General features: G+C 41.7%; 9 protein-coding genes across 9 annotated transcripts in view; 5 read left to right on the top strand and 4 right to left on the bottom strand.

Moving 5' to 3' along the window:
- The window catches only part of LOC308366031 (potassium voltage-gated channel subfamily H member 7), a gene marked incomplete at both ends in the record, with an annotated part of 45,090 nt that extends 43,712 nt beyond the window's left edge, over positions 1-1,378 (top strand). Inside the window, 2 exons of the mRNA XM_080839668.1 lie at positions 620-800; positions 1,064-1,378. Of these exons, the coding sequence (XP_080695794.1) occupies positions 620-800; positions 1,064-1,378 (496 nt within the window). The remainder of the gene's footprint in view (positions 1-619; positions 801-1,063) is intronic.
- A 9,926-nt stretch (positions 1,379-11,304) lies between these two features.
- LOC308366032 (uncharacterized protein) lies at positions 11,305-18,552 on the top strand (the record flags this gene model as incomplete). The annotated part of the gene is made up of 6 exons (XM_080839669.1): positions 11,305-11,575; positions 14,160-14,414; positions 17,485-17,772; positions 17,886-17,999; positions 18,204-18,293; positions 18,509-18,552. 6 exons carry the CDS (start codon positions 11,305-11,307, stop codon positions 18,550-18,552), a joined length of 1,062 nt encoding a protein of 353 aa, XP_080695795.1.
- Positions 18,553-19,953: 1,401 nt separating this feature from the next.
- LOC308366033 (RLA class I histocompatibility antigen, alpha chain 11/11-like) lies at positions 19,954-29,581 on the bottom strand (the record flags this gene model as incomplete). Its single annotated transcript, XM_080839670.1, has 6 exons — positions 19,954-20,038; positions 20,284-20,395; positions 20,528-20,815; positions 20,906-21,184; positions 24,064-24,312; positions 29,560-29,581. The coding sequence occupies 6 exons, from the start codon at positions 29,579-29,581 to the stop codon at positions 19,954-19,956; spliced, it is 1,035 nt and encodes a 344-aa protein (XP_080695796.1).
- Positions 29,582-31,536: 1,955 nt separating this feature from the next.
- ifih1 (interferon induced with helicase C domain 1) lies at positions 31,537-49,429 on the top strand. The gene is made up of 16 exons (XM_080839905.1): positions 31,537-32,024; positions 32,369-32,540; positions 32,758-32,937; positions 33,105-33,173; positions 37,373-37,608; positions 38,102-38,312; positions 39,826-40,043; positions 40,615-40,716; positions 41,331-41,454; positions 41,980-42,195; positions 42,340-42,596; positions 42,776-42,925; positions 43,668-43,829; positions 46,264-46,457; positions 48,511-48,604; positions 48,741-49,429. Exons 1-16 carry the CDS (start codon positions 31,596-31,598, stop codon positions 48,954-48,956), a joined length of 3,030 nt encoding a protein of 1,009 aa, XP_080696031.1. The 5' UTR covers positions 31,537-31,595; the 3' UTR covers positions 48,957-49,429.
- A 1,265-nt stretch (positions 49,430-50,694) lies between these two features.
- Positions 50,695-57,498, top strand: fap (fibroblast activation protein, alpha; the record flags this gene model as incomplete). Its single annotated transcript, XM_080839169.1, has 26 exons — positions 50,695-50,744; positions 50,975-51,059; positions 51,577-51,669; positions 51,785-51,879; positions 51,977-52,051; positions 52,136-52,188; positions 52,326-52,395; positions 52,620-52,740; positions 52,904-53,058; positions 53,354-53,451; positions 53,639-53,768; positions 53,901-53,939; positions 54,048-54,146; positions 54,232-54,302; positions 54,416-54,469; positions 54,749-54,876; positions 55,078-55,122; positions 55,262-55,360; positions 55,456-55,525; positions 55,638-55,832; positions 56,220-56,274; positions 56,371-56,470; positions 56,678-56,736; positions 56,849-56,921; positions 57,048-57,121; positions 57,397-57,498. Exons 1-26 carry the CDS (start codon positions 50,742-50,744, stop codon positions 57,496-57,498), a joined length of 2,241 nt encoding a protein of 746 aa, XP_080695295.1. The 5' UTR covers positions 50,695-50,741.
- Positions 57,499-59,442: 1,944 nt separating this feature from the next.
- gcgb (glucagon b) lies at positions 59,443-60,450 on the top strand (the record flags this gene model as incomplete). The annotated part of the gene is made up of 3 exons (XM_080838698.1): positions 59,443-59,537; positions 59,716-59,856; positions 60,330-60,450. The coding sequence occupies 3 exons, from the start codon at positions 59,443-59,445 to the stop codon at positions 60,448-60,450; spliced, it is 357 nt and encodes a 118-aa protein (XP_080694824.1).
- A 3,207-nt stretch (positions 60,451-63,657) lies between these two features.
- Positions 63,658-99,711, bottom strand: slc4a10b (solute carrier family 4 member 10b; the record flags this gene model as incomplete). The annotated part of the gene is made up of 26 exons (XM_080839671.1): positions 63,658-63,736; positions 65,516-65,611; positions 65,740-65,804; positions 66,007-66,129; positions 66,445-66,618; positions 66,816-66,884; positions 67,125-67,376; positions 67,689-67,850; positions 67,942-68,055; positions 68,509-68,670; positions 69,381-69,486; positions 69,856-70,101; positions 70,519-70,652; positions 70,830-71,004; positions 71,520-71,620; positions 72,128-72,274; positions 72,713-72,800; positions 73,133-73,290; positions 75,076-75,164; positions 77,475-77,663; positions 79,627-79,787; positions 81,278-81,416; positions 82,104-82,250; positions 84,705-84,786; positions 96,891-96,920; positions 99,664-99,711. 26 exons carry the CDS (start codon positions 99,709-99,711, stop codon positions 63,658-63,660), a joined length of 3,336 nt encoding a protein of 1,111 aa, XP_080695797.1.
- Positions 99,712-103,101: 3,390 nt separating this feature from the next.
- tbr1b (T-box brain transcription factor 1b) lies at positions 103,102-106,813 on the bottom strand (the record flags this gene model as incomplete). The annotated part of the gene is made up of 6 exons (XM_080838714.1): positions 103,102-103,948; positions 104,680-104,741; positions 104,865-105,023; positions 105,374-105,495; positions 105,661-105,815; positions 106,122-106,813. 6 exons carry the CDS (start codon positions 106,811-106,813, stop codon positions 103,102-103,104), a joined length of 2,037 nt encoding a protein of 678 aa, XP_080694840.1.
- Positions 106,814-126,047: 19,234 nt separating this feature from the next.
- Positions 126,048-134,409, bottom strand: tank (TRAF family member-associated NFKB activator). The gene is made up of 8 exons (XM_080838706.1): positions 134,167-134,409; positions 132,992-133,133; positions 132,782-132,893; positions 132,424-132,539; positions 131,169-131,233; positions 130,965-131,083; positions 128,921-129,411; positions 126,048-126,228 (listed from the first exon to the last, which is right to left on the bottom strand). The coding sequence occupies exons 2-8, from the start codon at positions 133,088-133,090 to the stop codon at positions 126,064-126,066; spliced, it is 1,167 nt and encodes a 388-aa protein (XP_080694832.1). The 5' UTR covers positions 133,091-133,133; positions 134,167-134,409; the 3' UTR covers positions 126,048-126,063.
- Positions 134,410-137,111: the final 2,702 nt, after the last annotated feature.

The raw sequence follows: 137,111 nt of genomic DNA on the forward strand, positions 1-137,111 counted from the left end.
TGCACTCTGTGTGACCTCACATCCCCCCCTCCCCCCTCTCTCTCTCTGTGCTCTCTCCCAACCTCTCTTACTCCCTCTCTCTGCACCTGGGTAATACCTCTGCGTCCCTCTCCCCATGTCACCAGTGCGCCACTTTTCTCTAGCTTTGCCCATGAGGATGGAGGTAGAGGGGGGCGTGTAGAATGGAGGGTGGCAGCATGGTTAACAGCACTAACGGCACCAATTCAGCCAGACTAAGTTCTACTCAAACAGACACTAGAAGGACACTTGTGTCTCTTTAAGAGACAAGCACAATTTAAGCACTACACTAGGTAATACTGTATGTATGGTGAATCCACTAAACAGTTTAAGACTAAAATATCTACGCATCCTTTAATAACAACTTCGTTGTTGGCAAAGCAAGTCCACTGCATTATAAATATGAATGTAAATAACCATGCCTGTTCCATGCACCACACAGACTACAGCAGCTGCACTCTGAACAGAACACTAGCTCCCCCTAGTGGTCAGATCACGCCACATCTACATATTTCTGGAGTCTGGATGAAATGCGTAGTTGATCATTATTGTAGGGACCAACCCAAAACTTGACGGTGCTGTATCCATGTGTTGTTCCCAGGCTGGAGTCTCAGATGACGTCAGACATCCAAACCATCCTGCAGCTGCTGCAGAGGCAGTGCTCCATGGGCCCTCCGGCCTACAGCACGGTGACGGCCAGCCCGGACTACAAGAGGCCTGCCATCCGAGTGCAGCCCATCGCCACCATCATGGCAGCCCAGCCCCCTATTCAGCCAACACAGGTACACAACTCAGCTCCAGGGCCCCCACCAGACAGATCCAACACTCATGCCCTCCCACAAGGTACTTTTGGCACTATATGGAACTTCTCTCTGGAAGGTCTACATTTGTTTTACTTCAGTATCCATACAGTATATTGATGAACTAAACGTACTTGTACATACTTTTATAAACACAATGTCTTTCTATCTTCTACAGACCACTGGCTGTCTTATCCTGGCCCTGTTTAGTCGTAGTAAACCAAATTAACTCTTTGCATTCACAGAACACTGATTTCTTCAGCATGGCACAGCTCCCTCAGAACCCCAAAGAGTCCCCGTCAGGCCTGGTCTGCCTGGACAGTGCCCCTCACAGCGACACCTTCTCAGCATTACTGGCCCAGGAGACCGGCCTGGACCTCCACAGACACTCCCCCCATCAGACTGCCCTCCTCAAGCAGCAGCATTCCCAGCCCCTGCTGCCCATCCAGCCTTCGTCCTCCTCCTCATCATCCTCTTCCTCCTCAGAGCCAGCGCCCAGCAGTGCAGGGGCAGCAGGACTCCACAGACCCCAGTTTGACCCAGGACTCATGGAGGAGTAGCCCCCCCTCCTCGCCCCCCCCCCCAACTCTCCTGGCTCTGGCTCTACGTCTGCTACAGCCTGTTACTCAGGGTCTGGTTGGCGACTGTGTGTTTTCTCATCCTATTGTATGTAGCAGTACCATTGATGTAGCCTCTTCCATAGCCTGTAATCACTTTTGTTGAAACATGGTAGTGGTTCCGTGGGGATAAGTGTGTGATGGGAGAGGATACCTGGAAGTGCACGGCCAATGAACACGTAATACAGATAGCAAGTTGGAAGAAAAACAGCACTTGTTGGAGAAGGGAAGGGGATTTTCCAGAGTATTTCTGATTCGTGCTCACAGCACACTCATTCAAGCATGTTTTCAGAGTGAACAAGTCAAGCATTTATTTTGTTTCTTTCAAACATAACAAAGTAAATAGATAACAACTTAAAATAAATAGATTCCCCTGTAGTGGCCTAGTGTTGTCCCACGTCAGATCATGCAGGGTAATTTACGCTAAATATCGGAAACCACAACAAATAGTGCCTAAACAGACAGTGAACTGAATTGATATCAACCATGAGAGGCTTTCTTATTGCTTCAGTTGAATATTTCATATACACCTTAGACATATTGTTTTTTTTAACAGCATAATGCTGCTCCAGTCAGGAGCATCTCCACTATGGGCCTCGTTTTCTAAAAACAACGTATAATAAAGGTCGTTCGTTGTTGAATACCATTTCTCTGACAGTTACGACGATTTCGGAGATGTGCGATTGGGGAGAAGTGGGAAAATAGGTTCTTCCTCCACACTGATTAAAAAAATTAGCACACTTGGAATGCAAGGTTGTTGCCACCCACTTTAGCCTCAGTGGTTACTAGAACAAGCAATAAAGTCACAGGCCCAGGTGAACTCACACACACACACACACACACACACACACACACACACACACTCACACATTTGTAAATGGTGTCACTGCTAGACAAATGTCTCCAAAGTGTTGGTCTTTTTACTTCTCCAGTCTTTATGAGCCCTATGTTAAAAAAAACAGGTCATCCTTTTCACCACTGGCGTTATACACTGAAGGCTAAGCATTGGTTTCTTATTCAACTTCATATTTTGAATCAGGTTTGTAAGCTTGATATTGCACAACACCTGCATTAGATATTTATTAGATAAGCTTGCAATGGCTTTATTTATTTCTCTTACTATACTGATAGTTGATTATAATTATATTTACTCCAAAGGATTGAGAAATTAGAGCATACTTTGCATGTTGGATACCTACAGAGTATATATCAACAAACTGTTGGGTCCAGTTGTTTCTTAATGGCATGTGTATGTTTTGGGGCTTCCAGAAATGAAGAGATATTCATTATACTATTCAAAGCATCGTGCTTTTATCCAATATCTGAACTAGGTGGGTCCTGCATATAAGGCCATAACCACACTCTGTAACCAAAATGATCCACAAAAGCATACTGACTAGCTTGACCCTTGACAGTTCAAACCAGAGAAATCTGACTTCTGACTTCTCCCAACAATAAGACGATAAGTTCAAGTCAAAGTTCAGTTTTTATATCTGATAAAATCAGTGTAGGTGTAGCAGCTGATCCACAGACACAAAGGTTACACAGGAACTTGCTGGTTCAAGTGCTTTGTGATTTATTTTACCATGTTTAAGATATCCCCTTCTGAGAAGAGTACTTGCACTTTTGATCATGTATGCTCCATTTCTGCACTGTAATAATTTTCTTGTAAATATGTACGATGTGCAGGTTTGGAGGAACAATAAATAGCATTGGGGAATTGTTAATGTAGCATTGTGTTGTGAAATTGAATAATTAGGCTACTGAAAGCATTTGCACATCAACTAGGCAGTCACTTTTTAACCTAGTGTGTTTCACGGTTGTTTTTATGCATTTATGCCACTGTATATTTTATACATTGCAACACTTTACAACATTGATTATTTGAATGTTTCAGTTCTTAAATGAATTAAATGTATTATATCCAGTGTATATAGCACAGTTGATATAGGTAACAACTTTGGAATATTGTGTAAATACAGAATGAATATTAAAAAACGTATGCGGCCTGATGTGTGTTTCTATCTACTTTTTAAACAAGAACATTTGCCCTCCAGCTACCACACTGGAACTGTAGGAATACATTATTATTGCAGATTTGTTTTGCTGTAGATGGTCACTGGCTGGAGTCTTGATTCCTGTTTAAAAACAGTTATCCAACTGTACAGGTACACACAAATAATAAGATTGCTTCTACTGCAAATTAGTATCATGGGGACGGAGATATTGGCACTTCATGAAAAGTATTCTCAGTCTGGAGACAGATTCTGCATGTCCACGTTCTTTTATTCTCCTCCACCTCAAGGAGGCGTTTGCGAGTGCTTGCATGCTTGACATATCAAATAACAAGCAACAATCAGTTTCTTCATGTTTTTGCCGTTCTGATCCAAACATGTTTTGTAGGCGCTTGGCATATCAAATAACCAGAAGAAAAAGATCAGCTTCTTCATGTTTTATTCTGTTCTGATCCAAACAAACCATAAGCGAATAGCAACAAAGATGAACACTATAACAAGTTCATGAGCTGTATAACCCAGCCTGTCAACATTTGGACTAGGAAAGCGGAATTGCCTCTTTTTCAAACCACCCCCACTGGATTGGTAACACAGCAAAACAAAACAAAAGCGTTTATCCCTGGTAATTTATTTTAACTATTCAAACTAATCCTCAAACACACTTAAAATACAATGAATAAATAAATCAACTACATATCTCTTGCTAAATGAAATATAATATTCAAAATATTTGAAAATGCTTGCTTAATTCAATACATTACATCACATTCAATACATTTGCTTAATTCATTCTAAAGCACATATTTACATTTAACTTGAATATCATTTTTTTTAACTACGGAGAGTCCACCCTTACAGGATCTGTAACAGTGACAAATTAAATAATATTAGCTTTTTATTTCTCAGCTCTGTAGGTGAAACCGGGGTTGTTACAATAGTTTAATTAAATCAGTCTCATAAAATGTAATAATCATTAATTTTAGTAATTAATATTTAATAATTAATTTACTATAATGATGAAAACTCTAGCTGTACCACTATGCTACAGTCTTAGTATAATATTACAACACTTAATGTATTACAATTAAAATACAAGTCTATAACACTTCATGGATAACTAGACAAGTGAAGGCAATCAAGAGTATCTGGTTGGCGTAAAATGGCTTTCAGTGGAATATTGGAACAATAACAGGCAAGACAATTGTTTAAGTAAAAGTAAACAATTTATTAAAAGTAACAAAAGGTAATTAATGGTCAATAATGAATCAGGTATAATCACTTAAACACTGGAGTAAAACAATTGAGTAAGGCACAAAGTGGAATTGGGGATGAGGTAGTTGTCTCCGGAATGCAGAGGAGGAGGCGTTAGCTTCCCGTCTCTGTCTGTGTGTGTGTGTGTGTGCGTGTGTGTGTGTGAGAGAGAGAGGGTGCGTGCGTGTGTGAGCGGGTGCGTGTGTGGGTATGCGCAGTTGCGAGTTAACGCGGTCGCGCGCTCAATGGAGAGATGGGGAGAAGTGAGAGGGAGACTATGCGCATGCGCACAGGTGATAAGCAGCCAGGGGCGTAGCACCAGATTCTGGGCCCTATGCACAGTAGGTTCATAGCCCCCCCCCCCCCCCCCAAAAAAAAAGAGTGCCACGCCCCCTCCCCCCTGACGGTGAAACTTTGCAAATTGAAGGTAGTTAGGAAATGGCTTCCCTTCCTTGTCTTTTGCTGTAATTTTATTTGTTTTTATGTTGCTTGCCAGTCTGTGAACAATTGTGTCTCTCTCTTCATTAGTTCATTTCTCTGTCCATAGTGCTGGATCTTCTGGCATACACTCCCTGGCGCTGCTCTGACTACTTTCTGACCTCTCTTCATCCCTTTCACTTTTCTCAGAATCTTCTCTGCTATCACTTCCTTCACTTGTGTCATCCTCTACCACATTTTCTCCATCTTCCTGGACAGAACCCTCTACAAGCATGAAGCATCTGATAGATATTACTGTAACAGGCAATTCCAATGTAGCCTAATTTGTGTGACTGAACATGTTTAAAGGTAGAGTATGGGATGTTTTCCTGGAACACTTTTTACTATATTGCTTAAAATCCCCTTCACACCCTGATTGCAACAAAAAAAGTCACCTTTGGATGGAACAGCCTGTGTTGCTATTTGCTAAACACATTAAGCCTACAGTATAAATAGCTAAAATTATGTACTAGTCTGCATCACTAGCTGCTTCTGAAACTGAGTGCCATGTTTCACAAGTTAACTTTGCTAGCCAACTAATTTGACAGCCTAACCTTATGAACTTATTGAGCCTATACTAGCCCTACTTAATAAGGCTATTAGCCTAATTATGTTATGGCCTAACAAATATTAATTTAGCCAAATGTTCTAATTAGTATAGACCTACTATTGCAATGGTGTGGTAGGCTATGCATAAAAATGAAAGAATACCCGCACACTGTTGCTGCAGCTCCCGTGTATTTTATTGGCACAACGTTTCGACCACTGTTGGTCTTCGTCAGGTGTTCGTCAGGTGTCAGCAGCAACAGTGTGGGTATTCTTTCATTTTTACGGATCTCTTTTTACCCTGCACCTGGATTGGATGTGCGTGCAACACACTCTGCAACTGTGGAAGGCTATGCAAACAAACATGTATTGTAGAGTTTACCTCAGATTACAGATAGGGCATGTTATTTCTAATTTTGTGTTATGCCGTTTTTAGCAATGACAATCGCGGTGGTATTGATTCGTTTTATTACCACATCATGAGTTCATTTAATGTAGGGTGTTTGCTTTCACATTCGGGCTCACCTTTCTTAGGAAAGAAGTCTGTTAGTAGTTGCTTTCCCTCGTCTCTTTTTCTCTCTCTTGCCTGCCTTTCTTTTCTTTTCTGAAACCCGGATTTTACGTTCTTGGACATCTTCAATGCGCACCGCTGCCTCAGTCGAATGAACGTTAACATTCGTCAAATGTGCCTATAGGTAAAAAGCACACTGAAGGCGGACTAAACCATTTTGTGCGTGAGCCGGGGGGATGAGGGTCTCCAGACATTATATGTAGACTAGGACACACAATTCAACCAATTTATTTACCCAAAACATTAAAATTATATTAGTTAGCAAGAAAATTTGGACCTTTAAATGATATTAATATTTAAAGGAAAAATAAAATTCCACACTCCTCAAGGACCCTCCCCCACAGAGGGCCCTGGTAACTCAGTCCCCTTTATCCCCCCCCCTACGACGCCACTGTAAGCAGCTAAAGAGCGTGATATGAAGGATGCGCAGACACAAATTAACTTTGGCTGCGGGACCGAAATCTGAGCTCTTTGTTTCTTACGCGCCAACTTCGTTGGGGGAAGGGGCGCAGAGTAAATAATGTTTAACAAAGGAATGTCTTGTCTTAAGGACTAAATCTAAGCTAGGCCTTAATTTAACACAAGATATTCCACAACACTGAAATCACGATGTGCGTGTGTGTGCGTTCAGGTGGTGATGCAAAAGGGAGTTAGAAAGAGAGAGAGAGAGAGAGAGACGTGCGTGCACTATCTAATTAAAAGCAATAGAACCAAGCAAGATTATAAACGGTCAAAGACCGTGTAGATTGTGAATTTAAGATTGCATTTAAATCTCAATGAAACAAAATAACAATACTTCTCACATAGATTAAAACATACATATAAAACTAAATTCTGCCCAGATATTTAGCCTTACTTCGATTGCTCTTGCGTAGCGACCAAGATGTTTTCTGCCGGGTTTCCGTTGAGCAGCGCGGAGCACAGGCTTCGTGGAATGTCCCGGGGCCTTCTGCTTCTTCTCGTCAGATGAAGCCCTCGGACGGCCTTGAGGTCGTCAGTGGATAAAGGGCCTTATATAGTACACAAAACGGTCGTGTCGGATGGTTGGACAGTGGGCGGGCGGCCGGATAGTACGTACTAGTTAGCATTTGTGTCCCTTTATAGTACTCCAACGGCTGTGGGTGCTGAAAACAATTCTCTTCCACAACAATAGGGGGAGTAACGGTTTAAGTCCCGAAAGACAAGCTACCCCATGACGTCTTTGTGCGATGGAAATCGTTAGTTGGCTTTACCTCTCCTCCACAACAGTCAATTTCTACTCTCCCACCAGCTGCCACTACTCAAATGCAACAGGTGTCAGCAGATACACAATATTGTGACTGTGTCTAATGCTATATATACACCTGATAGGGCAAACTTATCTTTATCATGGGAGAATGCGGGGGAGTAAAATGCTCCCGAAGTAGATTAGGCTACATGTTTTTAACTTCGGGGTTAATTCCCTTTCGTCTACTGCTGGCTAGTTAATACATAGCCTACAGACAGCCGGAAAGGTTAATAAACAGAATGAAATAGCTACACATTACACACTATGTTTTAATAAAACCCACGTTACTCACATACTGGTTAACACTGTTTGTTACAGCACATAAACGTTTGTCGCTACATCCAAACTGCGTCACCGTTGTCCCTCCCTGTATCTGCTCCAGCCGCACCATTTTACTTGCAATGTGAATCATTGCCATTTGTTGCACCTTAATCATTGCCATTTGTTGCACCTTAATCATTTTCTACAAACATGATATGCGGTGTAGTAAACTGAGACTCTATTCACTACTGCACAAAAACTAGACACGTTTGCAACGTTTGAAATGAAGTAGGTAAAACAACTTTCGCCAATATCTCCGTAAGGGAGATGGGTTGTGTGCTCAAATTTCCTGGGATCAAAGAAATTCATGTATTCATGTGCAGACTAAAAATCACGTCTCAGGATTTCTGCGCATGCACGTTATTTCGGGTGTCTCAACTGTAACTAATAATCCACTGTCATATAATTATGAGTTCAGTAAAATACGGAGCAAACACAGTTTTCTACCGTTGTTGAAACACATCTTTAATTGCCGTCGCTCATGCTGGTTCTCTGGCAGTAGGCTACTTGGGCCGGCTCATGTATTGTGATATACAGGGAATAGTTTTCAAGGAAAGGATCTGCGCCTTTGACAGTGGCTGTTATGCATATATATATATGGATATAAAGGTAATGAAACAGGAAACGCTAGGTCCAGAAATGTTAGTTTCCGGAGTTGATGTCGTATGGAAATGAGGTTGTAGTGTGCCAATCACGGCCAAGGAGTATCCGTCGCCATGAGCGGACCGACAGAAATTTTTGCGGGGACACGGAGAGCTGTCCGACGTCTCTGGAGAGCACGGAGAGGGCGTTTCAGCTACCGGAGAAGGCGTTTCACTTACCTGAAGGCGTTCCTATGTGCCCAAAAACGTGTCGTACGGAGTAGCATAAAAATGCCTTAAGGAGATGAAAGTTGTTCGTCGACGTTGAATGGATGAGAAGGGAGCCGGTCGCCTCGCTCGTATTCAAACAAAACTGCTGGGCTGCAGTATATAGTACTATCGATATAAACTCAGGTTGCAACTAAACGATTTCAAATAGTTTGGAACTTTGATCAGAAGTTCTGAAGGCTATGATTCGTCGTGTCGTCCTTTGTCCTGAAGAAGAATTCTTTAGAGGGTTTGGTATCTCTATTTTGAATGGTAGTTACGATGAAAGACCAAACGAGAGAGAGTGAATTTGAGGCTTGCCGCTGTTTATATGGGGAAAACGCGTCATTCTTTTTATCACCTTTGCCGTGACCATACAGAGCATGAGAAGAGTAGATAAGGGAATTGAAGAGATAAGGGAACTCTGGGTAATGAAGTCTGTGGTGTAATGTAGTCTATAGTGTGACCACCTACAGCTCCATGCTGTACTTCTCTTTAAACTGTACTCTCGTAAACTTAATGAGTATGCCTGGGAAGTGCCTACCAGTCTTAGTTTTATTTGTGACAAATCATACGGACATCATTTGAATATCTGAAGCATAAAAGGTTGTTTAATGTTTGTTTGTGAAATATAATCTTTTATTCTCATCCTTAACTCCCACAGCTCAATCCCACAGCTCAATCAAAACATTGTGTTCAAACTTGTTACTGGTTTGTACAACAATTTTGACCTGAGCTCTGTTACATACTTGCGGTTCCCATGACACAACACAGTTGCCATTGACATTTGAGGGGAGAATAGAAGAAGGTTCACTGACTGCACCTGATGGCCCCTTGTGCACCCTATTACGCCTTTTTAACTTAAACAAGCAAGCTTACTCCCTAACAGACTTGAAACACCAACAACGGCACAGCTGGCACTAACAAAAGCTACATAGCTTGCTAACAGAGATTTTTCTATAGATTTGTCAACATCATACTGTAACTGGTACTGTAACTGATGATGTGTTTCACACTTTACAATAAGGCTCCGTTTTGCCAGTTATAAATGTTAGTAACTGAAATTTAAAAAAAACGGATGTTGTGTCTGGATGCTACTGGATGTCCTAAAATTTCCCTCTGGATTAATAAAGTATCCATCCATCCAAGATCAAGCTACTGCTAGCTACTCATTACACAACAAATCACCCTTTATAAATCAGTTACTAACATTTATAACTGGCAAAACGGAGCCTTATTGTAAAGTGTGAAACACATCATCATCTAGTAATCAGTTACAAACATTAATAACTGGCAAAATGGAGCCTTATTGTAAAAAAAAAATGGGGGGGGGGGGGGGGGGGCACGTTGTGAGACCCCCCCCCCCCCCCCCCCCCCCCTCCTGGGCTTTAAGGCTAGTAGAGCCAGTTAAGGGATAGACAGTGGGTTGCCAAGATGGGGATCTTCCCAAATAGTGAGCCCGCATCGACATATAAAAACTGTTTATAACTAATTTATAAGGGCTTATTAATGACTTACAAAGGGTTTACAACCTAATTCATAACCTATTTATAAACCATTTATAATGGAGTCTTATTGTAAAGTGGTACCGACATATCCTGTGTTACATTCAGTTATTTTGAATATTATGCCTCTAGTTTGTACTTTTCTCGCCAGCAGAAGGCTACTAATGGAATGTTCTTGAGCAACTGAGAAGTTCCCACCTCCGAGTGGAAGAATACACCTGAACGCCTGTCAGACTTGGAACTTCCCCTATTTCTTGTTCCTTGATTGCACTATTAATGTGAGCTGAGTTCCTAACTGAAATACTTTCAACTCTCATGCCCCAGATATTTCGTTTTAATATTTTTTTCATGACATGTGCTGCTAAAACCTGCTGAACAGGATTGCAGGCGTCAATAGCAAGGAGGCTATTCAAGGTTGATGAAAAATGGTGTCAACAAACACTTCAACATCGGTTGATGTCTGCGGAACCTGCCATGCACCTTGGCTTGGCTCCAACTAAACTTCCTTTGCCTACTGATGAAGTCCACACCTGTACCTGGTAAATACGCTGTGCAGGTATGAAGGTAGTGCATGAAAACAACTTTCAAAATCAAAGCTTGGTATTCAGACTGGCTTTATTTTCTTTAGGGTTCCTCTTCCAGTCTTATTGCACACAGGTAAGTTAAGGTCACCACACTAGAATTGTTTGGCATCTAACATTCTTAACACCCTTCCTTTAACTCCTACCCTTAATCTTTAACATCATTATCTTGTAATTTACAGACAACAGGACATTTCTCTTCTGTAATACATTAAGGGACATTGTTGCTTAACTGCTTTCAATTCATAACTGAATTTGTGTGTCAAATGATCATCAATATGTCCCCTGACAGGTTGTCACTCCTAATGGATTCTTTCAACATTCATAATTCAGACTCCATTTCCTGATGCTGGATGATATTAGAGTAGGAAACTATGACCTGGAGCAGCTTGACTTGATACTAACTATATATAAGTAGTTTAATGACACACTGGGTTCTATAGAACAGAGGGCTGCCAACCTAATATTTGGAAGTATACACAAAAACATGTACGACGCTTTTGACCGGAAGAGTGGAAAGATCATCCACTTTGACGTGCAGCGATGGCCAATCAGGAGCAAGGTTTGGACTGATCTCATGACGTCACTGGTCAAACAGGTTTTACAGCCTTTTTGTATCAGCACACTGGAAAAGGTAAGGGATAGTGTTCAGAAGAGGTACTCAGAGATGAATCTGGACTACAGAGCAGTAGCCTGCTTCAGTATGGATCTCCTCACACTCATCTGTCTTCTTCTGTTTGTGGTGAAGACTCATGCCGGTAAGAACACTCGCCTAGATTTCAATTGTTTTTGTATTAATATATGTTTATATGTCTATATGTGTATGAGAGTTTATAGAACTTCTGTCCTTCCAATCTTAGTGTTCACATTTGGCTGCAGTTGAGGTAAATTACTTACACCCAAATATGAAATTATTTAAATGAAAATAATATATCACTTACTTAGGATTTATCAAGTCGTTGTAATTTTTCATGGTTCATTTTCATTGATATTTCCATCACTGAGTCTCTTTTTAAAAGTGAACCATCCTGTAAATGTCAGGGCCGTTGAGGCTAGATAAAGGTACTCAGAAACGGACTAAGGAACAGATGGATGATTCAGGTGTTCTTTTATTATTAATATTATTTATTATAAATATAAAGACAAAAACAGTCAAGCAAGACACCCAGTGGACAACAGGTGAGTCTAAAAGTGTACTCAAAATACCCCAAAATCACAGCAGAGGTACAGGCAAGGTTGAGGCAAAAATACAAGGTCGCTAGTCAGGCTAGGATCAATACACAGGCAAACAGAGTTAGCCACAGCAGAGGTACAGCCGGTTTCAGGCAAAATATATATACAGCCGCGGAAAAAATTAAGAGACCACTTCAAAATTATCAGTTTATCTGGTTTTCCTATTTATTGGTATGTGTTAAAGTAAAATGTACATTTTAGTTTTATTCTATAACCTACTGGCAACATTCCTACCAAATTTCAAATAAAAATATTGTCATTTAGATCATTTATTCGCAGAAAAATGACAATTGGTCAAAATAGCAAAAATGATGCAGTGTCTTCAGATCTCGAATAATGCAAAGAAAACAAGCTCATATTCATTTTTAAACTACACAATACTAATGCTTACACTTAGGAAGAGTTCAGAAATCAATATTTGGTGGAATAACCTTGATTTAAAATCACAACTTTCATGTGTCTTGGCATGCTCTCCACCAGTCTTTCACATTGCCGTTGGGTGACTTTATGCTACTCCTGGCGCAAGAATTCAAGCAGCTCGGCTTCTTTTCATGGCTTGTGACCATCCATCTTCCTCTTGATCACATTTCAGAGGTTTTTTATGGGATTCAGGTCTCGAAATTGGGCTGGCCATGACAGGGTCCTGATCTGGTGGTACTCCATCCACACCTTTACTGGCCTGGCTGTGTGGCATGGAGCATTGCCCTGCTGGAAAAAACACTTCTCAGAGTTGGGGAACATTGTCAGAGCAAAAGGAAGCAAGTTTTTCTTCCGGGACAACGTTGTACTTTGCCTGGCTGAGGTTTGTAAAAGACCATAAGGATTGAAAAAGCGGACTGGAGGTTCTTCTAAGTTTGTCTTCTCTGATGAGTCCGATTTCACAGTAGGTGCAAGACTCTCTGGCTTGTAGGCCTCTCCAGGTCTCCGTCTAACCATCAGACGACCATGTGTTGGGCAAAGCTGAAAATTGGACTCATCAGAGAAGACGAACTAGAAGACCCTCCAGTCCGCTTTTTTCAATCCTTATGGTCTTTTACAAACCTCAGCCAGGCAAAGTACAACGTTGTCCCGGAAGAAAAACTTGCTTCCTTTAGCTCTAACAATGTTCCCCAACTCTGAGAAATGTTTTTTCCAGCAGGGCAATGCTCCATGCCACACAGCCAGGCCAGTAAAGGTGTGGATGGAGTACCACCAGATCAGGACCCTGTCATGGCCAGCCCAATTTCGAGACCTGAATCCCATAAAAAACCTCTGAAATGTGATCAAGAGGAAGATGGATGGTCACAAGCCATGAAAAGAAGCCGAGCTGCTTGAATTCTTGCGCCAGGAGTAGCATAAAGTCACCCAACGGCAATGTGAAAGACTGGTGGAGAGCATGCCAAGACACATGAAAGTTGTGATTTTAAATCAAGGTTATTCCACCACATATTGATTTCTGAACTCTTCCTAAGTGTAAGCATTAGTATTGTGTAGTTTAAAAATGAATATGAGCTTGTTTTCTTTGCATTATTCGAGATCTGAAGACACTGCTTTTTTTTTGCTATTTTGACCAATTGTCATTTTTCTGCAAATAAATGATCTAAATGACAATATTTTTATTTGAAATTTGGTAGGAATGTTGCCAGTAGGTTATAGAATAAAACAAAAATGTACATTTTACTTTAACACATACCAATAAATAGTAAAACCAGAGAAACTGATAATTTTGAAGTGGTCTCTTAATTTTTTCCGCGGCTGTATATATAAAAAAAAAAAAAAACAGGCAGAGAGATCGGTACATAGGTAGGCAGAGAGAATACAGGCAGCAGTACAAATGGACTTGGCTTGACTCACGTGACATAACAGGGAATGGGTTGGCAAGAGATAGGCAAGACAGAGCAAAGGTTTCCGAAACACTAGGCAAAGATCACAGTCCAGAAACAGGCTTGGGTCGAAGACAGCAAAATAAAATAAAAAAACAGTAAGAATCTGGAAACGATAATCTGGCGGTGACTGTCAGTCCTGGTGCAGTTTAAAAGCTGTGACTGATGCGCTGAAATGCCAGATACCTGACTAGGGGGGGGCGAGTACCTGACCGGACTGTGACGATAAAACCTTCCTAACCAACAGGGTCTCATTCCTTGTCGGTGTTTGCAACATTCATCATTGGAGACACGCCGATCCCAGAGTTCAGTGCGGTGGTGATGGTTGATGACATCCAGCTGGGTTATTACGACTCAAATGTAAGGGTGTTTATTCTGCGAGGACTCAAGACAGAGCCTGAGGATGTGCTTCAGGAGGACGTCAGTGTGGCCTTCAGATATGGCGAAAAATCCATAAAATACAGAGCCTCTCACCTGAAACATCGCTTCAACCACACAGGCGGTGAGTGTTTGGCCTGCAGAGAGACAGAGGGTGTGGCGGCCTACATGTTTACATTATGACCAGTGGCAGCTGGTGAATGTTTTATGAAGGGGGCGCAGTTGGGCGGTGCGGTTTAAAAAGCACTCCACAATAAGAAAATAACACACAAGAGAGGTTTTAAGTAGAATATATTAAAAAACATAGATTTATTTCATGAAAACACAGTGCTCAACACTGTCCATTAACAACTCTCAACAAACTATAACATTGGGCATGGGAGGTTTAGAGCAGGATGGTTTAAGAAACATTGGGTTGGGTTCCAGAGGCTTAAACATTGGTACTATAGGTTTAGAGTAGACTAGATTCAGAAACATTATAGATACGTAAAAATGTACTTAAGTACATTAACGAAGTAAAAATACTGTGTTACATTCCACCACTGGTAGTGAGTGTTTCAGTCCCAGGACTTTGGAACAACAGACTGGGGGGGGGGGAACGCATTACTAACTGAACAACGAGCTTACAAACTCCACTAAGCATAGCCTGCAGGTTTGACGAGAAGCTCCAGGAGTTATCAGGTCTATCGCCAAATAGTCAAATGGCGTTGAAATAAGAAACGATAGAAAACAATGCAATTGGTTAGGGTGCAAAACGAAGTAAAAATACTTTGTTACATTCCACCACTGGAAGTGAGTGTTTCAGTCCCAGGACTTTGGAACAACAGACAGGGGGAACAAAAAACGAATTGCTAACTGAACAACCAGCTAACAAACTCCACTAAGCATAGCCTGCAGGTTTGACGAGAAGCTCCAGGAGTTATCAGGTCTATCGCCAAATAGTCAAATGGCGTTGAAATAAGAAACGATAGAAAACAATGTATTTGTTTAGGGCGCAAAACTGTTCGCTCCAGAATCGAACTTGCAATCCGCCAATGAGATGCTGTCCCTGCTTAAATGACAGCGAAAAGTTAGCTATAGTGATGTGTCGTTCATGAACGATTCGTTCATTTTGAACGAATCCTTACAACGACTCGAGAGTAACGAGTCCTCTCAAAAAAAGATTCGTTCTTTTTCTCGTTCATGACCGCGCATCGGGACAACTGGGACTGTTGCATTGGCTTAGCCAAGGAAACAGAAATGATTTGTTGAATGCAGGTCACGTAAAAATGATCCAAAGACCCGTATCCAAGAGACCCAGTCGGAAAAAGAACGAATCATTTCTGTTTCCTCTAGCTGACTGTCCTGAGCCTATGCAGGTCACGTGGAAAAGGATCCAACGACCCATATCCGGCAGATGAACGAATCATAGATCCAAAGACACGGTTGTCAAAAGAACGAATCATTGAACGAAACAGACACGTTTGGCAAAAGAACGAAACATTGAACGATCCGGCAAAAGAACGAATCATTGAACGAAATACCCATATCCGGCAGATGAACGAATCATAGATCCAAAGACACGGTTGGCGAAAGAACGAATCATTGAACGAAAGACTGATATCCGGCAAAAGAACGAATCATTGAACGATATCCGGCAGATGAACGAAACGTTGATCCAAAGACGGTCGGGAGGTGAACGATTAGGTCATCTGCCGGATACAAGTATTTGGATCATTTTTCACGTGATCTGCATAGGCTCAGCATGGGAAGCTAGAGAAAACCGAAATGTTTCGTTCATTTTGACTGGGCTCTGGATATTTTTTCACGTAACCTGCATAGGCTCAGAAGAGGAAACAGAAAGGACTTATTAACCTAGTTCACTTCCGAGTGTCTATGTTTAGTAAGACGTGAATGATATTCGTTCACAAGAAATAATTACAGGTTAAGTTATTTTAACTTTTTAAAACTTTACTTACAGTTCAGTGCAGCGTAATTGTTTGCCGTGATCATTAAATGGTTATGTGATAATAAATGACCATTTCATCCAAACTTTCATATAATATTATTTGAATGCAGGAATTAGTATCTGCTGGTTTACATGTAGTAACCTCCATGAAAATATGATACGTATTTGTAGTGGACGTATTTACGCCAGTGAATTGGCTATAAAATTTAAAAATGTTGAGTAGCACACCCCCCCCCCCCCCCCCCCCTCGTTAAAATGAACGAGTGACTCGAAAAAAGATTCGTTCATTTTACTGAACGAGATTCAAAGATTCGAGTCGGTAAAATGATCCGAACTTCCCATCACTAGTTAGCTAGCTTCCATAGACTTCCATGTTACCGGTGCCCGTCCAGGAAGGAGGGGCTTTTCTCAGTACTGACGAATGGCAATATATTATGTTTGGTCACATTTAAGTGGTTGTTGACAGGGGCTAATTAGATAAAACTCCATGCCAAGGCATAAGTAATATTGGGAGAATATCTTCCACTCATGTATTTGTTTAGCATGTACGTTTATCTTAGACAGCTTAAAGACCTGAACAGGTAGTCTCTCTCCATTGAGGCCATACCTCTCTCTTTGCTTTACCAGGTGAGATAAAGAAACACATCATGTCCTCAGTATGTCATGTCCTCTTAACATTCTTCCCAGGAATCCAGACTCTGCAGAGATTAAGTAGCTGTGAACTACTGGGAGACGATAAAGAAGGACGTTTGGTTCTAATGGAAGCTTTTGATGGTGAAAGTGGAGACATGCTCTATTACAACAAACACGAAGGCTCATTCCTGACTGACGTGAAATGGACATTTTTACTCAGTACAACATATTCACTGTATGTTAAGTATACAATAAAAGAAGTCTTTCATCCTATATGCATGAAATTACTCAGAAAGTACCTGAAGAAAGAAAAGAATCGTATGGCAAAAAAAGGTAAATTGTTTATTTTTTTGTGCATCCACCTTATGACAGATATGGAAAAAAGAGCCTTGCCATTATGAATCAATCAACCCTAGGATTATAGAGTTAATACTTGGAAATAGAAATCAGTTTATATAGTTGAAAATAAACTTGGTCACAGTAATAGTGAACTATGGTAATGTAAAGGTGAACATTTAATTAAATGCTCAAATAATATCTGGTAGGAAATATTACCATAGGATACATTTGAAGACTTGCTAGTCTTGTTTAATCAATATCAGCTTCTTCACAGTGAAGCCCAGAGTCAGGCTCCTCCAGAAGACACTCACAGACTCTGGAGGGGCCAAAGTGACCTGTCTGGCCACTGGTTTCTACCCACGTCACATCAACCTGACCCTGCTCAGAGACGACCAGCCTGTGTCTGACCACCAGATCACTGGGGGGGAGTTGCTACCTAATGGAGATGAGACATACCAGATGAGGAAGAGCCTGGAGGTCAGCGCAGAGGAACTACAGAAACACCTGTTCACCTGCACAGCTGAACACCTCAGTCTGGACAACAAGATCAATATCAACATAGGTATTACAATTCTCCTTTTTTCTGCTAAGTCATGTCATCTGACAGCTGCATAAACAGTTCATCATTACACAGAGTGTGAATGTGAGTGATTCCTCCTCTTGCTCTTTCTTTAGACACTAAGCCAGAGCTCGATGATCTGCTCTCAGTGATTACAGTGATTGTGGTAGTGATAGGTGCATGTCTGATTGTCCTGGCAGCAGCCATTTATTTAATGTGGCAACGCAAAGGTGAGTGTGAGGATTTGTGTCTGATAAAAGTGTGTGTAACATAGAGTGTGCTAACTTGTCAGCACCAGTATGTCCCTTCAAATTTATGATGGGAAAATATTATTTCATCTTCACAAATCTCTGATAACATTGTTTTGTGTTGACTGGTAGAACTGGTAGAATGATGCATCCTCGGTGTGAGTGTGTATGTTTTATCTTCTCTAGGATCAAGAACATCTTCCCAGAGCAGTTACACTAGTGCCTCTCGTAAGTATTCAAAGACAATACTACTGCCTCCAGTACGTATTCAAGCTAGTCAGTTCTGTAGAACAGAAAGGGCTTTTTTATAATGCTGTGACAGGGACTTTCCACTGTTCATAGTTTGTGTTGTTGTAAAGTCATTATACTTCATGCTATGTGTCATAACCCATTACTGTACTCCCTGGCAAAGTTTAACATTTACACAAAGTAGTGGAGATAAGTGTCACTCTACCATCACCTGAGCATGATGATGCACCTTTTCTCCTCAGGTGAAGATGAACGTGAGATGCCCTTAGAGCCCGTTACATCCTAGAACACTCACTTCGATGTGTTTTAATATGTGTGTGTGTGTGTGTGAGTTTGCGCATGCATGTGTGTGTGTGTATGTGGATTACACGTTTAAAAGAACCTGCCGCAAATATGAACGTAAATGGCGTAAGACTAAATCACAGGTTAACCTCATGAAGTATAAGAGTAATTCACTTACAGGTATGTACAACTGCGAAATGAAAAAAGCTCGACAACAGTACTTCTCTCAGATTGTATCAGATAGTTCAAATAATTAGAAAGTCCTGTTTAATACTATTGACAGACTAATCAATCCTCCGTGTTTGATACCATATGAGCTCCACACTGAAGAGAAGTGCAATCACTTTGCTACATTTTTGCAGTGAGAAAATGTCAACTATCAGGAGCAGCATCACATCATCTTTCACTAATGTCTTCAATCCACAATCTCTTAGCCCACCTCTGCCCAATAGTATGGTTACTTTCCACAATTTCACTCTGATCCATCTGAGTGAGTTGGAATAAGTCGTCCAAAAATTTGGTTCAGCTACTTGGTCCCTTGACCCAAATTGTTCAAACAAGTCTTCAGCTGCTTGGCTACTTACATACCTCCCCGCTATCTGGATCATTCCCTGGTTGCCTCAAACATGCCATTGTTACACCATTTCTTAAAAAAACCTCTTCTAGAGAAGGTTGTTTGTAAGCAAATTTGTCTAAAAAATCCATATTTAATGCCTATCAATCTGGGTTTGGGGAAAAACATAGCACATAGACTGCTCTAGTCAGAGTCGTAAAAGACCTTCGAATTGTGACTGACAATCAAAAAATATCAATCAATATTGTTTTTATTTTCATAATTTAATGTCATCTCTCCACTCAAAGCACATTGTGTCTATGTATGCCATATGAAATGTGCTATATAAATAAACTTGACTTGACTTGACTTGACTAGTGTGATTTGAGTAATAAGCCCTTACCCCCGTAGATTTTTATGTTTAGCAACACCCTCCACACACCTATGTGAGTAAGCTAATGCTCCATAAAAGCTCATGTTACAAACAACCAACTGGAAAAACTTTAAGTAAAAATGTCAAATGTGACATGTACATTAGGAAAGCATTCTCGTTGCATAAAAGTAAATGGGGAACATTAGGAAAATGTTTAGGCCTGTTTCACTTTCACAAATAATTTCACAAAACCCATGTGTCCACAACTAAATGAGAATGTTACAAGACATGTAACCCAGTAAAACAATTTTTACCCGAGTACATGTGGCATAATATAAGATTCCTTTTTATGCGGCATAGAATTTAAGTGAGATTACAGAACAAAATCTTCCTTAAAAGTCTTAAAATATGAAAATATGGAACTGATACAGGATATTGATACAAACAAGAGTATTGATTAGCCAGATCAAAGTCAGAATCTACAGCTCCAGATTCTGGTTCTGGTTCATTTCCAGATTAGAGTTCCCAGAACTCTGGGCCGGAACATAATCAGAGGGGGTGGAGCTGAAACACACAGTGATGGAGATATTAGAAGAGAAACAGTGTCATCCCTAAATCAGTAGCTTTGCCCATCTTAATTAGACATCAATGACACTCACCGACTTATTGTATTTATAATTAAATAATAAATACAAATAATAGAGAATTTGCAAACACTTTGGTGTCTTTGATCTAGCATAATCTGCTAGAAACATAAAACTGGAAATCAATTAGGAGATTTGTTGTTCTCCTGTATCTTTCTGTTTTACCTGTGTCTTCTACGGCGTAGGAAGACCACAGCTCCAACCACACACAGAAGTGCAACTCCAAGCACTACAACAGGAATCACTATAGACACAGTGCCTGCACCTGGATCAAGAGCTACAAATAGAAATGAATAATGAACAATTTCATCTGATCTTAAAAGAAGATACGGGTCCATAAGATATTAATACATGAGAACTGCCATAGGTAGAGGACGCAAACAAGATAAATAGCTGTTCTGAAAATTACCCAGTTTAACGTCTAGTTTGTTGTCAAGGCTGAGATGTTTGGCCGTACAGGAGTAATGCTGTTTCTCTCTTAATTCCTCCGCACTGACATCCAGGCTCTTCCTCATCTGGTAGGTTCCATCTAGATTAGGTAGCAGCTCCCCCCCAGTGATCTGGTGGTCAGACACAGGCTGGCCGTCTCTGAGCAGGGTCAGGTTGATGTGACGGGGGTAGAAACCAGTGGCCAGGCAGGTCACTTTGACACCTCCAGATGGGATTGTCTTCTGGAGGAGCCTGACTCTGGGCTTCACTGCAGAGGATGAAACAAAGTTGTTAATACAAGTAACCCTACTCTCTAGAAAAGAAAGGATCATTGATTATCATTGAACAACCATCTTACCTTTTCTCATCACATAATTTTTCTTCATGTGAAGAATATTCCTCAGGAGTTTAATGCAGATTGGGCTGTAAACATTTGTGTACATCCACTCAACATATTTTGTTTTGCTTTGGCTCCACTTTATCTGCCATGCTCCTTCTGTCTGAAGAGTCTTCTGTTGCGTGTCGAATTGCAACGCTGATTCATCCACTCCGTTGAGAGAACTCCATATTCGGAGTGGACCAGGGGTGTCACCATCAAGTAGCTCACAACCAGTCAATCGCTGCAGAGTATAGACTCCTTTTTCAGAAAAAAATAAATTAGTGCCTGCACTGAAATGGACGTTCAATGGCCGCTACTATTTGATATTATAAGCAACTATTGTCAATATTACCGACTGTTTTCAAAATGAATATTTAAGGAAATGTAGCCAAAGTTAGCCATCTATCTGATGTAATGCCAAACTAAAAAATCTGTTGCAGGGGTAACACAAATGAATGATGTTTCCCTTTAAATGATGAAACTGGACATCACTGTCACGATCGTGGCAGCCATTACCACGATTTGGCGGCCTCTGGTGGCAAAAGGCCCTTTTTCACAGACTCAGTGTTTTTCTGTGTTTGACATGTTTTCACATGTGCTTTTGTTTTCTTTGTGTGCCCTCACCTGTTTCCTATTGTGTGCCCTCACCTGTTTCCTATTGTGTGCCCTCACCTGTCTTGCATTGTGTGATTGCCACCTGACTCACAATTAGCCAGGAGTTAAATACCTGGCTAGTTCCCCTCCTCTTTCTCGTTATATTGTCTTTGTTCCCCATGGTAGAAGTGCTCTCAAGCACCATAGTTTGTCGTGCTCTCAAGCACATTAGTTATAAGTATTTAGTTTATGCCTTTTGCACTTTGTGCTGATCTTTGTGTTTTTGAAAATAAAAATAAACTAAGCTCAAAACGACATCCTACAACTGGGTCCTCTCAATCGCTCACCTGGCTAAGACGCTGGTTCCCAAACCCAGCTACTTGGGAGGCCTGACAATCACATTAACCATTGATATAAGATGCACAGAGTAGGCAGTACCAGTGCCAGCCTGGCCAACCAACTACTTGTATACATTTGTGTGAATTCATAGTTATTACGTTTTAGGCTTTCTATATAAAAAGAAAACACTGCCTCATGCATAACTTATAGAAATTCCTGATATAACTAGAACTGCAGTTTTATATACTAGTTCAACAAGTGATGACTGTATGAGTTATGAGGAAAGATCAGGTGTAGGCCTACTGTATAGATGTATCAGGGGCAGGATCTGTTGTTCACAATGCACAAGATTAAATAAACTTCAAATCTGATGACAATACTGGTGAGTGTAGGGCCAATACTGAGATCAAGGCAAACTTAGTAGGCTAACACACAAACGTTGTAGATGTTGCTCATTTTTGAGTAGCAAGCTCAATATAATGCTAGCTGAATAAAATTATTTTGAACTAATGTTACAGCCCAATAATTAACGTTTAAGATTTTTTTTTTTTACATTTCTAATGCATAAATTGTAGTGTGAGATAGTGGGCTTGTGTTTCACAGGTAGGATTTCTCCGCTCTTGGCGATACTGATTCAAGTGACTCAAAAGACTTGTAAACCCAGTTCTGTTTGATGAGTGACTCAGAAAAACTAAAGTCGAGATTGACATCTCTACCACGTAAAGTGGAACACCTGGGCCCTGTTCGGCGTACAACTGAAGCTAAGATAATTAATTTAGCTCGCAACTGGAGATTAACTAGCTCGCTAAATGAGAACAGGCCAAGCCGGTCTGGCGACGGGCGCTAATTTATTTTAACCCCAAGTTAATTTATCTCGTCAGCTAAATTGCGCGTGAACGTCTTGCTTCAAAAGGCAAGAAAGGTCGATCCTCAAAACCATGATTTTTTTTTTAAAGGTACAATGGTCTAAACTCAAAGAAAAAGACTATTTTTTTTTCTCCGATAAGGCAGGATATGATCATGAACGCGTTATGAAGAATTCAAGACCATAATCATGTCAAAATTCAACACTCCCGCGGCTACCACAGCAATATAAGAAACTGTCTATAAGATGTAAAATACGTGACATCTTTCCCCTACACAGAAAGGTACTATGGTGCAGCGGGTTTAGCGTATGGCTTACATGCCTTAGATCAGCAGTTTGACTCCCCTCACCCTCGTAGAAATTGTAGTTTTAAATCGCTTTGAATAAAACCGTCTGCTAAATGACTAAATGTATTAATAAGAAATTCAATACATTTAAGCAATGGAAAGAAATTGTGTCTATTTCTCTCTTCTTATCATGCATCCACCTTACCATCCACCTCCACCATTCACTACCGCACAAACACTAGACACGTTTGCAAAACTAAACGTTTGCAATGATTAAAGTAGGTAAAACAACTTTAGCCAATATCTATTTGGGTTATGTGCTCAAATTTCCTGGGATCAAAGAAAACGTTAGTATTCATGTGCAAACTAAAAATCACGTCTCAGGCTGCACATGAAAGTTATTTCGGGTTTATCAACTGTACCAATGTCTCAACTGTACTATAGGCTACCACTGTCATATAATTATGAGTGCTTTGTTCTCCGCATCGCCGACATTACAAAAATGAAGGCTACCACTCGCAAGAAAGTGATGATTGACATTCAATGTTTGACGGTGGTGTATGCAATAAATGACTCGAGAAGGTCTTCTAAATTAATTATTCCTTGTCGGGTGGATCGGTAGCGCTCATACAAGAACTCATCATGATGGAAAAATGGATCTTCTTGGCGATCGCAAAGAACCCTTCCTACGCTAATCAAACTATGACTCCTTGTCAATGGGATCCCTCCTTTTGGCGTGGGTGTGGCAAGTTTAGCCAGCTAAACTTTGCTTAGCCTGCCCTGGAGCAGGCTAGGGCTAATTAATTACCATGGAAGCGATTAATTACCATGGAAATTGAGCAAAAGTTGCTACGCCGAATCCGCTAAAGCGGTGTTGTCTTTTTTTAGCCTGGAATTTAGCTCGCTAAACCGCTTAGCGAGTGTCGCCGAACAGTACCCTGGTCACCCTATTTATATTCCTGTTTCAAAGCAATGAACCCCATCCCATACCTACACTGCAGTAACCAGAGATAGTGCTGAATAAATGGCAATTGAGGAGGCACCACACTTACCATAAGTATGGTTGAGTTGGTGTGCATAGAATGTGGCTTTCATGTTATTTTCTATGTCTCCAAATATAAAGCTTGCATCTTTTCTCTCTTCATCTTCATGTTCTGACTTATATTGACCGTAGACCAGGTTCTCCACATTTGAATCATAGTAGGCCACCTGGATGTCATCCAGCATCACCACCACACTGAACTCTGGAAACTGGGTGTTTCCAATGATCAATGTTGAAAGAGCCCATAGAGAATGAGAGCCTGTGAAAGTAAGATAGATACTGTAGATAGAGATAACTGTAGTAAAGTAAGTATATTCAAATACCTTGGACATACACTGGACAATAAACTCAGCTTTGAACAGCACACAAATTTAGTTTTTTTTAAAGGAGCCAAATCAGCCATCTGTAAACTCTTAGGACTCCATATCGTCTCCGTCTCCTCCTAATGTTGTGCCATACATCCTGCCCTCCTGTTCCATCCGTTTCTTCAACCTGCTGTCTGTCACAAAAGGAATGGAATAAATGTGACCCTGGTGCAGTTTTTTGCCTTTTACTGTGATCCGTGTCCTCTAATCCAACAAAATAGATGTGCATATTTTGGATTATTAAATAAATTCATCATAAGCCCATAGCTGTTAAGTTAGTTAGTCAAATATAATATCATGTGTGATGTAAGCAATGTTTCATGGGACAATAGAGAGGAAGTCAAATTCTCAAGCTGTTAGTAACCCCTTTGCTAAATCAAGGGACTCTTTGAGTTTGTTTGCGATGACATTTGCTTTCTTGTTTTGTCCTGAACTCCGCCCCAACTTGTCTTCTGCCACTTCCTGGATTTTCCCACCACCGTTTGCCACACTGTTCTGTTTAATTAGTCTGCTTGTCCTGATTGATTTCTCTTTCCCCTTGTTTGCTTTCCACCAATGATCTGTTTCCCCTCTGATATATAAGTTCAGTCTGTCATGCGTTCTCTGTCTGATCGTCACCGAAAGTCTGGTGAGAGACTTTGTGCTCTGTTTAAGCCTGTGACTGCCCGTGTTACGCCTCTGCCTCTGCCCTGTGAATACTCTGCCTTTGTTGGATACATGTGGCAGGCAGGGTGTGTGCCAGAATGGAAGACACACATATAAGTGAGTATGAGTATTTCAGAAATTACTGATCTACTGGGATTTTCACGCACAACCATCTGTAGTAAATACAGAGAATGGTCCAAAAAAAGAGACTATCCAGTGAAACACACTTCTCTGAGCGAAAATGTGTTGTTGATACCAGAGGTCAGAGGAGAATGGCCTGACTGGTTCGAGATGATCGAAAGGCAACAGTAACTGTCAGGTTTTACCCGGGGATTGAACCCAAAGCTGGGTTTGGGGAACCTGCGCTTAACCCAGTGGGCTAGAGAGGACCCAATTGCAGGATGTATATTTTGCAACAGCGTTGGTAGTTCCAAAACACAAAAGATCAGAAACACTACACTACACTACACTACACTACACAAAAGGCACTGATATCAAAAAGAAAGTGGATAGCGCATCCCATGGTATCAAAATGAGGCATTGTGGCGGCCATTTTACGGGGACCACTTTCCTGCTTGAGACCAATGACTATGACGGGCGATGGATATTAGATATAAGATATTTAATGAATTTGCATATTAAGCCTTAACGTAATGTCAAGTTTTCATAAACCTTGTTATATAGCTTGTGTTTGCTTGATATATATAAATATTTTCAAATATTGAAACTTGTCCGTCTATCGTATTTTATTAGTGTTGATGATTAGAACCTGGCCAATTACTATAAGGCTTAATATGCAAATTCATTAAAAATATCTTATATATAATATTCTACGCCCGTCATAATCATTGGTCTCAATCAGGAAAGTGGTCCCAGTAAAATGGCCGTCACGATATTTCGTGTGGCCTCACTTTGAAACTGTCAGAAACCATGTGATGCGCTATCCAGTTTCTTTTTGAGGTCAGTGGGCAAAAGGCCATAAACTAAAGAAGCTACTAAAGTGTAGCTATCACAGGAACTACGCCCTAGCAGCGAGAGACGAGGCTTAAAAGTAACGTGACACAAAAGTGGCTTGAGAACCACAGAGAAACAAACACTCAAAACTCACGCTAGACATAGACAGGAAACAGTGTAATGACCCAATAAGGGCCATAGAAACTAGCAGGGCATTTATACATGGCTAATTGTGGCTACGTGGCAATAACAAACAGGTGACTGACACACAATGGTCTACAGGTGAGAACAAGCAATGGGAATCAGGTGAGTGAACATAACAGGAAACAGGTGAGGCAAACAAAGAAAACGAAGACACATGTTAGCACAGAAAACACTAAGTCCTTTTGGCCACCAGATGCCACCAAATCGTGGCAATGGCTGCCACGATCGTGACAGTAACTCATTACAACCAAGGTATATAGAAGAGGATCTCTGAACGTACAACATGTCGAACCTTGAAGCAGATGGGCTACAGCAGCAGAAGACCACACCGGGTACCCCCTTCTGTCAGATAAGGACTGGAAACTGCCTTGTATCAACAGTTCAGGATGGTGGTGGTGTAATGGTGTGGGGGATTTTTTCTTGGCACACTTTGGGCCCCTCAGTACAAATTGAGTATTGTTTAAACACCACAGCCTTCCTGAGTATTGTTGCTGCCCATATCCATCCCTTTATGACCACAGTGGACCCATCTTTTGATGGCCACTTCCAGAAGGATGACGTCACTAGATGATGTCACTAAGCTCAAATCATCTCAAACTGGTTTCTTGAACATGATAATGATTTCACTGTACTCCAATGGCCTCCACAATCACCAGATATCAATCCAATAGAGCAGGGGTTTTCAACTGGTTTTGTCCCAGGGACCACCATTCTGACTAGAAAGTAATCCGCGGTCCACTGATGTGCCCGCGCGCTTGCGTGTGTGCGTGCATTCGTGCATGTGTGGAGAGGGGAGACCTGTCAGTGTAATATCTGGGCATGGTGAAGTCCACACAGCCTGTCTATTCATGGTGAAATAGTAGACAGCGACAGTCTCATATCATTCTCTTGCCCTGTACTTATTCTTCAAGTACGCAAAAAAAAACGCTCTCACACATGTAGTTTGAAAGTTTGCAAAATACACCTCATTGCTTTTGCAGCAAGCTCTGGAAATTCGGTCTGGCAACTTATCCAGAACTAAAGTCATATGAAAATCACGCAACATCTGTTGCATGTACTCCATGTGTCTCCATATGCCGCAATAGTTTCGACGGCTTCATAGCTTCAGTTGACAGTAACGTTGAACACACGAAACACAATGGTACCTCCTCTCCTACTCTGGTTATCATCACTGTTTATCCGTATTTGATGTATTCCTCATTGTTTTTTATTTTTCTTTGTTGGCTTTTTTTCCCTGTATCCTGTGAAGGTGTACCTTTGTCGTGGCAGCCTTTCTCTCCTCTCTAAACACCGATCCATTGGTGCTTCTGACCAGCTAACTCCACAGTAGAACGAAATGTTAGCTCAGGACAGTAGATAACTTCAGTTTTTCACCAAAAGTTTTACATTTTCGACTAAACTTCAAAAGTACTCGTAGGCTATGCTTAACGGCAGATGCAGTTAACTGCAGTCAACTTCGCACGCGAGACTGTACGTTATGAAAAATCCGGTATGGCGTGACGTTACGAACGCAATGCATTAACATCAGCAAAGCACAGGCTACCATAGACTGGATAGGTGCAAGGCTACATTCTGTCAGCGTGAATCTCCTTTATATTATTTTAGACATATTTTTCTTATTTCAGAAATTTGGAAATGTGTTGAAATATCAAATAAATAAAAAAATAATAATTAAATCGCGGACCCCCTGCAACCACCAGGGGGCCGCACCCCGGTTGAAAACCCACCTTTGGGATGTGCTGTAACGAGAGATTAGCATCATAGATGTGCAGCAGACAAATCTGCAGCAACTGAGTGATGCATGTCATGTCAATATGGACAAAAATCTCCGAGGAATGTTTCCAGCGCCTTGTTGAATTTATGCCAGGAAGAATTAAGGCAGTTCTGAAGGCAAAAGGGGTCCAACCCGGTACTAGCAAGGTGTACCTAATAAAATGGCGGTGAGTGTATATGACGTAGCTTGTTCTTTTCACAACTCAGAGCGGGAAGACTTGACCAAGATAGGGAGGAAAAGGGAGGGTAAACCTTATCTTCACCTTACCTCAACCGCAGAATGTTCCAGCACAGAATTAAATATCAAAACAGTATAGCATAGAAAGTTTTGTCTGCACAATTAACTCTTTTCAATCAGTCAATAACTGTTGCACACATTCATTTAAAAAAAGTGTGATAGACACTTCACTAGCTTACAAGTGTTTTAGTCAATCCAACTCCTTCCTTGAAAAAGACTATTGTACCAAAGTCATTTACAACATTGTAATATACATTTACAACGTTGTAATGTTCTAGAATAGTGATTTATCTGAATGAAATGTACCTTACCGGTTTTGTAGGAGCTCGTAATATAAAATAACCAGCACACAAATATCAGTTTCTTCATGTTTTTGCTGTTCTGATCCAAACATATATGGAAAACCATAAGAGACTGGGCACAAAGATGAATGAACACTATAACAAGTTAATGAGCTGTAAAACCCTGCCGTTAACCTTTGGACTATGAAAGAAATTCCACTAGTTGCAATAATGTTTGTATAACGTCGTGGCTACGATGAGGGAATCTCCTTCCACAACCAGGGAAACTCCAGCAACTGGAAATCACTTACAGATTCCGAGTAGCTAAGTTTGCGTCTGGATGGAAAGATGATATCTTTCCCCATCCCACCAAGCCATTTTTTGGGGGGGGATTTCTAGCATAACCTGCAATCAACCGTGGAAAATAGAAGCCAGGCGATTTTCTATCAGTTCTCACCACACAACGACGTCTCTTCTTTTCTCCTTGAATGTCGATATGTAATGGTATGGTGTTATTGAAACTTACTATGTGTAAAAAAGACTAGAAATTGAACGTTTATTATTTGAGTCTCAAGCCTCTAATACAGGGGTACTCAATTAGAAACCCAAAAGGTCCACTCACCAAATTTCCATTCAGTCCAGGGTCCGGAACAGTGACAAAAACATAACTCCAACAAAAACGTTCAAACTGCACAAAAGGTGATGTGGTCTGGCCTTTTTTGTGTGAAATGTGGCACTGTTTTACATGGTTTAAACTTGGGACACAAAAGGTGTGAAGGCCAGGCGGAGGCACTGATGTACTGTAAGTGTTCATTAGTGAGTGTGATCCTGTATTTGTTTTTCACCATATTCATGGTTGAAAAGGCAGACTCACAACAGTATGTTGAGGTATGCACACTCTTGTTGTGTGGCTGATCTAACTATTACACTGTATGTTGCTTGGTATGATTGTAGATGGTTTATTTTTCTGGCCCTTACCTAAGAGTTCTGCGGATATTTTAGTTCGAACTGTGCATGCTTTGTTTCATAGTGACGTTTCACCTTACCACTTTTGACAGGAGCAACCATCTCTTTGCAGATTAAACACTCCCCACAGGCAGCACAAATGCATACTTGTCAGTCCACTCTTTACTAAATTCACAATTTTTGGAATCAACTTTTCGTTTTTTTGTCGGGTGTCATGTCAGCACGCCATGATTTCCGTTTGCTGAGAATAAGATACCGTTCACAAATCAATCTGCGGGGCTGATTCAATGTAAACTTATACACAGGACTTACTACACCAATCATAGACTGTCTTAATTCTATCCCAATGTAGCTGACACTTGCAATAGATGCAACCAGTCCCCTGCCGATCTCATACACATGTTTTGGTCATGTCCAAAGCTTACTGACTTCTGGTCCAAAATATTTCATACCCTACAAACTGCTTACCATTTTGTGGCTGACCCTCATCCTCTCTCTGCCCTCTTTGGGATCCCACACACCAACATGTTAACCGCTGAGGTACGACATTCTATGGCCTTTTGCACTCTGCTGGCTAGGCGCTTAATTTTGTTGAACTGGAAGCACAACTTGCCCCCATCCTTTACTCGATGGGTTAAGGAAGTGCTGCATAACCTTAAATTTGAGAGATTAAGGTTTTCCCTCAAAGGCTCTCTGAGGAAATTTGATAAAATCTGGAACCCCTTGTTGTTCAATATAGACTCATTAGACATAACACCTGAGGAGTCTGATGTCTAAGTTCTGCTCTTCCCTGAAACTGACATTCCCAAAATGTTAGTTTTTCTTTAGTTTTCTCAATCTGTGTTTTATTATATCTTTTTTTTTCTTCTTCTTTTTTTTCTTTTTCTTCTTGTTCTTCTCTTTTCTATATTTTTTCTTTTCACTTCACCTAGAGACAGGTAGGGGTGGGACCTCTACAGGGGTATGAGGTGTGTGTGGGTGTGTGGGAGGGGGGGTGGGGGGTACTGTAAATTGTAAAATTGGGAAAAATGTGAGCATTGTTTATTATCTCTTTTATGTCCTCAATTTGTATCGCTGATGCTCAATAAACATACTTATATAAAAAAAAAATCAATCTGCCCACGTTGTTGCCATTGACACACACAACCTGCGTGACCCACAGAGCTCGCGGCCAACATTGAGTGAGTCGGTTGTCATAGTGATGTTGTTATTACAGCGCCTGATTGGACCTCTGGATTGGACACGGAAGATAGAAACCACATGGAGTAGAAAAACAATATATAGCGCGAAATCACGCACCAATGAAAACTCGCTTGGATCATGTTTAAATTATAAAGTTGATTTTGGCTTCGGTCCAAATTTGATTGCGTCTGGGTCCGGATCCGGACCGCGGTCCGCCTATTGAGTAGCCTACCCCTGCTCTAATGTTACCTCCGGCGCATTTAAGTGAACATAATTAAAACTTCACAAAAGTCCACTAAACAAGTCCCACTGAAAATAACTATCACTAGATCAGAAGCTCCAGTAACAGAAGAGAAATACCCCAGGAGGGGGGAATGATATGATTAACCAGTCACTTGGTCGCACCGACGAGCAGAAATCTGTACCAGCACGGTGGCTCAGCGGCTAGAACACAGCACCATAAACCTGAAGAGCTCCTCTCCCACCTGTACTGTCTCTTCCTCTTCCACCATCTCCTCCTCTAATGTGTTTACGACCTTCTCTGGGCCTAATCTGGCCTTTTAGGGGGCTTTCCTCTTTGGGCGAAGGACAGCATGCTCAATTGTTTTTTACATGACATCTTTTAAAGACAGATGCAATGATTGATGCATCTATGGCCAGGATATTTGTAACATGCTAGTATGCCTAATGAGTTCGCGAAGACCTATTTCATGCCAAATACTGACTTTCACTGGGATGTAAAAAGACAACTGTGTTTAATTTGTATTGACATGCTGACTTACTGATTCAGGGAGGCTAATGCCGGTTAATGTAGTTTCCTGTCTCATCTCAGCAGAAACGAAACTGAAACTGAACACGTCGTTGGGGAATCTGCGATCTGTTTTGCTAGCTGTTACTATTTTGGCTGTGACAAATTCAGCAATCGTTTGACAAGATGAGCAGTGATAAAGAAAACACTGGACTAATTGAATGCTTTAGGAATAGACTAAGAAGACTTATTCTCGTCGAACCCCTTCTGGATCGTTTACACTTTATAGAGGATTGTGAGAAAGAATCGATTAGAGCCAAGTTAAACAACCAGGGCAACTTATACGCTGCTGACCAACTCTTAAATACTATTTTAAAAGGTCCACGGACAGAGGGTTGGTTTAGGGAACTACTGGACGGTCTAGAAACAGTAGGCTGTAAGCATGCGGCTAACTATATCAACAACAACCCACCTACTCCGTCTATGGAGGTCGAAAATGACAACTGCATCAGAATGATACAACTTCTTCAACCGACCCTGGAAACAATGAAGACGCGAGATGTTTGCATCAGCTGTCACTCAATGGACATTTTAACCGACGAGGATCATGACAATGTAAGTGCAATCTCTTCAAACAGGCTACAATCTAACTATAGGCTATACAGCAAACGGCTTGTTTAGCTTAGTATATTAATGCAGTGGTAATTGAAGTTGCCATGTTCTTAAAACGTCATATAATACGAAGCCTGCCATAAGTAAATCATTAAGTCTGTTTCCAAGGCTTGTCAAATCTTATATAAAGTAATTGTAGCACTATCCGTCTGTATTCAGCTTGTTGAGCCGACATGCAATCCGTGAGAAAACCAGCAGAGGACAGTAGCTGCCTATTTTATCTCTGGGGTTACTGGCGTTATATGTTCCTTGCGAGCTAACATTGAAATGTTCTCGTGTCTTTCTAGATTCTAGCAGAGACTGACAAACTCGGACCAATAGGTGGTGCTCGTTTACTGCTCAGAAGAGTGGTAAGGAAAGAAGCGGGGTGGTTTTCCACATTTCTTAAAGCTTTGGCAGACACAGAGCACTTCCCATTGGTCGCAGAGCTGCAAGGAAAAGATCTGGTGGATGAGGAAGGTAAGAGTTGGAAACATACAATGTTTGAGATGTAAGTAATTCCAATTTATAAAAGGGCATACGTAAACTGTACAAACAACTAACAGATTTAGTAAGGCTGACTTTGCCATTTGCACTTTTACAAAATATACATTCATTGTATAATGTACACAACATAAATAGTACTGCAGGCCTTAATGTCACGTTACTGAGCAATTTCCTTACTATCTGTGTCTAGGTGTACCTGACACACCTCATGCTCTTAAAGATGACAAGGAACTTGTAAAGGAACACCTTAAAACGAACCTGGCCGTGCCTGCCCAAGTGAAGGCCCCTGCCAGTCTTCTGGACTCATCCTGTGATAGCATATCAGGCTTCCTTTCATGCGAGTCCCTTGATGGCACTTTTGATGGCTCAGGTAACATGGACAAATACATATCCTCCTTTTGTGCCCCTGTCTGTGTGTGTGCACATTAAACCAAACGTATAGGTATTGTCATATTATCTGTTTCATTGTATTGTATAGCACTCATGAAACACTATTCTCTCTTAACATTGTTTTTTTTCTCTGCTCTGTTTGTGCAGTGGACCTTTATAGTGCTGACTTTTCCCAGAATGAGAGTAGCCATGCCAGTGAGAGCATGGATGATTCAGGTAAGGACCCTTTCTTGGCAATGACCTCTGAGGGAAATAGTTCTACATGAGAATAAGTACTGCAGATAGAATAAGATAACATGATCTATTAAGTATTTGAAAACATAGTTTTAGATTGATGGTGACTCTTGATGGACACTTGGGGTCTGTCAGTCAAGCATCACTATGTACAATATGCAGCTGGTCTTGAGTCTGTATCGTATCTCAGACATCACCACCGATTTCCTGTTTCCATCTGCATGTTGTGTATTAAGAAGTCATGAATCATAGCGCTGCATAGCGCTGCACTGCACACTGGCTTTTGAGCCGTTCTTCAAAGCTAGTTCAGGTCAGTCGGATGTGTGCAGCCTGCCTGCCTGTGTTAATGTACATCTTGAAGCAATCAACCGTTAAACCCAGAGAGTCTTCTGGGAGGACTAGCGGTATGCAGGAGGCGTTAACACCAGTGAAAAATCCTGGACTAGTCCAATGTGTTGTCCAGAATTCTCACATTTCACCAGAAGATCATCTTTCTGCATGTTCTGTTGATACAGTTGGTCCTGATAGGGCTGTGCAGCTGGAAGCATAGTTAGCTGAATTCTCCAAGATTACATTTAGGAGTGTTTATTATTAAGAGGTTTTTGACACTTTTCTCCAGGCAGTCAGTCAGTTTCTGCTTTAAAGGCCACGTCTGTGAGTAAACTGTTTAAACCAAACCAAGTTTAAACAAAATCAGCAGTTATTTCCCCATGTGTGCTGTCCGAACACACATCCAAATCAAAGTCAGAATCATGAAATTGCTAAAAAGCTCAAACCAAGAAAATAATTGCTTCTGAAATCTTTTGGTTCTATAGACGTATGTATTCATGATGCTAAAGTTTAGCATTGACGTACCCACAATGAATGCTTTTGCTCGACAGTGTTAGCAAGGTGAAGGCTCGGTGCTATCAGGATACTGCTAGGCATTTGTGGTGGCAGTGGAATGAAATGACGGCGAGTCACAGAAAAAAGGGTTCCGTGGGTTTGCCCTAATTGGCCCGGAGAATATGTTCCATGCGTCTCTGTGACTAACCACACAGAGGTTAAAGAGTGTGGACGAAAGCCAGTCCTCTACTCTCAATTGCTACCACATGCTGTTGAGACTGTGAATGGGGACATGAGGGAAATTTGTTGGAAATTTGTCGCTTTGGTTTGTGCGATTTGGTCCCCTAGATCAGTGGTTCTCAACCGGGGGTCCGCGTACCCCTGGGGGTACGTGAAGGTAGTCCAGGGGGTACGTGAGATTTTTAAAAGATATATTTAAAATAAGCCTCCATTCAAAAATAATTTAAAAATAGTTATTATACGGCTCTTCAGAATGTTCCAAAATGAACGTTGATTTGTATGGGCCATATGTGGGTTAAATGTCTGCGTTCGCAGGTTGGTAATTCCTTGATATTCACTGCTGCGGAAAGTTTATCACCGCTGTCATTGGCAACGGGTTTTTTGCTTTTAATTCACATCTTTCATATCATTCCGCAAGTATTTCGGTTAGTTAACGTAACGGAAGGTCATTGAAACTTGAAGTCAGAAGGTAGATTGCTAAGCATTTGCGTGCAGAACTATTTTTTTCTTAGCGGAAATCACGAAATGGCAACAAACTCATTCAAAAGAGGTATTCTGGAGGAATGTCTTCTATCGTTTTGGCAAGTAACTGTATAATAAGCGCGATTTTTTTTCTCGCCAAAACATGGGAGCTGAACACACACAACTGCTGCTGCACACCGAAGTGCGTTGGCTCTCGAGGGAGAATACTCAAACGGCTGTTGGAATTACGATCTGAAGTACACACCTTTATGATTGAGCACAGATCTCCGCATGCCACACAGACTGGCTTGCAAATATGTGCTATCTGGCAGACATTCAGCAAACTGAACGAACTGAATATGTCTGCAGGGAAAGGACACCAGCATTTTAAACCTGCATGACAAGGTGGTAGGCTTCCCGAAGAAAGCAGTGCTGTGGAGAAGAGCCTCTGCACAGGGGGATTTCACCTGATTTCCTCAGATGGATGATTTTCTCTCTAGTGAGGATGTGGACAGAGCTCCAGTCAAGTTGGTCATCGTGGGACATTAGACCAATTTGATTCAACATTTTAATTTTCAATTTCCTACTTCCCTGACATGGAGGAGAAATCTACACAGCTGGATTGGGTGAAAAACCCATTTCTCTTGTCCGAAGCATGTGGAAGCTCTGTCACTAATCAGGAAACACTCATGGAAGTGTCATCTGACCGTGGGCTCCAGATGAAGTTTGCCTCATCCACACTCACAGTTTTGGATTTGTGTGAAGCAGGAGCACCCTGACCTGGGAGAGAAAGCTTTGGAGCAGCTACTACCCTATGCCTCCACATATTTATGTGAGGCCTCCTTCTCTGCAATGACTGTGATCAAAACAAAGCAGATAAACAGACTGTGCCTGGAGAAGAGCTTGATCACAGCAGTTGCCTCCTTGCCACCAAGACTGACAAAGATTTTCAGTGAAGCACAAGTTTCTTACTAAAATGTAATTGCAAACGCACTCAGTTCAATGCAACAATGTTCAATGTTCAATCTTCAGTGCTGACAGTTTAATAAATCAGACAATGATGGCATAGCGCTGTGTATAACATATTTTTTTCAATCAAAAATGCTTTGCGCTGGTTAGGGGGTACTTGGCTGAAAAAAGATTTCACAGGGGGTACAATACTGAAAAAGGTTGAGAACCACTGCCCTAGATTGTAGCAGGGAAGATGTATCATTGGTATTATAAAGTAGAATAGGCACAGTTAGATTCTGCACACTTAGGTTGTTGCATATGCTCACCTCTTGGCCATCACTGAAACATAGCCAAACTCAGCTAAGGTATTAGAGGTGCAATGGTCATGATCAAAACAGTGAAAATTGAAATGTGTAATCGCAAGTGGTAGGGCATTCCTCTTCACACGGACATCTAGGAGAGAGCGCCTGAACTTCCTGTTTGTACATTTGTGGTCGATTTGTTTTTTGGTAGAGTGATCAGGTGACATCCAGGTGACTTTGTGGATGGGTTTACAGTGCCTTGCATAAGTATTCACCCCCTTGGATGTTTTTCCCTGTTATTGCTTTTATAACTCATTCATGCTCAATATAAGTTGGCTTTTTTGACAAAAAAATCAAAAAAATGCCCTCTTCAATGCCAAAGTGAAAACAGATTTCTACACAGTATTGTAAATTAAATAAAAATATGTCATGTAAATAAGTGATTGCATAAGTATTCACTCCCTTTTAGTGACTGACCTAATTTAACAGAGGTCCAGCCAATTGGTGCTAGAAGTCTCACAATTAGTGAAATGGGGATCAGTGTGCAGTGAAAGTGCCTCAAGTGATTGTAGTTTAACGATAGCGATGTCTGGAAGGTCCATTCACTGGTCAGTATTAATTCTGTATTAATAATACAGAATTTGTCCTTCTGTTTAGGATTCTTGCAAAGAACGTGTCTGAAGCTATCTAAATGCAGCCACTAATAAAAGCATACCTTTTCTGAAGCGGCTATAGCACACGCCTTCTTGTGCTGGCACCAAGAGTTTATGGTTACCATTGCTTTCTCATAAATCTATTCTCAATGCACAGGAATTTGTAAAACGACCATAAAGACTTCTTTAAAACAGTGCAAACCCCAGAAAGATCAGTTTGCAGTTGTGCAGTTTTAAGTCAGGCTGCTGGGGAAATATCTGTATTAAATCACTGGGCTTGAGAGAAGGGAAATATTAGAAAGCAATAGAGGCCATTGTTTACTCCTTATAGCTTTGGAGCTCACTATTACTAATCTTCCCCTCACCCGCATAGAATTAATCCAGGAAGTGCCTCTCTGGTGATGCAGTCAAAGACAGTCAGGAGACATTTTGTCATGTATTGCCCCAGGCTGGTGGATTAGGAGGGTTTACACCATCCTCATGAGAAGTTGTTTTAAACCAGAGTGCTTGGGACATACCCTGCGGTTCCCTAGAAAGCCATGAACTCACCCCAATCTGACTCAACCCCTTCACTACCCCCCCCCCCCCCCCCCCCACCCCACCCCAACCCCCCTTTAAGTTTACATAACGACAAACATAGCACCAGCCTGGACAGTGAGTGCCTGCAGCAGGACAGGGCCGTAATTACAGGGTGTTGATGCAGACGCCGTCTGCTGGCTGAACCCTCCGTTCTGCTGTCTCTCCTCAGCCAGTGGCGATGGGGGTGCGGCGGCTGCAGCGGGAGGAGGCCCAGAGGAGGGGGGCATCGTTCTGAGGGACTATCAGACGGATGTCGCCGGGCCGGCCCTGGAGGGCAAAAACATCATCATCTGCCTCCCAACAGGAAGTGGGAAAACCAGAGTGGCCGTCTATATAACGAAGGAACATCTGGACAGCAGGAGGAGGGACAACCAGCCAGGGAAGGTTGTGGTGTTGGTGAATAAGGTACATAGACAAGTCAGGGCCTTTTACTCTCTTTGCCCGGCTGTCTGCTCCAGTTTTGGTCATTGCGTCTTAAAGCAGCTCAGATGTTTAGCTTTAGTTTAGTTCAGGTGTGTGTGCGTGCTGTAGTGCACTCTCATGATTGCTTGTGGCCTTGTTTTTTTCCAGTTATGTTTTAAAAAAGGGGAAATACTTTTTAGAGTTGCACCAGACTTACCGTCTGCAGAAATGATTCATCAAACCGACAAAGTCTGACTCAGCTCTAAATCCTGCACTGGTGTAGTTTTTAAATGTTGACTTACCTGAAACACTCAGTTGGTGTGGGACATTGATTGTTATTATAATAAGGAGTGAGTTGGCATCAGGAAAACTAAAACATATCAGTGTCTTTAATTATAAAGATATCACATGACACATGTCCATAGGTAATACAATAATCTGTTCTGTGATATAAAATAAAGCTTTGGGCTTTTGCAATAAGGTTGTTATTTTGCAGATTCCTCTGGTGGAACAGCATTATTCCACTGAGTTTGGGAGGTTCCTGCGCCACCAGTTCAAAGTGGAGAGGGTGAGCGGAGACTCGCAGATGAAAATCTCTTTCCCCGAGATTTTCAGAAAGAATGACATCATCATCTGCACGGCACAAATCCTGGAAAACTCCCTCGCCAATGCTAAGAAAGTAGACGAGGACGGGATCTCGCTGTCAGGTTTGGCCCCATTATGTTGCCATCCAGTTCTCTATCATTTTCCCCACTAACAAGGTGATTTGGTGCGCTTTCTCCTCCTGTGAATTATTGATCTGCGTTTGACAGATGTTATGGAGGAGGATTTCTTGGACTCTGCCTAAGCGGTCTCGGATGAATGACATCCCTGGTGCTTTATATGTGGGGGGGGGTAGGCAGGCAGGTAGGGAGGGGAGACTGAATGGGAGGACGCACTTCTCCCCCCTCAGGGAGTTTACACTGACAGGTTTCTGTCATATCTAGCCAGTTCTCCTTTCTCTGGATGTCAAGCTGGCACTCTAACCCAAGGTGGAATTTCCCCAAGTGTAACAGATGCTGTTTGCTTCATGTCTTCCAGTTCCGTGTTTTTTATTTATTAGTTTTTTATAATTATTATTTTTTCTAGTTATTTTTTTTCCGAGGGGGGTGGCTGGTGAATGTCTGGCCTCAAGTCTGTTCAAGTCATCAGGGGGTGGCTCATCCAATCCACCTGAGGGCCCCTGTCATTGCCTCAAGTTCCACACCAGGGTTGCTTTTGTGTTTTCATTGGCCTCTTGGGCAGCATACGTTACACCAGACGAAAAAAAAAAAAAAGAGTTGGATTTGTAAAACGAAACTCTTGGCATCAGTCATTGCTGTGAAATGACCTTTCTCACTTTTCTCGCTGGTTCTGAGGCACAGACTGGGGTTAGAGAGAAGGAGAACGAGTGGTTTAAGATTGCTGTAGGTTTTCCTAGAAGAGATATGAAAAGCTTGGCTGGGCTAGAGTGCCAAGGTCGTGGTGAAAAATTGCAGTCACAAAAAAAATAAAGTGCTATCCTCGTATTTGAAAATCTGCAAATCTGGAAACAAAACAATAGCTTGGGTATGGAGGTTCGCTTTCCAGCAAGATAATCAACGTGTAAACATTAAGCCTCAGCATCATTAAAAATAGATGTTGCAGGAAGGAGTTTTGAGGTTTGTGGGAGAGAGAGAGAGAGAAAGAGGGAGAAAGAGAGCTGACTGAAGGAATATGGGAGTCGTATGGGACCTCTAGGATGGTTCATGTCCTCCCCAGCTAGGAGAGGTCCTGAACCCCTGGCTGAGGGGAGGGCTCTGTGCTGCTTCACAGTGGTGATCATTCAAACACATGCCAGCTGTGGTGGTGGATTTATACTCCTCTCCTGTCTTGTTGATGGCATGACCCAGGACCTTTCCCTATTTGACCCCTTTCAACTGCTTCCTTACTACACCCCGACACTCCCTACTCGGACATTCTATAAGGGATCATCAGCTTTTCCTCAGAGAAGACCCTTTGAATGTTATACTGAAAACTATTCCATAGTTTTAGGATAAACTTAAATGCGTCCTCAGCGTAAAATCATTAACTGCTTCCCAGTAACAATAGCCCAAAGAGCCATGTTATAATGAAATATGAAATATGAAATATTTCTCTAACTACTACACAGAATAATGCCAGGAATGATCACTGAAGCATCCTTTTACTGAACCCTTGTAGAGATCACCCTTATGGTGATAGATGAGTGTCACCACACGCAGAAGGGAGGTGTCTACAACCACATCATGATCCGCTACCTGAGGCAGAAGCACCGCAACGACCTGCTGCGGAAGGAACAGAAGGATCCCCTGCCCATCCCTCAGGTCCTGGGGCTCACTGCCTCGCCCGGAGTTGGAGGCGCCAAGACCCAGCAGAAGGCCATGGAGCACATACTCCGGGTACTCCAGCCAGTCTTGCTGCACTTGCTCTTTTTCTCCTGTTCCCCATTCCTTCTCTCCCTTTTCTCCCACGCCTGCGTGTCTTCCTGACCCTTCATTCATTCATCACCCCCCCCCCCCCCCCCCTCCTTACTCTCCCTCTCTCTCTCTCTCTCTTTTTTTCTCTCTCTCTTTACCCTCTCTTCCTCAGGTCTTGCTGCTCCCTGCTTTGTCTCATGTTCAGTTTTTCCCGGCACTCGTAGTGGAGAAGCCTGTTTCTAATGTCCCACATGCCTCACACTTGAGAGAGCATTAAAGCCAGACTGTTTTGTGTAACAAGGACCTTATTTACTTTGTTACTAACTCACTCAAGGTCTGCCCATTCCAAGTGGTTTTCTAATGGTTGCTAGTGTCCTTCAATATGACAGCCAGTTTTATTAATAAAATAATGGTAAATATAGAGCTGTGGAATAGAATGGTGTCATGACTCATGCAAGTACTGCTGATAAACTTGTATCATGTGATATGTGTTAGCAGTCATTGCCACCTCTTCACTCCCTCTTGCTCTTCTATGCTGTGATCTCATTTGTAGATCTGTGCTAACCTGGATGCTGTTACTATAAAGACAAAGAACCTACAAGAGGAGTCTACGTCCCCTTTCAAAAGGATTGCAAGTGCTGATAAAAGAAAAGAGGTACCTCTTTAATGTCGCCCTTTCCGTAGACATTCTCCACATGATAGTGGGTATGATAAGCCATGGCAGCAGTGATGTGCTGTTAAAAGTCTGTAAGTGCAGTCCATATAAATGCTTGCTTGCTTTCATGCTGTCATATTTGCTCATGAAATATGATATGAAAGCAGTACAGTGAGAGTGGCATATCAAGCTGCGGATCTGAAATACCAGTAAACCGCATGTTCAATTGCTCACATCATAACAGGTTTTTAAAGCCACACTATCACCTCTCTGACCTTTAAACAAAGAGTAACCGTAGGCCTGCAGGCACCTTTGAACAACAGGAAGCAGCACCTCTTATATTAATAACCACACTAAAGGCAAAAGTTTCAGAATGCAAGAAATGATTGTTCTATAAATTCTCTTGATTTAAGAAATCAATAAAACCGTCTCACTGTACTGAAACTTTTAATGCATTCAGAATGTACAAGACATTTTTGAAAGCCAAATGAATGTCTTGCGTAAGTGCCTGGCTAGGTATTTCACGCTGTCAGTCCAAATTCATTGTAGAGATTTGATCCGTCAAATGCGGCTTTGTAACTAAACTCTCCTATTGTTCTCCCAACAATCATAAGGATCCCTTTGGAGATGTTATCAAGGGGATCATGGAGCAGATCCAGACTCATGCTGGGCTGAACCCACTCTGTGACTTCGGCACCCAGAACTATGAGCAGTGGGTGGTCCTGACAGAGCAGAACGGTGAGTCTCAGCACCATTTCCATATGCACTAAAGAAAAAATCCCATTTTTTTCGTTGACTCATTTTTTCCTTCAGGGAGTATATATAATGTTCCTTGAAAGCTGTGGCTGTATTTGCTGAAGAGACCACTGACTTACTGGCACTTTCAGGCAGAGAGCCAGTTCAGCTGAAACCCAAGACCTCTTAGATGAGTTCCCCCTCAATCTGATGACTAATCCATGTGTTTCGCAGTTCTGGGTTTTTAATCAGGTTAGCTGTACAACACATTCTCAGAGTACCCAGAAAAGAAAACCCTGCCCCCTATAAATCCCTATAGGATAGGAACGTATAAGCATTTCAAACTGACCATTTTTTTGTAATGTTCGTGTGGCATAAATCACCCAAAGTCTGCAGGAACATTTGAGTCTGAAAGCCAGCATTGGTTTTCTTATTGCAGAGTCTGAGAGCAGGGATTCCTTCCTCTGCTCTCTCTGCGCTTGTAGGAAAGTCTTCAGTCATCTGATTGGCCTGTCATTTGTCATACAGCCGCCAAAGAGGAAAACACAAAAGTGAGAGTGTGCGCCGAACACCTCCGGCAGTACAACGAGGCCCTGCACCAGAGCAACACCATCCGCATGTCCGACGCTTACCGCTTCCTCGACAAGTACTACAGCGAGGAGTCGAAGAAGAAATACGACCCCGATGAGGAAGAGAACATTACTATCACTGACACTGAAAAATTTCTCTTCACATTGTTCAAAGGTATTTCCATTAAACTGAATAATTGAGTTACATTTTCATTTCGAAGAAGTCAGTTTGTGTAAGATATCACATGCATTATCCTGGGAGTTGTTGGAATGTTTTGCTAAGCTGTGTTGATCACCGACTGGACGTCGTTTTTCGCAGACAAGAGAGAGAACCTGCAGGAGTTGGCCAAGCAGCCCAAGTTCGAGAACAACAGCCTGTCCAAACTGCGTGAGATCATCCTGAAGGAGTTCACCACCCGGGCGGAGGCGCGGGGAATCATTTTCACCAAGACGCGGCTCAGCGCCATCGCCCTCAGCCAGTGGATCCAGGAGAATCCAAAGTTTGAGGAATGTGGAGTCCGGGCCAGCCACCTGATTGGAGGGGGAGACCAGAGCCTCGTGAAGCCCATGACCTCTGTGAGTTAGGCCTGAGTGCCGTAATGGCGTATCTGTTTCTGTCTCTTCTCTTTCTCTCGGCCTGCTCCTTCTCTACCTTTTCATCGCATCTGTTTCCAGGGAACGGAATGATGAGTTGAAATTTCATGTATGGTTTCAAACAGTCTTTGGATGTGATATTGTTGTTGTTCACTGAACAGGCAGAGCAAAAGGATGTGCTGAAAAAGTTTCGTCTGGGGGAGATAAATCTGCTCATCGCAACCACAGTTGCAGAGGAGGGTCTGGACATAAAGGAGTGTAATATAGTTATCCGCTACTGCCTGGTCACTAATGAGATCGCCATGATTCAAGTAAGTCTTGTGATTGCAAGAGAAAAAACTGTCTATTCATACAGATGTACACTCAATATGCACTATGTGTTGCAGTGTGTTGCAGTGATATACTGGCATCACTTGTCTACGACGGTGTATTAGGGCCATTGTAGGTACAAACATATATATACATGCATATATATCTATATCACATGACCATATTCTATCAAAATTAATTTGAGGATGGCACGTCTTATTGGCCAGGTATAGGCCTACACGTTTGACAGCCATGTTCCATAGCCTACTGTTGCACCTTCTCACTAACATGTAGGCCTACGTAAGTCGTTTTCTGTTTACCGATGCCGTCTGTGGTGTGGTGAGATTGATCCAGTAGTGCAAAGTGAAGCAATGTGGTTCTTTGACAAAAACATTATTTTTGAGTTTCTTGTTAATTTGCAAATTTATTTTCTGTACATTTACGACTTAAATTCTTAATTTTTTCTCTGAATACTACCCGCCTTCCACTACAATGGCCCTCATACGCTGTCATACTGGTCCTGTTAGTACTATTATGTAGTAACAGCCATCATAATAAGAAGTAATTAGCCTCATATATATAACACTCACACTGAGCTCCTGTACCACTAGATCTTAAAATAGCACGTCACATGTGTTCTAGTTTGTCATCCCTCATGTGCTGGCATGTCATATTAGGAGACATACTGTATATGTGCTAGAAGACATAATGACATGAGTTCTTTGGCTTGATTTTGCACCGTAGGCGCGAGGCAGAGGGAGAGCTGAAGATAGCAGTTACACTCTGGTGGAGGTGGAGGGATCAGGAGTGGCTGAGCGCGAGAGCGTTAATGAGTACCGGGAGAAGATGATGGAGAAAGCCATCATCAAAGTGGGAGGACTACCCAGGGCCGAGTACAACAAGAAGGTGAGTGTGTGACCTGTGCAGAGTGACAGGATATTAATAAGCACACTAAAGTTGAATAAGGTACCGGAGGACAAAGTCATGTTTCTGTAGGTTTAGGGAGACCCCCTCTCAGCTGCTACTTCGAGAAAGGCCTACCTGATAGCAGAATGTGTTGGCATTTATACATTTCAGTCAGGTAAATACAAAAGGAGAGGGGAGGGCCACACCCTTTAAGTGAGAAGAAGGGGAGACAGTGAGTGGTTCACCTATGGGGGAGGGGGGTGATACCAGGATACAAAGGATTCTAGCAGGAAGAGGGGGAAGGGGGTTCACATGTCATTTGCTCAGGTAGTGAGACAGACAGAGTACACATCCAGAATTAGTTGCAGATACAATGTCTTACAACAACAGAATAGCAATATTTCCAGTTCCATCAAGAGTATGTTTGTCTTAGGGCCGAATTATGCTCTGTTTTAGACGTAACGCGTAAGCACGTAATTTACACAAGGAACTTGTTTTAGACAAGTTTTGATTTAAGGTTCGTTTTAGACGCAGAGCCGTGTTGCAAGGCTTGTGAGCCGTGTTGCGTGTTGCAAAGCAAATTGACGCCAGAACTGTAGATTTTTTTTTGAGTTAAGTAAGCCTATTTATTGCAGCAGGACAAAGGAAAAAACTTACCGGAGCATGAAAGTGTAGTGGGCGAAAGGCTTGATGTTATGATTACAAGTGTTACACAAAATACAAATGTTGGCAATTCAGTACCAGTGGCGAAAAAGACAGCACATGACGCAAAAGTTTGTTTATTGACATCTTTTAATGACTGCGACAGGCTTTAAAACGATGTGTTTATGAGTTACATTATTCAAAGATGAGGTGCTAAACGGCGAGAGAATCTCATCATGTTGTCAATGCTTGTAACTACAATGGTGCTGGCCACAAGGTAACGGCAGGTTACTGTTAACTTTTGTATGAGCAGACCGGGCTCATTCTATCAAACTCGCTGGTGCAATTGATGGATTCACGTCAATATGAACTCAATGAAAGATATCACCATGACTCACAAGTGGCGGAAAATGAATATGAAAGTACCTATTTGTTCGTGAATGACCACATTCTCTCCAAACAATCGCGGGTGAGAATGGGATATTCGCGGTAATTTGAGCGTCCTTATAAGTGTTTAAAGAGGATTTGTAAAGGAGTTCATGTCTTCGGACCTCTTCTGTTATGTTTGTTCCTAATCCATAAGAAAAGGCTTGTGAGACGGTCTGCAGGGTATTCATGATTTAAAAAAATGTCTGGGTCTAAAAAAGACTGTATGCTATTAACCCGGAAACGTGAGACTCTGTGTGAAAGGGATGTGGTAGCCGGCCAATCACAGCCTTTGCGAGCTGTGTAGGGCCGTAGTGTTTTAGTCGCATAGTCAGGAATTTTGGGCGACGCACTTAAGCACGTAAGGGGGGGTATTTTACCGCGCAAGGGGGGGTTGTGTATCTTACGTGCTTACGCGTTACGTCTAAAACAGAGCATAATTCGGCCTTTAGAGTGTGTGTATCGCGTTAACCAAACACTTCAGTCTGGTGTTTAGGTTCTATCTCTCGCTTGAAGACAAAACAACTACCCAGCCATCTCCTCACACTCAATGGCATCTCATAACACAAGGCGCATAGATCTATTGACCAAGACCTCTCATTCAACTCACACATAAAACATAATATAATACATATAATATTAGATCAGAAAAGGTCCTGTCCCTTCAAGATGTAGACAAAATAATCCACACAAGATGTTCGAGATGTCGACACGCTTCTCATCTTTTAATCTAACTCTTCAGTGCCAGGGATAATCAGGCACCTGTCACAACAGGCTTTCCATACCCCATGCTGGGGGAACCTCTCCTTCTACCTTTTCTTCTCTTACTATATTATATTGTGTCGTTGATACTCATTAAATGGCCACATCACTTGTCATTCTCTTAGGGCGCCTAAGGTGACCAGGGTTCATATCCCAGTTTCTTCCCTTACTCTATCCAAACCCCAAACCCTTCCCTTACCCTACCTCATCCCAACCCCAACCCCTTCCTTTCCCTTACCTTAGCCCAACCCCTTCCCTTACCCTTAACCTGGGAGGGGAACTGTATACGCACTAAGCTGTTCTACAAACAATAGTTTGAATGCTGACTCTCTCAATTTCTATCCACTAACAATCTTGTATGCATCATGTTTGCGCATCTTATATTTATAATGTAATCTTGTATGCATCATGTATGCAGAATGTATGCACATAGTATGCACATAGTTTTATCCTGATGTGTTTATGAATTAATCTGCTTGTTTCTGAGTTCTCTCTCTTCTCCTCCTCTCCTCCCTCAAATCAACCTTTTCCGACCAGGTGGGCTTGCTTTGGGGTGTTATGACTACTGCAATATGAGAGATACTTTGTGGTTGTTTTTGATCAGATGAAAGACTTCCAGCTCCAATCCATCGTGGAGGAGAATGTGCGTGCCAAGAAGAAGAAGCAGAAGGGGATGCTGAAGGAAGAGCCTTCTAAAGTCAGCTTCAGCTGCAGGGGCTGCAGCAAGCCAGTCTGTTCAGGAGAGCACATCAAAGTCATTGAAGACATGCACCATGTCGTCGTCACGCCTGGATTCCGGTACCAACGTCATATTTTGCAGACTCCTCTAGTATTTACAGGATGTTTTCCATATTCTCATTCTGTAACTAAATATAACCAACTGTGGTTGGTGCCCTCAGGAATATGCATGTTTCTGTGTGGTCGGATAGGTTCCTGTTCCATGACCTTCTTAGGGAAGAATGTGAAGTTTTGCTGCACAGGCATAAGTTAAAAAGGCATTTCACAGTTGTTGTCTAAAACTAGCGGGCTAACACCTGACAGCCATCAGACTTGCCTTGCAACTACACCACAGCTTTGATTAGGGGTGGGTATTGCCAAAGAAGTCACGATTCGATTCGTATCACGATTCACATGCCACGATGCGATTCTATCACGATGCATCGCGATACTTGAATTATTGCGATGCATTGCGATGCATTGCGAATTTTCACTGAACACTGTTAGAAAAAAATGAAGCCATTACCAGTGGCTGACTGGCTGTGTATGATCTGGATCGTGTGTTCAATTGATAACTCAAAGCAACTCACTTCATACATAGCTGTATTTATTTAAACGACTTTTGGAGGTTACTTAACACAAATATTATTATTACTGGATACACTGCATGTTTTGTTTATGAATGACTTGTCGCAGTATCGCGCGGCCGAAAATGCTTGATGTTCGCCAACCATTCATGCAATTAAAAAAAAAAAGAAAAACATTTTATTTATTTTTTTTTAATTAATAATCGATACTTGGCGTCAACAATCGATGCAGTAGATCGTGAAAATTAGAATCGCGATGCATCGTCATGACGATTATTTGGCACACCCCTAGCTTTGATGGTAATTTTGTATGACCAAAACATTTGTTAGGAGACTCAGTCTGAAGTATGATCAGCCAAAGATTCAGGTTTAATCTTGCAATGATGGACACCAGAGGAGAGTCACTTATTTCACTTAAAGGATTCACCTAACTCTCTTCTGTCAGTCGTTGTAACTTTACAAACTTTTATCCTTTCTTAAAACAAGGGGTGTCACCCCATAGCTTCATCCCTTCATGAATATGTATCAAATAATGACCTTGGAGTCGTGAAGTCTAGGACTAATTTGCTCACACAGAGCAAATGGGTTTAAGAGCTCCAGCCATTATCAAATTAGCCTTCTATTAGCCTTCAGAGGCACCACAGATACTATGACCTGGCCAGGGAGGAAGTGCGAGCTCTTTCACACCTCACACAGGTTAGGTCCAGAACATACAACAGAAGTTTTACATTTTACAAAAGTCCAAATCAATTATAATTATTATGAATTATTGACTATGGCATATCCTTACTAACTCTGAACCTTAAATTCTGCTTCCTTCAGCTTGCACTGATCATAGGTTGCCAACTTGCAATATACAGTACTTGGCAACATTGTGCTGTAAAATGTGTTCTTACATTTACACTTGTTTTCCGATCCAGAACACAAAACTACGCAGTGATGAGCCTAGGTGGTTAGCGGGAATAATAGGTGTATTTATCTGTCCTTTACACGACCATATGCCATCAAACTCAAAGTGCATTTAAGGATGAAACCTGGCTAGCTCCAAAACTCAATCGTTAATAAAATGGTAAATAAAATAAAAAACCTGCATAATGTCTCTTTAACTTAAGTATTGTTAAGCTTGTCTGCACAACTCTCTATTTAGAACCCCTTGATGAAAGAAGCTTAGTATAAACCTTTGAGGCTTAATCTTCAGGTTTCATGGTCCTGATAAACTCGTTTTGCCAACTCTAGGGATCTTTGTACGGTAACTTTTAGGTTTTCAAAGATTTCTTGACTAATTTTCTCTCTATAGTGAATTAATCAAAAGAACACACTAAGTTCTACCATAGACTTTCTTGTCACCCTTCTCATCTGGCAGTGTGTTCATTGTTACTACAGGTTTAAAGAGTGTAAGAAGCCACTTCTTTAATGGTGTTTGGGAACAGAATATCTTCATGACAACTATACTGTAGATGTCTTTTCTCTCTCTCCATACTTTTCCATTTTTCTATTCCAGTCAGGCTTAATCTTAAATAATCTTGTACATTTTTCTTTTTTTACAGTGATCTGTTCATAGTGCGAGAAAACACTACACTTCAGGAGAGGCTGCTGGACTATGAGGCCAATGGGGTTATAGCTTGCAAAGAGTGCGGGCATGTATGTACATTTTACTTTAGTGGGTTGGACTCAAAGGTGGAATAGTGATTGGCCTCTTAGTGAGATATTTTCAAAGCAATGAACTCATGTAACCATCTGTATGACTTTTGGTTTTATTTCTTTTTTTTTCTGATAGAAATGGGGATCCCTGATGTTGTACAAAGGGATTGAGTGCCCCTGTCTTCACATCAAGAACGCTGTGGTCACACACAACAGCAAAAACAGGGTCTTCAACAAGTGGGGAGAACTGGCCATTCGGTTCCCAGCCTTTGACTACGCAGAACATGCAATGGACTTTGTGAAGCATGCAATGGCTGAAAACTCAGAAGATGAGGAGGACGAGACGTTGTGATAGTGACTACGAGACAATGATTCTCATGGCCCTGATATTCAATCATGCACGACGTGAGATCTGTTTACTTTATACCTCTTATGCTTACACCTAAAGACAACAAAGCACTCTGATCTAACTACTGAACACACCTTACTATAACTTTCAACAGGCTTCCCGGGGGAGTGGGTGGGATATATCTTGTGTCACAAAACACTGGCAGCGTCAATGCAAGTGTAACCAGTTGCATGCAGTTTAGTGATAATAATTCTTCATCTTCACTCTTCATCTCAGTGTTAAATAAAAAATGCAGTCTGTGATTCTGGCAAAAGGTTGTTGATGTTTGAGCTCAACAGCCAATCAAATTACACCTGTACCTATAAAGCAATGTGTTCATTGGATTGTTGACTGTTACTACTCTCTGAGATTCAGACTGATCTGTCCTTGTTAATTATGTTGACAATCGAATGGTACACATCCTGTCTTTTATGGTAATCAACATAGCTCTTGATAATAAATTGTGATCTATCCTTGTGTGATGTATTCTTGTTCATAGTGTGTGTTCTTCAAATATGAAAACATGACATCTTTTCAATCAGTGTTGTTCCCTGTATATGATGATGCTCTTTAAACAGACGCGTCAACCTCTATAAAATGCACATACAACGTGGATGAAGCTATGCATAAAACCTAAAATGATGTCTTTAGAACATAGTACAACAAGGGAGAAGTGATGAACTGACAATAATTATGCAAATGTTTTCTTTTCCTGTCACACTGACATGTTTACATTATTGATGGAGATTAAAAGCAAGGATCCATGGAGAGATCTTTTCAGACACCTGTTTCAGAGGTCCTCGGAGATTACCCATATGTCCCTGAACAAGCTCCAGCTTTCCTTCACAAGAGAACAACTGTCAGCACGCATGCTGCGGTTGGCTTTGACATTCTGACAAGTGGTCCTTCTCTCTCACTGTATTTCGCTCGTTCTCTCTCATTCATTTGCATGGAATGAATGAGTGCTATAACTACAGGTGTGAATATTACTCTCACATACATTCACAAATAAATGGGAAAAGGGCAAATAAAATATTCAAGCTTTATGCTGCGTGCTTACTAAATTAACAGGTACCAACTATTAACTACAGCTGGGTTAGCATATCATTACCTTAATGTTAGCATAACCTTACTGTAACCTTAGCATTAAGTTGATGTATTATGTAGTTATACATCTCTGACAAAGGAGGACGCTTAGTAAGGAGGACGGAGACATGGCTTGAAAGAGAACGAACACTTAACTCGATGCTCTTGATATGCAAAGTACGCAAGAGTCTCTTGAGAGAGAGAATAGGCATGAACTGTATTTTGCCCATATTGACAACTTGGATATGTAGACTTAATACCTTCTTCAAACGGCAAAGTTCTCTATGTCTTACTGGGTGAGCTACGACGTGCGGTCAACATTTAAGCCACATCCTAAATCTTTACGAATTCGTCGCCCTTGTTTGGAAAGTTCTGCTGGCTGCTGAGTTTGAGGAAGCATCTCTTGGACAAGTTACTCTTAACTTACAGGGCCACCGGTTGCAATCTGAAGTTCAAACCTACATCAAGGACATAATTCCATTCTAAATGAAAGAGCTCTGGACAATATGGAGTAACACTGGTCTTTATCGCCGATAGACTGTTGTTAGCGACATGTAAATTATTTGTGAAAAGGAAAAGAAACAATTTCACTCCACGTCATCGAACCTGCGGATCCTTCAGACTGAGAATCGGTTTGTCAGCCGGTGGATCCACTGAGCAATCATGGTCAGTAATATACTTTCTATACCCAGGACGCATAACTTTATCACAACAACGAAGTTTTGAAAATGTTATTCTCCTATATCCTATAAATGCATTTGATTTTGAAAAGTTTACTCAAGAATCAAAGAATACCGACAGCTCATGTGTTTTTTTTTTAGTTGTTTCAAGGAAATTCTCTCAGGAAATATTTATCCTCTGTAGTTTTCCTTTTGTATCTCTCTCACTTCATACAGGGCAGTGGTAAGGTGCTTCTGGGGTTGGTAGGTGTGGTTGTCGTCATCATGCTAATATCTATCCCAACAGCAATACATTTGAATAGTAAGTTACTATTTTTAACTACGGTTGTCACCAATGTTGATAGTTTCTATTTCTTTTATCGTATTCATACAGCTTCCACGCGTTCCTAAGGGGAATTATTGTACGAAAATGTTCCTGGTTTCGTATTTGATGTGAAATTATATTAAAACTTTTAAAAAGGATTTAGCAAAGAAAATGTTGAAAATGTTGTGCAGTAATCTGAGACGAATTGCAGTATTTGCCCCACAATTGGGCATATTTTGTTTCTACGTTGTTTTACCGTGGTGAAATGTTTAAGCATAAGTCTACGTTCAAGTCTACGTTTATCTTTATTATGCTTTTTCGTTTCCACATTGTTCACTGTCTAAAATGAACAATGTGGCGCCATCAAGCGCTGATAGCTGAAACTGTAAGGCGACATTGCATGTCAGTTCGCCTTGATTATCTTACATTAATTCCCCTTTATATTTGTGTGGTACTCGATTCGCATGCGAATGAACTTCAAATGTGAACTTTACATTTTCTTATTGTGTTTCAGAGCAAGGGAGTAAAGCCAAGAGAACGTTTACATTTGCAGACTACTTTAATGATACCATTAGGTACAAGAAATATGGTGTTTACTGGGTATCAGGTACTATTCTTTTTTTAATGTCATGACATGTATAGAACATTCGGCAAAGGACAAAATCACCACTTATTTTACTGCCTTTAACCAAATTCAGCTAATTTTGCATTTTTTCATTCAGATAATGAATACCTCCATAAAACAAAGGAAGGCCATGTTTTGATCCATAATGTTGAAACTAAAGAAGTCTCTCCATTTTTGAGCAACACAACATTTGTAAGTATTTTCCTCCTTCTGGCAGTCAGTACTTTGTTTTGCTATGTGTGTGATTCTGTGATGTTTAATGTTTTCAATGTCCATGTGTTTATTACAGAGTCAAGTTGACGCCACAGACTATATTGTATCTGCAGATAGAAAATACATTTGTTTTGAAAGCAACTATTCAAAGGTAGTTTTATTTTCAAGTATTCACAGCATATTATTTTACATTCAATTACCTGGAATAAAACATAAAATGATTTATTTCCAATAGCATTGGAGACACTCCTTCAGCGCTTCTTTCTCTCTTTTTAATTTGGAAAACTCGTAAGTCCTTCTTCTCGATCATAAGCATTGCTTACATAGCAGATTGTTCAACAGCACAAACCTTTTTTTCTTGAGGGCAGTTATGGAAGCATATCTTACAATATTTATTGAACATGTCGTACAAATAAATTCAACAGGAGTTTCATCACATCTGACATCCCCCAAGGTGTACAACTCTTAACTATGGCACCGTCACAAAGCATGCTGGTGAGTGTTAGCCCATTTGTGTGTGTGTGTGTGCGTGCGTGCGTGCGTGTGTTTGTGTGTGTGTGTGCGTGGGTGCGTGTGTGTGTGTGAATAATTCACCTCCATTCAAATCAATAATTGCTTTTTCTCACTTTTCTAGGCCAAGCAATCCATTACACAAGACAACAACATGCACAGTTTTCACGTACAGTTTTATTCATCAAATTGGACTTTTCTCTCCACAGGCCTACACATGGAGATACAATATTTATCTGAAGCAGTCGGCCGCTGCTCCATCAGTACAAGTGACCACCAATGGGGAGGAGAACCAGATCTTGAATGGCATCCCAGACTGGGTGTATGAAGGTCTGGAATTCAGGTTTATTTTACTACAAGCCTCCCAGAAAAAAAGATGAATACATTGTTACAGGATAAAGAATGTGTCCTCTATGATTTAAAGATACAAACTGGAGGCTAAATGATTGATAGGAATGAACAACTGGTATAAGTGTAACTCTGTGTTTTGCAGAGGAAGTCTTTGCATCCAACGAGGCAATGTGGTGGTCTGCAACTGGAAAATTTCTTGCTTACCTCGAGCTAAACGACACAAATGTTCACACCATTGATTATTCGTGGTTTGGGAATGGACAGTACCCAGAAACTATTGCAGTGCCATACCCAAAGGTTTGCTGATTTGTAATATTTATGTAATTGTATGGTAGACTGACTGTACATGAAGTTCCCCAAAGCCAAAAAATGTGTTAAAGGACATCTAACTATCTATCTATCCATCATCTATGTATCTATGTATCTATCTATCTATCTATCTATCTATCTATCATCTATGTATCTATCATCTATCTATCTATCTATCTATCTATCTATCTATCTATTTATCTATCTATCATCTATGTTACTATCTATAGAAACATGATCACAGTCTGCCATGGCTAATGTATATTTTATCTCGATGTTGAAGGCTGGCTCAACCATCCCCAAGGTGAAACTGTTCGTTATTGATACTGCAAATCCAACGAGGCGCACACAAGTTGTTGTGCCAAATTCATTCGGTTCAAGGTAACGTCATACTTTTTAAGTCGCAGCGATTGGAGTAACTGAATGATAAAAATCTATTTTTATACACAGTACTATATTTGACAGTGTGTGTATATGTGTGTGTGTGTGTGTGTGTGTGTGTGTATGTGTGTGTGTGTGTGTGTGTGTGTGTGTGTGTGTGTGTGTGTGTCTGTTGTTTCTGATGCAGCGATCACTACCTGAGCTCCGTCACATGGGTGACCGATGAGCGTGTTGCTGTTCAGTGGCTCAAGCGCAAGCAGAACCACGTCCTCTTACAGATATATGACTTTGACGGAGCTAACTGGGTTGAGAACACGGTGCGTGTCATCAGCCACCTGTCCTCAGGGGCACTGACGTGTCCTTGAGAGACTCAGCAGACACCAGAGATCATAAAGTTATCACATCATAGCTCACCTGAACTATTCTCTTCTCTCCTCCTTCTCTCTTAGAAATTTGAACAAATGAGCGCAACTGGCTGGGTGGGCCAAGTAAGTTATGTTTTGTCTTGTTTATTCATAGATTGTATACCGCTCTGTTAAATTTCATGACGCATCGTTTCTTTATGGATGAAATGCTGTTTCTTGTTTATCTTTCAGTTCAATCCCTCCCCTCCATTTTTTGCAGAGGACAACATAAGTTTCTATAAAGTCATGAGTGATTCGAAAGGCTACAAACACATCCACTACATCAGCGGTGTAAGTCCCCCTTATTGACTGTACCCTTGGATCTATTGGACTTGAGCTGTACTGTGCTTTCATACAGATCTCATTCTTTTTTTAGGGTGAAGCTAAACCCATTACTTCAGGCAACTGGGAAGCCATCTACATTTCAAAACTCACCAAAGATGCTGTGTGAGTTATGATGTAATACACATTTGAATGGAAGCATGGCAAAGGTTTTTATTTGTATTATTATTTGTTGCAAACATTACTCATTTTAACAGATTTATTTTCCTTCCTTCCAGATACTACATTAGCAATGAACACATGGGAAGACCAGGTCAAAGGAATCTTTATAAGTAAGTGTCAATCAATCGATTAAGATTTTAGTCAAGCTTAGATACACATTTTGAACCCCGTCTTCTTTCTCTCTCTCTCCCCCCCCTCTCACACACAAACACAAACACAAACACAAACACAAACACAAACACAAACACACACTCACACACACACACACACACACACACACACACACACACACACACACACACACAAACAGAGAGAGAGAGGGCTTCTGTATTTATGACTATACATGTACACAGTAACCATCACACTTTCACACCTTGTCTTGTCTTTAGGATAACCATCAGTGGGGGTGCACACTCTGCTCCGCAGTGTTTAACCTGTTTGCTGCATCCGGACAGGTGTCAGTACAACTTTGGGCACTTCAGCCTGAACAGCTCCTACGTGCGCATGGACTGCTACGGTTAGTAGCCAACATCAATTCATGCAAAAGGGCTGTATAAAAATAACTCACACATGTCAAAGGAAATGAAAGCACGTCACAGTTCTGCAATCTTGACCTCAGGTTTAAACTCTGACCTGATTAAAATGGTTTGGCAGGCACCTGCTCCCGCAATTACTACTGTGTAAGTTGGTTTGTGTGCTCTTTCTATTTTTTTTATAGGGCCCGGAGTGCCTATGTTCGCTCTCCTTGATAACAAAGGCTCTGGTATGTATTTAGCTGTGCTGTGCTCTGTATATAGTTCCACTTGTGTTCAAGTATGTATCGAATAATTTCGGCATATCCCCGATTCGTTCAGTTGCTGTACCAGGTGTTGCTTTTTTATGTCAGACCGTTCATTTGGCAGAAATTCAGGTTCTGGAGGACAACAGTCAGCTACAAAGTATCCTGACAGAATTCCACATGCCCACTATTCAACGCGCCACAATAAGGCGGGCAGGATTTGGTAAGACTCTGCCAAATTGAAGCCCTCTAGTGTTTCACAATGACTCCTTTGGATATAAAGCAATGAAAAGCAAAATAATGTAATTTTTTCCACAGATCTCTGGTATCAAATGATGCTTCCGCCAAATTTCGACAGATCAAAAAAATATCCCCTGTTGATTTATGTGTGAGTTTCATAATGTCTCTTTTCCTTCAGCCTATAGCTTCCTACTGCCTGTGGTGAAAAGCTTCCTACAGAGCATTGTTGACTGCAGCTGCTAATTTAATGTGTCTTACAGGTACGGAGGCCCCTGTAGCCAGACCACAGACTTCTCTTTTAAGTTGGGCTGGTCCACATACCTCGCCAGTGCGGAGGGGATCATCGTTGCCAGCTTCGACGGAAGAGGAAGTGGTTACCAGGGAGACGAAATAATGCACTCGATCTACCAGCGCTTGGGAACTTTTGAGGTGGAAGATCAGATCTGGGCTGTGAGGTAAACTGCTTAGCCGTGAGGAAAACAGGCAATTCGGCGCTGGCACCAGTCTAGCATAAAATCTGTTTGCCGGTCCACCAGAGCACGGCCAGGAAGTGATAAAGAGCTAGACAACTCTTGCGTCAGGGAGGGTGTGGGTTTAAATGGGGGCAGAGGGAATGTGCAGGTATGTTGTTCATTATGCTTGGAATCACATTCAATCAAATACAGAGAAAACCCCACAATGGATTACACATTACATCCTGTGGTGTGATAAAAATGGATACACAAATAGGCTTAGATAGACAGACATACACGTGCGCACACACACACACAGACACACACACACACACGCAGACTTTGCACACTTTACATGTGTGTAAAATATTTTGTTCTGTTTTCTGACAGAAAATTCATTGAAATGGGCTTTATTGACCAAGAGAGGATAGCCATTTGGGGTTGGGTAAGTTTGCCTTGACTTTTAGTTTAAAGCTTTTAGCAAGAAAATAAATTACAAAATTTACATTACCGTATGAATAACATTAATATCTTGATGCAGTCCTATGGTGGTTATGTCACATCAATGGCCCTGGGTTCTGGCAGTGGACTGTTTAAATGTGGAATTGCAGTAGCTCCAGTCGCCAAATGGGAGTACTACGGTAAAGTATGGGTTTAAATATGCACTAAAAATGACACTTAGAGTTGAGTGGCACAATAAGACACGACTGAGTTTAGTATTTAGATTGCGAACACACATGCACATACACACACACACACACACACACACACCATATATATTTATATACTGTATATACATATTGGAGACACGCCACTGATATTTATGTTTACAATATTTTTGCATACAGATGCTGTTTACACTGAGCGCTACATGTGGCGGCCTGAGGAAAATGTGGATGGATACAAGGTGAGAGTACGGATAGATGAATAGCTTGCAAAACACAGTTTTATGTACTGTTACATAACCATTGAGTGTCTGGTCATGGAATACTTACCAAGGCTGTTCATTTTGACAATAGAATTCAACAGTCACTGCCAGAGCAAAGAATTTCAAGTCTGTGGAGTACCTGTTGATCCATGGAACCGCAGATGGTTTGTAGAACTCTCATGTCTGGTCTAGTATATGTGCCTCATAATCTTATTATCCTGATGAAATGTATGATTTCTTTATTACCTCTCTATACTTTGTAAGTCTCCCCCATGTTTCTTGTGTTTCAGATAATGTTCATTTTCAGCAAGCCGCACAGATATCTAAGGCACTGGTGGATCAAAAGATTGACTTTGAAACAATGGTGAATTCTCATTTTTTAAGTATTGTGGAGCCATGTTTATCGTACCCAAACTATAGTAACTAACTAAACTAATAACTATTAACTATAACTCAACTTAAAATGTTTATTGCAGTATCATGGTATTACTATGATTATGATTTTCAATGAGCACAATGTAACACATTTTATTGAGAATTGAATTGACTGTATTATAGCTCTGCATTAGATCATTTCATTTCATTGCTCTCACATGGTAAGGTAAAGAGACGCCATCTTGTTTTTTTGCCCTCTCTCAGTGGTACACAGATAAGGACCATGGCTTGGGTGGGAGTGCCAGCTACCACGTCTTCAATCACATGAGTCGTTTTCTCCAGAAGTGCTTTGCCAAGACCAAATAGATGGAAGATGATACAATCCCTTATAGCTCTGTGTAGTACAATTTGTTGCTAATGTACTTGTATATTTGAATGCATTTCAGTCATATTACTCTGGACTGAGGATTCCAGTTTGGTTGAAGTCTGTGATTTTTTTGTACATGTATCTGGATTATTCACTGTGCCGTATGTGAAATATTTTTGCGTATAGACTTTTGTATAGACATGTCTCATAATGTGAACCTTTTTGATGTACTCAAAATCTCCTCAAGATTTATGCATGTAAGGATGCTCAAAGTTTGCCATCTTAACATGTTGTGACGGAACTAACATTATATTGTTGCACTGAATGTAATGTGTTTTGTTAAAAGTTGAATCTTAGCTGGACGTTGTTTTTGTCATTTGCGATCAAAATGCATAAACTGAGACCTCATGACTGTTTCTTTGTATCCAGAAAATAAAAATAAAAAATTTATAAACAGTCTTCATGTTTCCTTAATACGTATATTTAAATAAGAATTACAGCTTATTGCTGATTCATTTTGAGCATGAAACCTATACTGATATTATAGGTAGAAATTGTTTCATCAAACCATTTATTCTTAACTCAGAGATGCCAGATTCACTCAAAACAACAGTGTGGCATTGCCAACACATCACTGCTTCACATGATGACCAGTGTGCCAATAAAAATACTAAGCATTTAGAGCAATGTTTAATGCACACTTCAAGCATGTGTAAGTCACATGATGCCTGGAAATACTGATAATAAAATGATGGCACCAGCAGATGACTATAGCACAGGAGTCCTATAAATGTGTGAAAACATTTTAGAGGTTATGTCAATTTGAAGTTTCTATTACTATGGACAAGTGTTTTTGCCCTTTTAGAAATTATTATTTCCTAATATAATTAATTCTTATTAATTTCTGAGAAATAAGTATGGCATACATTAAAAGGTATAACCTTAGACCTCCACCCCTCATCACATTTATATCAGTCATTTTTGTTGTCAGCTGAATAATGAAATATCATGAAGGAGGCATTAAATACCACTAGGACACTACCACAACCAGTATCAATTGAATGAATGAATGAATTTCCCTCAGGATTAATAAAGTATCCATCTATCTATCTATCTATCTATCTATCTATCTATCTATCACATTTTCAGCACATTAAATGCAGTCATTTTGATGAATCAATAAAAGGACACCGCCACATTCCCATTCAAATGCAAGAGTGTCACACAAACCAGTATTGTCAATTCTGAGAATAGAAATCAACATAAACACATAAGTTGGCAATTGTCCTTGTTCTACACAGAGTTACTCGAACCCTCTTGTGGGCAACACCATTCCCCCATTGGAGGAATACAGACAGGAGTCAGATATGTTCCTGGAAATGGTCCTGCTGAAAAGTCTATGTGTTTCTTGTTGTGTTTGACGAGATGGCATCATGTTCGGTCTGAGCGCCTAAAGTGGCAGCTGTTATGTCACCGGACTTGTCCGACGTCTCTTATCTAAACAGAAGAACCGGTTGCAAACACGTCCCGTGTGATGACACGGGCGGCTGACTAATGGGTTGAGAATAATACATCTGTGTGTTTTCCGTGCCACCTGAGCAGGCGCTCCTCTGGGCTCCTCTATATAAGATGGAGCAGAGCAAGGAGGGACCACGAAACAGCTCCTGGGAGCCCTCAAGGAGGACGTAGCCGAGAGAAGAAGTGTGCAGCAGAGAGAAAGAAAGTGCACAGACAGGACACTCTCCACCTGCCCAGCAGCACAATCAGCAGCCGCCAAGCTCTCCATAACCAGCAGCCGACAATCCAGGTGAGACCCCTCCCATGAACGCTTGTGTCTCGCTCCATGCTGGAAGATGCAGCATCCTTCATGACTTCCAGACTGGTTTTACCTGTGACTGAATAACATGCTGAATGCTCTCGTTCCATCTTCAGAAAGACGCACCATGAAAGGCATCCACTCTTTGGCTGCTCTTCTGCTCCTGGTCCTTGTGCAGAGCAGCTGGCAAATCCCTGAGCAAGACACAGAGGACGACTCCAGGTATCTGAATATTCCACACGCTATTCTTTAATTAGTCTATTACTATCCATATATTATATATATATATCATTTAGGTGGTGATATTTGTATCTGGAAAACGCCGACAAGATCTTTGACTGCATAAAAAGAAACAAATGCATCTAAGATTGATGGATGGCAAATTTGTCTGCAATTTCAGCCTGTTGACAGAAGACACGCTTTACAGTGAACCAATGAAGAGACATTCAGAGGGCACCTTCTCCAATGACTACAGTAAATACCTGGAGTCACGGCGAGCGCAGGACTTTGTTCAGTGGCTGATGAACTCTAAGAGGAGTGGGTAAGTTCTTTATATTGAACTCAGTTGCTTTTTAGGACGGTTAAATTCTCTCTGATTTTCTGATCAAATGTGAGCATCCAAAATATTGAAGTGACTGAATTCTCTTAAGACACAGTGGTAATGGTGATAACGGTTAAGGTTTCACTGCAACGACCCCTCAGATTTTCAGTACCTGGTAACTGGAGACATATTCCTGTTACACCAAATATTTGGCATATATCCTTGGTGCCTTTCCCATTCCAGTCATATCTGAAGTGTAACTATCTGAAAAATAGAGGTCCTGGTATTAGCCAGTTCCTGCCTAGTAACTTATCTTAACCAATCAATATTCTAGAAATACATTGTCAACCCATCGTTTTTTGAGTCAACATTCTAGAATTACATTGTCAACCCATCGTTTTTTGAGTCAACCCATCGTTAACCCACAGTAACCAATATCTTGTCACTCAAAACCTATTTCCACCCTATTTCAGCGGACCAACAAGACGCCACGCCGATGGCACCTACACCAGCGACGTGAGCTCCTACCTCCAGGACCAGGCAGCCAAGGAGTTTGTGTCCTGGCTCAAGACGGGCAGGGGCAGGAGAGAGTAACGTTGCTCAGCACAGAGAGAGAAACCACCATCTCCAGCCTGACTAGCTCCAGAGGAGAACACAGAACCCCTGCATACTCCCCCTGCTCCGGTCCAGATTTTATAAAGCCAGTATTGTCACTGATCACTCCAATAAATTTGCTGAATCAAAAGCTATGAATAAGCCTTGAGTTGTGTGGATTCTGTCACTGGGTACACTACAGTTGGTTTACCCCCTACACAAGTAGCATTGCTCTCACAGACGGCAGTGCTGCTTAGGGTTTATTTACACCTGTTGGAGCATTTCTAATCTATATGTTTAGTCTATCTATAGCACATGTATGTGTACTGCAGAGAGGGCCAAATAATCTCTATAATATGGAATTGAAATTATTCTTCACAAATGTATTTAACCAAGTTAGTTGTTAGTGGTCAGTGGTATACATTTTCATTAAGTTACAGATTATTTATTATAATAGTAGTTATAAAATACTATTATGTTCATTAAATAACATCCACTGAAACAAAAAATTGGCACCTCATAATGCATGAGTCATTCTGTAGATGACTTTGTGACAAGACAACACTGTTGACAAGAGCTGGAACCAAAAACCACTCGGCCTGGCCAATGTCCACATCATCAAGGGTTGGAGAACACTTTTAGCCCTCTTCAGTCAGAGCCATGGAGCACTTCACTGTGTCGCTTCAGTTTTTCTCTTTCTGATCGCTTTGGTGCGTCGCTGAGCAAAATGAGGCTGAACAACATTACCTGTGAAACCTCAACATGTTAGACCAAGTATGGATGAATGATCAGGTGATATGAAGTGGTACCACAAACACACATGCATGCATGGGCACACACACGCCTGCACACGCACACACACACACTCACACACACACACACACACACACACACACACACACACACACACACACACACACACACACAAACACACACACACACACACACACACACACACAAACACACACACACACACACACACATAGTGGATAGCAGCCAGTGGCCCAGCATGCTTTGGGAGTGAGGATTCTCTGAGCTGTCAGCTGATGTGATGGACCATCTGGTGATACAAATCCTTCCTATTCACGTATTATTATCACTTTTAACAGTCTGTGTTTATACTATTGGTCATGATTTTAACCACATAGGGTCAGCACAGATATTTTCACATTTTTACATTGTGGAATCTTATCACTCTAGGGAACATCGAAGTTCAGTTTGGAAGTAATTTAAGCACTATATATATATATATATATTTATATTTATAAATAATACAATCGCTTGACACAATCTTAAGTGGTGGAAAATCACACTACAGACCGCACGAGCTGAAGAACCACCCATGACCAAAAGGGTTGGAGATGAGTCATCACTAGCAACAGTCAGTGCTAAAACCTCGTGAAATAAATGACTGTGTGACCTTTGTGCAAATTCTTTCTGTTAGACAAAGGGATTGTATTAAACCACAGGGACAATGGACCTGCTCATTTTTAGTGAAGTGAAGACACTTACGAAGGAAAATAAGTTACATCAGTTTATTTCATACCACATTTTACACATTTAATAAATACTGTAACATGAATACTAAATGAATAATAACTTTACACTTCATCCCAAAAGAAATGAATCAATTAAAAACTCAGATATTGGCAGACACAAATCGAAATGATTACACAAGAGTGACTCTAAGATAGATTTCCATCAGTATCATCCATACAACCTCCTCATGGAATACCTTCCTGGACCACTTTAACTCATGAATGACCTGGCCCAACTAAGTATATGGACATTATGAGAGGACAAAGAAAGATTCAGTGTGTAAAACCAAGTTACTGACTATTTTTTTTACTTGCTGTTTACCAACACATAGCATTCAAGCTTAGAATGTTCATATGTGGAATGTGGGTATTACTATTAAAACATGAAAAAATCAGGTTATTAATATTATTAGTTATTATTATTATTTTATTGTGCAAAGTAATCTGTGCCATCCAAAAATAATGTTAGAAATATCTGATTTGATCTGCCCTTCTCAAGTACTATTGCATTTGTTTCTAAATTGGCTATACTTTAATTTGCCTTTCATTAGACATTTCAAGTATAACCTTGGTCTTTGTTGACTTATCAATAATTTGTAAGATAGAACATTCTGAAATGAAACCTTGACAATGAACAGAGAGTGCAATCATCTCTGATAAGAGTTTGTAACCTAACTATGCAAAACTTTACAGGATATTTAAAGACATGTTCTGTGCATTGATGACTGTGGTGCATTGATATATACTTATGATATAGGGATTTTTTTCACCAGAAAGCAGACTAGACTTTGGCATGAGGTCAACAGGTCACATATGCTGTGATAAGCAATGGATCTCTTTGATAGTCCTTCGGTAATATATTTATATGTATATATATAAACACACACACAATCATCAAGAAATGAATAAGCATCCACTTCAGTGTGCATGAGTATAATTGTCATGTAGTGCAGAAGATACTATCCTTTTTTGGGAAAATATTTATCTCATTACAAACAAACAAGAGTATACCATCTTCTCCCTAAATATTGAGAATATTACAATTAATGCCTATATATGTATTAAGGCATTAATTGTAATATGTATAAGATATCATTTCTCTATGAAAAGTAGGTGTGTTTGACAGTGTAAATAGCTCCATGCATATGGCCTTAGTTTTGGCAGTAGTTGTGTATATGATGAGTTCGGAACACTGATTGCTTTTTTTTTTTTTTTTTTGCTTAAAACTACAGCATCTATTGTTAAACACTGATTCCATGGTCTAAGTATCACTTTAAAGAATACAGAGATGTGTCTGTTTTCCAAAAATACAAAACATACAAAATACATAAGGTTGTCAATGAAAAGACAAGTTTTCTTTTAAAATAGTCTCTTCTTGTGATTCAGACATTCTCACTCAATTTCAGTTTCACAGACATAGAGCAGTTACCACCAAGCCATCCTCTGCTGCTGGTACGCGGTCACATGTATTAACACTGGTAAATAAAACATAACGTCGGTGTCTTGTCACTGAAAGTCAAACAAATTATTTTCAGACATAACAGCTAAAATCAGTGCACCACCGTTGCACTGTACAGAAAATGGACCTACAGGACGGACACGAGGAGGAGCGCTAAAGTGTGGCACGAGATATTGGTTTGTGTGAAAAACACAGTGAAGGAGAGAAACGTCAGAGACTCGTCTCCGTGTCGCGGCCCTTCTCCACATCCCTCTGCTTCTTTCCTTTCTTCACACTGCTGTTGGGTAAGCTTGAAGGGAAAAAAAGAGGGAAGGGGCAGAGGTGTTAGTTGCTCATCCAACAGCACAACATTGAGTGTCACCTCGACAGCCTGCGCCTGTTAGCTGTCCAGAGGCTAATAACAGTGATAATACTAGCTGCTAGGTGCGTTAAAAGAAGGACAAGTCCTATCCAGACAGCTAAGAGGCAGAGTCGGGATAGAGGGGGACAAGACCACTGAGTCAGTCAATGGAGAGTGAAGATATGCTGCTTCTGAATATGAATACCTCTATCACAGACTCACAAAGCTGTCAGTCACATCCATTGCTGAGGTTTATAGAACGCTGCATGCAAACAGGACACAAAGCAAAGGAGCAACTCCATGCTGAGACGGCTTCCTGTATGATGGGTAAGGACTTGACTTGATCTGTTTTGTTTGTTTGTTTGTTTGTTTGTTTGTTTGTTTTCAACAGTCCACCTTTTGCATGCAACATCTAAAACCATTACTCCTCTCAATAACCACAAAGTCCTCTGCCATCCACTGTCACTGAATATCTAAAACAGAATTTCTTGCCACATTCTGGGCAGTAGATGGCAGCTTCACATTGTACCCAAGTACGACGGCAAACAAAGCAATGTTGTCTATCTTGGCACCCAAGTTTTGAAAGAATGGCTGAAAAACTTGATCTGACTGATTGAAAAACCATAACAAAATAGTAAGCAATCCAAATGGTGGAAACTGGCAGTTTTTCATCTGATATACAGTCAATTTTGTTTCAGAGGTGCAAAGATAAACAGCCCACAGGGTGATCAGTAAGGGTGCAATAACCAAGAGCAAACAGAAGAGGTCACCAGAGCTTACCTTTGGAGATCAGCTTCTAACGGTTAGATATGGCAGCTTATGACAGAAATGGGATGGAGAGATTGAGTCATTCGTACACCAGATCAGTATTAAAAGGCAATAATGGTACCTTATGGTATCTTCACTTCTGATATCTAAAAACTCGAACCTTTTCAGAAGTTACATTGTGAGGGTGTTTAAGCCTGAACTCTTTCGTCGTTTCAGATGCTAAGTATCAAAACCCCCTCCCATTAAGTACAATTTATCAAAATGATGATATATAGTTATAACCTAAAGTAACAGCAAATTGGGGTCTCTGTCCTCCAAAATTCTGAGGCAGGGTTCTACATATCTCCGTGGACAGCATTACAATACTCCTTTTCATGGCAGCTAGTGCCATATCGTGTTTCAGAGTAACACAGTTAATGTGAGGTCACTCTTGTTGTATTCTACGCTCACAGAAAAAGCTGAATTCTTCAGCAAGGCAGTGACGCTATCAAGGCTTTTATGTTGAATTGTCTACAAATAGTGACATTATAGCTGTGTAGGCAGTTGAAGGGTATAGTTCAAAACATTAGAATTTACGCTTAACTGCACTGCTTAAAGAAAATGTAAAAAAGATTTGTGCCAAACTTTGGCATATTTCTGTAAACTAATTTATAGGGCCATAATGAGCCTTACTAAGTACCCAATGACCTTATCTGATTTATAAGATCAGAAATTCAGAAGTAGCAAAACATGGCTAGCAAGTCAGTACATTTATCATATTTTTCTATAAAACTAATGTAAAACACTTCAATTCTTAACTAAAATTGTAAGACACTAATGAACAAAATATTTTAAAAAAATGAACAATGAAATCATTAATACAAGCTCTTCAGCTGTTATTAAACTGAAATCAATTAAAAATATCTTATAATATTCCTTTTTTAAACATGTCCAGAGCCTTGATAAACACATTGCCAATACCTTTTACTCCGAGAATCTGAGTTAGGAGTCTTCCATGCGTTCCCAAAGGAGGCTTTCGACATTTCAACTGAGATGTCAACTGTGGAAGGATCATCTCTAAAACAAAACAAGAGAAGTATGCTTGTTAACTGTTGCAAAAAAGAATAATGATGACCAAAACAAGCATCAAATGAATGACCATTTTCATGTCGTAGACGTTACTGAATCACACTGTTGGATCATACTTGAAATTTCCCTCCAAGGGCACTTGCACAACTCCGTCCTCCTCTCCCAAAATACTCAGCTCCTCCTGGACAGTTATAAAAAGAAACCAAATAAGGATACACCAGTTAATATAGAGATGCCCTCAAACAACCATTAAACCTGAAGTTCTTAAAACATTTTAAGCAGACTGTGAGGGCTCAGAACTTTATTCCACATGTATCAAAAATTTTCGTAACGTGTAGTGGATCCTCAGAAATAGCAATGGAAGGCTTTATATAGTCACTCACCTCTTCACCAGCATCCTCTAATTTCTTCTTCTTGCTCTCTGGCATCAGATCATCCAACCAGCTCAGCTCTCTCTTGGAGAACATTAAATCCAGCAGCTTCCGAATAAACACTAGTGCCAACACCTTTCAGGAAAATACACACACACACACACACACACACACACACACACACACACACACACACACACACACACACCATTACACATTGGCAGAGGGCCACTGCTGAAAGCAATTTCACAAGTTATTCTTGCAATATCAACACGCCTCTAGCTAGAATTCACAAGACCTCTCAAAATTCTCAACCTCTGTATACTAAATCTATTCAAATCTATGCGGTGGAGCCTGTTCCACAAATCTCTTCTGCCCTGATTTACCCCTGCCTGGGGTAACTCCAAGTGCAGGAGAGGAGTCCTTCTGAATACGTTGTGTCTGTCTTACCATCATGGGGAAGACGATGGCGGCTTTGGAGGTCTTGATGACCCAGAGCATGATGAGGCAGGTGAGCTGGACGATGGTGAAGAAGTGCACCTTCCTCATGGGAACGTGCCGCAGGTAGATGAAGTCAGGCTGGTGCTTCGCTGGCATCGCAAACAGCAGCAGGCGATCAAAGAACTGCACAACACCCAGAAAACAACACCCAGAAACAACACCCAGAAACAATGACAGAACAGGTTAATCAGTTTTCAGCCCAAATCTGGCATCCTTATTCTTAGAAATTCCACATTTAGGTAGTGTAAAAAAGCAGCATGAAAAGAAATGTATTGTATTTTATTGTTGTCTGGTTTTCATTTATCAAACATAACTCCTACCTGTATTCCCTTTAGGGATGATGCGCCCATGTAAAGAAATACTCCATACAGCACAGGCATGGGAATGAACTAAGGACACAAGAAAAATGGAAGAGTTAAATGCTTAAATTACAAAAGTTAAATTACAACTCAGTACTATTCAGGTAAATATGGCTTTAATTCCGCTATGTGACAAATAAACTAATCTCTGTGCTAAAGAACTAGTGTGTAATTGCAACCAGCTGTGGGTATTGAACACTGATCTGCATCTGACAGCTGGGGGGAATCCTCCATCCAAACACAGCACTGCCCCCTGTCAGCCACCCTAACCTTGAGTACGGAGGTCATGAAGACGGAGCAGCCCATGAGGGTGAAGATCATGAGGCCGGTGAAGCGCTGCTCACGGATGCCCAGGAACTTGGGCACTTCCCCAGGCGCCGAGCACTCCGACTCCAGCTTCAGGCTGTTCACGTGGGAGATGGAGAGCACGGTGGCCGCCACAAACCATGGCAACCCCATCAATGAGCATACGCCCAGCATCACCCCCACCACGAACAGGTCCAGGTGGTACCCGGCGCCTTTCTGTAGAAGGAATTACCCATGAAGACAACTAGTTATGCTTTCCCCTTCCTAATGCTGAAGAGACATTTTTATTTTCTGGCTCAAAATGAAAATGAGCTTCCCATAATTCTATGCAAAACAACTCCATTTGCTCACCACAGACTAGACAGCAGAACTAATAGGTTTCGTTATCTGACTCAGTGCATGGTAGAACAACAAATTATATAATCCACAACAGTGTGCACCAGTGTAGATGTATCATCACCCACTCAGAGTACTGCCCATCAATATTCCAACATGAAAGAAAGTTCTGGAGGGGTTCATTATGTATACCTTCAGCTTATGTTCCTTCCTGTTAATGATGACAGCAGTGATCTGCTGGTCCATGAAGATGAGGATGGTGCAGAGGAGAGCAGGGATGCAGGTAATGATGACGGTCCACCAGGGATTGGGACCCAGGGGATTGATCCACCAACCACGGTCGTTTCTGGTCGGCTGTGGGAGATGTTAGGTGGTTATTTTTTGTGGTGGTGATGGCACAAATACACACAAACAGAGAGACGTTGATCGAGACAGGGCAGCTCACCTTAAACACCGCAGGGACTTGCAGTTTGGGCGATGGGACCCCTAAGGCATAGTCCACAAGCACCATGGTTAAGATGGTGATGAACACTGCAAAGTCACTGATGATAGACCTCACCTGAGAAAAAGAGAAGAGATGAGAGATAGAAAACTGTTTACTATCTTATACGTCAAGAGGGGTAGTAACGTTCAACAGCAGAAAACCCTCATAACAGCTGCCATGTTAAGTCTTTGATTTTATTGATGAAACAGACTATAGAAATGGGACAAATGTTTATTCAACTTCTGCCAAATTCTTGTTGTTGTTCCTCTATCCTGAGCATTTCAGGTCAATGCTAGGACACTGAAGGGAGAGGAGGCAGCTATTTTAGCAATCTGAAACTGGGCCAGAGTGTGAGTCATGAATGATACTCTGGATCACTAGCCTCAAGTTCGTGTGTGCAAAACCTGTCCAGCAATCATGCACTTCCTCCCTGAGCCCACTAGAGGGCAGAAGCACACAGATCCTAGTGAGTTCCTGACTCTAACCACCATCTGATGATGCTGCTGATGATGGTGAGGGGTCTTTTACCTTGGTGGGAAAGTAGCGGCTGAACTTGAAGTCCTTGAGGAAAGCAGACATGGCAACGGTTGAGAAGAAGAGCACCACAGACCAGAAGAGAACATCAGGGATGTAGGGGCCGTTAGGACCGCAGGCCTTCCCTACAAACACTCCGCGTTTGTCTATGCACTCCTGCCAAAGAAGAGGATATAATAATGTTTAGTATATTAAAATGTACTCAACATGTCTATAACCTGCATTAACTATTATGTACTCGGTTAAGCTTTACTTCAGAGTGGTATTTGTGCAGTGCAGTAACATTTAGCTAGCCTGGCTAGGCACATTATATATCATTACAATTTCACAAATTGAATGTGTGTCTGGGTCTACTAGGCTAACATTTACCTCCTGAGATAATAATAAAGGCCAAATTTAGAATGTCCAACCAGGAACGGACAGTAATATTATCCCGAGTGTGTGTGTGTACAGATGCAGTGTGCTATAACATCTACTTTTAGATGCCTAATACCCCTTTAGGCTTGGCACCGAGGACAGCCCACCCAAAGCAGCCAGTTTCAGCCTGTGTTTGATTGTGTTACTATTCAAAAAGTGTCCTCCTCTTTTGAATGCATACAATTTGCTTTTAATGGTGATTTGGCATGGCTAATCCTGAATAATCCAGTCCACATGTCCTTAATCTCTACCACTGGTCCGGTTTCCATTTGCAGAGAACCACTCATCACTCCGAGAGGAGCCACAAGCCTGCGCATGGGGTTTCATAGCAAAGTTTGAGTCGACTGGCAGGGGGACGTCATTAGTCACGTCAGACACAGAGTGGGGCGACAAAAGCTTCTGCAATCCTAATCTGCCGTTCCCTGAATACACATCTTTTGGTGTCTCACCTTGACCTCCAGGGCCTCCCAGTAGATCTCCGAGGCAGTGATGTTGTTCTCCTCCCAGTACTTCAGTGTGGCGTTGTTTGGATCCTGAGGCTCGATACAGGCGCATCTGAAGGTTCGAGAGAAAGAGCAGTGAAGGGTTAAGACCTGACAGGTGGGGTGGTTGTGTGCTGGTATGGTAATTAGATGTCCCTGCAAGCAAGCCTAATTTGAGAGTTCTGAGGGCACTGTGAGCAGACCAAGGTTTTTTTAAACTTTTTAAAAGTGACCCAGTTTCAGCACCTTTTTTTGTGCGTGTGTGTGTGCAGCGTTTCAAACATTTAACAACAACCCCTTCTCTACTGGCTGTGTGCCATGACACAAGGGTTAGAAGACTGCATAGAACCACCAGACCACATTTTAGGGACAAATAATCACAGATCCAAGTGAAGCTGTTTATGTTTTTGTTGTTGGAGGGGCGAGAGGCTGGTCCACTCACGAGTACTGCGTGAGCTTCTCCAGGTCGTTGTTCTTGTTGATGGGGTAGTGCACGCCCAGGTGTATGAGCTTCTCCAAGGCCTCGTAGATGAAGATGATGCAGATGAGCGAGGCGAAGGCCTCCTCCGTGAAGCGCGTGATGTAGCACACCAGTGAGCTGGCGTCCGTGGCCACCAGGAGCAGGCAGAAGAACGCCGTCCACAGCCCGATGCAGGTTCTCAAGGAGAGGTAGGAGAGGCCGTACTCCCTTACATGCACAGAAAACAGAAACAACACAAAAAAAGAACCATATAAAATGCAATCAAATCCTTTTTAATGTATTGATTGTTGTTATCAAATTGAATGCAGGCTATTTGTTGAATTACATTTAAAGCAGTAAATCCCATGTTATCAGCTTATGACATAACACTAGAGCATCCTACTATAGGTTTCAAGCATGAGATCAAGCAGGGACATTCATTAGAGCAATGGAATGCTAAATTCCCTTTACATTGTTATTTGCATTAGCATTTTAAACCACAAATACACTGGAATGACAGAGACGGTCTGAAGGCAGATTAACAGGAATACAATACTATAAATTGAATAGAGCTCTGATCTATAAAGCCAAGCTGGCATACAATGAATACCAGCTTATACCAATGGCATCTGAATGCAAACTTACTTGCAGAATTTGTACAATATCTTCTCGAACACCAGCACAGGACCAGTGCTGCCCAGGATAGTGAGCGGTTGCCCAGCAAATAGGGAATAAGCAATGCCTGTCATCGAGGCCCCAAATAACGATTCAATTGCACTCTGGAGCAAAGAAAGATAGTGCTTATTAATTAGAAAACAAATCTCAAACAGCCCTGATATCTCTAATGATAATTCCTCTCTTTTTGTTTGAATTGGTGTCCCCCTTAGCGGGTGAGGTGTGGTGGGTGGAGTGGTCTTAGCGGGTGAGGTGTGACGGGTGCGTGCAAGTGGTCTTACTATGCGACCCTCAGTGGCCTCCCCCAGCAGACCCCCGAACGTGATGACGGGCGACATGCAGGCACAGTACAGGAAGAGGAAGGACGCCATGCACTGCAGACTCAGGGCATCTTTGTAGTCTGAGAAGTAGTGTGGTGCCTTGCGCTTGATGTCCAAGAGGAGTCCTCCAAAGAGCCTGCGATTACACAACAAAAGATAGTGAGGGGGGGCGGAGGACTTGTTTCCTGTGTGCTGAAAAGTGGCGAATGTGTCTGAGACTGATGTAAATACAAATGAGGCTTAGAAAGGGACGTTAAGCCAGAGTTTCAGATCCTCTGGTTTAGAATGCCAGACCACGTTGAGCTAGCTAATGAATTCCTCATCATATCTGAATGGATCTACTTTACTTCCTGGGATTCCCCCCCACTATCACTCTGCTTAATCTGTTTTAAAAGACAGAGCAAGGAAATAGCAGGGATTTAGAGGGCAAAAAGGAGGTTGTTAATGCTGTTGTCATTGTAGGAGAGCATGTTTTGTTCAAACACAAATCAAATCCAGTCTCTCTCTCTCTGTCTCTCTCTCTTTCTGTCTATCTCTCTCCACACACACACACACACACACACACACACACACACACACACACACACACACACACACACACACACACACACACACACACACACACATACACACACACACACACACACACACCTCCCTGTGCGTTGCAATTCTGGGCCACCGTGGCCCTCATGCTCCTCAGCTTCTCCCATCTCAGTGGTGCCGTTGGGCACAGCAGGGATCCTCCTCTTCTCCTGTTCAGAGGGAGAGGCAGAGAGAAGAGTTGTGTCTGTGCGTGTGTGTGTGTGGGGGGGGGGGGGGGGGGGCGGGGGCTAAAGACAGATTGTTCATCTTAGAGCTCCCTCGCTCTGCCTCAGAGTTACCGACAAGCCCCCTTACTGCAGACACTACAGGTAGACAAACTATGACTTTTCATCTGATGATGAACAGCTGTCTCTTTTTATGTCACACAAGATAATCACAGGTTCTTCTTGAGAGCGTATTGTGCCGGTTATGTAATAGATGTAACTGGATGTAATATCTTCCGACAGCATCTTCCGCTTCATTCTAGTTAAATGTGGTTGGCATCACCCTTCTGTTAAGTCCCTGTGGAAAGGACCACAGACTAAGTGGCCAGAAAGATATTGTCTCTGAATCCACAAACTAAAAATAAACACTGTCTGGTACCAGTCCCAGACTTGTGACCACCCATTTTATTTTTTATTTTTAGACGAACTATTTTTTGACTTAGCCACACAAACCTGTGAAGGAACATTTTTCGGAGGCTCTATTCTGATGGAGGGATCCCACTCTCCTGGTGGCAGGACTGTTACTTGGTCGAGGAATTCATCGATACCATCCACAAGGTCCTTGCGATCCTTTGCTTTGTACGCAACATCATGAAAGACCTTGAAAAGACAGAAGTCAAAGTAACGTCACCAGAGGAAATAAGATCCTTTTGAAGTTTTATTTTGTCGGATTTCGTTGGTCTTTTCTAGCACTGCGACATGATGGCGCAGAGAGAATCGTTTTTACAGGAGCAGAGTGCAGCACAGTGACATCAGCATTCTCCAAAGTGGTGGGCCTGAAGTGTTACCCTGGCAACGCGAAGTAGCAGCTAAGCTAGTAGATGAGGCCAATGACTAATTAGCAGGTGTGCGAATGTCATTACAACACTCGTCCTGCCACCTCCAGAACTCTGTGAGCTCCGCAGATAGGCTGTGAAGTGCCACAGGCTGCTTCTTCCCCAAAACATTTAAGTGAAATTTTTAGTGTGACAAATCACTTACATCACACTCTACAATCTAGCTTTTAAAGCAAGGGGGCATATAAGGCATCCACCTTACCTCATCGGTCATTAAAGCACCAATGGATCGACCGATCTCATGGTATTGCAGGCCTTTTCCCATAGGCCCCAACAAAATGAAAAGGAATCTGAAAAAAAAGGGTGAAAGCAATGAGGTAATGGATATGAAAATAATGAAAAACACCTACCTACACCTATGGAAACACAATTGTAGACTTCATAGGAGGTGGTTCAGTAAAAGAGGGAATTTGTATGTTATGAAACCAGCTCAAAAGAGGAGTTTTAGAGTGCTGTGGCGTTCATGTTACCTCTGGGCATAGAATGCTGAGACCTTTTTTCAAGTAAAAGAACTAGGGCTTAAGTATTAGCAGCAGGCTAAAAATTATAGCCAGGACTATATATAAATGGAGGTGGCTAGTCTTATCATACTGTACTGAGCAGTTAGCAGTCAGATTGCTACCTGGTAGTGATGGGGACTTCTGCTATGCCGTTCAGCATGACAGCAGGGGAGAGGCGCACAAAAGCCACCACAGGCTTATCCAGGAACTCCAGCTCTCCAACCAGGATGTTTGAGGCCTCGGCCCCCACTGGAATCTTCTTCATGAAATGTAGATCTATCTGAAGAGACACATGGGCGAAATATACAGCTTTTAAAACGACTGACACAGATCGCCTCTGCCTGGTGCCAGTTTGGCTGGCGGCCACCCGCTCTGCTCCCATTTTTATAGTCACTATTCTTGACTCAGGCGCTGCGCACAACCTGCCAAAGGCTGTGTGGGATTATGGGTGCTTAGAATGGCACATCTAACAATGCATGCCCACCCATAACACTTGAAGAGATACATCCTGCACACAAAAAAGCTGCAGACAGATGATATCATTAGCCAAATTTGGAGCCTGTAATTACACGAAATGAAAGGGGCTATTTTCTGCTCCTATTTTCTGCTCTATCCTTCAATAAAAAGAATCAGCAGAGCTAAACCCAGGATCACTAGTCCTATCAATATGCTGCTGCTGCTGTCTGCTGTGGCGCTGCACTGCGTCATTCCTACGAGCTGTGGCTTAAAGAGGCAGAGACAGAGACGTGCTGTGGGAGAAACACGGAGAATCAACCTTGAGCACTGTCTCTGCCAGGCTGCTGTACACTAGCTACATGCCACGTTCCTGCATTGACAGAAAGTTCATTTGAGGTGAAATGTTGGGCAGTGGTTTCTCAAACATTTCATGGCAGGTCCCCTTTAACAATTGAAAGAAAAAAAAACACATTGAACTACACTAAAAAAGTGATCAACACATCACCACATAGGTAGTTATAGGCTACTACGCTGGCATCCAAAATTTGTTTTGTATCGACCCGCACCACTTAATTAGGGTGACATGATCATCATTGATGACGTCATCGTCACAGCAGAGAGGTTGAAAGGCTGACTCTCTGCACAGGGTTAAGCGTTCTGAACATTAGTGGGTAAATGCTGAGGCTTTTATGTATATTTACTGTATAAGTCTTCCTCTGGAGATTAATTACATATAAATGAATTACATGAATTATACAGAAGTGGCTCAATAATCCAGAGTGCCAGGGGAACAGGAAATGTGGTTGATCTACAAAAAGCTCTAAGAGCATTCTTAAAGCTGACAAAAGGTTAATTCTGTGGAAAATGTCAATCACTGAATGTCAGGATGGCAAAGCACAAATTGCACCCGACTTAGAGAGTGGCTATTTTTAAGGTCACACTCAGACTTAATGGAGAGATCAGTGTTACACTGCACTCAGTATTGTTCAGATTCTAATCCACAGCCAGAGGTGAGCTGTGTAATGCTCGAAAAATCCCCTTGTTATTTGGGACAGACCGGACATAAACAGAAAGCAAAACACATTAAGCATTTTTCAGCTAGTTATGTAATTTCCAGAGCAACTCTATGGCAGACCTGTTTCCGAACTCCTGATCGTTAAAGCAAAATACACAGTACAGTATTGGCAGCCTTCCATTAAAAAATCTTCAGTAATAAGATGATTAACAGGTAGTCAAGCCTTTTAACAGATCTTAGGCGAAACATACACTCATTTAGGATAAATCTGCTTAAATACAGCACAGTATGCCCAGTTTGCAGAAACCTTAGTTTGCTCACATTGCAAAATTGACGTTTGAGCAAGAGTTAGGAATAATATAAAATCAGGTCAAATGAAAGTATAACAATTTGCAAATTAAGATGTGATATTAACAGTGATATTAGAAAGAATTACATTTCTTCATACCCATTACCATTTATTTTCACACAGGCAAGTTTACTGCATTTGGTGGATTGTCTATACACGAGGAAGTGAAGAGTTGGTAGTGGCTCTGTCTTTAGGGGCTCTGTGTAAACAGATGAGACTCTAACCTGGGTCCCATTGGTTCTTACCTTGCTGAAGTCCACAGCACTGTTCTCCCTGCTCACCTCAGTCTTCCCCTCTGGGGGTGTGGGGAGGGTCTGGTGAGAGATCATCTGACCTGCGGTTAGACCAGGACGAAAATTCAAGCCGTCAGTCATCCGACTCCAAAGTGACCCCTCGCCTGATAGCACCAGCCACTCTCTTAACGAACGACGCAAGATCAGCCTCCCAATGGTAATACATCACAGCAGACAGAAGTGTCTTTTCCAGGCTGCAGTGTCTTTACTTAATGGCCTTTTGCTTTAAAGGGTGAGCACAAGAATGATCACTTGACACTGTTGTGTTGTATTCAACATTGGCAACATTCCCCTTGAGTTGGTGAGAATCTCAAGAGCATAGTAAAGCAGTGGGGTGAGTGAGGTGGTGAATGGAAGGAATGAATGGTTGATGTGTGCTTAAGGTGCGATGATTGCAGCGTTGTTTGTTTGTTGTTGTTGTTTGTTGCAGCGATGATTGTAGCCCCCTTCGAGACAATTTGATACAAACATGAAATTAGCTCACGGAGAGAGCAGAGAAAAAGCGAGTCTTTAAATGACATTTGCGTCTACTAAAACTAATTTCAGTGTTTGATCCGCGTGTTGGCAGGTGTTACCCGCTCTAGGCTAAGCTGCTAAAAAGCATCAGGGACTGAGGCAGACCTTTCAGCTACGGTCTTTTCTCAACATTAAAAAAAGCCACTAAAGCGATTTCACAACCAGACACAGTCCACAAAGTAACACCCAAACATGAACCCCTTTAGCGTTAGTAATTATTTTTTCACGATTAAATACAGATGGGCAGATGGGTCACGCATTGGTCTATGAAAATGCTGCTTTTTGGATGAGCACTACTGGAATTAATGACCACATGAGACAACACTGAATTACACCCGAAATGAGGTACTAAAAGGGTTTAGGGTGTTCCTTGTGGTTTTAATGCCGGTATGTGGGGTGCTGGCAAACTCTGCTTCCTAAACATAAGCCCTGCAAAAGGTGACAGACATTTTAAACCAAAATCCTGTCTGAAAAACAGGGTTTATTCCTAATTAAAGAGGTCAAGGGCATACTTCCCACTCCTTTGAGCTCATCTCACTAGTGTTTAGCATTGGATATCTAGTCAGGCATACCTAGTCATGACATATCTATGTCCTGAGGAAGACTTAACCTTTAAAAGTGTTGCAAGAATGAAACAGTATTGTGGGAACGGAGTAATAGGGTGGGTGTTTTTGTCAATCAGATGTTTAGTTTGATCCATGTAAGCCAATGTCAGTCGTGTCAAACACTGGATTCTGGTCTGATCTCCAAAACTGTTAATGAACTCAAGCCATAGAAATAAAACAAACATGAACACTAACGCTGATGGATCCTCATCAATATTAATGAGAGAAAGCCTATATGAGATTAAATCTCTGTACTCTATGTTGAGCTACAGAAGAGCTTCATCTCACAGCACTTAATCAGCACTGAAGTGTCACACTTTGTTCATGCCTGAAAACATGTCTAGCACTGACAGAGATATGGCAACGGTTTATAAATAAGTCCTCCACAACGACCTTCACCTTCACAAGTTATGTTTTAGGAAGAAGCTAAAGGAGCAAGTCTGTCAAGTTTTAAAGTTGCCTGCATCCGTGCCGTCCTCCGTGTCCAGGGGCTGGATATCGGACACGTCCGTGGCGTGTGGGAGCGTTGGGCTCTTTTTCGGGGGTCTGTGCTGCGGGGCAGTGGGGGGTGGGTGGGTGGTGGATGAGGTCGGGATTGGAGTGGAGATGGGGACACACTGGGGACAACAGAGAGACCAGGGAGCGCAGGACGAGACCTGCCTGTCACTCCTACACCCCGCCCTCTTAAAAGAGCCACACAGAGAGGACGTGAGGGCAGAACAGTAGGAGGCACCGCCTGCCAATGACACACATACAAAATACATACTGTAAGGACACACACACACACACAGATTAGGCTCACACAAACAACCACAGGAAACAGGAAAACAGAGACACTGAACCACGCCAGTAAAGGGTAAGAAATGGACGAAGCAGTGTAAAATGGAATAACAAAACACACAAAGGCTAACCCACGTTTTACAAAACTGAACGAATAATTTACAGAAGAGAAATAAACTGCCAGTTCTAACTGTTTGGAATAAACTCAGTGAGACTTGTACAATTGCTTATGGTGACAATTACTAACCAATTCAATATTACTAATCTAATCATAAGCTAACCATATCCACTTGAAAGGACTGCTTTCCATCCAAAAATGTCACCCTTTTCATCTAATCTAACTCAAAAGAACAACAACAGAACAGATGACTATAGTGAGGATTACATTTGAACTGTGTTTTTATATTTCACTGTCTTAAGTGTTGGTACAGCTGAGATGCTGGTGCTCACCATTCTTGTCCACGGAGTGTGATTCACCCTGTTTTTTGCCGATGTCTGCAAAGGAGCGCACTATGGGGATGCGGTTGGCCAGTTTCTTTTGGTTCTGGTGGTGGTGCTGCTTGAGGAGAGCCTCACGGACCTTCTTGCGAATGTCGTCTCCGAGGGGACTGGAGGCTTCCTGATGGTCCAGGATCATCTCTAAAAACAGCAGAGACAGAGGACTTTAAAAACATCTGAGCTCTTTGAAAATGCAGGTGTATAGCACAAATAGCTTTGGGAGGACACCGGGTTGTTGTGTGAATCGATTTGGACACATAAAGGGTCTGACACATAAAAATGGGCTAAGTGGTGAACACGCCTGATTTAACATATCAGTGTTCAAATCCTTTCTGTGCGAACAGAAGTGAATCAATAATTAATGCCACAGATGTGAACAATCTGCAATGTGTATAATAATCTCTGATTAAAGATAGTGCGCTGGTGTACCCTGGAGCCCTAGGGCCAATAGAGCACATATGTCTTTTACAGCAAAACGTCATGTAGATAGGGCCGTTAGTAGGGGTGGGAATCTCTTGGCACCTCACGATACGATTCGAAATCGATTCAGAGGTCAACGATTCGATTTAAAATCGATTATCGATTATCGATTTAAAATCGATTTTGTAATTTAAATTTATTTATTTATTTTTACACATCCATTTTATGTTGAAATGCAAGCTGCATCGACTATTGCATTGCTCATAGAAAGTCAAAATTGTGACCATTAAAAGCTTTTACTCTAATAAAGCAAATAGCGAAGGTAATTCATCTGTTGATTTTCTTCAATTTAGACTCTGAGTTGCAAACTCAAATGATTCAATAGTCAAAATGCATCGATAATCGTTTTATCGGTTTCGAATTGATATTCGATAATCAATCGATAATTGCATTTCAACATAAAATGGATGTGTAAAAAAAACGATTATCAATTCTAAACCGATAAAACGATTATCAATCCATTTCGACTTTTAAAACATTTGAGTTTGCTACTTAGAGTCTTTGCTACACTTCCTACTTTGTGTTTGATAATTAAAGAAAATCAACAGATGAATTACCTTCTCTATTTTTTATGAGAGAAAAAGCTTTTCCTTGTCACAATTTTGACTTTCTATGAACAATCCAATAATCGATGCAGCTTGCATTTCAACATAAAATGGATGTGTAAAAAAAAAAAAAAAACTTTTCTGAATCGAGACAGAATCGTTTTAGAGAGAATCGATTAAAATCGAATAATCGATTGTTTCCCCCACCCCTAGCCGTTAGTTATTACACACATCAATCAGCTTCCCTCTGCAGCGCTGAGCAAGTGAAATGGCAGCATGTGTTATTACTACACATCCCATTTGTAGTGGCACACAGGCCATTTGGGTACGGGGAGAGATAGCGGGAGAGTCATTTAGTCCAGGTTTTTCACTGATGTATAATTCACATGCTTAAGGAGCCGTGATAGAGAACCTGGGAGCCCTTGCATGAGTGATGAGGTGAGACCTCACATTAGCGCAGCAAAAAATAGCTCTGAAAAGTCTACAGCCCACAGACACGCTCCGGGCGGTAGCACGGGAATTGCTTTGCCATGTTATTCTCCGAGCAATATTTCTGTACATTAGCACCTTCCAGTGCAATTACAAGCTGCAAAGGAATGAGCAAAGAGCTTTATTCAAAGATTAAACACATTCAATTAATTAAACTAAGCGCTCTTTTATATTCCAGAGCCTCGCCTACAGAGAGCAGCTAACCTTCCCCTCAATGGTTTTCAGGTGGGCACACAGACAAAACTAGGTTTATTTGAAATTTGTCATACAGTACCAGTCAAAAGTTTGGACACACCTTCTAATTTTTTGAGAAGTTTTTTCTTTACTTTTATTATTTTCTACAAGGTAGATATCACTTTTTTGTTTAGCACATCATTCCATATGTGTTCTTTCGTAGTTTAAATGCCTTCAGTATTACTCTACAATGTAGAAAATAATAAAAGTAAAGAAAACACTTTGTGTCCAAACTTTTGACTGGTACTGTAAATGAGTAGTCTTGGATTGTGACCCTAATCCAAATGAGCCAGTCCCTGAGGTGATTGTGTGGATGGACAGAGGTATGGTGCTGAGGTGTAGGGCAGCGCCTCTACCTGCGATCTCATCCAGCGTGTTGGCCCTCATGTCCAGCAGCACAGTGCCGTTGAGGATGCAGGAGCGCAGCTCAAACAGGCTGTGCAGCGAGAGCGTGGCCACGTACGGCTTACTCCACCTCTCTCCGCCGTCCTCCACATCCTCCTCAAACTTCAGCCACCTGGGAGACACACACACACACACACACACACACACACACACACACACACAACCACACACACACACAACCACACACACATACACACACACAAGCACACACAAACACACACACACATACACACACAAGCACACACACACAAACACACACACACACACACACACACACACACACACACAATCACACACACACACACACACAAGCACACACACACACACACACACACACAAACACACACACACACACACACACACACACACACACAAGCCAACCAACAAACAAACCACACACACACACAGAAATAAATGATACAGGTTAGCTTCCGGCCCCTCCATCATCCTCCACCTCCATCCAGTGCTGCCTGCACAAGGACGTGGCCCCGGTGAGGTGACACCCCGGCAGCCGCTCGACCGCAGCCAGCTGCTCAGCCATATGTGCTCAGAGTATGGATGAGGAACTCATTAGAGCAATGACATCAGCAGCAGCTGTGGAGTCAAGTCAGTGGCTCGCATTGACAAGCTATACTGTTTGATGAGGAGTGGCTATTTCAAAGGTGGTGTAAGTCCCCTTGATATGATAGCAGGCTTTATCCATGGGGGAATACCTCACATCCTGAAAAGTCCTGAATATGTATCCATGGTTACCCATTGACATAAATGCTAACCATATGACACGATGAACATAACCCAGTTTTAGGATACTGTGCATATTTCCTTCAAATTCATAAATAATATGTGCTCCTTGGAAGAGCTGAATCCAACGAATTCAAAACGGTCAAAAGTATTTGACCGTACACAAGTAATTCCCTGCTGTAAATCTCATAAATGCTGTCTGGCTGAAGGACAGGGCACAGCACAGTGGATGCTGTAAAAGGATACAGCTAGTCGAACAGGATGTGCTGAAATCCAGCCCGACAGCAGTGAGTCATGTAGTGGTTATGATACTGCTTGTGATTGTGTTTACTGTGCCTTTGTCGTCAGGCACCACACAGTTTCACAGAAGCTTCTGGTCGCATCACACTGGAGTTACACAACCGCAGTGATATATTAACACTTAATACATTTACTCTGGCCTTTGGGGATTAACAGAGCAGTTGTTGTCGGCCATGCGAAGTAAGCTCAGCAATTAATAATAAAAAATATCCAGTGCAGTAGACATGAGTGATAGTACACCAAAAAAAAAAACCGCGCCATCTAAGCATAATACCTCCTGAGGCAGCAGAGGACTTTTAGTAGTGCACTCTTAAGTGCATTCAAGTATCTGAAATGGTCATGTCGTGGGGAAATAAGCATGACTACTTAAGAGGTTTTGTGCAGCCCACTTCAGGCCACATAAAGTGAGCCGTTTGAATAGCGTGCACATCCTTCTGGCTGCACATATTACCCTAACGTCATAATGGAACCCCCCCCCCCCCCATGTCGTGAAGCAGAGCCATGGGTGGCAGTGAATCGGTAAGGGGGGGAAACGTTGCTGCCATGATGGCGGTGCATTACCTGGCAGTCTCTCTCCACTCCGCATCCTCCCCCTCACGCCAACAGATCTCGTCCAGCTCCGTGAAGAGGTCGTGGGGGATGTGCTCCTCGTCATCGTCCTCTGTGCCTAGCAGGAACTGCACTCTCTGAGAAGGTGTGTCTAAGGGCCAGAGACGGATGGAGAACACTAACTATCCATTACGCTATGGTAAACTTATATAAAACATGTACACAGATCTGGCTTCAAGGGTAGAAATCAACCAGGGACATGCTTGCACTGTACTGAATTTAAGCCTAAAGCAGATGGTCTGAGAAAAAAAGAAAGATAACGCGATGACAGATATTGCGCTGAATATGTGTGATATGTATGCGAGTAGCTGATCTACACAAAAATGAATACGACACAACACTGCATAATCAGATTAGCACCTTTAAAACTGAATAAATTTGATCGGATACGGATCCCTTCAAAAAAATTGAAAAAGGAGAATGAAGCAGGAGTGGGAACTATAACCCAGCAGGGACATGCACAGGAGTGTGCTAAGGTTGCTTGGGCAACTAACCGTTTGCCCTCTTCGACTGAAGTTGCCCCTCCGAAGGAAATAAGTTGCCCCTCCTAAGGAAATATTTTATAATAATAATATTTGCGATTACATGGCGGGGGCGTGGCAGTCGCGGTAAGTGACAGTTTAAAATGATATTCTGAAAATATTGTGTTGCCCCTTTTCTCCAGGGCAGAGCAACTGCCCTTCAAAATTCCTGTGCACGTCCCTGTAACCCAGGATATGATTATCTAGGGTTGAGATCTTCCTCCCTTCTCCCATGCACACGGGCAGGTTGGCCTTACTGAACGAGGGGGACTCACGACCGTCGTCCACCCCAGAGTCCCTCTCCCGGCTCCGCTTCCGGTGTCGGTGACCGTGATGCCTCCGGTGGCTCCGGTGGCTCTTCCTGCCCAGTGGCACGTGCACACCGATGTAGAGAGTCCGGTGACCTGTGGGGGGGTGGGGTCGGAGTGAAGAGGGGTTTGAAGTAAAGCCAGCAGGTCAGGAACAGGAACATCACAGTCTGAGGGTGTACTGCCTGTGACAGCTCACAGTTTCAGATCACAACCTCCTCCACCATTCGCCTGGACTTTAGCTTTTCATCTTTTTTACTCTCAGAACATTTGATATCAACAACTAGGATAGCCCAATTCCAAACCATATTAATACACCAGAAAGGATAGTAAATAAATAGAATTAGGTGTAATCTGGATTTAGAGGTCGAGCCATCAGCGAGTGGATACTGTGGGAGCCTCACATAGAAATGTATTAAATTATGACATTGGTGGGATGCTTTAGCTGATAAATGACTACACTAGTTTATAAGTAGGGACCCAGCTAAAGGGATCTATTCAGCATTTAACATCTGCCACTGCAGTGGCAACACACACACACACACACAAACACACACACACACACACACACACACACACACACAAAGTACTCTTCTATAAGCCTCCACGGCTGAAAAATGGAGCCATGCACAGGTGCATCACAGATTCCACAGGTATTACCACACAACAACACAAACAAACACAATAAACACATATTATGTATTAGCCTAACATCAGTGTGCGTTTTCCTTCCCTCCTATCATCCTAAACATGACGTTCGGACCCAAGACTACCATGCCTTGTCCAAAATTGTCCTACTTCCTAAATCTGAAATCTGTCAGCGCTGTCCAACACCTCCAGCACTCTCAGTGACAGTATGCCCATGAAGAGAGCTGAGGAGGGTAAGAGTGCCTGGACATGCCTGTGTGTAGCAGCAGCAGCAGCAGTGCTTCTGGCTGCCGCCATGTGTTTCTGTGAGCGTGTGAGGCTAACGCTCACTGACCACGGCACGGCCTGCTCTCCACTCCACACACTGCCCCCTGAGGCAGGCCAGCCTGGCTAATGCAGCCAAGCATCCTCGGAGCATTTGGCTGACAGGCCTGAGAGAGAAGGCCTTCCCCTGGCCACCAGCCTGTACCATTAAATAGGCCCCAGAAATGTCAGGGAATCATATGTCTCGTCTCTACGTGCGCCCCCCCCCCTCCCCCCCCCCCCCCCCCCTTCTGCACTGGGAGTTCTGGCAGTGTCGCAGGCCTGCAGAGGCAGGCTCAGAAATGAAAGCGTAGGGGAAGAATTCATTTTTCCAGCAAATGTGATGCAAATCAAATAATTCCACGCTCTATTCTTGCCTGAGTCATGGTGTGTGTGTGTGTGTGTGTGTGTGTGTGTGTGTGTGTGTGTGTGTGTGTGTGAGTGTGTGTGTGCGTGTAGTGTTTCTTTGGTTCAGGGGCTGTTTGGTGAGTCAGCAGCCTAACTGGCATGCACACATGAAAGGGTTGAAGAGAAGGGAGAGAACGAGACAGGGAGAACGAGGTTCAACAAATCAGAAATCCAGACATGTGCTGTATAAGGCTGCATGTCAGTAACCTCAGGCAGAAACACCCAGAAAATGGCCAATCTGCCTCAGAGACACCACAGTCACGACACGCTGCAGCTGCAAGTCAGAAGCTGTTACACATCACAGCCCCACACAAGCGCACACACAGGCTCAGGTCCACACACAGAAATCTGTGCTCTTACCATTCTCTACATCATTTTATAATGACATTTGCTCTAACTCAGTTGTCAGAAATGTTGTTGATTTCTGGTACTATCAGTAACAATTCAGCAATAAATGATTCTGAGACACAATTGATACAATATCTAATGATATTGATACTGATTACCAACCTTTTTTGATTATGTGACAAATTATCACTTACTCACTTGATGTGGACAATGAAATGGCTCAAGAGCAAGATATATCTGCGGCTGCAAAGATGATTGTATTTCTGTTTGTGTTGAAATTAGACACTGAAAAGGACATGACCTTTCTACTTACAACATACTGACTGAACATGACCCTTACCAGGATTGCAGGTATAGGTGATTATACAGTACAGTAAATCCTGAATATTTCTATTGGCAGTGTATGACTTCCACTGTGTATGTGTGTGTGTGTATGTATATGTGTGTCTGTATGAAGAGAGACAAGACCAGTGTAAAAATAGAACACTTCCAGGGGCTGACTCATTGCTGACGTCACCACTGCCCACCCCACTCCTAAACCCCCCTCCCCAGAGCATCCACAGGCCTGCCTCCCATGAGCCATTTCTCTCTGTCTCTTTCTCTCTCTCTGTCTTTTTTCTCTCTCTGTCTTTCTTTCTCTCTCTCTCTCTGTCTTTCTCTCTGTCTCTCTTTCTCTCTGTCTGTCTCTTGAGTGGTGCAAAGGAAAAGCACTTCTCTATCAAACAGCTCTGCATAGGCGGTCTGTACTCCACTCTTCTTGCACATGCCACCCACACTCCTTCCCAAACAGGGCCCTTTGCCCCTCAGGGAAACAAAAGGACACAACACAGTTGAGCCACGTACCTTCGAGCTCCTCCTTCTCAAAGTTAGTCTTCAGCATGGACCGGGCCCCCCCTTGGTCCACCACGGCCTCTTCATCGTTTCTCTGTGGGGGACAGTTCATAAGTCCAGGAAGATCAGTTAGCACAACATGTTGCAACACCATGGCAAGAGACAAGGCATGGCCACAGCACAAGCATGCCAAACACACCACCACGACACAGTCAAAACGCAAAGTGATAATGAGGGGGCAGTGATACAACACAGTGCGACATCAAAACCAACCGCCACAGAACACAGTGGATATGAACTTTATTGACCTTTATTGCATCTTGCATGAAAGATGGGACATGGGGTGGTGTGTGTATTGTGTTTTTATTCACTTGTCAAAATCAGACAGCAAATTTCTAAACAATCACTTTAGCCCACTTGTCCAGAAGTAATGGTCTATCCTATTTAAAATTCTACAAATGGCCAATTCTGAGGGGCTGAGAGTTCTGTGCTTGTACCAACCAGCCTCTGTGCAGCTGGATCCTTCATAGCATTTCCTTTTGCTGAGAACAATCATACATTTGAATAGCAGTTTGACCTTGTCGTTCCCTCTCCCTGGGCTGGGAATATACATACACCGTCTAACTTCGGTAGACAGTTTCCATGGTTACTGATGTGGTCAAGAGCCTCTCAGGCTGCAATCAAATCGTCAAATTCTTTCAGACATTATAGGTTTCAACACAGGTTATAATACAGACGTCAGAGCATTATTCTTCTTTCAAAGCCATTCCATCTTGAGATGACTATCTTGTCCCAGTTCTCTTAAAAACACTCCGTAATATCTATTTACACTGGTTGCTGGGATACAGAGTATGGATAGTTGTAAAAGACGTGTTTCATCATTATTTAATATTTGATTGACCCTTTTTAAGTTACATCAGTAGGTGAAGCATATATGACAGTAGGCTCTACTGAGAGGTAGACCTTATTCAGCACACAACAGGCAGTGAAGTGTAGTCCATTAAGAGAGACAGAGAGAGAGAGAAAGAAAGACAGAGGGAGAGAGAGAGAGAGAGAAACAGAGAGATGTGTGCGTGCATCTCGAAGGCACTCAACCACTGACATGTTAAATTTCCATTTTAATTATTGGCCAGTACTATAAATAGGAGCATGCACTATAAATAAATGAGGGAGGATATGCTGACAATATGTGTGCCAGCGATGTTAGTATGAGACCTCCATGCATGAGCACAGAAATGATGAGTCTCCGTGGGACCATCTGACAACAAAAACTAGAGAGAGAAGACACCAGTAACACTGCGCAGCATTAAAGTGCATCTGCTCAACTCTGCCGGGTTAATGGGCGTCTGATGGATTGCTTGTCACTGAGGAAGAGTGTTTGCTTATAGCGTGGCAGCATTTGGCACCAGCCTTAGGGGTGGGGGAGCTGGGGTGGTTGTTATGTGGTGGGGTGGCTGTAAGATGATGCTCCGGCAGTATCCCCCAGATGACCTCACACAACTTAATTATCCGCCGCCGTGACAACAGCCCCACCGCGCTGGAGAAACCCGGTGCGAGACCAGCCTCCGGACCTCCAGACAGACCAGCCTGGCCTGGATCTCCCTGTCCTTACACAGGAGGTCAAGTGAAGCATGCAATGCATGCACACTAACTATACCATTGAAGGAAATGCTTTCCATTAGGGTGCTGTTCATAGGGCACACTGTAATCATGACTGGAAAATTGTGAACTGTCACTATATAATGAACTATACATAAACATTTATAAAGCTTATTCAAACTGATGATCCTAAATTCAGCATAACACCTATCTGAAGCGGCATGCACGTTTTTGGTAATGCAATGATACCTCTGAGTTGAAATGTTATGACAGATTTAGCTGCATAGGACATAGCTGGTATGTCAGACTGACACAATGCTGATGATGTGATGTTTTAAATCTGCTTTTGCAGTGCACTAACTGGTACGATTCCCTTAAACAGCAGACACACTTAACTGTTGAAATCAGTTGTCATTAAATGCTAGATGTAGGCCACCGAAACTGAAATAACTCATCAGTTACTTTTTGAGTGACCTGCTACATACAGACTTTGTTAGAAATTCAAAATTATGAGAATCGCATTGATTGTTGCATTCAACTACAACAGTGTAAAAGCTTCCGGGCAGTGTTGCCAGAGCTCTTTCATTAGAACAAATAGCACACACAATTAAAAGCAAATCTCTGGGGCAGTTTAAATGACAGTCTGGAAGATTAGAGTGCTACTACTGCTGCTAAAACCACACATGGCCATCCATGTGAGAACTGCAAAGAGTGAGAGAGAGACAGAGGGAGAGAGAGACAGGGAGAGAGAGAGACAGAGGGGGAGAGAGACAGAGGGAGAGAGAGACAGAGGGAGAGCACAAGAGAGATACAACAACAGAGAGAGAGGGAGAGTGACAGAGAGAGAGAGAGAGAGAGAGAGGCAGAACAAAAAACAGAGAAAGGGGCAGATGTTAGCTGTCCAGACAGGACTTTAGAGCTAGGCAAGATGTTCTTACATTTGTACGCACTAAAGCTTGGATCTAATGTTCAGGATGCTGTCATGCTGTGTTTGGAATTAACACACAAATGTATCCTGAAAGAACCTATGTCTGAAAATCATACAGTAATATTCCAGCATTAAAGCATAGACATAACAGAGTGGACTAATACCGGGTTATCTGTCGCCATAGTAATTAAATACAGACCTAAGATAAATGTACCGTAACACACCACGGATATGGTCTGTACTGTATAATTTACTATAAACTGTGCGAGGGGGAACATTTTCTGTAATGTGGGGTATAATTACAGCTTTAATGTAGGATGAGATTGGCGTTCTATAGCTCTAGGAGGTCTAAAAAGATACTCTAGTGCTGCCTTCATGGGAACAAGCCGTTTGGCCCATGCTGAGAACATAGCATGTTGAAAGTCATATCATGAATGGCATACATGGGGATAACTGAAAATGGGGGATGACTAATTAAATCTTAATCCTTAAATCCTGTAAAAAGTGTGGATATACAGTTACATCCTGCGGTAGGTAGCGGTTGCAGTATGCTCCCCCACCCATGGAACAGTGTTAGTGATGGGTGTTCTTAAATGCAATAGTATTTACTGAGAGCAGGACATCCTGGATATTCACAGTTGTAGTAGTGAGTATGAGTCCCAGAACACGAGAGACGCGTCTTAAACATGTACGAGTGTTGGTGCGCTCCACCTCAGGCAGGACAACACTAATGAGTGCACTTTGGTGCAGAGGAAGTCATGTGAGCAGACCCCCCAGAGAAGGGGGGAGAGCGAGGGGCAACATAGGATGAAACAGCCAGGATGAGCATGCGTACCGCTGGGCCCCCCCTTACTGACGTCTGGAGAGGAGGAGGAGGAAGACAAGGGAGAAGGAGGAGGAAGAAAGAAAAGACTTCCTCAAGGGCACCTTATGAAGACAGGCCAAAGAGGCAGAGAGAGAGAGTGTGTGTGTGTGTGTGTGTGTGTGTGTGTGTGTGTGTGTGTGTGAAGATTAAGAGGATTGAGAAAATAGGGAGATGGAGTGCAGTTTGGCAGTGACAGTGTTTGTGTGTGAACGTGCATGAGTAAGTGTACACACTCTGACATGTGTGTGAGTGTGAGTATGTATGCATGCGTATGGGTGTAAAATGTGTTTGTCAAGATTTCCGTGGTGATCCTCTCTGAGCTGTGAGCCCCTGCTAAATCTCTGCTGAGTCCCCCTGTGCCTCCTGCCTGCCTGCAGGAGTGTGAGCTCACTTCAGCTCTTGTTTACCAGCCCTCACCAGACACCCAGGACCGACACAAACACTCCCTCCTATTTGCATTAGCAAATTAGCAATGAGCATGGTAATACATTCTGGAAAGCCTGTATAGAAGAATAGAAAGAATAGAAAGAATATAACAGTATTTCAACAAGCGGAAACAACCACCAACTAGGGAAACGCGTGCCACATTTGATGACAATTGATGCGTGCGCCATGAAGCACACGCTCACAGACATAAGAACAACGAGCCTCTTTCAGAAGTGGCCTGTCCTGAAAAATGAATGACATTTAATCTGCATGACACGTAATCTATTCAGGCCACCTCCCCCTTCCTGACATATAGCTGCGCGACTTAAACAATCCCTCTTTTTGTGCAGCACTTTTTTTTTTAAATACAACAATTTAAGTTCCTAGAAAAAAAAAGTACCACCCTTGAGGCAGGCGTGAGACAAACAGCTAGGGGACACATCACGCGCGCTTTAGAGTCGGAGCTTAGCAGGGTTCATCGTGACAGCCTGTCAGCCGTCGCAGGCCATCACATCACATAGACACAATCCGCATTTGGGTTCTCCAAATTGAGAGCCATTATGTTTGGGGGAAAGGACTGTGGTTAGGGACGTAGACTGACATGACCTTCATGATTGGTGTGAAGTGAGCTTAGAAGTAATGTATCATTTCATAGGACTCAGTGGGACAATCCATAACCTGAATGTGAATGGATTTGAACTGAATACCAGTCGCAGGTGAGAAACAGCTGCCTTGGAGTCACCATACATGTGGTCAATAATGATAATCAACAATCTCAACATAAACCAACTGTTATTAAAAATACACCCAAAATTGTGACAGGGAATACACAACATTTGAGTACGCTAAAGTGAATTGTGAGCAAAAACCCAGTACTTAATGGTTTCAAAACACTCACTGTGTTTTGTGTGAGAGAGCTGGCTTTGGCTCACGGTATCTCTTAAAAGCTTAAAAAAAAAACGGCACAGGAAAGGGCCTGACGAAGCGTACTTGGCTCTGTCTTTTGTGTGCGAGTGCCTGAGGGATAAATCGTGACACAGATTCTACCCACTCTCTTTCCCTCACTCCCTTTCTCTCTCTCTCTTTCTCTCTCTCTCTCTCTTTCTCTCTCTCTCTCTCAGCGTGTGTCTGCTGTAAGTCCTGTTGTGAAGGACAGGCAGCACAAGTAACTTTCAAAGGCGCTACTCTAAGGCAGAGGACAGGCCAGAGTGTGTGTGGGGAGCATGTGTGGGTGTGTGCTTAAGGGTGAGAGCATTTATGCATGTGTGTATGTGTGCTTAAGGGTGAGAGCATGTATAGATGTGTGTGTGTGTGTGTGTGTGTGTGTGTGTGTGTGTGTGTGTGTGTGTGTGTGTGTGTGTGTGTGTGTGTGTGTGTGTGTGTGTGTGTGCGTTTCACATACAGAATGTGTGTGTGTAAATAGATAATGTGTCTATGTGCATGGAATAAGTCTGATTGTCAGAGAGAAAGACAAGAGGCTGTGTGTATGTGTATGCAAGCATGCAATAATGGAAGCAGTACATACTGTATATGTGTGTGTGTGTGTGTGTGTGTGTGTGTGTGTAGGTCATGTCATCATGTCTGAGAGTGTGGTGGTGTGTTTAGTTGTGTGTTTGTATGTGGGCTGTGGTATGGGCGAATGTGTCTGTGTTTATAGTGACTGGTAGTGTTACGAATGTGTTGGAAATTGATTTCTGCTGCTGACATACAAAACAGTCACATACGTCAACATATGTACCATGGCTATGCAATCTGTCCATCAATATCATCTCCCCACATACTTAAAATAAGTATACTTAGCCTAATAAATACACATTGAATTCCTGAAACAGGGGCGGCCCGTAGCACAGGCGACATAGGCGGTTGCCTAGGGTGCAAAATGCCAGCGGGGCGCTGCACCAAGGAGAGATTTTTCCGGAAGCGCACCCTCTCATGACGAATATAGGCTTGTCTGCTCTGATGCTGAGCTACAGCCAATCAGAACAGCCCATTGCTATGTGTAGCCTTGTAGAACCTGATAATGTAATAATTTCCTGATAACGTAATAACCCTGATAATGTAATAAAAAATCCCTCATAAGTCCCTAAAAGATGTAATAAAACCTGATAATGTAATAATATCCCAGTAATGTAATAAAGTGCATTTCCCAATAATGTAACAATCGCCATACCAATAATGAAATAAAATGTTACATTAATTGGAAGTTATTACATTATCAGGTTAGCCTCAATTTTGCAGAACCTGATAATGTAATAAATTCCTGATATTGTAAAAACTTTGGTCAGTGCTGAAATGTTGGGACACCAGTTATTCAGACCAAGTAGTGATGCTGTGTAGACAACCACCCACTATTGTTTTGCTCATATTTTGATCCCAATGGTATAGGGCTTTAGCCTCGCAAGCCAAACCTGTACAGCAAGAAGCTATCTCGTGATTATTGCAGAACAAACACTGTAAATGTTTCAGTACAAACAGCAGATTGTCAGGAAAACCTACATCACTATAAGCAGATTGCTCAAAGTGCTTTTCCTTCACAAACTTCAAGCCCTTTATTCATGACAAAGTCATATTGTTTTCAGAGTTTCCAAACGATTGGAATTTGGGAGGTTTTTTTCCTCCTTCTATAAATGGGCTTTTTTAAATCATAAGAAATCAGCTTTACTTTAATGCTGATTGCAGAAATGGCCTCCAACCGACTAAATCTATTTAGTCACGAAAACCTTGCTGAGGCACGAGTTCCCAGCAAAGCAGAAATGGCATGTACGTGTAGTCAACAAATGGCCATCTTGCGCGCGTACAGTCCCATTTTGCCACAGAAACACAACACATCCATTTTTGTTCTCCAAATAGCTTGTGTAAAAACATAACTTTTGCAAGTATGCTGTTAGATTACAATACATCACTCTTTCAGCAGGCGCACCAGCAGGGCCAAATAATCTGCTGATGACAACCAATGACAACTTCAAATGTCAACCCTCCCTTCTAAGCCATTCAGCATTTGAGAGTGCTTGATAAATGTAGGGGCTGTATCTATGCCAAGTGACTAACAATGGGCTTTTTTCCAAAGGTCACTCATGCATTTATGCTTTTATGCTCTTTATATATGTGAATTTATGTCAGACACTATACTATTTTTAGAGGATTAACACAGTGATTTACTATAAACAACAAATGTAATCTTGTGTAGGCTTTATGTAATGAATTAATGATAGCAGCTACATCTGGCCTCTTCAGACACTGCAACATAAAATATAAACTGATCAGTTGATAGGCATTAAAGGAGCCCAAAGCAACATTAGGGCATCAAAATGGAAATATTCTGGATAAGACAATCTTTATGATATTGACATTTACTTCACCATATTAGCACATTTGCATCATTATTTGATACTTTGGGCGCTAAAAAGAGCGCTAAAACTAGCCGCCATAGCGTAGCCCTTTATATATCGGTGCCACCAAAAAATCGGAAGATTTGAAAGAATTGCCTCTTCCCACCGACGGCACTGGCAGCGCGATTTTCTATCAGTTCTCACCACACAACGATGTCTCATCTTTGCTCCTGTCGATATGTAATGGTATGGTGTTATTGAAACTTACTACGTGTAAAAAAGACTAGAAATTGAATGTTTATTATTCGAGTCTCATGCCTCTAATGTTGCCTCGGGCGCCTGAAACTGATGGGACTTGGCCTTCAATGTCTGCTATGTGACATAATTGTTTTATATATTCCACTTCCAAAGCCTACCAAAAAATGCTGGGCCTGGGTCAAGCTTTCTCTTCACAGCTGAATTATCACAAGTTGATTGATAAGAAATCAAAGAATTGGGTGTGGCAGACCTCCTTCATTTTATGGAGAAGGATACATTTACTGTTACTGAGTAATTCCACATTGTACTTCTGATTGAGCTGCCAACATCTGTAGTGATGAGATACATCTATCTGAGAAGTAACAATTTGACAGAAGCTACTTAATTGAGTTTGCCAGCTGACTGCTAATGCCTCTAAATGGAGGCTAAGAAGTAAGCAAACTCACATGTGTACCTTGAAATCATTGCCCTTGACAGGCTGGCCCACAAGTGAGCATCTGTTCACATATGCTGCATGTAGGTCACTTTGTGTGAGGTCTTATTCCTTAACTTGTGCACAAAATTGTAGTTAGTATGAGGTTGATGCTTAATAAATACTTGTACAGCTATCTGTGCCATACCCCTTGATTTAGAAATTCTGAATGTTTTTCAGTTAAAACATCAACATTATGAACTGGTAATCCTGTACAGAGCAGTGGTAATCCTACATTAGCATTCCACCTGCTAGCATAGTAAAGGCTAATATAATTAGTTTGTGTTCATTTAAGATCCTTTAAATAGATGAACATTTATTTTGTATTTTTTTTTTTTTTTTTGCTCTAGAGCAGAAATAGCTTATGACCTATTTCAGGCAAACTCACCTCTGTGTGTTTTTGATGAGGAGAAGAACTGAACTACTAATTTCAGAGGTGCTCCAAAAATAAAACCACATGTTAAAATGGCATCAATGAATGTGGAGGTGTCCCTATAGAGGGGTCTAACATGGGAAGGATCTAGCATGCCATTGATCAATCCTGAGGTGTCCAGCACAGCAAGTGCAGCTGAGTCAAAATCGACTTAGAGCAGAGAGGGCTGATGTTGGGAGGGTGGGAGATTACTGCCGGGCTACTGGAGTGATGTAATTGGACAGGGCAGCCATCATCGCAGTGTCAGTTTGACTGTGTAGATGGCAGTGGTCATCACCTCTTCACTCTCCGCAGCGGACACCTGCACAGCGCCAGCTCTTTTGGGGTGCCTTGCCCCAGCCAAACACAGGCTATCCCTGAACACAGCCATCGATCTCCATCATGCGTATTGATCTGAGTATGAGATGCCCCATCTTGAGTGAGAATGCTGGTAGATCATTAGTGAAAGCTGCTGTGTCATCAGTTCTACTTACCTCCCCACCCTAAGCTATTTCACAAGAACATAGAAATACTGCTGCTGCTTCTTCAGAGGCTCCATCCTCCTTGCAGTCAGCAGGGCAAGATCTCTGATAACCTGGTGTCGGACTGATGCTGCTGTTCTCTCCATCTATCAGCTTGTTTAGGAGATAATGCTGACTACTATGCTGTATACAAAACAGGCCTTATCTGCAATGTTGAATTCATTACCAGTACCTTCGGGAGGCATTCATTACCTGTGTCCTTGCCCCTGCAAACTGCAACACATGCAGAACTCTGAGTCAATGATGCTGCACTTCAGGGCAAATTTAACCACTGTTCAGTGCCCTTGCTGTTTATTTCAGCTTTAGATATCAACCGTTATATTTTAAACGATAACACCACATACATAAGACTTTCTGACAAAACCAAAGCCATCTCCCCATGTCACTGTGGCAGTCAACCCAAAGAGCTTTAAAACTTTCGGCCGAGACCAATGCTACTCAAACTACAAGCATGACCCCTACCTGACAGTTAAACTGGGTGTACAGATCCTGGCTCCCCGAATGCATGACCTCTTCTCAGGGTTGCCTCGTATCTCATCCAGAGCAGTCAAGGACACTGAGCCCCACAGACAAGGGTAGCTGTGCTGAGTTAGCCACACGATGCAGAGGATGGCTATCCACACACCATGCCCAGGACGAAAGGGGAGCAAGAAAAAAAGCCTCTTGTCCAAGCACACACTGCCTATGTTGCTCCACACATACCCACTATTTTCGACAAGCATGCATCCCTCTATCTAACCAATCCGGTGTAAGATTAGAGCAGTGACGTCAAACATGTCCAGCCTCTAATCTAAAAGAGAGAGAGAGAGAGATGATGCAGCTAAGCTAGTGTTGCTCGCCCCTCCTTTCATTGCTCCATGTAGCTTTCACATTAAAGCCCTCTAGCAGCTCCCATCCCCAGAAGAGCATCTCTCCAGGGTATACTGCTAATGGGATGGATTCTGATACCTGATCCCTTGACCTGACAGCCCTGCAGGTGTAATGTCTTCACCTTGTCTTTGGTCAAGCGTTCAGGAGAGCAAATGTGTGAGCTGAACTGAAGTTAGGGCTGGGCGATATAAAAGTAACTATAGGTATATCGATACACCTAAAAAGTCGATATATCGCACAGCCCTAACTTAAGCGCTAATCGAAGCCCTTCTGCCTATGATTGAATACAATTCTCCCCCAGTGAGGAAACTATGCTTGCTGAAATTGCTGCTATGCAAGCACAAATGTATGGTGACTATAAGATCTGCAAAATTCTCTGAGGGAATAAGGATACACTATTTAGAGCAGTTTTCAGTCACTGATTCCAAAATTCACTTACTGAAGGAAACTGTGACAACACGACCCTAGATTTACCAGTGAACACTAATTAGACACTAATTACTTAAAAAGTGTGTTGACACTGGTGATTGGTTACACTAAACATGAGGTAGAGAGAGGTGACCTTCAAGTTCAAATCTACAGATAAATCCACAAAGAAATCTAAACACATTAATTCAAAGAGAATGATATTTCATCCACTCAAGTACGGTGGGGTAAGTTCTGTTAATTGTTTTAGGCCATGCAGTCTTTTGTAGTTGTAGTCTAGTGAAGTTTCCGAAGGACAGATTTACAGAGTTTTATAGTGTCATCTCATTTCACATAGACAGCCTAAAGTAGAGTTCTTTAATCATGAAGTGTCTGATGAACTCACTCAAATGTCTCTCACATCCACTAATGAAAGTGGTACTTTCCTTGTTGCATAATGGATATAATCCACTACGCACAATATTAGTGGACCCACAGATGTGTTACATTTGTGTGTGGGTCAATCCTGTGGCCCAGTGTAAACACAGTCCCAATGTAAAAACAAAGGTCACGTGGCAGCAGGAAAAATAATGCGGCAAAAGTGCTTGGATCTCAGAAACTGATTACTTTAGTTGTTTATATTTTGACCTGTGGACTGTGTGGAGAGGAGAGAAGTATCTGAACAGACTCGTTCTTTGTGGAAAGGAGACAACATACAATACTATTTTACATCATGTAGTTATTTAACGTTGTAATGTATGGAACCTTTTGGACTTTGACTTGAACAGGAAACATTATACCCAGGTAGGACATTTAATAAATGGGTTTCTTTGCACAGCAGCATCTCTTCCTGTGGTACACAACAGAATCCCTGAATCACTGTTAAAAGCTCATTCTTGGGAAAATCCTAGACAGACAATAAGGCAACAGTGAATTGTGAAGTTTTACACTACAGCTGGGGTTCTATTCGCGTAAAAAATAAATAAATAAACTTTTGTGCTTGTAAATCTTCATTTGCTCTCTGAGCTTAACTGTGGATAGTGTCGTTTCCTGGGCACAGAATTAAAAATAAATGACCCCTGATCTCCCAAAAAAACACCACCACATGGACAGCAGTGATAAAGCTGTATGAAAGCATTCAGCCAGCTGTCCTATTTCCATACCACTGGGCAACAGCCTCTGATGAACCACCAAACCCTGACGTTGTGTCCCATGATTCAACATAGCCCATTGCCTGGGTTTCTGCCCAGTGTGCCACAAGCAACACCAAAACCATCCGCAAGAAACAGTTTGTTGACTTGGCCTAAGGCCAATCTGCGATGATAAATTCATAGCTGCCTGTGCAATCCTCAGTCTCAGAAGCGATATCTAATTGAGCGTTGATAAATCCCCTTTTGACTTCTCCTCGAACTCAACAGTCCCCAGAGGATGGTTCAGATCAGATAAGCTTTTTCCTCAAAGTGCTGAGGTGAGGGACGGGCTCCAGCTCTTCCCCTGGCATGGTTCAGATTCAGCCCCCAGAATGATCCTCATTTTTTTATGAACCTCGAAGATCTCCGAGTTCTGCCATCTCATGTTTTACCATTTCACATTCTATTTTCATGCAATGTTGAATGTTTATGGTGACTCTGAATTTGACCGATTTTAACAGGTTCTAGAGTGACTGGACGAGTTGGAGTCTGCTGATCAATTCTGTATTAACTACATCCACAACTAAAATACATAAGACAAACATGATATGGGTTTCCTTAAGAATTACCAAAAATATCAGCAGCAGCAAGAGCATGCTTTCACCACATAACTCGCAAATAAGTACTTCAATGTCAAAGACTTTGAAAGCCAGCTTGGCCGGATAGACATTATGGTGAATTCATCCTTGAAGGTCAGGTGCTCAGTGAATAAATCCATTCAAAAACTATTTTTAATAATGTTTCTCCTATAACCTTGCTGTTAATGACAACCTAAGCTGGACCAGTTCAATTACTTATAAATGGGGAAGGTCAATACTCTGGTCAATAAAGTCAATAAAGCCACCATATGAAGGAGTTGTGACGAGGATAATGGATGTGAATGGAGACTTTGACCAACTTACCACACTCCTTCTTGCAGCAGGTGTAATTACCTGCAAAACAATCAGCAAGTTGAGGAACAGGCATCACTTTATGCTTTTTATTGCAAAAGTGAATTCCACTGACTATCAAATTGTGTTGGTCCAACTGAAATATTTACAATGCATCTGTTTACAATCTGCCATAACTACATGTGTGCTGCGAGCAAGGCTGCTGCCTACTCCCCACTGCTGGAAATCATAGAGGCTTTGGTAAGCAGAGGTTTTAAAGCCACTGAGAGGTACATTAACAGAATGATGTTCTGCGCCCTAGTGTATTAATCATGTTCAACATGGCTATAGAGCAAGACAGGTGTGCTCTTGAGGGTTAAGCTGTGATGAACAGATTTACAGTGATATTGAAAAAGGCAATCTCGATAAAGACAGACTGTTATGTCTGTGCTCCTGACTTCTACTACAAATCAACAAAAAGGTTAAAGCCACTATTAATAAACAAATGAAACTGTGTCAGATGGGGAACATCACTCATTTACAGCATAGAGGGGTATCCACACTTGAACGTGGAGGGTATCGTGGAAGCATGTTTGAGCCTGAGTACTCCAGTCAAATACCACCATGTTAATATTTTATACAACGCTGAATATATCTGCTCATCTGTAAGGATCGAGGAAGACATTACAGCATCAGAATGAGACCATTATCTCTTATCATCCCTGCATAACAAGCACACTCACTCACAAGAGTCATGGGGGGAGCAGAGAGAAAGAAGAGTGGAGAAATGGACAAAGCAGTTATATTACATCACAGTCCAGAGCACCAGAGAGAGAGAGAGAGAGAGAGAGAGAGGGAGAGAGTGTGTGTCAGGAAAGAGGGGGTTATTAACATATGAGGCTGCTTTAGCGTAGAAGAACAGAGCAATCTTACCCATCCGTCCCAGCATCAATGCACAGGATGATATTTTTAGGGGTTGTACAAAAGCTGCTTTTCTGTCAACAGCAAACGGATAACGAAAACAAATCTCTTAGGAAGTGATTAGAGCTTGGTGCCGGGTGATGCTTAAACATAGAGAAAAAACTCCCTTTTTTCCTAACGGCACTTGCTTTTTTAAATGAATATATGAATAACACGCATTTCATTGCCCTTTTCTCCAAATGCTACGCCTGGCATGCTAAACTGGAGCAGCGTTCGCCCCAGTGCACACATCCCAAGTTTGAAAATGAGCATCGGAGTTCTTAGCAGCTGCCTGGCTTTCACCTCGGCCAACTCACGGCCCTGCCAGTTCAAGTTTAAGTTCATTATCCAAAGACTAGCGATTGCTTACTATCAAATCTAAAGCTCTTCATGAGCTTACAGGGCCAATGTGTTTCATATGGGCTATAGCAGAGGGTAGATTAAAAACGCTCATACCAATTCAGAATGAGAGGTTCATTTCCAAAGTCTGAATATGCAGAGGATATGTTGTTGAGTACAACAACTTCTTATTGTTCTCCTGTTTGCATACTCTTGCAGTACCACAAGTATTACTTGGTTGCAAGTATTTTCACAGATTCTCTCATCTGTAACATTACTTTTACCTGGCATCCCTGGTCCAGCACAAGATGCGACCAAGAAAAAAAAAATCCCTATTTGCTTGCCTGTGTGGCCTAAATGTGTTTAATCTGAACATTACACAATTGTGTTTCTTTTGGTAGATAGGGAACCTTGGAGTAAGACAACAGTCCTAGGTGGCTGTGTCACTTCTAATAGTACTTACATTATTTCACATTAAGCCACACTAATCAGGTTCATGTGTTTTAGGATTTAAACAGACTAATAACTATCTGGCAAACCTTCGGAAATGGTCTGCAAACTGACTTTGGGGAAACAAAACAACAAGACTTGAGACTGAACCTTGTACACTCAGATTCCTTGAATCCTGGCAGCTGGGAACCCATCATCGAGATTGCTTTGCGCATTACTGTAGGTACCCCTGCCTTACGTTACAGCGTAATCTATTGACAAAGGTTTATGGATAATCTGTGGTACACAGATGAGGTCACTCATACAGGTTGTGCTAATGCATGATGTAGGTACTATAATCAATTTTATGAATTGAGATCATGGGACAATTCCCTGATAGCAGATGAAACTGGACAACAGTACAGCCCTGATATATTGCCGGTCTAGTAGACCAAAGTCGAACCAGGGCCAAATCTGTTTCAAAGTACTCTGGAACCAGGGATTGCGTTATCTCCAAAGTAACCTGTCAGTATTGTATTTTATTGTGAAATTAATATCTGATATGAAAACCACTTGTGATGAGTATATTGTGCTACACCGCTTTTAGCTGAATATCAGCACCTGACTAGACATCAGTGAAACATTAACCTGGACAATTCCTATTATGATTCTATTTTTATGCATATAATAAAGAATAAAAATTGTATATCATACAAATATCGCTTTTGCTACATGATTGGGCAACCATGTTTTATGATTTAATAAATTAATTCGATATGTGTAACGGGCTATCCTGCGCAAAGAAAATCATCCACACGAGTAGCTCGCACATTGTAGCATCTCTCGCGCGACCACAGATACTCGTAGCTATCACTCAGAACGGAACGCCGCATAAGTCCAAAGATTTGTAAAAACGTTACACATCTACCGATCACAGATACATTTTTACAACCCCAAAACGTGCCGCGGATTCTTGGTGCGTGGCACAGGAGCAGTGTTTGTGTAGTCATGAGCTACTGTACAGAACTGGTACATGCCTTCTGAGACGATGCTATAACATGGTCCAAAGGTATCTTACCGTGGGAAGAAGTGGCTCCATTTGAGCACCTTGGTCTCTGATGTCCATCTTCTTTTACCTGTAGAACAATACGTCCGGTTAGTACGCGTTCAGCTGCTCTTTCAAGTCGGTCGGTGGAGCTGCACGACTCTACACACACCGATACTGTATGGTCACATGTTGTATGGGCACAAAGTCCCGAAGCCTTACCCGGTATTATTACTTTTCGTGGGTAGGTTTTCACCCCCGTGTTCAAACGCGCATGTAATAAGCATTCAGATTATGCCGCCGTGACGCAGCACCTAGTCGCTGAGTCAACGAATAACTCCTCCTCATATTGATTTTAGAAATTAGACGGGTTCTGAAGATGAGCCATATAATACGAAAGACGGAGGTTAAATATGTCAGCTATGCAAAACATGAGCGCTCATCTATGTGTAGACTTTGCGATGATGCTGGTGATAACGATAGCGAGAGCGAGAAGTGGTATGATGAAACATGCATCCACTTTAAAACAGGTGGAATGTTAATGAGCACAATAAGCCAAGTATACCTTTACACACACTTTCGCGCTCTCTCCACCCCTGTCTGGCTTTCTCTTTGTTATTGGGCGATAGTAGTCTGTATCTGAAAGAAAATGTTATCGTAGGTCTACTAGTTAGGGAAAGATGTATAAGCCTTGTTTTCCCCTCTTCTGTACAGTAGCATTACATAGCAGATGCTGTAGGGGAAAAAGTCTGCTAGAGGCTTTGAAATCCACTGATTTAATGTCCAGGGTCAGCAAGTTAAATTAGTCACATGGTTTAAATCACAGTATTAGCCCATCAATATGGACCTTTGCGACCATAAATCTGCTTATAACCCCTTAAATGTAATGTACTTGCTGCATAGGTCATACGTATGTGGAGTGCGTTTTTCGCAGTTTGGAGAGCATTACAAGAGATAGAACTACTAACTCTACCAAAGCTACTGCCATTAACACTAAAGTAATCCCATTTACTTGTACTGAAATACAGTCCTCGATCTTCCTGTGCAAAAACATTGGCAACAGCCAAGGGTGTAGGACGCCATTCATTCAGTCCCTGAGCATACTTGCCACATCTCTCTATTCCAACAGTCATGAAAGTCTTTTCAGTTGCATCAGCAGATTTGTCTAAGTAAATATATAATTAACCTAGCCTAGGGCCTGTCCATGTAACCCCGCTTTGTTAAACTGTATTAGAAAATTAGGGTTGAATCCCAGATCTTTTCTGGCTGTTTTGTCCAGTGTGGCCAAATAGTAGTCTTATTTCCCTTACGCCAAAATAATTGTTGGATAACCTTGTGCTGACAGACCTAATACTGAGTTTTTTGTATCCTGTACAACATAGGGATTCGTTTAAGTGGAAGGGCCTGTGTGTGTGTGTGTGTGTGTGTGTGTGAGGGTTGTTTAAATTGATCAAAAACTTCCCATAGCTTACCGCTTTGTCGATCAAAGATGACGCGAGCAGAACTCTTCTCATTTACTTGTTTTCAAAATATAAATTAAACTGAGCTGATTTAGCTGAACACCAGTACATGGATATGTTCAACAGTCCCTCGCATTTTCTCTCTGAAGTAGTTCAGCTAAATGGCATTGTTGCCCTCTAGTGTTAAAACGTTGCGAAGCAATCTAAAATCGTGGCCATGTCTAATAAACATCATCAAATATGAAGTGCAGTACCTATTACTGATCTGATGTTATTAGGCATACGATTTTTAAGGTATTGCTTTGCCAGAAACAGTAATTTCGACGTCTGTCGTCTTGTCTGTATTGACAGAATTACTGTAAGGAGGCTACATGTTACAGTAAACTGCCGCAAGATGGCTGTATGCACCGTGCCGCACAAAGAAGGGTATTTTATACCTTACAATTTTGATTTTCAAATCGCAGGGAACAGTTAAATCTTTAAATAACAGCTAAACAAACGGTAGTAGCTATACTATAGGACAACAACAATTCTATGTATGCATTCAGCCCAGAATATGATTTTCGTTGTCATATTTAAAATACAGTTCCATTTTATAGATATAGTTAGTTATAGGTAGATTTAGTATGGAGCCTATATATATAAGTGTGTGTGTGTGTGTGTGTGTGTGTGTGTGTGTGTGTGTGTGTGTGTGTGTGTGTGTGTAGTTTTTTAGTGGTCTGAATTGTGTTACAAAACTTTCAACAGGCACTGATGCAAAAAGTGTGTGTGTGTAAGTATGAGTACAAGAGGGAGCGAGAGAGTGAGAAATAGTGAGTAGGCTATGAGTCATGACATGATCATGGCATACATCATATGTATTGACCCCACACTGGACTTCCATTAGAGATACACTTGTGTGGATTTTCTTCACATGCCCTTGTAAAACTAATTCGACATTGGAATCCTAGTGATATTTCAACTAGTAATAATATATGAATAACTCTGATGTAAGTTTATATTTATTGCATTAAAACACGTCACAGATACATAAGCTTTTTCACAGATAACACCTGATCCATCAATATTTCGTGAAACCGACACAGAAAATATACATAAATATGTCTTCATTCTTATAGGTCTAATCATGAAATAAAACGCGCTCTCTGAGACAAAAACTCAAACATAGGCTACACATAGCTGCCACTGTAAAATGTATAAAAGTAAAATTCTACCGGTTTATGTATGATGTAATTTACCTGTTGTATAAAAATTGGACAAAAGTTTGTATGAAGATGTACAGTTGAACATAACAAAGAGTCTACACACTAGGCTTAAGAGAAATATAGACCTCCCAATTCTAATACGCACCAGCAATATCAAGCTACACAACAACAAAGTGGTAATGGCGCTTCTAAATCAGTACCATTCCAATAGCAAACGGCGCCGCCATGCTTCAGGTAAGCGCGTAATGGTGTTATACAGGTAACGGGTCTAACTGGACAAGGTAACAATTGTTGACTGGGCTTCAAAGTTTGAGACGCACCCCAATGTACAAATTCGTTGGAATAGCGATACGTTTGTGTTCCAGGCTCTTTCATTTGTTTTGGAGGATGATTGATGCTCCATCTACTGCAATATTGCATTTTACAAAAATGTAATTCTTGAATCTCTACAGTCGTTTACATGCTGTACATCAACAGATGGAGTGTCACCGAAAGCTAGCCTATATTATTTTACATTATTTCCATACTTACAATAACACATAAGGCGTCAACATAAATTGCCAAATTAAAAATCACCTAGCGATGTGGAGACTACAAGTAGACTATAGCCTAATGTACACAGTCCAGTTAGTTTTGTGTCGGTCGGTTTGAAATTATAAAATATGTATTGGCAATTGCCAATTAGCCTACATATTATGTTTTTTAACTCAGTCCCCTGAATAAATCTTTTTTACAAACACATCCATATATTAGACCTACGCATGATATGAATGTCTGTGTTTTAATATATAATTAAAATCTAATCTCTAACTTTGTGCATAAAAACTGTAGTAACCAATGTCCTTGGATGCATTTTTCTCGCATTCCCTTAGCATTTCTGCTTTTAATGGAGACGACGTCTCCGAAACCGGTGTGGCAGATGGTGAAATCCTCCTCCGTTTGGCCGGCTCAAAAATCCCAGAATCGCTTGAATCAATAGATTTAATTGAAGACGGAGTCTCAATCCAGCTGGACTCGGACAAGTCCTTTGGTTTGGCTTCATCTGAGGCCCCGCAGAGAGGTGATCTTTCCGGGGCTAGAACGTCCCCTTCCTCCAAGCCGACCAGGTAATTGGAGGTGGCCGTTCTCGTGCCAACGGAGTTAGATGGCCAGCATGACAGCACAGTACCTGATTTACTGCAGTATTGGGGTGGTGTGCGTGTGCCCCACCCTGGTGGGTCAGCGTAATAACCAAGAGCTCGGTTAGAGCAGCCTGCGGCAGGCAGTGGAAGTGCCTTCACTCCGGCAGCTGCATAGGACAGGAGGGTTGCTGCGTTACCAGCGAAGTCAGCAGCCGCAGCAGCGTCGTAGGCCGACGCGGCGAAGTCCAGTCGGTTGTTGGCGGGGGTGACAAACCAGCGCTGCGGGGAGGCCACTGTGGTCTCATCGGTTTGCGGAGGGGAGAGCAAGCTGTTAGTAAGTGAGACGCTTCGCTCTGTGCCAGGCCCGGTCCCGACGCCAGGAGCAAAGCGGGACTTGGCATAAGAGCTGACAAACTGGTCCTGAAGGAAAGAGCCTGCAGCCATGGCGTATCTCGCCCCAGGCCCAATGTGGGAGCGCGGAGAGTCACCCGGCGAGGGCGTTAACCGGTCAATGTCACAACCTGTGTAAACCCTGAAGAAAGAGAGGAGAGGGCAATACAACACTCAGAGCCATGTCAAACACTTGTTGCAGCAACTTCGACAAATATGATAGCAACAATAATATGGTTAAAGCTATGCAACTTTTAAAAAGACAGATTCATTTTCTGTCCTTACGTTTTTATTTTAGTTAAATTAAGTGGTTTGTATGAAAAAAAGATTCGCAATCAAACAAATAAATTATGTCAGAACCCCTCTTACTCATCCTCTTCGTTAGGTTTTTTTTTTTTTAACAGGCCGATAAGACTGTGACATGTTTATGTTAGTTTCTATGCTAAACAGCAAAGCTTATAAGACAATCATATGCGGCGCGCATTAGCCTAAAATGCAGAACAGTTGGTATTGCTAAATTGTATATAAAATGATGTGTACATTTGATGCACTTAAAAAAGGAAATCTACTAAATCTGCTCATTACACGAGGCTATATGTCTTTAGGAAGGACTGGATATGCTGACTCCACCAAATGTAGATGTAAATGTAAATGTAAATCAAATCACTTTCTTTCGATCGATCGATTAATACAGCGGATACTGTTAATTATGTCATAAAACATAATTGTTAGCCTACTTATAAAGCACCAGAAATCTACATGTGATAATTATGTGAGGAGTTATGTCACCTCGGGGCTTGTCACCACATACATGTAAACAAAAACATTATCCAACGTCTTTTATCAAGATGTTAAAATTAATTAAAACCTTACGTGTCGTAGTTATCCCGGAAGCCCTTTGCAAATGGATTGTGATCGATTTTCAGTTGTGTTATCTGTAAAATGAAGGCATCTTGATTTGAATTTCTGCGCCATAACAATCCAGACACTGTAGGCGCAGTCAAAATTCTAGGACCCCTGTACCCAAACATACGCGTTAATCAAACGGAATATCTTACATCAGTATTTTGGTAGGCTGTGACCGCTATGAACTGGGTCTCTGGAAATGTAAAGGTTTGGACGCGTCCTGCCTGGTTGGTATCTTCTGTGCCGTCCTCGTTCACCTGAACCACGTGTAACCTGGGCTGGTATTTATGAAGAGACTGCAGAACCACCATCTGCGGGGAAAAACGCAATGCCTATTCTTTTGTGTTCGCACACTTGTTGAGTTTCATTGGCGAGTTAATACTATCTTAATTGACTTGACTGATGGAAGCCTGCGTTACACAATTTAAATAGGCATGAACTAATAAATCAAAACACAAAACGAAGCAGCATGCATATCAATATTTATCAACTAACCAGTGTAACATTCATTTTGAAATTAAATAATAATAGAACATTCAGAAACACCTTAACCTTAGCCAACCATAACTTGCGATTTTGTTATGCAAGGACAGACCACAATTTTGCAAGGTTGTCTGGTTTACTGAAAGCTTAAAGATATTATAAAATGTTTCACGCTTACCTGTCCTGTGTTGTTGGATGCGCCCTTGTTGTTTGTTAATTTTAGTTTTCCAAACGAGATCTCTTGGCGCATCCAATGTGCGCCGGTGTTTGGTGAGTCTGGGTGCATGTATACTCTGTTTCCTGGAAAATGTAAAACATAAACGCCAGAATATAAAAAAGGCCAGTACTCATTAAATATGTGTTGTCCAAGTTTAACTTAAATTGTGATTCATTTCGACAGCGTTTATTGCAATATCTTACGGTCCTGTGTTGTCACTCGCAAATTTGGATAACTTGGAGACGCACCCGTTACATTAGTGTCCGCTTTGCCACATGGAACCCATTTTCCGCCTTGGAATCGCCAGTGGTTTGGATCAGCCAGAATTACATCCACAAAAATGTTATAATGAGCTGTTGGATCCAAACCAGAGATGTTGAAACTTAAAAAGGGGAACATTCGCCTGTGAATGATAGAAACAAATTAATGTTAATAAACTAGCCGAGTCACATATCCTACCAATTACAATATCAAAACTCTGTTTAATGTATTACAACTAATAATTATACAATATTAATAATAATCATATGACCAGGAGTGTGCAGGTACTAAATGTGCATTGTATGATAAATTAATCACATTGCATTATGCGCATAATTTGTTTTCAATATGTACATGTAATATTGAGTACGCTGAACTAGAGCGTGGTAAAGTTGTTCCATGTCTATTTCTGAATAAAAATACAAGATTCGAGATTAAAAATACTTACCGCCCTTGCTTGGTAATGATCATCTCCGTCTGATGCCTATGAAACTTTATCCATAAGGCCCTGTTGCAAAGGTAAACCTGGGCTTTGCCAGGGACCAGTCCAGCTTGTGCCGACGAGAACTGGTAAAAAGCCGCTCCTTGGTACGCGTGGCCATACTGCTGCGTGTATGGGTAGCCAGCGGTCGGGTAAGCTTGGGGAGAAGTGTTGCTCAAAAGGCTGTTGTACGCTCCATTAGTTATGACCGGGTGATGGGCCATATAACGACTGGGACCTCCGATGGAGAACGCTGGATGCGCTGGACCATGCTGACTCGGGTATGGAAACATGGCACCAGGAGTTGTTGAGACGGGTTGGGTTTGGCTTGATTGTGTAAGGAGGTACCTTTCCCCAGCAGATCCATCGAAATTGTGACTGATATCAGAGACTCCGTGAAGATCAGGAGAGACTTTGCCTCTCTGGACGTCCCCTGATGCGTCCTTAGAGTCCGGGAAATTGTCTGCCTCTGACTGATTCGTCATCCCCCTCGGGTTTTTTTTCAGAGGTGAACTTCTCTCCAGGTTGTCACTTGCAGATATAATAGGATGGTCCTGTAAAGCGAGCTCTGATCCCTCGGAGTTGGAATAGCCACTGCCCACACTCATAAATCTCTTTGAGAGCACTATAGCTGGAGAGATGCAATGTTCAAGCTGCATAGCTCAATGACAAACAGCAATTAATGTAAGAATCTTGAAAGCACAAGCTTAACGCCTCTGCACTTAACTCCAGAGAAAACGCCTTCCCGTAGTTCGAGCTACTCTGTGCAAGACAGTAAATTAGCCAATTGACACTATTCTGCAATCAGGAAGGGTTTTGGTATTCATTCCTCAGCCTGCATCGCTAATGAAGCGACTTGTTCTATTGGTTGACGCGTCACTGTAATTTAATTAGTCAGATCATAATTAGAATAATCAGAGGGGCCACATTCGCACCCTGTAGCTTTTTGGGGTGGTCATTTAGATGTTTGTACAGGTTTCTCTTGTTTATGTTAAGGCAGTCAGAGCAAATACTATTTCCATTCTATTTTAGAGTTTATTATGTTTTTTTTTTTTGTTTTTTTTTTATCCCAATGCCAGGATATCCCCCAGTTATTCGGGGTAGGTAGGCTAAGCTTTATTTATGTTATCAATGTCCATACATTACATTCTATTTTATACATTACATAACGTATTATTGTTTTTTTCAGTATTCTAGATTGTTGTGGAAATGTATTTATCTATTAATGCTGGAAAAGTAAGGAAGTCTGTTTGCCAGTGAAACGGATATTTATTATTAAAACATCCAAAATGACAGTCAGTGCACCTCCTGCTTTAAAATGTTTGCGATATAGCGTGAAATCATTGCCATCCACTGCAAATACGTTTACCAGTCCCCAAACACATGAATATTTCATGTCAGAGAGTGTCTTCAAGTTAAAATCGTAGGGCCCTCCATGGCATTAGAGAAATAAAAAGATATGAAATATTTCAATAAAAAATAACACTGATACAAAATATGCAACTGATTTTGAAATGGTGTGTACAAAGGCGTCCGCTTTAGCCCATACACTATCGAGCACTAGCCTACAGTTATATGTTTTCTTGTTTCATATGTCAGATCAAGTACATGTGACATTTAACCGTGACTTTAAATGTGATGAATATGAGTTCTGATGTTTTAAGTTTTACTTGGTTACCTATGTATTATAGGTCAAATGTGTGAATTGGTTGTGAAAAAGGTAATCTGACCGAATCAAGCCAACAGTTCCTGTTACATCCCTAGACATTGCTAAAACGAAGAGTTGTAGCATACTTATGATAAACCAAGAGACCACAATTTGTGGTATGGAAATTCTAGAATATTATTGTTCAACGTTAATAAGCTATTTACTTGCAATGCAATAATAAAGTTACTTCAGAATTTAAAAATGTGTGGTGCTTAAACATAGTAGATCAACAAGGGTTATAGCCTGTCGTGAATGTAACTATATGAGCATTTAGTAAGTTTTGTGCAAAGTGTTAGATAGTCGGGGGGGGGGGGGGGGGGGGGAGAACTCCGCGACCCTTTTATTTCATCAATAACTTTTGATGGGCACTGTAATGAGGACTTCATCACAGTTACCTGTTGTCTCGGCAGCTGTTCAGGGCAGCCTTGTCCACCTCCTCAACTGCCTGAAATAGATTTCTTTCTTCCCAGTGAATTAAACGCACTGCCGGGGACATATACTTGACTGGCTCATTTTTACTCAGTGCACCTTGCAGCTTTTGGTGATCCATGCTTACCTTTAGAGACTCATCTCTCTAGGTGTGTTACACATTTTACACATTCAACGCTAATAGGACTAAAGCGACGGAGCACATTTACACTTTCGCCGTATCGATTTCAGCAAACGTGGGCTGCAACCACAAATATGTGTGTTTAGGGGTGCAAATCAAAAATGTCCTGTGAGTTTTTTGTAGGCGGATCAAAGAGGCTGCTCTGCGCTCTAATGAAAAGCCTCCCATGACTGAGGCTAACAAGAAAGGTCATTATAGCAGGGCAATGAGGTCCAGTAATCTATTCTCTGGAAACTTGCATGCACGGACTTGCCTGTGTCTAACCAGGCCATCGCCTGCTCATTACCGGATTATTCCTCACTTCCATTTTCCATATGCTTTTTTTTATTATTTTAATAAGCAGGTCTGGCTTGGTTTCATGCTCATGCTGGCTGCTGACTCTAACCGCACAGATGAGGAGTTTTAATACCCCGTCCTCCCCCATCTCTCCCACCCCCTGCTACGTGCATTGTCCCTTTTGTTTGGTGTTAGTTCTAGTACTTTGCTCTCATTAGCTCAGCCAGTGGCCATGACCACAGGAGTATACGTGTTTATCACTGGGCCCAACTGCCCACTCCTCAGGGAGGCCATTGTGTGGGATAAAGAAGAGGTTCATCCCAGGTTGTTTATAACCATAACATATTGACCCGATCTTGCCAATTCACCCTTGTTTATGCGCTTATGGACAGTGGTGTAGTAGTGGTCCCTGGAGAAGTGGGAATACTCTTTATTTATTTTTAAGCAGCCCATACAGCACAGAATAAACGAAAATAAGAAATAAGTGGGTATACTCCGTATACCTGCGTATAGCCTGGACTACACCACTGCTTTTGGCTTTGGTAAGCATTGAATTCTCTAATTCTTACCTTGTGAGGTCACTCTTTAGTTTCTGTTAGCATGCGGTAACTCTGGAAAATGAAAATGTTTTGAAAAATGACATGAGGACAATCTAGCTTGTTCATACAGTATGACCTATGCTTTATTTTGGCTTCATTTTGGATTTTAAAGCCAACGTGTTGGCACTGATGTGTCACGAGATGGCAATAACAATCTCTAATAACAAGGCAGTGTGTCAAATCTACTCATCTTCACACGAAAGCAGGAGCACATCTGGCTTTGGCTGCCTGCCAGCTCTAAACAGAGACGTACCACAGCATTATACTGCTAATACATTCATGCAGCCCAAATATTGATCCTGCCCTTTGTGTCTGCAGATTGCACATACATTATGAATCTATTCACAATTGCCCATTAAGTGAGGACGTAAGTTAAGGACTTTGCCTATACGTGGTCATACGTGGTGTCTTTGTGTTAAGTATTGTACCTAAAATGTTGGGGGGAAAGCATGTTGGCCACCTGGGTCTAATCTAATCAATGTCAACGACAAGGAGAGAGAGAGGGGCTGAAAGTGAACACCAGCTTAGGGAGTTTACCTAATGCCCGGCACTGTCACATCAATGATGTGATCACAGCACACAAAATGACAACAAAATTATAGCCGGCTAGGATCCGGGGGACAGAGAACGCTGGCCCAGTCAGATGCAATCGCTTCTTATGACTGGAGAAGGGCTGCTCTCCTGTCTGGCCGGGTAAACATGTGCCTGTCAGGACAGCAATAAGGGATGATGCGCGCAGAGGCTCGAGCTAAGAGGCGAAGAGCCAAGGTTATTTGTGATTCCTGGCAGGTAGTGGCTTATATTACAGTGTCACTAAAATTTTCATGGGAATGCATTTAAGATGGCCCTTAAGTTATTTATAAGTTGTTTGCCAGCTGCCATTGAAGTTCATATCAATAAATCTAGTCAGTCAGAAAATAAAGAAACCCCTATTTTTATTTTCATTCATGAGTTCAATTAATGACATCTCTTTTGATTGTTTTAGTTTTTTTTCTAAATCAGAGTCATATCTGATGGGTCGCGATGGCTTTCTGGTGAAATCTGATAGCGTTGTTTTTGAGGGTAACACACCTACTGACCCCTGGTGCCCCTGGGGACTGGGGATCTCTACTGTCAGAAGGAATCAGGGGTGTGTTGCGGAAAAGAGACGCGTGTTAGGGGGCGGCGGAGGGCCACGTGGCCAGTTGTGGCTTTTAAAGGCTTATTAGCCTCCCTGCCTGACATACGGCCACGCTGGCCCACCATCCCTCCCCCCCCCCCCCCCCACCACCACCCCCCATCCCACCAGGGACCCACTCCTCCACCTCTCATTATTGATGTCCCTTTTGGTCCTCATCTCAGGTGTCGCCTAGGCCCTGCAACGGAGGAGAATAAAAGAAATATTGGACAAGAATCCACACTCGCTCTTCACCTTTGTGGCTGCCCCCCAATCACAGATGCATGAAGTCTGACCACAGACCCCACTGATCTGGCACATGCCTCCTCCTGCAGACACTTCCAGGTAAGATTCGTGGACTATTTTTAAAAAAGATGCCCTCCCCACCAACATCGATAAGTCACACAAGCGATACCCTCATGGTTCAGTAAATACAAGGCCACCCTGAGTGGTTGGAAGCATTGGTGTCATTGCAGGGAGAGAATAATCTTCCACCTCTCTCTCTCTCTCTCTTATGCCACATAAGGCGGGCATGGGACTGGCACGGGCTGCGATATTGCCATGTACAGCACGCCGCACTAAATACAGAAGGCAGCGCGATGAGACAGACTGAGAGTAATCTGGTCTCCTCTTGACGCAGCCCTCAAAACGCCTCCACCTGGTCTTGTGCACTGCGACTAATTAGAGGCAAAGTCTCACAGTAGCAAGCCATTACAGTTATTTTGTATTTTAATTTAGCAACAGAACTGTCACAAACATTGTGAGGATGAATAATGAGCCGGGAGCTGCGACGCTTTTAACTTTACTCAGAGAAGAAGCGTGGCGTACGCGCACGCTGGGCACGGAGCTGTGCATTAACAGCATTTCAAATCGGATCTGTAGTCCAAAGCCCCACCAAACGCAGTCTTCATTAGCGCAAGGAAACCTTTATCTTCAACCTTCATCTATATCAGCCCTCTGTTAATGACTAGCCCTGTAATGAAGCAGCATTCTGTCTGCTTGGCTCCCTGTTGGAACCAGAAGCCTAGGGCAGGGCCCGCTGTTATTGACAAGCAACGCTCCTGCTGTCTTTTTTCAGTGAACCTGTCACACAGCTAAAGGCTTCATATGTAGTCCCCATGCTTGCAGCAGCGTATAGGGACTAACAATGTAGAGATACAGTAGTAACAAGGATATGTATAGAGAGAATAACAACCTCCAACCAAAGATAGAGAGAAATGTATTTAATATTGTTGAATTAGCACATTGACTGTAAGAAAGATGCCTCCTATGCGAAGATTTTGAAGAGGCTATGGTATACATTGTATACAAAAAATATTGTTGTATGCTTAACAATTGGATATGTGTCTGTGACTTTCTTGGAAATGGTTTAAGATAGGCTCACTGTGGTGTATCTGTGTTTTGAATATCTATGAATAAACCTTTTCTGAACTGGTAGACCACATAAATGCCCTGGGACCCACAGATACCATTAGAGCCAGGCTGGCGGACATCTTCCGAGCTAAATCACAGATGTGTATTATACGGGTAGCAGACGGCAGAGATATAATGTCACAAATCGCATAGTGAAGAAAAGGGCTAATGTCCCAACTAAAAACTTCTTTTATCACTTGCAACTGACCTATTATCAACTGTTCAGTTTGTTGCTAGTCTCTTAAGAAATTTATGGGAACTGGGTGACCCTTGAAGTGCAGCTGGGGTTTGTGACCATTTTGTTATTTCTGCTGCCATGCACTGTCAGACAGCAACAACTGAAGAACATCAGCGACTGTCCCTTGCAGGCCCCAAAGCATAAAAAATTTAAGCTAACGCTACTTTTGAAGCCATTTCTGATGAAAAGCTCACAGAAACGAAACTGACTTATGCCAAATGAATATCACTGAATCTCTGTGATTGTAGGTCTGATGTTTGCAACATTGGAATTATTTATAAAACATCAATTTTAGCTTAAGGTTAGCCGCGGTATGAAGAGGGTGCATTTCTTTCAGCCTCCTGAGAGGTTTGCTGCATAGCAGGCCTGAGCTTTAAGGGAATAAAATCCCTCTCTGTACCTTCCTCACCCCTGCCCTGAAAGGACTCCAACTGCACAGAGCTTTTCATTGCACTGATAGGCCTGATATTGGATACGACTACGTAAGAGAAACACAGACCTCTGATTGTTCGAGCAGATTTGACACAATATGTGTATAAACACATTGCAACATGGAGGTGATGATGACAAGTACTGATACTTGATGGTAATTGTAATGTAAAGGATTCCGTGTTACAACTCTATGTCTCTCAAAGAAAATAACTATGTAATAAGATAGCATAATTATTTGTTTGTGGGGAATAAAATTAGCCCCTACAATGATGGGGACTAAAATAGAATAATTTAGACAGGTAAATGAAAGCTACAGTCCAAAGGGTGGCTTTAAAAAAAAAATGTAAAGGAGATTTCTTTTTGAGGAAATAAATAAATAATGGGAGTAAACAAGCCCCTCTCGGTGTTACAGCCGTGATCTTCATTAGACTAGCAGAGAACAACAGCAGGTCAAGGTGAGGCTCATTCAGAATGCAGCGTGAGGAGTGGGGAACGTGGATTACCGCAGGAACTCAAAGGCAATTTGTTCAACAAAAAAAAAACAATGCGGCCCTACCCCGTCTCCAATCAAACCACTCACGGCTCGTGAGCACATGAGCGAAAAAACCTCAGAGACAAGACAAGGCGTTACACGACCAAAGAGTTGCAGTGCAACCTGACAAGGGGGGGGGGGGGGGGGAAGCAAAAGACTACAAAGCCGGATAATGAGGAGCCGTAGCCGCTCAAGAATCATTAGCAACGCGCCGGCACCATGTTCAAAACCAAAGGAAATATGTGCACAAGACACATGCTGCGATTAACTCTTTCATCTGGAATTTGCTCATCGATTGAAATATAGAAATATAAAAACAAACAGCCATACAAACATGACCATCCTCTATGATGGAAGCAAAACGCAGAATCAGAGTGTCCTTGCGAGAGTGAGCCCCTCAGCCAATTTCTGTGTGCTGGGTGGAGCGGCTCTCCCTCTCTTCCTCCCCATGGCAAAGTGAAATGGAATTGCCTCTCACATTCAAAGACAGCTCGGGGAAGGTGATAATAGAGCTGCACCCTGCTGTCTTCAGCCAGGAAATGGGAAAGTGGCATATGGGGCCAGGAACCAAACAGAAAGAGAGGGAGAGACACAGCCAGGCAAGAGAGAGAGAGAGAAGGGGAAAGCAGAGGGAAAAGGTTAATGATCATCCAGGAATTCTAGCAGGAGACAAGATCCACGCAGTTGATGTTGAAGGGAAAAGGAAGACAGACACAGAGAGAGAGAGAGAGAGAGAGAGAGAGAGAGAGAGAGAGAGAGAGAGAAAGAGGAAGGAAAGCATCATGCCCTCTGGTTGTTTCCATGATGAACCCACTCTCATGTAATGCATTATAAAGGTTCATGAGACATCATAATGCATTCCAAATAAAAGCATAGCCATCATTGCTCTCAGGTGCATGTTTAAATCAAGTGCAAGACAGGTGTTAATGAGGATTGCCTGAGAGAAGTAAACACAAATCTACAATGTGTTGAGGAGTGCCCAATTATGTTGCTCCTGAAGACACTCTCGATGCAGTATCCCCATGTCCCCTAACTTGAAAACGGTGGCTTAATCATTATACAATGTGCCACTAGACGAACATCTTACATTTCAGTATTATAACCAGGCCTTGCATACCTTAATTTGTGGTGTTGGTTATCCTCTGTTGTGTATGTCTGGTGTGTAGTTTTCAGTAGCAGGAAGCTGAAACTCTAAATCAGAGGGCAGTTTTCAGGAAATTGGTATTAATTGGGCAGGGGAAGGGTCCATGGAAAGAATAGGGGCAAAGAAAAGACACGGATACAAAAGACAGATAAATTAATGTCTTTTTACCCTCCGTGCGTGACAGTGAAAACATGGAAATGAGTGTCATGAATGTATTACAAGGAGGAGCGATAACGTTAAGTGAGATTTATATTAGCAGAAGTAGAGGGTCTTCAAGCTTCTTTTTCAAGCTGTTACCACACCTTAGCCAGAGCACTCGCTACCCTTTCAGCACTTAAGACTGGACACCCACCCTTTAAGTATCAATTAGACGAGCGGTTGGGCTAAGGACTCTTTCATGAAACAATTTACACTATGTTGCACTACCGCTGGGAACCTTTGTTCACATTTGTGATGATTTTTTTTTCCTATTAAAGAAGGTATGAAGGTTGAAGAAGCACATGACAACTGGTGAAGGGCACAGAGTATTGGCAAAGCTGTACCAAGGAATTACAGAGAACCGCTCTCTTTCTCTCTCTCTCTCTCTCTCTCTGTCTCTCTCTCTATCTCCCTGTCTTTCCTCCTTTGTCCTCTCACCTTTTCTCTCTCTCACACTCTCTCTTTTTCTTGTGGTGGCATTCACACATTCACAAACATACACATAGCCCATGTCCCATGACTACGCGATCTGTCAGGGCTTTAGTAGGCATTTTGCAAAGCAAGTGTGCTTGTGTTTTTTATAAACAAATGTGGTCAAATGAAAGTAATGCAGAATCATTGCAACATCATGAATATAATACGACACAGCTGTTTTGAGTATTTACATGTGAAATATTAGTCCAGCTGCTAGAATTTAGCACTGTTATCAGTGACTGATGTATATATCTGACAGTGGGGTGCTTTACGTTACTTTTAAGTATTATAAAACCAGAGTGCCATATTTTAAATGGAGGGCATTACATCCAGAACCACCCCACAGATCATCATTATAAGTGTTCCTCCTATAGATTAATGAGTCAGTCAGCAGAAGCCTTGAAGGATTATGGGGTTCTTGTCATATACACACAGCGTTCCTCACAGATGACAGGCTGATCATTTGAAACTAACAAGTTAACACTGTGACGCAGAGGTGAGGTGGCAGTGTCTCTGGTGGCAGATGGATCGATATGCTACAGGTGCCATGCTACCTAGAGCATCTGTGCTACCTCGGCAGAGTCTGCACAGTGGATGCCAGTAGCAGCAAGACATCTACCGCTCACAGAGGAAGCCACTGGATTTGAAGACCTATTTGAAGAAGAATGACATGCAATGAATGAATCGTTTTCTTCAAAATGGCAGATAAAGATACAAAAAAAATCAATCTGTAGGTGCAAAGTGAGCATAGTGAAACAAGTAGTATTTGGCCGGGTATACTGATAATTAAAAGTTTGAGATGTTTGCTAATCCAATCACTGACAAGTGTCAAGTGGGTGGACGTGTGACCTAATACGAGTCTGTAGTAGCACTCAGAAAATGTGAGATGCAGTGATGTTGACATTTTTTCTCTTCTGCTAACTGCACCTATAGTGCACACAAAACTGAAATAAGTTGCCAAGGTTTGTAAGTGTGCTTCATTATATACTAAGTAATGGTTAAGAACCCACACACGCACGCACCCACACACCCACACACACACACACGCACACGCACGCACACACACACACACACTCACACACACACACACACACACACACACACACACACACACACACACACACACACACACACACACACACACAAACAGGTGTCATTGTCTCCAGTGTACATCTTGTGCAGTCCCCCATCTCTATCCCCTGTTCGTATGAAAATGCAATATCTATATTCTTCAAATATTCAGCAGTCTTCACTCCAGTCGGAGATGAAGTGCGTGTGATTTAATAATGCAGCGAGAGAGAGACCTGCCAACACAGATCTCTCCTCAGGCATGATGGGCCCGTCTCAGATTTCATGATGCCCTACAAAAATAAACTTCGGCTTGTTTCAGCTCAGCCGCATATCCCTCCATCTTCCGCAGATGGGGGTGACGAAGCCCACACCTTGAAGTCACCAATCTAATAGTCCAACCTCTAACAATGTAACAGGCGCTTGCTGGATCCAGATAGCACTTCACTTGCCAATTTTTTGATTAAATATATGCATGCAAGGGCCCTCTCTCTCATGCCGGCACTTATCTATCATATTCCTTTGCCAAAAACAAGCTGCAAAAAGAGGTGACACTTTCCCCTCTTCCTCTCCGTATCAAGAGATGCTTTCATTGTGAACGTACAGTATGCCACTGCTAGCGGTACTAATGGGTATATTCGCTGAACAGAATCGGTTTTAAGAGTGCCTTGAAAGAACTAGGAAACAACATGATACATGCTTTGTGTTACGAAGACAAGGGGGTCTCCAACTTGCAGATTAGGGTAGTGGGAGCACTTTGCAGGTTATTGTCGCAGGTATGTCAGGGGAGAATAGCACTGGCTGTCCCCAGGTAGAAGGAGCTGTGAAGAAAATACGCAGCGCATTCGTACTGGGCCAAATTAGAGGCTTGAAAAACATGAAATGAATTTGTTCCAGATCGATGCATCTGCCACACAAAAGGTTATCTCAAAACATATTTTTGTTTTAATAATTAGTTTAACAAAAAGAATGATCTGTTTAGAGAAAATAAAATGTGATTATCAGTGATGAGAATTTTCCATGGGAACACGCCTCAGAGTCCCCATTGTGCATATGTCGCAATCTTGTTTTATGTTTTGAAATACTTGCACCATCCATGTTATTCTGCCATTAGTATTATACACCCTCTTCAATCCTACAATGGGTTAAAAATATCTCAGACAAAGGCGCCATTAGTACGTTGGCACACAAGTTGTCTTTCCCAGGAGGAATGGAGGGTTAACGGGAAACAGGAACATTACATATGGTGTGCCATTTTCCCAGCTTCACCAACAAGAAACCCAAAACTCCCAGTCCTCCTTTTTACTGGACATACAACCAGTTTACAATAACCCAAGTTTTTCTGCTCGATGTAGCCGAGCTTCGAACTAAATACACACAGATTGTGATTTATGTGCTTTGCGGGGACCAAGAAAGGGCTGTATGAGTCCGTTGTCTAGCGGCCCACAGGTTTTATGGAAGGCCATGTTGCAAATGGAGGAGCATCGAGCCCAAGCACTAATGAAGCCGTCCACCCACTAATGCAGTGAGGTGTCAGTCATGGACGCGGTCTGCCAGGATGACTTTCAATTTCACCAGAGCCAGATGGTTTCTTAACACTGAATAAATAAATGGAGTCGAGTGTGGGCCCCTATATCACAGTTCATGTTCATATGTGCAGCGCTTGAGACTGGTTATCAAAATGATCAAAATGAAGATAAAAGCTTTGATCTTATCGCCTCTGGGTAAATAAAGCATGCATCACTGGAGAAAAGTGCCATCAGGATTTCTTAGGTTAACAGACTACCACTGATGCATTTGTCATACTTAGAGCCACACTGAGGACAAAGTGTTAAGACCAGGCTTTAGTCGCCTCGACAGATCAGATCGTGCCTCAATGTGTTATCCCTTGTAGTACTCCAGCATAGATTTGTTAGCATCATTAGATATATTGTTTCACCTTTTCCATTGTGTGAACCAGTGTAATTTATTAGGCCGTCCTTATTATTATGTTTCATTAAAATACCTGCTAATGAATTGTGAAACAAAGTGTTATGGTGCAATGGCCACTTTACTATCACTATTTAGGGTGCGTTCACAGTGGTACGCAACTGCTTTATTCAATTATATCTTAGTATTTGGTAGCTACTGCATGGTGTGAGGATGTCCAAATCACACATAACCAAAGGTGTGCTTGATTTTGCTATTTGTCTCAATCATTAAGACCTAGCGGCCTGGGTTGCTTATACCTGTAAATGGACTCGGAGGAAAACAAAAAAAAAGCCCAGTGCGGTTTTCACTTGGGGGCTTGAAATTCACACCCATCTGAGGTGTTGTTTAGTCGTCTGATAAACATGTGCGAAAATAAAGGAGTGGAGAGGAGAGAGGTGTCTAAGTCACAGTGGATGGGGGGAGGGGGGAGGGGGGAATTCTAGATTTCATCCACAAATTAACATCACAATCAAGTCCATATTACTCTTTAGTTGTTGCACAGGGACAACAAAAGGAGAAAGACAGTCTGTATACAACCGAGAGTATCTTGGAGAACACAGTCTTGATTCTAATTGAAGCTGCAAACGGCCATATGGGCAAGTGTGAAAATAGAATGCCCAAGAAGTGCATGAGAATATGAAGATTAAAGAAAAAAAGATGCCTTCTCCAATGCTGTCAGCCCAATACTCTTGAGCCAAATATGTCCCAAACTGGTAAATCAACCAACACTGTTAACACAATGATTATTATTGTTATGTGTCTGTTGTGTATGCATTGCTTTATTTCCCATAAGGCCTCACAAGGCTAATATCTGGACAGAAATATATTTATATGTATATACGACTATATATTAAGAACTACTCTACTTGAGAATAAGAATTGTTCTAGAAAGCTTCAATTTTTTTAAAAGTTCTAAACACTCACTGAGCAGAGAGGGGGAAAAACAAAGTGCATGCAAGGCGCTCTGTGCTTGTCGCCTCGGTGATGTTCAGAGGCAGCCTGTTATTGGAGGTGTTAATTGGCAAATTCAGTACAAGTCAAGAGCATGTTCCCTGTCGTCCTCGCCCAGCAAGGCTAGGTCATTAAACCGAGAATGGATTCTTTCATGCTGCCTTAACCCTTACCGTGCTCTCCATCATTTTTATTCCTTTATTTTTTCTTTTAAGCAAGGAGGGAAACTCAACATGCTTTGGTTTGGAAACCTCTTAACAATAAATTCACAAAAGAATCAAAACCAAAAGACATGATCATACACCGTTACATTCAGCTGAATGTAAATACATCTTAGACATAGTTCCTAGTGCAATTATAGATTTGAATTATTTATGTCTTTATTTTATATATTTATATAAATAAAAATGTTCTTAATGCTATGATTGGAGTACGAAAGCTTTTTCATCTATGTGTTATCTCATGTATACCCCAGAATATCTCATGGCATAATAAGCAAACTCTACAGTCATACGCATGTCTGAACATAACACTGGCAGTTCCACCAGCACCATATTTCCTTTTTTTATTTCCTTTTTTAAGGGTGCTACGATAGAATATCCCAACTGTTTACATGCAGTCCAGCTTTCTGTTCCCGTGCAATGAGGGCCTCCTTTGGGGTTCCGGGTGTGATCTCACCACTGCCTCTGTCATCACTTGCTGTGACTGCCAAATCTGGTCTCCAGAAATCAGGGCTTTCAAAGGCATCACAGACACAAACACACACAATACAGAGGACTGCTCTGAGACCCTCCAAAGGCACCACTCGTTCAACACATTTGGGGGTGACGCGGGCAAATCGAACTGCTGCTCCGCGCGCAGTGAGTGCTGGCCTATTGGATCGCATGTAAACTGTGAGACGACTTCATCCTCTCAAGCCTCTCGAATTGGCTGCTGTGCAAAATATGATCAGACAATAGATAGCCAAATATGTTTTTGTCATAAGCTGTGGGTGGTCTTGGTGACTTTGATGTTGGTGAGGCAGTTTTTTAGCCAAGGGGGCCTTGACATGCTAGCCAAGTTGCTGTAAACACCTGTTTCAAGATGAATGTGAAATGTAAAATCATGCAGCTGAATCATAAGCAGGGCGTAGGAGTTCTGTCTTTAATCTGGTCCCATTTGATTGGCATGCTGTGCAGTATAAGAAAGTCACCTTCTTTATGATGAATCTGCCAACAAGTCTATAGCATGTATACCATAGAACAAACAAATATGAGACTTATTTACACACTGCCTCTTATATTGCACTTCATTGCCTATCATTTCTTTTTAAACCTGGGCTCAAACCCTCGTGTTTGCTAGCAATGTGTACCATTGATTTGGAGCAGGAACAGCAAAACCAGAGGATTTCTTCTGCAGTCATTTATCGACTGCTGATTAAGACGTCATCCAACTCTCGAGTGAGGCCCAAAGCTAAAACCAGTAATATAGCTCTCGGGTACCTCCTTCCTCTCGTCATTTCTTAGTTAGGCCTATGTATATTCTGTTATTATGGCTTGTCTAGAAAATCCTTGCAGGCATAATTTTCTCCCTGATGGCTTTGTCTCTGTGTCATTTAAAGTTACTATACCTGGATTTTTTTTTGTATTTAAAGTAACCTACCAATTCAATTTTCATTGGAACCAACCACCACCAAACTTGCATCTACATTTCGCCTCTACACCCATGGAGACAGATGGACAGATCTGCATCTGCACAGACACTTTCTGGGGTAATCACTTGTTTAGATGAATTGGAGGACCAATGGGATCCGGGGGAGGCTAGCAGTACTCTGCGATAAGTGGTGTTGTAACTGACATGCTGTGAGGGCTTAAGTATACCCCACATGTCTGCATTTGAGCTACATGGATGTGTACCTGTTTGGGTCTCAGCCCCTTCATAACTGTTTACTCCTCAGTCTAAACAGCAATGGATACCTACCTTAAAATACCTTTGCTGGTAATCTAATCAGATTCCCTGAAGCATGAAGCAAGAAGGCCTATGCGGTTGTGAGCATTTATACTTGTGCGCTGGTGTGTCTGCGTACATAAATAAACAAAGATGGCAGACTCAATTCCGTATAGGGCTGTGTTTGTACATAAATGTAATTTGCTTGCCTTTTTCACTTAGATTTCTAAAAAGTTAAAGTGTAGAAATATACACTGTACAATCTGATTACCCTGATATTGTAACCAAAAAATAGGTCTGAGGGGATTTGTGAAGAGTTTGCCAACCAACTATCTAACGCTAGCTTAATCTAGCAAGCGAACTACCCACAAAGTAGACAGTTTGGTAGCAAAGTTAAACAATGGTCAGCAATTCATATGGTACATTAATTGTTTATCAGCACACGCCCAAAGGTCTGACAAGCGGACTAGTTACAGATGTTGTGGTCTGCATTGCTGCACCTTGTAGTTACATTTCTGGGAAAGTGCACGTCAGGCTACTGTACCCTGTACCCTACGCAGTACCTATGGTGTAGATTATATGCAGAAGCATAAATCGGCCTTGAAGACCTCACTCAAAGAATGCTGTCCTCATCTCATGTTTGAATGCTGTTCCCATGTCAGGTTTGGTTTGCATTCCGCTTAAGACAGGTGTGAATGCTTGAGTGAAGTCACCGATGGATGGTGTGTTGTCTTTGTGCTCTAAGCGCACTGCATCGCATAGAGATTACAATTTCAAACACCTGTCACACAATTTGAATTTAATTTACTGTGAAGTTGCTTTACATGAGTTGTGAGGAATCCTTTGTTTGGGTCAATGATAATTAATAACAGCAAATAACTCACAATCTAGAGGTGCATACATATTGAGGTTTTTTTGCACAAAATACTCCATGTAAAACCACTAGCATTTTCACACAACATTCTTTATATTGTGGTGTCCTTGCAAAGAAACTTCACCATTGACTGCAGTGTAAGATATTGAGTAATATAGTATTCAGTATTAATGTACTGTTGACTACCATGGTACTTTGTACTGTGTAATTATACAATACGAATATTTAAAAATATATATATTGTAGAAATGAGGTGTCCCTAGACCCACTACCCAAATAAAATAATTTGTACAGGGACATAAGGCAGTAGTAATTGCAGCAAAATGAAGATCAAATTAAACAGTAACAGATGTTTCAAATTGTGCTAAATTAGACACATTATCCAGAATTCATGTCTACAGTTTCATAAGTTTGCTCGAAATATATTTTGCTTACCCTCCATTATTCATTATCTTTTCCTCTTAAAAGTAAATTATACTGATATTGATACTGAAATAATAACAGTGGATCCATGTCCATCTCTAGATGGCCTCCTTTTCAGCTCTTACTGTCAATTTGCTTTTTGATTCAAATACAAATTTAGCAAGGAGCTATGTTGATAGAAAGTCAGCTCATATTAGGCTTAGATGAACCTTTTGGTTCATTCATTCATGCATTACAAGAACTTGTGCCAGTACAAATATGTCACTTTCCCCTCTCTCTCTCTCTCTCTCTCTCTGTCTCTCTCTCTCTCTCTCTCTCTTTCTCTCTCTCTCTCTGCCGTTGGAGTGCAGTGCACACCTCCTGAGGCTGCTGATGCACTATTTTCCCTGAACTCTCGGCAGCTCCCTGCGCCGCTGCAAAGCCAGTCCTGATTAGCATGAAGTAATGATGGTGAGCCGGGTTCCATTGTTCTAACACCTCCCTTCTCCTCCGCACCAATCTGTCACCGTTCAGCCGGCGCGCGCTGCCTCCAATGCTGTGCTCCACAAATGAGATGAATAATTAGTTGCCCCTCACGAATGCTGCACTCTTCTCACCCCTGATTGCTTTCACCTTTTTGCTCCTGGCAATTTTGACACCTCGTAATCAGCCTGCTGCTTCTCCCTTTCAATCCATATCTTCTCTTCTCCATTTCCTCTCCTCTCCTTTTGGGTGTGTGTGTGTGTGTGTGTGTGTGTGTGTGTGTGTGTGTATGTGTGTGTTCTTCATTCTTTCAAAACTACCCCCTGAATACATACTGCTTTGGGATAGATGTATAGCCTATATATACCAGTAAGACTGGGCCTCAGATTCAAAACCCCGGCAAAGAAAACCTAACTCCCATGTGGTTTCACTGAGAAGCTTAACAAGATGTCTTCCCACTCACCTTCGCCATTGTATTATAGAGGGAAAAAATACACATACAAAATTGACAACGGAGGAAAAAAAAAAAATGCACACACATGGACCTGGTAACTGTCAGTGCGGCTACCCCTCTTCCAAATAACAAGCACTGACAACATAATTATGTGCGAGCAGCTGCCCACGATTCCAGTGAGAGCACCATCCAGTCGGCACAGGGTTTGAGTCTTCACAGATTTAGAGGGGGAAATCATTAGGGAGATTGGATATCTCATATTTGCAACATTCTCCGAATAAATTCACTCTTCCGCCCGTCGATGATCTGATATCTGCGAAAATGTCCCCCCTCCGAGTGCGGATCCAAGTTGAGCCGTACATTATGCAGAACACATTGTGCATTATCAAAATGTAATAGGCAGACTGTAAACACAACACAATAGAATGCGCACTGTCTCTCTGTTGGTGTGGCACTTGTGGAGAAGTGTGTGGATCTCGCTCCGCATCACAGGCGCGTGCTTTTCCGTCGCGACGCGTCAACAAAGAGATGGTCAGGGGCTGCTGCCACACAAGGGTCAGGCTACTCTCCAGCCAGAGCCTCACTCTAGATGCAGTGGACTCCTTTCAGTGGTGGCAGATATAAAATCTTTCTGACGAGACTCTACCTCTCACATTTGCACAAAGCCACTAACTAGAACATAAGGACATACATAAACTGTCTGACTGGCTCTTTGCTTGTCTACATTTGTTTGTGAAGTATGTTTGTTGAGTGAACAAAACCAGATCAAGCATATTCACAGCAACATGTCTGGCATCTCATTTACAAAGCGCTGCAGGATGGCACAGCTGACTCCCAGCCCCAAGTAGCTACAAGCAAGCAGAGAAAAAGTCTTTTGTAATTGTGTAGACATTACTGTTATTATCTGTTATCAGAAAATATTTGATCTTCCCCTACTGATGGGAGGCAACATAACACTGAGGGCTCAATAATAATGTGGAAAATCAGACAGGTGGCTTTCAATAAATTACTTTCTTTCTAAAAACAGTTTAAATAAACAAACACAAAAATACAATAAGGACATAAGGACAGGGAGCTATTCATCAGTATTCCTAAAATAACAACAAAATAAAGGCAAAATTACCGAATCTGATCATTAAAACGACCACGTCTAATGAAAGAAGTGAGAGAAAACAGATCTGAATCAATATAACAATCGCACTCACAGTATTCACACCCGCTCATCTACACAGCCCAAGTGTTATCTGCCCATAACCGGGGGCTGTAAGGTCCTCCCTGCATCAGGATGTGTTTCAATACACATATTTTCCCTCTTTCTTTAACACATCATCACACAAGTTAGTGGAAATTATTACATTTGTTTTCTGAAGCTGCTAATTATCAACTCCCACAGTCCAATGCTGTTTGTAGGTGATAGACTAAAGCACACCATTAGATAATAAATGGTGGCTCTTTCAAGCATTTAAGAACGTATCAGTAGGTTACATAACGGACTGCTAAAAACAAATAGCTGCTCTGTATTTACTGTGTCAGGGGTGTATTGTTTGTTTTGGTCTTTTTTTCATCCATCCTCTGTTAACCACCTATGTTTAAGTAGATTAAAATATCAATTTATTGTGACAAAAGAAAAGGTAATTGTCTTTTAATAATGATAGAATTACAGTGTTGCTCACTGACTTGTGAGTAAAAAAATCTGATGGCATAATGGAGACTTTACAACATAAGTCTAATAGTCTCTACGACTCCAAACATTACACCATAACTGACAAGATAATTATGTGCGTAATTGCACAGAAAGCACGCTTCTGATTTTCCTTTATAGAAACAAAGTTTTAATTAACCTGCAATACCTGTGCAAAACTACCTCCAAATACCATATGGTGCCGGAACTTCTAGGAAACTGTCATAATTAAGCAAAAAATATATTTCCTGTTGCACAAATTGTGCCATACAGCTGGTTCAAATTAAAAAGCCAAGATATTTAATTTAGCCAATTAGACATTATTGCTTCAGTAACTTTTTCACGCAAACTTCACTGCCCAGGATTTAACTCACAAATGAGTCTTTATGATTTTTGAAACATTGGCATCATCTGTGTTATTGACATTCAGTGAAGCCTTTGTGGGTTGATCGCAATAATGTTTAATGTTATTTATTCAGAATAGTTTGTCCATCAGTGACATAAATAGATTTCACTGTGAAGACCACTCAACTTCAACAATTATAATTAAGACCTAAATCTGCAAAGCTTCCAGTCCCCTAAGTATCTTAATATACAGTACCTTCCTTAAGTACCTTAATACAGTGTTAAAACCCTAACATTTACAATACATCCAGTCCCTGAACAAGTATTATGCAAAGTATAATAGCATTTTCGGGGCAAGTGACAGAAATTATGTTGGGAAAAAATGATGTTCTAAAATCTGCCAGACACACACCCCTTAAGTGGTCGGAGATGTGGTGTGGGAAGAGTTAGGTTGTATACTAGAGAACACTACATTGTAAAGCAGCCATTATTACACCTCAAGGACGTTTCCCCCCAAAAATATCATTCCGATCACAATCAAAGCTTTGTTTATTACATATTCTCAAATCAAACAAAAAAACGTTTCAAACATAATCATAAAGACACGGACTGTCATTTGTACCACTCCACAGTTATGAAGTTAAATAATGGGAGAGGTCCTCCCTAGTCTCCCACTTCACTAGCGGAAAGTGAGCGCGCACTCCGACTCCAAGGGCTTGGGTCGCATGTGTTTGAGGCAGGCAACAAAGCCCGGGAAGAAGCATGCATATGTCCTGGAGGTGGCGGAGGGGCCTCTGCCAGCCTGGGGGCTTGTGGGGGTGCGGTGAGGTGGGTGCGATGTGTGTGTGTGTGTGTGTGGGTCGTTTGGAGTGAGGGGGGGGGGGGTTGTGGGTGTGTGTGTGCGTGTGCGTGTGTGTGTGGGTCGTTTGGAGTGAGGGGGGGGGGGGGGGGGTTGTGGGTGTGAGAGACTAGTGTCAATTGCATGCGCTGTTCTTAAAGTGTGAATTGAGGTGGCTGTACATGCGGTCTTGGGGTACGCTGGCGTGGCAGAAAGCACAGTTCTCCTGCTGGTGTGGCTCCGCGCAGGCCTGCGACGAGGCTGCGACCCCAGCGTCACTCAGCTCTGGGCTCCAGAGTGGCTGCGGACACACACACACACACACACACACACACACACACACACACAGTCACACACACACACACACACACACACACACACACACACACAGAGACAAACACACACACACACACACACACACACACAGACATACAGATACACACATAACACACACTTAGCTTTTTTCCCCAATATCATCAATCATACCTTTGCTGCAACGTGATCTTTAGCAATAGCGGCTAAATATACACAGGTACCTGTTCATTTCAGAAAACATGTAGATGAAACAGTTTGATATACTTTTAGTGGGATTTTTTTTTGTTCTTGATGGGGATTTTTTAATGGGGGTTTTGTCAACAGTAAGTTAGAGTAGGCCTTGCGTTAGTTATGTAAAAACCCATTCTGTGATGAGAGATTCCCCCTGAAAGAGGATGCTGTGTTTTTTAAGTAAGTTTTTTCAAAGTAAGACAAAGGTTGAACCAATGATTCTCCAAGGACAGATTTAAAAAAAAGGCTTCAAATATGCCAACTTGTTATGCCAACAGCTATGAAAAATGAACATCACAATTCAATACAAAATCTGTGATTATATCTGTAAATACCTGTCTCATCCTAAATAAATGATAAAGGTGTTTTTGAATAGAATTTTAGAGAATACAGGGATACATGCGATCACCCAAAAGTCCACCTGTCACCCGTACTGGTGAGGCAGGTGCTCGGTCTGTGAGTCAGAGAGAGAAGAACCCGCCTGGCCCCCAACTCTTCCCCTGAGCTCTCTGTCCATCACCACAGAGACACCGGGACCTGGAGACAAGGCCCTGTTAGAGTAACGTTAGCGTGTTCTAGTGACCTGCTACTGCCTAGCCATCTCGGCGCTAGCACTGCTCGCTGATAGGATTGACGTCGAGACACTACGCTCTGTAAAATCTCTGGGAGATCTTTTTGCCACACAATTTTGGTTTTGCGCATCTCATATACACAATTTGCTTGTCTTATATATGACAATTAACATGGCATGTCCATCGTCGCACATGACGTAAAAGGTTGTCACAAATTGACCAATTACATAGTTGGGCTCAACAATGTCTTTTTTTTGGTGTCCTCAAGTCTTGACATTTCAATCATTGCAGTACATCAAATCAATATGTTTTCCTAGTCCAAAAAGTGTTTATCAACAGACTCAATGTCCACTGTTTTAAAACAGTGTCACTCTATTACAAAGGTCAACTACAAGCACAACATAAATTTCATTTCCACCACAACTAACAAGCTGATTGTAATGTTTAAGTTCAAGCTTACATATCAGTCATTCATCAATCGTTCATCATTCATCAAGTTTCAAAGAGCAACCTTCCAGTACTTTAACAGACAGAGGGTGTGTTGTCAGTTGCAAAATGAAAGAATTTAATAGCTAGTATACTAAAAGTGTATGACGTATGAACTAAACCTTTCATCACCATCATCATAATGTTGCATTGGTAATTTAAAGCTGACAAAATCTAAATTGGCATTATCCTGGCCAAAGTTTTTTGCGCTGCATAGATTGGGTAAAAAGGAACATAACACAAGTGTCAATATAAGTGTAAGTAATGCTGACAGAACCAATCCATGTGTATGCTAATGAGATGATAAAGAAATCATGGTGGCTATATCTACATTTCCTTTTTCTGTGCTGCACATGACAGCAGCCTGACGCTATGCCTCTACTTGTCCATGCATGATTTTTTTTTTATACATGACTTAAAAGTAACTACGTAATTAGTTAGCATTACTTAAAGCCACAATGTGTGGTTTATTTTTTTTACCATTTTGTGGTATTTTTTAAAATTACCATTTTTTTTTTCAATTCAATCTTTAAATTGATCTTGAATGTCATGTGAAGGGGAGTTAACCCATCACTCCCATTAGCTGCCCTACTCAGCTCCTCACTCTGAAGTGTTGTGGTCCAGGCATGAAAATATTTTTTATTTTTTTGTATTGCTTGTAGAGCATTACATCTCCAAAATACATTAGTAAGCAAGCTAGCGAGCTCCTATCAGTGCCAGCTGTGCTGATATTGGTGTTAGCTAGTTAACTTACTCATTATAGACAAAAACTCAATATACATATGTGGACAGTCATGGTCTAAATGAGGATGGGCTGGCATTGAGATAGGATCAGGTGGTATTAAGAGATATGAAGAGTCTTTTTCCGCATTTCAATACTAACCCAGACAATTTTTTGGTGAAGATGGAGTGCAAAGTAGTGGTACAGATGAAAAAGTTTAGGGGCATGATCCTTTTGACATGTTATAGCAGGTTTTAGGACAAAGGCAAAACTTGTTCGATGCCAAAGTTTAAGCGGGTTGTCACTAGATCTTCGCGTTCTTGATCCACATGACTGGTTAATCTGTATGCTTTGTAATAAATTGGTTTCCCGACTACTTGAGTAGCTACAGTTACCATTGCACTATATATATACTGTGCATTACAAACCACAATATTGTGGATAAAAACCTTGTAATCCTCAGCTTCTATCTAATTTTTTGACCTCTTCACCCAATACTTTTCAAGAACTCATCAGGTCAATACCACTGTACTAATGTGGTTGTACTGATATATCTCACCACAGTAAAAAGTTCTTTTTGCAAGTGTGTACCTACATAATCCTGTACAACTCACTCCCGTACAACCATTTTATTTGAGATCAGTGCTGTTCGAGGATGAGTTTCTCACCTGCTGAGGCCCGCGTACACTCTCTAGCGACATTGAGGAAGACACTGAGGGTATGGAGGACGAGGGAGGAGGGGAGGTCGGGTAGGCGAAAGGCACTCCTAGTTCCTTCGAGGGCTCCTCAATAGTGGGGAGCACGCTCACCAGCAAACCAGTCCGGTGAACAGTGGTGGCGGCCAGCTGCATAGGCTTCTCCGGCGCGCTGTTGAGGAAGTCATACTCGCTGTCCGTCCGTGGCGGGAACTTAACGCTTAGCTTGGTGAGCGAGTCCACAGAGTCTCCATCCTCAGGACTGGCCCCGCGTGAGGCTAGCGAGCTAACGGCCAGTGAGCCGGCGGCTAATCCGCTGGTGGCTAATGAGCTAGCGGGCGGCGGCTCGTCCAGGCTGGTTCGTGCCACAGCCGAGGAGGAAGAGGAGGAGGAGGAAGAGAAGGATGCCTCAGCCTGCTCGGCAGTCACATCCGTGCACTGGATGGGCATGGAGAACTGTGTATCTGTCACAGGGGGAGAAAAATGGTCTCCGTTAGAGAAAGCTCAAGACCCAAACCCTCAAAGAACGGGGACTAACTATTTTCTTAAGATATCTGACAAAGTCGGTGTTGTATGCTATATTTACTTCAAGGGGTGTAAACCCCGCGCATCCCAATCCCCCAATCCCAAAGGTGCTATGATATAACATCAATTCTTTAACAATTAAATATTTCCTTTGCTTTCACAGCCCACTATAAGGCCAGTGAAACTTTTAAAAATCTCTGATTAATGTTTTTTATTTCTTAGCTGTTTAGAAATATGCTAACATAAAATTACAAACCATTAGCTCAATAGAAATGTAGGACACATGTTGAATTGGAATATATATTAAAATGGAATACTATATACATTAAATTGGAATATATACATTACATTTGATTAACGTTGATTGTCACCTTGTGGCAGAGAAATGAAGATGACCTACATGTGAAGTTATATTCATGTTTATGTTAAATTATAACAGATCAAGGGCTAGTTCTCCAATGAACATTTACAGAAACATACAGAGCGTCAAACTGTATATTTACACACATGAAAACCAATGGATGAGCTTGCTAGCTGAGGAGAACAACGAAACAACAACCAGTTGTTCACTGACATTGTCTTTGAACCTGTGACCATGGCCAACTATTCATTTTCACGACGAAGGTCCAGAATGACTTCTATATTATAAAATACAGTATAAAAATCAATCTTATACTGCCTCTTGACCCAGGACTATTATCACTACTCACAACACCACCACAACTCCTATACTGGTATCAGTGAGCCTGCTGCCATTATTCCAGGCAAATCACTGATATTTACAACTCCAAGTAATATAAATAATAGCTGAGTAATGACTGATTTTATTGCCCATACTTCAGCTGATAGGTACTTGAAGATAACTGCAAAATGACAATCATATTACGAGAAAGACTATTGCAACAATGAATTAAAATATAACCAGAAATACTGCATTTCTTCTTGTGTTTGTCAACATTAATTTCTCCATTACTATTGCTACTGTATTTAACAATGTCATTACTCTTATTTTAATGATCCACTTTACAATCTAGTAGCAGATAACAAAGTCAACAGCATGTCATTGTATGGCTTTGCAAAGTAAGAAATAATGGCTGTTGTTTACACACTTTTATTCGGGGCTTCTCCATTTTCCCCAAATAATTGTATATGTAATTAAGAAAGACCTGTATCCACTGAACTATATCCTCACAAAACAACCATACATGTAAGTGATTACTGAACACCTTTGAGTAGACGACATGTCTGCTTTAACTCTGATCAGAGGTCAATTTAGTTGAGTTAAAGAGCTGAGGCCAGAATGATTAATTGCAAACAGGAACGCGCTTAACTACAATACATAATTACTCAGACTGTTTTGACAACACCAAAATCCAATTCTATATCTTCGCTTTAATCTTATTACATTTGAACAGGTCTGCTTTTTTCTTTCAGTCAAAATAACTACCTATGTTCAAAAAAAATCCCCTAGCAGACAGTCCTAAAATGTTACCATTGGCAGAATCTCTCCCTCTGTGTATTCGTTTCAGGTGATCTTTCTGTCGTTTGGAGAGCGTTCGTATCAGCTGGAATTTCCCCTGGATTTCCTGAAAGGTTTCAAGGATGTCTTCACTGCAAACACAGTAAATCTCAAGTTAAAATCATGTCAGATTTGATCTTTGTGAGGCGGATGAATATGTTTATGTCTCTGACTTACGTCTTAGAGCTCACTCCAGCAAGATTGTAAGGATGAACCTCAGAACCGTCCCTGATATCATTCCCCTACACAATAATGACAAAACCATATCAACCTTATATATGTATATACGCACAAATCAGAGGCTGTACAGAATACATCTCTTGCCAGTACCAATAATACAAGTAAATATTGTAATGAATACAGTAACAACTGAGGTGATGTTAGCTGCTCTTGAAGAGCTAACTAAATCTAAAACCAACAACAAATCAGATGGCACATCTCCAGCCACCTCTCAGTTCCACATGATCGGCGCGCATTCAAGAACATACAACTCTAGTGCCATCTATTGGTGAGCAGCTCTTCTCTTTCTACCGACTTAAAAAAAAAGCAGTTAAATGCAGTTAAACTGAACCAATTTCTGGGGAATAACTGACTGACTGAGTGATGATCATTGAGACTCTTTGAAAACAATGGTAAGAAAATAAGTGCAAAGACACAGCAGAGACATTTTCACACATCCTTAAGGGAGACTCTGTCAGCTGAGCAGGGTGGCACAGCAGGGTCTGCCCAGAGGTGTGCCGTTTACGAGCGCCCGGCACAAAAGCTGACACAGTTCAAACAATTATCAGCACTGAGCTCTATTCAGCCCGAGGTCAACAGTCACATGCCAGTTTTAGGGTGACATAAAATGGCGAAAAGAATTCATATACAGTTCATTGCTTCTGCAACCCAAAACAACCAATATACAGTAAACTTCACAGCACAATTTATACTGCTTCTGGAAATGGGTCACTGGACTACTTATGTATGGCCTTCAGTTATGTAGGGTGTGAAGAATCTAGTCTAGGGGCAAGCTATTTAACATGTCAAAAACACGTTCTGTTGTCAAAAAATAGAAATGTGTCTGGACTCACCATAATGATGAAGCAATGATGGAAGGATAGTGTTTAACAAAGTTTCTATGCATCTTCTTTGTATCATTGTATCATTGTATAACGTACTTTTAACGGGTATTATACACTCTAACAAATGGAACACGCAGAGTTTGGAGAGTTTTGGGAAAAGTGGTAAACAAATAAGTTAGTTCTGCAACACCTCTGACGATAACTACACACGGCATCTTTAAACTAAATCACACCCCTACGCTGTCTGCACAAGAGCAGTTTGTCCACTAAAGAATCACATGCACTCAGCACTCTCACTGATGCTGATGAAATGCAAATAGAGGAGCAGGGGGTCATTTTCCCATCCAAACCAGCACCGGCGACCATACCAGGAAGTGGTTTGTCCTATGGGAGCGAGAGGATGACTTGCTGAGGCGATGTTCACCAGGTGACAAGGGCTCAGCTTCCTGTTTTCGGTGGCTAGTCTCGTAACATTTTATCTCACCTAAAGGCCAAGAGGACATAGCCATTACATAAATGACCACAACACATTTATAAATGCACTTCTCACTCACGTCTAAATGGATATAGTGAAAACTACTGCTATAACACAAGTGTAAGACCAGTTATTAAAAGAAATCCATGCCTGTTTTTATATATTAATTAATGTACATAAAACAACTGTGAAATCATTGCAGGTGCACTATGCATACATTTTTTGCCGTTTGTTTGGATTGCTTCACCAACCTGAAGCATGATTTGTTGCTGAAATTAATTCAGCCTGAAGTCTAGAAATCTGTTGATTTTGGTCCTCTATCTGCTGTTGAAGCTTCAGTGTGTATCTCTCATAATACTCAGTCTGCAAAAGTAAGTTTTCTGTTATATTTCCTGGTATTAACACAGCTCTGGAGGAATGCTTTACATTTAATGGCTCTACTGGAATGGTCTTTGCGCTACCTTTTGCTTCAGTTGCCTCTTGGCATCGTCTCGCTCGAGGGAGGCTGTGCGATATGCATCAAAGGCTTTGTTGAGCTGGTCAGCAATATTCTTCTCCATACCTCGGACCTCAGAACCATCACTGACAGATCGCTCATGAGCCCTGCACACACACACAGAAGAAACACGCCACATTTGGTCAGGCTAGGGACACTCAATCAGTTAACACATGAAAATGCTTCACTATTAACTACTTCATATGTATGTGAAAGCCAGCTTTGTTTCAAAATTTTGGCTGTACGTTTAAAAAAAATAGTTTTCCCGTGTTCTCAAAAGAACTGTGTTAAGAACAGAACAGTGATTTACAGACTTGAATAAGTCTGGTTTAAATATTAACTGTCAATCAATTGGTGAGAGGGCTATCTCCTGAATTTCCCTGATAGAAATTCGTTGAACTAAGATGATTTTATTTTGTATTCAATGATTGGTGGAAAATAAGTTATTTTTTTAATTAATTTTCAACAAACTGTTTACCAACTGGTCATAAATATTACATAGGTCTCAATTCACCATACTACCAAAACATCTGCAAAAATAATGCAAAAATCTGCAAAAATAAATATCTAATACCACCAAAAAAAAAAGTTTTCCTTTTTTTATTACAGGATCAATATGAGGAAATAAGTCTATTTTATCTTGGCTTCGTAACGTATACAATATTGCTGTGAGGAGTTGTGAGCTAGATGTAATGAAAAGCTTATCACAATTGTTAAAAATACTCTCCTAGTCAACTACAGTATTGGCGGACAGTTAAAGCAAAGGATATCTGTCTTGGCGTTGTAAAGGTTTTATAATTACTTAACACCTCGTTCAAAAGCGGATATTTCCCAATTCCTCTATCGTCATGCCAGATCATCGCAGAACAAACTGAGTTAAAGGCAGGCACTCTAACTGTTATGTCGCTCTAGGTAAGAGTCGATGTTGAATGAATAAGGTTCGAAAGCTATGCAGAAATAGGCTGTATAGAGGAGTTTTAACTGTCAATACTTCAACAATAGTTGCCATTCCGTTTTCTATAGGAAGTGAGTTACGTTAGACAAACTGCAGCCAATCTTGGAAGTTAAGACCCCCTTACCCAACTCACGAAATGGTTCAAGACCGAGAGAAGAGGCGACCAAAGCTGGTAGTAAACTTACCTTAAGCCGAAAAGTTCCGAAAGACCTACATTTGTGATATGTTTTGAGACGGCCGCCAGCTCTAGTTCTTTTTCACGAAGTAAGAGAGGAAATGATATATTTCACTCAAATGAACATTCTACATGTTTTACAATGCGTTGGGAACTTCCCTCGGGGAATCCCCAGCGCCCTTGACTTCCGCGTTTGCTAGTGCCTGACCAATCAACTCTTGAGTAGCTATATCATGTTGGAAGTCTTCTAGCAAGCTGTGGGTCCTACTTTCAGCCTACTTGTCTGGATTGTTAGTCTGGTTACAAATGTCAGGTTCTATGCACGGTAGGCTACAAATGTCCTCTCCTCAGTGCAAAGCTATGTGCACAGACTGATTGGTTTGCAATGCACAGTGTTTTTCGTTCTTGCCAGATCTAATTTAGGGACTATTGACACACAAATAGTTGCACAATGACTTGCCTCCATACCCATTTTTAGTAAACAAAGTGACAGTACCATCAGTCATGTTGGGAAAGCCCTAATGATAGAGGTAGATTACTCTTGTACTATGAGTGCTTTAGATGCATGAATTTAACTTTAGACAGCATTTTTCATATGCCAATGGGAACTTTTATGGCAGGCCATATTATGATACATTAACAATGTGTTGGTCTACCAGATAATGACAGACAAGCTACAAAAAAATGTAATAAGAGCAAAATCCTCTAAAGCTGCCAAAGGTTCTCCATCCCATCTGCGTATCAAGGAACAGAATGTCTAGTTCAGGTAGCAGGTGTCTCCATGACAGATTGTGCGTGTACATTGGGCATCGCCCTGTAACAGGTGCTAGATTATTCCAGACTTTTATTAAAAAAAAAAAGGCAAGAAATGTTTAATCAATTCATGTGGGATTTGTGAAGGCCGAAGATAACTGACTATATTTTAATAATGAAAGCGATGTGTTGAAGGTACCTAGTTATGCCAGTCCCTGAACTCACAACCTTCTGCTAAATGTTTAGAGAATATTGTCCTATTGTTATAATAAGTCCTATGGTTCACTTATCAAGAAACGGAAAATCGCAAAATATGCACAATGCAATGTTTCCTTGAAGAAAAAATTTGAATTTTTAATTTAAAATGTTACCCTCTTAGGATCACAGACTAATCCAATATCATGCATGCATCATCCATGTGATTCAGCTTTGTGTAGCTGTGTGTTCGGTTAACTTTCCACTTCAACGTCCAATGACACATCTACCCGAATCCCAAAGTACTTTCGCTACTAACAGAACGTGTACTATACTGGGCATTCAGTAGCTTACTGTGTTATTTGTATGCAGCCCTGTGTTGCTGCAAAGGTGTCACACCAGTAACACTATTATTAGTTGTCAAGACCACGTGATGTTACAGTACTGATGTTTTTCCTACTATGACCACCAGGTGGCAGCTAAGAGTAAACACGCTTCTGGGGAAACCTGGCGGCCATCAACCTCAGTCACCTGAGGGCACCCAAATGAAGTCTGAAAGATGAGTCTCCTTGTCTACTCAAATACTCCTTGCAGTGTGGTTTTTATCATGGAAAGAATAAATATTTTCATAAATAGCCAGCATACTAAAACTCATATAAGACCAACTTTGTTAGACTGCTTCCTTTTAAAAGCAGCCCCTTATGAATATTCTGTTCACCACACTGGAGTGCCACAAACCTCTGGAGCAAATAAAATAGGGCAGAAGTAAAATAGGTTCTTTGCATGTCTCACAGCAGGGGAACAGCATGGAACACAACTAATGAAGCCCGCACAGAGGATTTGTCTCATGAGGAAAAACCAGCAGCCTGAATCATGAGAAAGAAAAGCACAAAAATGGGGTTTGCATCTTGAAGTTCCCCTCATAGAGAAAATTACTGACACTACTAAAAGGTGAATGCGCAAATGCAAAAAAAATCCCATCTCAAAATAGGATTAATCCATATGTCTAAGGAAAGCAGGAATCGTTACATATTTTACAAAACAGTTTTGAGTTATGGGTTGAGAATTATGGCTTTGTTAACTTGTACAAAAAAAATGCATGACATACATGTCATGTAACTATGAATCTGAAATTTTGTGTGATTTCATTTCTTTAATCATAATGACACAGATTCAGAGACACAGATTTGGGTCGATATTTATAGGAAAAGTTCAGTCTGCATGATGCATTATTGCAATATTAAACTTCTAAGGGTTTTCTATACCTTCATCGGTTCTCCCAGAGGACAAACCTTAACAACAATAGAAGGATCTTTTCAAAGATGTTACAAAACAGAGTTTTTTGTGGCATCTATGAGTAGAAATGGAGATAGTGCTTTTCACGTTGTTATGGTATTTGACGACCACTGTGGGTACTCGCATACACTTGTAAAGGGATGGGTATTCAGCTGGTTGAAATTCAGCAACCTCACCACTAGATGCCACTAAAGACTACTCACTGTACCTTTAACATTTAAGTGCATTTCTTGAAACAATTGGTACAAACACCATGCATCACACAATTGATTACCTGCAAAAGCCTGCAACTCGCTCAAAATGTTTAGTTTATATCTCAAAAGTAAATAATAAGAATGTTGTCAGTTCAAAATGCAAGCCCTTTTGTGATGGTTTGTAATCTTGACAGCAAAAATACTTAGTCATGTTGTCAATATAAGATTATATCCTGGAAGCGTATGCCAAATGTTTCCAAATGTGCTTTTTACTGTATCTCTTCAACTCATAGTAATGTATCACCATACCAGATAACTGCATGTCTCCAACTAACTGGAATATTATTTTCCAAATATTATTTCCATATCACTGACTATAAGGCTGGGCAACAACAAACACAACAAGCAGTGAAAAATAATAGGACAATTTTGCATGCCTCATAAATTCTCTGAGAACCAAGTCATGTTATCCAGTCATGATGGTCATAGACATTTCATGTTCTTTCAGAAAGGAACC

Source organism: Sprattus sprattus (assembly GCF_963457725.1).
Source record: "Sprattus sprattus genome assembly, chromosome: 5".
Taxonomy (NCBI): Eukaryota; Metazoa; Chordata; class Actinopteri; order Clupeiformes; family Clupeidae; genus Sprattus; species Sprattus sprattus.

What these genes read in the sequence shown, in the direction of transcription:
- ifih1 (XM_080839905.1), top strand. Translation starts at nt 31,596, where the DNA reads ATGAGCAGTGATAAAGAAAACACTGGACTAATTGAATGCTTTAGGAAT. An exon ending in GGACGGGATCTCGCTGTCAG is followed by an intron (nt 38,313 to 39,825) that starts GTTTGGCCCCAT and finishes GAACCCTTGTAG; the next exon opens with AGATCACCCTTATGGTGATA. An exon ending in GTGCTGATAAAAGAAAAGAG is followed by an intron (nt 40,717 to 41,330) that starts GTACCTCTTTAA and finishes AACAATCATAAG; the next exon opens with GATCCCTTTGGAGATGTTAT.
- tank (XM_080838706.1), bottom strand. Translation starts at nt 133,090, where the DNA reads ATGGAGAAGAATATTGCTGACCAGCTCAACAAAGCCTTTGATGCATAT. An exon ending in AGAGGCAACTGAAGCAAAAG is followed by an intron (nt 132,894 to 132,991) that starts GTAGCGCAAAGA and finishes TTACTTTTGCAG; the next exon opens with ACTGAGTATTATGAGAGATA. An exon ending in ATAGGACAAACCACTTCCTG is followed by an intron (nt 131,234 to 132,423) that starts GTATGGTCGCCG and finishes ATTATTGTGTAG; the next exon opens with GGGAATGATATCAGGGACGG.